Source organism: Mesoplodon bidens (genome assembly GCF_964165515.1).
Source record: "Mesoplodon bidens genome assembly, chromosome: 2".
Taxonomy (NCBI): domain Eukaryota; kingdom Metazoa; phylum Chordata; class Mammalia; order Artiodactyla; family Ziphiidae; genus Mesoplodon; species Mesoplodon bidens.
In genome coordinates this window covers 72,163,232-72,279,711 of record NC_138177.1, presented here as the reverse complement: position 1 = coordinate 72,279,711, position 116,480 = coordinate 72,163,232, and the positions used below count along the sequence as shown (strand labels likewise).

Sequence of the window (116,480 nt, the reverse complement as noted above, 5' to 3'; positions counted from 1 at the left end):
CCTTTCCATTGGGCTGATCATTCTTCCTCCCAGTTTTCCCGTAATCCCAGCAAAGGCCCCCAATCTCTCCCATCTTCCACCTCACTTGCGTGGGGAAGGGCCATCAGCATGGGTAATATACTGGCGATCCTTCTGTGTACATATTCTCCATGTGGACTTGTGTGTCTTCCTGTACCTCTGCTTCTGTATAGTGTTCTCCACTCTGTGTATCTACCTCATCAGTACACACTGCATAGTACTGACATTTTTGGTTTCTAATTTACTCTCCTTCACTAGATTTTGAGCTCCTTGAGGGCAGCAGTTTAACTCAACTTTGAGTCTTCAGGGCTTTTCAGGGCCTGGCATGGAATGTGCTCAGCAAACGTCTGTTTCATGAATCTGTATATGTGTTTGTAGCTGTGTATCTGAGTTAAGACTATAAAAACGTTATTGAACACTTCTAATTGTCTATTGATAACTGTGCTAGTCCAGGGATGGGGCTCTAATCTGGGACCGAACAAGTCCCGTTTTGGGCGGGGGCAGGGTGCGGGGCGGAGTCGGGCAGAGAGGTGTCCAAGACTGTGTTGGCAGAGCTGTGCCCCAAGCTCAGTGCCAGGGTGCCTGGGGCCAGGGCAAAGGGCAGACGCCCCACCCTGGAACTGAAGGAGGTAGGGAAGGGGTGCCTAACCTGGGTCCTGGGTGAGTGCCCCCCCCACGAGTTCCCTGCCCCCGGCTGGGCAGGATGTGGTGGCAGCTGCAGGAGGGTGGGCAGGATGTGGGGGTGGGGGCAGCTGAAACGAAGCCTGACAGTCGTCTCCCCAGCTCCTCCCTTCTTCCCTCTCCCCACCCCCCACCGCCCCCTCCATGTCACGTGGTTCCAGCCCGGGCACCGACGGACTATTTCCCCCTTTCCGCGGAAGGACATAATTGACATTGCAAACTTGAGTCACCACCGACTTTAGCTATACCACGCCTTTTTCTTGCCCCATAGCGCAAGACGGAAAGTTTTCCAAATACACATTTCTTTAAAGCCTTGATCGCTAACCCTGGAGTGGACCCTTTAAACGCAAATGAACCGCCGCCCTCTCGCTTTCGCCCCCCCACCCCCACCCCATCTTCGCTCCTCGTGCCCAGACTCCGCCAGCTGCCATTGACGTCACGCGTGCGTCAGCGTCGCCAGCCCAACCAGACGGCACGTGGGGGGAAGAAGGTGGCCTTAAAGGGCCAGACGCTCTCGGGCTGCCGGGTTAGTGCTGTGAGATTTGGCCTTGAAAAAGAGGAATGAAATGGGAGGTGGGGATCTCTGTTGGAACAGAAAGAAATGCAGGATAGACGTTAGGAAGGACTTCCCAGAGTAGGACGGACAGGCCTTTCCTCTAGATTCCCCAGAAGTTTGGGTATTTGCTCCTGGGAGAGAAACCCAGGAGGAGCAGAACAACTCTGAGGGTAAAGGAAACTTGGCATTTACGACTCGCGCAATTATAATTTCAGCCTTTCCTCTATCCCTGCCCAGCATGTCCACAGCGCAAGGACTTCGGTCACTTCGGGATCCTCAGCACCAACAACAAGGGCGTAGTAGATACTCAATTTAAGTATTTGTAGAGTGAATGGAGTACAGTGCAAAGCCACCTCTTTTAGGAGGCTTTCCCTGATTGCCCCACCCAGCCACGCGTAGCACATACCCGAAGCTAAAGGCAATCTCACTCTCTTTTGAACACCCACGGCGTTTAATGAATCTTCCTTCCAGGCATTAGTGACCACAAGGGCAGTGGTTAAGAGCACGAACTTGGAATCACATAAACATAGGTTCCAGTTCCATTTATATAGTTTACAAGCTGAGTGACTTTGGGCAAATCTCTTCATCTTGGTTCTAATAACTGTCAAATGGGGCTAATGCTACTTAGACCACAGATTTGTTATGAGGATTAAATGGGACAATTTTTGTGAAGTTCCTATATGGTAGCTAATGCACAGTAAGCACTCAATAATGGTGGAGGAAAAAAAAAATAATGGTGGAGAGCAGGTTTTAAGATGGCCATCTCCCCCACTAAACTTAGAGCCTCTTGAGAGCAAGGAGCTTGCCATACTAATTTATTCCCAACACCAACACAATGCAAGGCTTATAGCTGGTGCTTTAAAAACGTTTGTTGAATGAATAAACATGAATGGATGAGTATTTCAGTATTTCCTGAAATCTGACCTCCAAACCCACCCCTGAAGTTGTTACCAAAGGGAGAAAACATTACAAGTGCCCCCTCTGGCCCCAGGTTTTAAGCTCTGTGGTAGAGCCTCAAGGTAGAGTTGGGGTGAGGCCCTAATCTCTGCGGTTGAACCAAAACTATTATGCAAACAAGCCTCAAATGATTGGTCTGCAATGGAGACCTGAAGGGGCCCTCCCCACCTCTCCCCATCCCCAACTGCTAGAACCCTGTCCCAGAAAACCCAGGCTGGGCATTTGCCAGGAACACAGGACACTAGGGAGCTAGAAGAAGAGAGCTTCTTGCCCCTTCAGAGTTTCTCAGCCCCAACACTAATCCATCTTTGGCCTTTTCTTCCCTGGAGCCTAGTCTCTTCCCCCATCAGTTCGTCTCCCCAGCTCTGCCTCCCATCCCCCACTCCAACCCTCATTCCCTCCACAGCTTTCCAACAGTTATAGTGGAGGGCGAGGGGGACACAAGACCTCCTATCACCTGATTCCAGCTCCTTGGCCAGAGGAGCAGTAGCCACCTCGTCCTGGTTCAGCCTGTCTTGAAGCTGCTTATCGATCTGATTTTCAATATCTGTCACCATCTCTGAAGTAGAAGGGCTGACAGACAACAGAAGGGACTTCCTGCCAGGGGAGGAGCTATGAGCAGAAGGCAGTGGGAGCCCTCTCCTTCCTTGAAGACCAGGAAGATGTGGTGAGACCCTCCTCTGGCTGAGAGCAAACCTGTCAACCCAAGGAACCCTGGGGGGTGCGGGTGGGTTTCCCCCACAGGAATCTCCCATCGGCCTTCATGCTGGCTCCACCCCCTGCAGGGGTAGGGTGCCGCCCAGGAGCACTCTGTGTTCCAGAAAACCCCAAAATAACCCGCCTTAGCTGTCCGGCTACTATTTCTGTCCATCTTGTTTAATTATTCAAACCCAAGTTGGGGAGTGAACTATAAAAAGCTCTCCTACATGGGGACCCAGGAGAGCTGGGAGACTCGCCAGGTTGCAAAAGCAGCAGACCACAGGGTTTGGGTGAGGTCACTCAGTCCAGCCTCCTGCCTGAAAGTTCCATCTGCTGTTTGCTGGCTTCCTCTGCTAGAAGAGGAGAATCCAGGCCTCCCTCCCTAAATCTCCCTCATGCTCTCATTTCAGCATCCCTCCAACCCTGCCGTGCCTGGGCTCCACCCGGTCTCCCTTTACTCAAAGTATTTCCTCTCAGCCATCTCTTTGCTGACTGCTCCCTAGTCCTGGTTCTTAACCCACAGGTAATATGGTCAAACCCAAGCCTAAGGGACTGTGGGAGGTGGGGTGGCAGGGAGTGTAGGTAAAGAGGTCAGGTCAGATGGAAACAGGGAGATGGACACCATGCCCTGGGAGGGCACTCTATCAGCTGGGGGCTGGGCAGCACTGTTCTGGGTGGGGCAGGTTCCTGCCCACTGCAGGTGCTGAGCCTCTTCAGGAGCTTCTCTTGGGGACTCTGACATTGTAGCTGATCGGGTGGAGGGAAGGCAGCAGGGAGGACTTTCTTTCTTTTCTGGTCTTCTTCTAGTTGGCCAGAAGTCCAGTGTCAGTTTCCATTGAAACTGAAGCCCAGGGCAGGCTGAGTGCAGAAAGCAGGATTCCCCTGGGGACCATTTCGGTGAAGCCCATCCCACCACAGACCTTTCCTGGAAAGGTGGCAACAAGGGGTGTGGTCATGGTTGCTGGGGCAACATGGGGTCATCCCAGTGACCAGTCTTTGGAGGTGGGGAGTGAGGGGATTGGTGTTAGTGAAGGGGAGACAGGCAGTTAGTTACTCAGTCTGAGCAGGAGGGGCTAAAAGAGAGCCTAAGACAGCCACTGAGACCCGAGAGACAAACACACGTGGATGTGGAGTTATAGGATGACAAAGGACAAGGGGCCTTGAGCCTCAAGAGGGGAACAGACCACATGGGGCATATCCAGAGACCCAGGGCAGAGAAAGCACAGCAGTGGGGTGAAATGTCCAATGTGGGAGGGGGAACCAGCAGCCTGGCAGAAGCTAGGCACAGGGGAGGTTGGCAGGACTTTCCGAGAGTCAGTGTGGGACCTGTGTGTTAAAAAAGAACCTTGGGTTTCACACCTGGGCCTATCTAAGGGCTTGTTCCCACACATTCCCTTTCAGCAGCAGCAGCAACTCCTGGCAGGTCCAGCCTGGCTCTCCCTGCTGTGGCTGCTACTAGAGCTACAAGGGGAGGTTGCTGAGGTAGGGGGAAGAGGCACGCCGTTGCTAAGCAACCAGAGGCTGTACCTGTGTGGTGGCATAGGAGGGAGCCCTGGCACCGTTTGTAGGGGGCAGGGGAGGCAGGGAGACAGTAAATGAACAGGGTGGACCAAGCTCAAGGCTCCCTCTCCCGTCCTCCTCATGATGGTTACAGAGGAGAGATATACTTGTCACTCCACGTGTTAATGAGTGTGTGTATGGTCCTTCTCCAGGATGCTATGATTGTGTGTGTGGGCTTGCCTGTGAGGTACTCATCAGACTATCTCTTTTTATTATTATTTATTTATTTATTTATTTTTGGCTGTGTTGAGCCTTCGTTGCTGCGCACGGGCTTTCTCTAGCTGCGATGAGCGGAGGCTACTCTGTGTTGCGTTGCGCGGGCTTCTCATTGCAGTGGCTTCTTCTGTTGCAGAGCACAGGCTCTAGGTGTGCGGGCTTCAGCAGTTGTGGCTCCCAGGCTCTAGAGCGCAGGCTCAGTAGTTGTGGCCCGTGGGCTTAGTTGCTCCACGGCATGTAGGATCTTCCTGGACCAGGGCTTGAACCCGTGTCCCCTGCATTGGTAGGTGGATTCTTAACCACTGCAACACCAGGGAAGCTCCAGACTATCTGATGTGGGCTGTTGAGGGTGGGGACAGGAGGTAGGGGACAAAAGACCAGGTCAAGCATTTTTCATCGGGTGATAGAAGGGGTCAAGGATTTGCCCCATCCACTAAAAGGTAGGAGCTTCTGCAGAACAGCACAGGCCAGAGGGTAGAAGCTTGGCAGGAGTTGGAATGGGAGGAGAGGCTGGCTGGAACCTGCACTGGCCTCCCAGTCAGACGGAGGCTCTGCAGAGGAGAGGCAGCCTGGCAGCGGGATCCCTCACTCTTCCTGGAAGTCTCAGTGTTCTCAAAGCTGAAGTTCCCCACGGTATTTCATTATTTTTATCCTACTACTTTAAATTTATTTTCAAGTTGGCTGGAGTTTGACAGAGGTAACCATCAAAAGGAACGACTCTATTGTTTCTCCTTTGAGCCCTGTCACCCATCCAACCACACCTCTAACAGGTCTATCAGGAAGCAGCTCAGGCCTTCATGCAGTGTCGACACAGGGCCATCACCATTCTTCTGTCGCTTCCCCCATTGGCTCAGCCCCTATCCCCAAAGAACATCTTCGTTTAACAAGTTTTACTGAGCACCTGTGACAGGGAGCTGGGGAAGTGACGAGGGGTGGGCACCGTGGTGGTCCGTACTCAGCTCCCCGTGCGGAGTGCCAGCCTGCCCGCTGGTGTCTCGCCAAACTCTGTTTCTTCCATCACTCTCCACTCACACATGTTGCACATACTGGTTAATAACTGCTTGCGGTCTGTCCTGGCGTGGTCCCCAAATTCCACAGGGAACGGGGTGTGCTTCAGCCCCCTCCTGCTCTCAGTAAGAGCTAGGAAATTGCTCCATCTCACACACTCCTGACTTGCCCCTAGAGGGCTGTGTTGCTGCGAAGATGCAGGGGCCAATGAGAGGCCACCTTAGACCTGATCCATGAGAAAGTGAAAAAATTGAGGATAAAAAAGGTACAAGCTTGTTTTGTTTTCATTCCTGCTTGATGCCAGGCACTCTGAAAGGCATTAGAGGCACTGTTCTCATCCTCCAATAGCCCCTCTGACATAGAGTTATCATCCTCATGTTACAGATGATGAAACTGAAGCTCAGAGAGGTTAAGGAACGTGTTTGTATTCATACAACAGGTGGCTGTGGGATTCCAACCCAGGCCTGTGTGTGCCCAGTCAGGGCAGGGACAAAATGGTTTCACTGTTGCCAAATAAGAGAACCCTGACTACGTGGTTACAGGAACACTGGAGGGGTCCAGGACTCCACAGGGAGGGGAGACCCCAGGGCGTAGTTGGGACTGTATCTTCATGAATTCAGGACTGAAAGTGCTAATGAGGGAGAAAAGGGCACTCAGAGACCCAGTATGGTCACACAGGGACCTCAGAATTGCTCAGGTTTAGAGAAAGCCTGGGGAAAATGCTGAGTCAGACAGGTCTGAGATCCAGTCCCAGCTCAGTCATTTCTAGAGGTATGACCTTAGGTGAGTCACTGACCCTTTCTGAGCCTCAATTTCCTCAGTGATAACGTGAGGGTGATAATCATAAAGTACTGCAGAGATTACAGTAGTTAATGTAAATAACGTATATATGGTGCCTTGCTACAAAGGCCCTCTCCTTCCATCCCCTACAGAAGGAGAGGGTCACATGTAACCAAGGCCAGATTCCAGAGTGGTGCAAATCTGTTGCTATAGTACCAGGATGCTCAAAGCCTGGTGGAGGTTTGTGGACCATCTTAGAGGTTTCTCTCTTTCTCTCATGGCAGGGGATGGGGGAAGGTCACGTCTGGAGCAAAAGTGTTGAGAAAGGGCCAAAAAAGGGTTCTCTGCTGGAGCAGGCTGAGTAGTGGTGACAGATGCCAGAGGGAACACAATTCCCAACTCCTGTTTCCTACCCGTTTCTCTCTTAAAACAGATATTTAAAGTGGAAATGAGAGAACTGAAGTTCTGGAAAGGTGAGAATCAAATCTACAGCCCATTCGTTCAGCAACTTCCTGTCTCCACCCTGTGAAGCGGCACAGAGGGAATTTGCACAGATGGTTGTGGTGGCATGGCCCCCCATCTGTGAAGAATTCTGGAGAATAGAAGGGGAGCCAAAGACTGGAGGTGAAAATAGGAGCTTCCAATCTTTAGGGAAGGACTTCCTTGGCGGTCCAGTGGTTAAGACTCCACGCTCCCACTGCAGGGGGCGCAGGTTCGATCCCTGGTCGGGGAACTAAGACCCCACATGCCTCACAGCCAAAATAAATAAATTAATTAATAATAAGGAGGAGGAGGGAAAGATAACCCCCACCACCATTTTGGAAGGTGAGAGAGGAAAGCAGGGGTCATCAGGAGCTAGCTGGGGTTTGCTAATCCCTGACCACTCAAGTGGGCACAGGCATCACCTGGGAGATGGTCAGAACTGCTGAGAATCTCGACCCACTCCAGACCTACTCATCACAACTTGCTTTTTTTTTTTTTTGGCCTGGCCGTGCGGCATGAGGGGTCTTAGTTCTCCAACCAGGGATCGAACCCATGCCCCCTCCATTGGGAGCATGGGGTCTTAACCACCGGACCACCAGGGAAGTCCCACAACTTGCATTTAACAAGATTCAGAGGTGATTCGAATGTACATTCAAGACTGAGACGCTTATCACAAGGAAAAAAAAAATTGGAACTATGTGTGGTGATGGATTGTGCTGGTCATTTCACAATATATACAAATATAGGATCATCATTATGTTGTACACCTGAACCTAATATAATGTTATATGCCAATTATACCTTAAAAAAAGAGAAATAGAATAAAAAACAGACAAGAAGCACTGCTGTGACCTACTGTTGGACCCTCTATGAGGTGAGTGAATTTTTTTTTTTTGGCCATGCAAGGGCAGCTTGTGGGATCTTAATTCCCCCACCAGGGGGAAGGGTGGAGTCTTAACCCCTGGACTGCCAGGGAAGTCCCAAGGTGAGTGATTTTTAAATGTGTCATCAAAAGCTAGGAGTTCTTTCAAGGAAGGGTCCCTCCCTCTATGGAATGTAGTGAGGAGAGGCTCTGTCTGGGACAGACTTTTTTCACTTGTTTTAAACAGTGGGCTTCCAAGAATACTTTTCCTTTGAAGAGGCAGGCCACAGCTAAAAGATGTTTGAAAATCTTCTATGCCCTGTTATGGAATATCTATGCTATGGAATGCTGCACAGCCTTACAAAACATGGAGTGGATCTGAGCCCACTGACACACATCAGTCTCAGAAATTGCTCAGTGAAAAAAGCAAGTTTCAGAGCTTGCATAATAGTAGGTCATTTATGCAAGTAAGCATAATATACATAGGTATATGTATATTAATCAATTAATAATTAATCAATTATCTAATGGTTAGTGGCTTTTTCATTCAGGGTCACACTCTGATAGGGGTTAAGGTGAAAGCTTCCTCACATGTCTGGCACATGGGGTGGGAACACTCAAGCAGGGGTCCGGAAAAGCTATGACCTATTCCCTCTGTAGTCTATCTTTGTGGTCTCTCCAGCATGGGGGCTTCAGCGTAGCCAGACTTCTTACAATGTGGCTTACGGCTCTGGAAGTATGTGTCCTAACACAGACAGCCAAGGGGAATCAATATTGCTTCTATGACAAGCCTTCGGTGTCACCTAGCACCACTTTCGTCACACCTTAGTGAGACAGGCCCAGAGGTCTGCCCAGGCTGTGGGGTAGAGGACAGAGCCTCCACCTGAGGGGGTGTCGTAAGGGTTTGGAAGAGCATGTGGGATGGGAAATGTTGTCATGGCCTTTTTTGGAAAATACATTCTGCCACAAAAAGTTCATATACATAAATGCAAATAATATATATAAAGAAGGTCTGGAGGGATCCATACCAAACTATCAATAAACCTTTCCTCTGGGGAAAATAGCTTGCAGATATGTTTTAGCTTACCTTCATATCTATTACTTGAGTCTTTTACACTGAGATATAATATACATTATTTTATTTGTTTAATGAAAAGGAAACTGAAGAGAAGAAAAAAGTAAAACTTTGCTGTAAGCCTTTTATAATAAAATTATTTAATAGATTGGTATTTCTGGGGAATGTTGTATAATGCATCTGAATTTCATGAAAGCATTTAATTAGGTTGATTATAATATATTTAAACAAGATGCAGAAATGTGGACAGCATTATTATTTTATTTTATTTTATATATTTATTTTTATTGGGGTATAGTTGTTTTACAATGTTGTGTTAGTTTGGACAGCATTATTATTTTTCTGTCTTTATTAAGATATAATTGACATATAACGTATAAATTTAAGGTGTACAATGTGATGATTTGATACATGTATGTATTGCAAAATGATTACCACAACAGGGTTAGTTAACACCTCCATAAACCTCACATAATTATCGTGTGTGTGTGTGTGTGTGTGTATGTGGTGAGAACATTTAAGATCTACTCTCTTAGCAACTTTCAAGTATAGAATACAGTATTGTTAACTGTAGTCACCATGCTGTACATTAGATCCCAGAATTTATTCCTCTTATAACTAGCGGTTCGTACCCTTTGACCAACATCTCCCATTTCCCCACCCCCCATGGATAGGATCATTCATTCATTTAAGAAATATTTATTGAATACCTACATGTGTTAACTGAACAGCTATTCCCAGAACATTTTTGTTCTGAGTCCATTTTGAGGGACATCTCTGGTAGTTCCATCCTTTGTCTCACCCTTTTTCACATATTTATCTGGAAAGAGAAAAGCCAGGCTTGGTAAGGACTGGCATGTTGGTGTAAAAAGACTTCAATATATTAGGTAAGAATAGTGAAAATATTCAGCCTCACTCTTCCAGTTATCTATTGCTATGTAATAAACCACCCTACAACTTAGTGGCTTAGGGGACTTCCTGATAGCGCAGTGGTTAAGAATCCGCCTGCCAATGCAGGGGACATGGGTATGAGCCCTGGTCCGGGAAGATCCCACATGCCACAGAGCAACTAAGCCCGTGCGCCACAACTACTGAGCCTGTGCTCTAGAGCCCACGAGCCACAACTAGTGAGCCTGCATGCCACAACTACTGAAGCCCACGTGCCTAGAGCCCGTGCTCTGCAACAAGAGAAGCCACTGCAATGAGAAGCCAGCGCACTGCAATGAAGAGTAGCCCCCGCTCGCTGCAACTAGAGAAAGCCCACACAACAAAGACCCAACGCAGCCAAAAATAAATAAATAAAATAAATAAATTTATAAAAAAACAAAAAACGTAGTGGCTTAAAACATCATCATCATCACCACCATCGTCATCATCACAATCATCACCTTCATCACCATCATCATTATCATTATGGTTCTGGGCTTGCTTGAGCTCAACCAAGCAGTTCCGTCTTAGGGTCACTCGTGGGGTAGCAGACAGACAATGGCTGGAGTCTTCCCAAAGCCTTCCTCACATGTTTAGTTGTCAGCTAGGACCTCAGCTGGGAACGTCAACTGGAACCTACACTTGACTCCTCTGTCACCTTGGCTTCCTCACAGCATGGCAGTAGGCTACCAAGAACAAATGTTCCGGGGCTTCCCTGGTGGCTCAGTGGTTGAGAGTCCACCTGCCGATGCAGGGGACATGGGTTCATGCCCCGGTCCGGGAAGATCCCACATGCCGCAGAGTGGCTGGTCCCGTGAGCCATGGCCACTGAGCCTGTGCGTCCGGAGCCTGTGCTCCGCAACGGGAGAGGCCACAACAGTGAGAGGCCTGCCTACTGCAAAAAAAAAAAAAAAAAAAAAAAAAGAACAAATGTTCCAACAGGACTGGACGGAAGCCATATCATTTGTGACTAGCTTTAGAGGTCCCAGAGCCTCACTTTCAGTGTAGTTCTAGGCCTGCCCAGATTCAAGGGAAGGGAACATAGATGCCAACTCTCAATGGGAGGAGTGCCGATGCCATGATAAAGAGAGCATGGGGGCTGGGAGAGTTTGTTATGGCCATCTTAGAAAACATAATCTGCTATTTCAGTAATTATCAAAAAATGAAAACTAAACAATGACGCTTGTAGTTTTCAAACGAACAATAGATTCGGTTAACACAGAGTCAAAGCCAAGTCCTTCTGCATCAGGCCAGATGGGCTAAGTTGTGCTGCAGTGATGACCAGCCCCCAAATCTCAGTAGCTGGATAGTAAGTCTCAGTGCCAGACAGTGCCTGGCTGTCTCTCCAGGGTGCCACCAGCTGGTGACTCAGCTCATGACACTTGTCACACATACGATAGTAGGGGAAGGTTGTGCTCCATGTAGCCACTCAGTAGTGACCCAGGCTGATGGAGCCTCTACCATCTTGTAGCTGCACTCTCTGGACCACAGATACCGATGAGGGAAAGAAAGACCAGAAAATCACATGGGGATTATTGTCGCCTGTGAGCCTGGAAGTGACACACTACACTTCCTCTCACATTTCATTGGTCCAAACTGTTCATATAGACCTGTCTAGCTGCAAGGGGCTGGGGAATGTAGCAGAGTAATTGGGGTTTTGGGTGAGCATGTGGTGGTCTCTGCCACATCTTGTGTGACCCCAACAAGGCCATACACGATCTGTCCTTCCACCTTATCTCTCAAACCTTTTCTTCAGTTATCCACATGACTTACCTCTTCACCTCCTTCAAGTCATTGCCGAGATGTCTCCTCCTCAATGAAGCCTCTCCTGATCACCCTACTGAAAATCGTAACCCAGCCTTTAGTCCTCTCCTTCACCCGTGCTGTCCCTTATTCTGCTTTATCCAAAGTGCTTATTACATCTATTTTTTCCTTTAAATTTCTTTATTTTTGGCTGCGTTGGGTCTTCATTGCTGCGCACAGGCTTTCTCTAGTTGTGGCAAGCAGGGGCTACTTTTAGTTGCAGTGTGTGGGCTTCTCATTGCGGTGGCTTCTCTTGTTGCAGAGCACGGGCTCTAGGTGTGCGGGGTTCAGCAGTTGTGGCCCACGGGCTCAGTAGTTGTGGCGCACAGGCTTAGTTGCTCTGTGACATGTGAGATCTTCCCAGACCAGGGCTCGAATCTGTGTCCCCTGCACTGGCAGGCGGATTCTTAACCACTGCGCCACCACGGAAGTTCCTACTTCTTTTTTTTTTCAATTGAAGTATAGCTGATTTACAATATTGTGTTAGCTTCAGGTGTACAGCAAAGTGACTCGGTTATATATGTATATTCTTTTTTCAATTCTTTTCCATTATAGTTTATTAAAAGCTATTGAATATAGTTCCTTGTGCTATACAGTAAATCCTTGTTGTTCAAAGCGCTTGTTACTTCTAACATACAAAATATTTGTCTTTCTTTGCAATGTCAACAACACCATGAGGGCATCAATCTATGTCTGCTTTGTTTAATGACGGATCCCAAGTACCTAGGATAGTGCCTGGCACAGAGACGGCACTTAATAAATATTTGCTGAAGGACTGAATTTTTAAAAATACTTGCTGTCGGCAAGGTCGTGGTAAGACTAACACTTCTATGCCCTCTTAGTGGGACTATAAATTGGTGTAATAGAGTTTTAAATAAAATTTTAATTTTGGAATAGTTTTAAATTTACAGAAAAGTTGCAAAAACAGTACAGAGAGTTCCTGTATATCCCTAAGGTTAACATCTTACATTGTTGTGGTACATTTGTCAAAACTAAGAAACCAATATTAACATATTATTATTAACTAAACTCTAGACTTTATTCATTTTCACCAGTTTTCCCATTGGTGTCCTTTTTTCTGTCCCAAGATTCAGTCCAGGGTACCAGATAGCATTTGGCAATCTGTATTTTTAAAATGTGTGTTCCTTGCAGAGGAAGGGGCCTTCTTATGCTACACTGAGAGTGGTAGGAAGGCAACTGAGAGGTTTCACAAGCCTCACGAGGGCAGATTTGTGTTGATTTGCAAGAGTCAGGTTGGGCTTCATTCTGGATCAAGGAGTACTGGCCCCATAGGGTGTACCAGTTTTCTCTCACCTTCTGTGCCCTCTTTCTTTGTTAATTGATACAGATTTTCTGGAGGACATTAGGTCACATGCAAAAAGTGCCTTTAAAAGGTGCCTACCCTTTGACACAGCAACTTCCCTTCTAGGAGTATAGTCCAAGGAAATAAACCCAGGCACAAAGATTTAGGTAGAAAGATGAATCAGGAAGGAATCTTTGTAAATAATAAAACATGGCGCTGAGGAATTTCAGCAAGCAGGGATCTGTTGGGAGATGCTGATAGCACTCAGGGTTGTAAGGAGTGAGATGACTTGACCTAGGAAAGATGACACGCTGATCCCTCTAGGGATCTCAGTGCCAGACACTGGTGGCTGTCTCTCCAGGGTGCTGCCAGCTGGTGACTCAGCTTCAACTGGCTTTCCTTCCTGGGTGCTGCCCTCAGAATTCAAATTCTGATTGCAAAAGGGAAGGGAGTCAGTGTCTATTCTATAGCCTTGAGCCCAGTGTCCTGGTCAGGGGGAGGCAGATTCTGCTAACCATTAATCCCACCAGTCATTTGGAGGAAGAGAGGATCAGTACCCTAAAGGAAAAGACTCAGGACTTCCCTGGCAGTCCAGTGGTTAAGACTCTGGTTTCCCCTGCAGGGGACACAGGTTCGATCCCTGGTCAGGGAACTAAGATCCCGCGTGCCGCATGGCGTGGCCAAAAAAAAAAAAAAAAAGACACAGAGAGAACAATGCCAACAGAGCCCCCTACAAGGGATTTGCAACATAACATTCTTCTATATATCAAAACTTAACCCTCTAGATGGTTATTTTATAGTGGATGGACTAAGTAAATTATGGTATATCCCATTTAATATGGTGAATTGTTTACAGTGTTAAATGGAAAAAGCAGGTTACGAAATAAGAATCATAGTGTGATTCTAATTACAAATATGATTAAAAGAAAATACATCAAAATTTTACAAGTAGCTATCATTTGTTGATGGTATCATGAATTATTTTAACCTTTTTTTGCTTTTAAAATATTTTCTAAATTTTCTACAATGAATATGTATTATAATCTGGAAAAACCTAATTTTTTAAAATTTCATGCTCTTTGATCTAGTAATTTCTGTTCTAGCATTCTAAGGAGATAATTAGAAATGTAAATAAAGATCTTATACCCAAGGATATCCATTGCAGAATTATATAAATTAATGAAAATGGAAAACTGTCCAGTATTATGGGAATGTTAAATATATGAACTATATGGGCTACGTTATAGACATTAAGAACGTTTTTGAAGAAATTTTTTAAAAATTAATTAATTAATTTTATTTTTGGCTGTGTTGGGTCTTCGTTGCTGCATGTGGGCTTTCTCTAGTTGCATTGAGCGGGGGCTACTCTTCGTTGCAGTGTGCAGACCTCTCATTGCGGTGGCCTCTCTTGTTGCGGAGCACGGGCTCTAGGCGCACGGGCTTAAGTAGTTGTGGCATGCAGGCTCAGTAGTTGTGGCTCGTGGGCTCTAGAGCACAGGCTCAGTAGTTGTGGTGCACGGGCTTAGTTGCTCCACGGCATGTGGGATCTTCCCGGCCCAGGGCTCGAACCCGTGTCCCCTGCATTGGCAGGCGGATTCTTAACCACTGCACCAACAGGGAAGCCTTGAAGAAACTTTTAAGACATAGAGAATGTTTTTCACAGCTAAATGAATAAAGCAGACTCTAAAATTGCATATATAGTGTGATCTCAGCTACTCCATTCAGTTCCTCTGGTTTAATTCAACAGTACCAATGTGCGACTTCCCTGGTGACTCAGTGGTTAAGACTCTGGCCTCCTAATGCAGGGGGACTGGGTTTGATCCCTGCTCAGGGTATTAGATCCCACATGCATGCTGCAACTAAGAGTTCACATGCCACAACTAAGGAGCCCACAAGCCGCAACTGAGGAGCCTGCCTGCCACAACTAAGACCTGGAGCAACCAAATAAATAAATAAATAAATATTTTTAAAAAAACCCCAGAAATCCCAGTGCTAATGCATTCTTTTTTTTTTTTAAATAAATGTATTTATTTAATTTTGGCTGCGTTGGGTCTCTCTTACTGTGTGCGGGCTTTCTCTAGTTGTGGCGAGCGAGAGCTACTCTGTTGCAGTGTGTGGTCTTCTCATTGCGGTGGCTTCTCTTGTTGTGGAGCACAGGCTCTAGGCATGCGGGCTTCATCAGTAGTTCTGGTGTGCGGGCTCAGTAGTTGTGGCTCATGGGCTCTAGAGCGCAGGCTCAGTAGTTATGGCGCACGGGCTTAGTTGCTCCACAGCATGTGGGCTCTTCCCGGACCAGGGCTTGAACCCGTGTCCCCTGCATTGGCAGGCGGATTCTTAACCACTGCACCACCAGGGAAGTCCCTGCTGATGCATTCTTATGTCACATGACTAAAAGTATTCCCTGTAGAACAGTTCTTCTCAAACTGTCTGTAATGAAGGGTGACATCTTAAAATTTCCCATCTGCTATGGACTGATATTTTCGTGAGATACAATAAAAACTAGTCATTAGAAAAATGAGATGAAAAGACATAAAATATAAACTCAATCTTTTATTAGATTCAGGGGTAAAACTGCTGGCTGTGAGTTTCTAAATGCTTGCTCTCAATTTTGGCATGTGTCCCAGTAGCGGACCAGGAACAGCTTGTGGTGCCTAATCCCAGCATCACTGCTGTAGAACAAGGGACACGCCACTCCTCCGCGATGTTCACACCTCAGTTCTAGAGCCGTAGCGTGCGTTGGCTTTTCTTTTCATAAGACTAGTATAAGCTCACTGTAAGAACAGCACAGAAGGATACTTCCTCCTCCCCAAAGGTGACCACTGCCACATTTCTTGTGTATCTTTCCAAACAACATGTACCACTGACAGCTTTTAACATCATTGCACTCAGATCTAGCTCATCATTTCTATTGGCTGAATAATGTACCATTGTGTGACTGCCCTTCTAAGATCATCACCATTACAAATAATACTGCAACAAACACTCCAGAGCTCTTTGCTCCCTTATCCAGGTGTCTCCACAGGAAAAATTCCTTACTGGGTATGTATGTTTACATTAAAAAAATAAATATAATTCACATACCATAAAATTCACCCTTTTAAGGTGTACAGTCAGGTGGTTTTTTACTATATTCACAGAGTTGTGCAGCCATCACCACTATTTAATTAATATTTTCAACATCCCCCAAAGAAACCCCATATCCATGAGCAGCCACTTTCCATTCTCCCCTTTCCCCAGGCCCTGGCAACCACTAATCTACTTTCTGTTCCGGACATTTCATATAAATGAAATCATACAATATATGACCTTTTGTATTTGGCTTTCACTTAGCATAATGTTTTCAAGGTTCTTCCATGTCGTAGCATATATCAATACTTCATTTTGATGGCTGAATAATATTCCATTGTATGGATATATCACCTTTTGTTTATTCATCAGTTGATGAACATTTGGATTATTTCCACTTTTTGGCTACTATGAATCATGATGCTATGAACGTTTATGTACAGATTTTTGTATGCACATATGCTTTCATTTTTCTTGGGTATATACCTAGGAGTGAAATTGCTGGCTTATATGGTAACTCTATGTTTAAAATTTTGAGGAACTGCCAAATTGTTTTCCAAAGTGGCTCCACTATTTTACAAGCTCCCTAGCAATACATGACTTGTAATTTCTCCACATCCTCACCACTTGTTATTACCTATTTTACTTTAGCCATCCTAGTGGGGGTGAAGTGGTATCTCATGATTTTGACTTGCATTTTGTTAATGACTAATGATGTTGAGCATCATTTCATGTGCTTATTAGCCATCTGTATATCTTCTTTGGAGAAATGGCTTTTCAAATTCTTTGCCCATTTAGTTGGGCTTTTTATTTTTGAGTTGTAAGAGTTTCGCTTTTTTTTTTAAATTTCTTCCTCCCTCCCTCTCTCCCTCCCTCCCTCCCTCCCTCCCTCCTCCCTCCCTTTCTGTGTTGGTTTTTTGTTGCCCAGCACGGGGCTTTCTCTAGTTGCCTTCTCTAGTTACGCGAGCGGGGGCTACTCTTCCTTGCGGTGCGCGGGCTTCTCATTGTGGTGGCTTCTCTCGTTGCGGAACATGGGCTCTAGGCATGCGGGCTTCAGTAGTTGTGGCGCACGGGCTTAGTTGCTCCGCGGCATGTGGGATCTTCCCGGACCAGGGCTCGAACCCGCGTCCCCTGCACTGGCAGGAGGATTCTTAACCACTGTGCCCCCAGGGAAGCCCCGTAAGAGTTCTTTATACATTGTAGATATAAATCCCTTGTCAGATATATGGTTTGAAAATATCTTCTCCCATTTTGTGGGTTGTCTTTTTATTTTCTTGAAAGTGTCCTCTGAAGCACAGGTTTTGAATTTTGATGAAGTTCAATTTATCTATCAATACTTTTTCTTTTGTGGTTTGTGCTTTCAGTGTCTAAAGAAACCATTGCTTAATCCAAAGTCATGAAAATTTGTATCTGTGCTTCTTCTAAGAGTTTTATAGTTTTAGCTCTTATGTCTAGGTTTATGATGTTTTAATTTTTCTGGTGTGAGGTAGGGGTCCAACTTCATTCTTTTGTATGTGGATATCCAGTTGTCCCAGCACCATTTGTTGAAAAGACTACTCTTTCCCCCATTGCATTGTCCTGGCACCCCGCACTTATATTTCTGATGTTGCCAAATTGTCCTCTGAGGAGGTTGCACTGGTGTATAGCCCCAACCATTGGAGCTAAGTGTCTGTATCTCAGATTGGGCATCAACAGTTAGGAAAAGACTTAATGAACTGAAGCTCATCAGGGACCATCACTAGAGTCGAGTCGGTGAGCCTGGAAGAAGCAAGTGGCATGAGAGTGTGGGGTAAAGGAAGTGGAAATGCTTTAGAGAAGAGAAAAATGCAAGGGAATATAATCTGAGCAGATGGGCCTGAGTATAAAGACTTTTTGCCCCTTACCAGCTGTGTAGCATTGGGTAGTTATCTAATCCTCTGAATCAGTTTCATCATCTGTTAAACAAAAATGGTGACTGCTTACCTTTGTAGAGTTGTTGTGAGGAGTAAGTGTATGTAAATATCCCAGCAATAACGGTAGCTGTTGTGACTTTTCTACATGTGGTGCCTGCAGCTGAGATCTTGTGACTGTGGGGGGTGCATCACAGTGGGATAGTGTTGGAGCCATTTGGTGAGTGTGAGACTTTTAATGATGACTGATCATGTGTAGAAACTTGGATCCACTGGTACGTGTCACTGTCACCCAGAGTGAGGCGGTACTTGAAGTTTTTACTGTGACATGTTAAGGGGGGGAGAGGATGTGACTGAGATTGAATGTGACAGCAAGACAGATCCTGAGTGACAGAATGGAACGGAGTGCAGGGAGATGGGCTGCACCGGGCAAACTTGTGTGCGCCCGCCCAGTAGGAGCTGCTTGGGAGTTCAGATGTCAGGACAGGTGTCTGTATAGACTGTCCCCTCCTCCAGACTCCCCTCCATGCTTCCTGAAACCTGGGAGGAAAGGAGGGCGGCTTTCCTCATGGACACGGGATTTTGATCATAGTGTAGAACCCACGATACTAAGGAGCTGTGGCTCAAGCACCTTTGGTGTCATCACCCAAGGCTCAGGAAAAGAATTTGCAGCAAATGTGTGCAAAACGGATGAAGTAGAAGCTGGACTGGTTTCTCCTCCTCTTGGCTTTAGTCTTCAGAGCGGCTGATAAAAGCAGAATCGAAACCTAAGCATTCCTTCCTACTCTCTGTCCCCTGGGGGAGGGAAGAGAGGAATAAATGCCGCATCTCATTAAGCACTGATGAGCTCAGGCAGGCAGAGTGGGCCCACAGCTGAGGCAGGCAGGAGGCTGGGGGAGGCTGCAGGAGGGGCTCCCCAGCTCACCAGGGAACATCTGTCCCAGAACTTGGAGGCCTGCTCTGCAGGAAGTGGAATAAGGGCTTAACAACAGATGTGGGGGTAACAGCTGCTTTTATTAAAATGAAATCAGAAGGGCCACAGGAACAGGAAGCTGGGTAGATGTGGGGACAAGAGAGAGACAGTGGCAGAGACAAGACGGCAGATCTATGGAAACTGCCTGGAAGAGTCATCTCTAAGGTGCAAGCATCCTGAGGGTGAGAAAAGGGGAAGACTGCTCTTTGTACCGTATGAAGCTGAAGTAATGAGATCTTAAACACGAGTGATCCAAGGTGACTTTATATACAAGGTATAAAAGATTGGCATGAATATTAGTTTGAGCAGGGAAATGGGAACTCTTTCTCTGAGCTCAAAAAGAAAGAAAGCCATGATTAAGGCTGCACAGAGTATAGGGGTAGGAGAGAATAAATACCCTAGTGACCCGCATGTAAAACAGAGACTGTAAACAAGGGAATGAGATTTGAGGTTAACGGAGGGTCATCTTGCCTAGGCCGCCTTGGACAACCGTTGTCACAGTGCCACGTGGGCCTTCACGAGCGCTGTCCACCTGGTGTGAGGGTGACGGGCTGGAGGGTGCGAGGCGTCACAGCAGCAGAGTGGCCTGGGCTTCAGCAGGGCAGGAACACACACTGCTGATGAAGTGGAAGTGGGGACAGGGAGCCCAGCCCTGGCTTTGGGGTCTGCGAAGGGAAGGGAGGCAGCGGGACATCGGGCCGCTGGGGCAGTGCTCGTGGTACTGGGAGGGCAGCAGCAGACGCAAGAGGAAGAGCTAACTCAGGTCAAAGGGCGGGCCCTAGGTTCATGCCCTATGATCTGGCTGGAAAACCGTGGGGTTCTGGGACTTCAAAGCCACACAGCCAAACTCAGAGACAGGGTTCGCTTGATCCAATTAGAGTCCCTGCCTGTGGCCAGGTAGACAAACTCCTCCCAGCTGGGGAAAGGGTGAGACTCCTCGAGCCCTGCCCAGTCCTGACCTCTGGGTGTCTGCAGGGAAGTGGAATAGTGCATTAGTGTGAAGAAAAGTATCCAGCGAGGTAAGAAAGGCTTGGGTAGCACCCACTGCCTCTGTCACTTCCGCAAGAATTTCTTGTTGAGGAGGAAGATGAGAAGGTTGACGTTGACCTTGGCCTTGTTGAAGAGTTTCATGACAGCCACACCCTCGTACTGGAGCTGCAGGAGGTCCTAGGGGGGAGGGAAGGGGCAGGGAGGCAAGTTTGAGGGTTTCTCACAGTGGCCCATACAGCTAGTCTATAAAACACTAACATATTGGAGCCTTACACAGTCATCCAGTGGCACTGGCCACTGAAGTGGGCATTGAAACCCCCTTCACAGATGAGGAAACCAAGGCCAAGAGACAAGTACAGTGACTTGACCAAATGTCAATTCAAGCAGAGCCAGGGCTTGAAATCATTTAAAAGACAAAACAGCAGAGCAAAAAGATTTGGATTTAAAATCACTGCTTCCCTGAACACTGGCTTATGACTTAGGCCGGCTTCTTAACCTTTTAGTCTCAGAGCCTATAAAATAGGGATAATGCTTGAGAGCTTCGGAGAGGATTAAATGAGGTAATGTGTAAAGTCCCTGACATGTGATAGGGCTTCAAATATTAATCCTGCTCTGACATCACCAGCCCACTCCACTCTCCTGATGCTTGGCAGTGGGGTCTGGGTCAGGGCACGGGGACAGAGAGGCTTGGGCTACACAGACCATCACCCTTCTCTTCAGGAATAGACGATATGGATTGGGTGGGGAACAGAGCTGATGTCATCCGCGGCCCAGGGAAGCCAGGCGAGGCTGCCACCTTTAGGCTAGCACCGAAAGCCCATCGGGTGTCTTGAGGGCTCATGGGAGTGTCCCCTCACCTGATAGTGAAGCTGAAATCGCTCCATGTCCACACCCAGGAACTTGGCATTTACTTCGAACTTTCCTGCCTCATCTCCAGGGGTGATGTCAAAGATCACATTTCTGAAGCTATCAAGAACAGGATTCAAAACAGGGACCCGCTGCCTCTTCCCAGGGCCACAGCCGCATTCTTCCACCCACTGCTGCTCATCCCAGGCAGTGCCGTGAGTCACCCAGAGCCAGGCTTCCCCTCTATCACTCTCTTTCTCCTCCCACTTTTACCTCTGCTTACACCTCAGCTCTTTTCTCTGCCCAGCCCTAATCAACTGTTCTCTCCACCAGGACGCTTTCCCAGCATCTTCTGCCTTGGGGTGTCTAGAACTGTGCCAGACCACACCCACTGCCCTTAACTCTGTCTGGAAATGTCGTGTCTTCCCCATTGTTCTAGCAGCTCCTTCAAGGCAGGGACCGTGCATCTCCTTCCCTCCCACCTGGTGCCCAGCCCAGAGCCCCACCCCCAGGTTAGGATATGGGAAAGGTCTGACATTCTGCCCTCCAAAGACACGTACTGAGAGGTGGGAAGATCTTCAATTTCTACCAAGACACCTTTCTCCAGGAGCTGGGCAGCAGTGTAATGGAGAGATGGCTGCTTCTTCCCTTTCCCAGAACTCCTGATGAAGAAAAGGCCCCAGAGAATTTATCTAACAAACCCTTCAACACCAAAGACACTAGTTCTCTCTGTGGCTGGTAGGAAGGAAATTAGACCCCGAGGAAGACTTCTCACTGGTGGAAGACAAAGGAGGGGGCTGCGCTTGAACCCAAGGCTTTGCGAGTGAAACTCAAAGACCAGAGTCAGGAAGGGACCATGCTGTTCTGGGGTGAGATGTCCCTATCAAAGCTGGTAAAGAGTGGGGCAAAGGTCGACATGGGCAGGAGGAGAGGTTACAGGTAAGCTTCAAAGTGTAGGAAGGGAGCACCTACTTGGAGCTGGGGGCCAGGTGGTCCAGGCAGGCCCGGATGTACTGGCTGTAGTAGTCGCCCTGCTCCTCATAAAAGGTGGTCTTAGTGCTCAGGGCCTGGAACGTGGCCTGGAGCTTCACCAGCTCTGCCTTCCGCCGCTGCCGGTGCCTGCGCTGGTTGCGGATGTCCTGGGGTTGGGGGCACCAGGGGAGGGGTGAGTTGACCCTTCCTGGCAGGAGAGCCTCAGGGTCTGATTCAGGCCCAAGAACAACTCACTGTAAGGATCTTCAGGAAAAGCAGGAAGAGGAAGATTTCAAGGTTGTTTTCCCTAGGAGGAGGGCAATCTCAAGGACCCCATCCCAAACCCCTGAAGGATGTTTCCAGGACCTCTCCCCCATTGAGGAGTAACTGTTCCATGGCTCCTTGTTTTTTAATGAAAAAGAGTTTCAAGAATACTCCCTTCCCTGACAAATTTTGAGACCTTTCCTTCAAAGAGGACCCTTGGAGATCGCTTGGCCTTCCCCTGGCTGGTGACAATTTTGGGTAGGCGCTCACCAGGGAGAGGCCTGCCCTTGAGGTGCCAGCGCTATGGACATGCGTGCACACACACACACACACTCTCACTCCCTCTCTCTCTCTCTCGCCCTCCCGCTCCCTTCAGGCCCAGGCCGTTACCTTGGCCAGTTCGTCTACCAGCCCCTGGTAGCCGTCGCTGGCGCTGACCAAAGCCAGGCCCTCGAGTCGGCGCAGGTTCCGCAGGACACGCTGTTGCTTCTCTGCCAGCGGCAGGAGGGAGTGAGCTGTCAGCGAGCGGTGTCGTCGCAGCGACACTGGGGTCTGGGCTTCACAGGCCTGGCGTCGGCACATCAGCCGCTTGTGGGCTGCTTCCTGGGGGGCAGAGATGCTGAGGGGACTAGCAGGCCCCACCATTCTGCCCCCAAGCCATGGTCCAGAGGGGGAGGGGCGGGGTGAGGTGGCTTGTGAAGAACACCAAAGTGTACAACCTCGCAGATGCTGAAGGGCCTCGTGGGTCACCTGAGAGGAAGAGTGGCCAAGGGGGACCCACTAGGAGTACAGCATAAAGGATTCCGGTAGACACTGGCTACGACTTCCCAACGGAGCTTTGTGATGGCTCCAGGGTATTTGGGGTTCTCTCCCTCCTTCTGTCCTGCGTTTTGGGACAGGCCTCTACTGGTTGTCCCCACCTGTTCTCTGGGAGGCCCCTGGCTGAGTCTGTACTCCAGCTGGCCCAACTTGCCCCTGGCCACCCACCACTCAGCACCTTCTCCTGCCTCCAGGCCCTCAAGCAGCCCACTCCCTACGCTGAGCACCAGCCCTTCGGCGCTCTTCAAGGGAGCCTGCCCAGACTGCCTCTCTGCACCCCCAGCAACTCCTAGCACTGACATCAGGGGCTGAGGTCCCTGCAGGGCTCACTCTTATTTCAATGGGGAGTAGGGAGGGAGATGGAGTCTTGGCACTCTGCCAAGGGGTCAAGGGCAGAGGCCTCAGCCCCCCAGAGCTCGCATTACTGGTGAGCACAGGTGTCTGCCCGGGAAAGGCATCAGTCATGCTGGTGGGGGGCGAACGAGACAGTACCTGTGGGCCAGCCTGCTGCTCACCTGCTCTCTGGAGGCCGAGAGGGACAGGATCTCCTTGAGGGAATCCCCAGAGTGGAACTGCATGATGTCAGCCAGCATCTGCTTGGTGCTGCAGGAGGGGAGCGAGGGAGGAGAGGTGAGGGACAGGGGGAGGGTCTGGACATGGGGCTGACTAGGGAGCTGAGAGTAAGTGGACCTTGCCCCGCATCATGGCTGCCAGGGATGCTTGGGTGGTAAGAAGAGAGGGTGCGATGGAGGTAGATGTTGTGAGGAGAACATAACCAGGAGGAAGACCCAGGAGGTGGGTTGATGGGTCTGTGATACAGAACTACCATGGTTCCGAACACACTGTGCTCTCTTACACCTCTGTGTCCTCTGCCTACAATGCCTCCCACAAATGGTCTTCCTTTGAGTCCTTTGGCTGAAGGACACACTTCCTCCTGTGAGACCTTTCCCTACCTAGGTGTCCCTCTGAGCTCTCACGCACCTGACACCCACCTCTCTCTTGGCGGCTCTCTGATGCGTGCTCACCCCTAGCCTCGCCCCACTGTAAGGGCTTTGATGGCAGGACAGAGCTGAACACCCAGCTCACTGGTTTACCAGGTGAATGGGTGAGCAGAGGGGCTGCCTTGCTGGCAGGGGGATCAAAGTGGCAACCTGGCTCCTCTTCTGCCTGGATGACCAGCCCAGCCCTGCTGGGGGTCCTCCCTCACTTTTGCAGAACTGCAGTTGAAAAGCTCCATGCCCATCTCCTGACCATCACTCGTAAGGACAGGGAATTAGAACACGAGCTCCTCCACCAACTGGCTGTGGGACTTTACGTAAGTCACTCAACCCAAGTTTCTTTCCTCCACTGGAAGGCAGGGAAACCATCATCTACCCCACCGTTTGTCCCTTAGTTTAAATGATGTATAAGAAAGCATTTGGGGCTTCCCTGGTGGCGCAGTGGTTGAGAGTCCGCCTGCCAATGCAGGGGACACGGGTTCGTGCCCCGGTCCGGGAGGATCCCACATGCCGCGGAGCGGCTAGGCCCGTGAGCCATGGCCGCTGGGCCTGCGCGTCTGGAGCCTGTGCTCCGCAATGGGAGAGGCCACAACAGTGAGAGGCCCGCGTACCGCAAAAAAAAAACAAAAACAAACAAAAAGAAAGCATTTGGTAAACAGCACAACAATATGCAAACAACCGTGTTGCCAATGTCCTAACTATTCCTTTGCCTTCAGCCACAGGACAGAGCAAAAAGCTGAGGCTGCCAGAAGGAAAACAGCTGAGACTGCAGCAAGGGGAAGGCCAATTCGGCTTCAGGGAGAACTTTCTGAAGGATAAGAGAGCCCAGGAAGAAGGTGGGATGGCCACTCCAGAGTAGCCATCTTACTGGCCTGGGGAGGCTCAGGGGGCCGAGGCTGCTCTCCCACCTCAGAAGCAGGCTCCGGGCATTGGTGTCGTCAGCATCTGTCTCTAGCCCTTCAAACTTGTTGGTCAGTGTCAGGGACACTTCTAGCTTGCTCAGATCCACGTTCCCATCCGCAGCTACGTTCTCCCCTGAGGCAGGTGAGGAAGGAGAGAGACTAGCACACTTAAGCACAGATGGGGCCACTGCTCCATGAGCCCCTCTTCCAGGAAGCTTTCCCACACTGCCCTGCGGCACCACCCTGTACCCTCAGCCCTGAGCACCAGCGGAAGGGCTGTTACCCACAGAGCTCACCCTTGCATTACTGGGGCTGTGCTTCCCCAAGCCTGGAGCTCCTGGCTGTCTCCCATCTGTCACCACCTCCACCCTGCCCTTCCACCCCTGTAAGCCAGCTTCCTTCCATTCCACAGCTCCTGAAATCCCCCCTCATCAGAGACACATTTTAAGACCCAAGACAGGCCCTATCCCTCCACGGCTCTCTCGCATGATTTAACTGGCCATTTACATGATGGTACGGGGTCCCCTACTGTTTGTCCACTTTCTCCATATAAGTCTGTCCATCCCAGGACTAGAGGGAGAGAGGGAGAGTGTGTAACCAGCTTCCTGGCACACGTCCCCGACTGAACAAAAACTTGAGGGGGCACGTTCCCATGCCCTGCTCACCTGACTGCCCACCCCTGCCTGCAGGCCCCCGCCGCCCACCCCAGCTGTCAAGGATGGCACGCACCGATGAGGTCAGGGACGGTGGGCAGCTCCCCAAGGTCCTCCAGGAGCTCGTGCAGGGGGTCGCGGTGATCAGGGGCGATCGAGTCCTGGTGTTCTAGCAACAGCTTTAGGACGGAGGGAGAAAAAGAGATGCAGAGTTTGAACTAGGCCTTCCAGGGCCAGCCCACCTACCCAGTGCCCCCAGGTTGCCGCCCCTCACCCTGTGCGTGTTGACCAGCTCCCCCACGGTGATGTACACCACAGGTTTGGCCACAGCCACCATGTCTGAGTACTCATCCATCGCAAAGCGCTCTTCTGGCTCTGGCACGTGGCAGGCTCGGCAGATGAACCTCCTACTTCCAGAGGAAGATCATGTGAGAGGGTGGGGCGGGCCGGCACCCGCCACATTTCTGTTCCCATCAGCCTTCCGCCGGCCCTCTCCAGTGACTGCTCAAGCCAACTGTGACTCTCCAGTCTCGGCTCCGGCCCTTCTGTGCTGCTCTACCTTCTCTCCCGGTGGTCCCCTCAAGCCAACTTCCTTCAACAGTCCTCTTTTCTCTCCACTGGGGAGTCCTTCCAACAATCTATCCTCCAACCCACTAACTATACTCTTCACCTCTATGCCTCCCCTCCTCATGGAGTTGAGAGGGGAAGTGGTACGTGAAAGAAGATGGGAAAAGGGGGAGGGGATAGGGAGGAATAGGATGCCAGGACCCAAGACCTGAACTTGAGGTGTGTCTCCTCCAGATAGTCATTCAGGACCCGCAGGTGCTGACTCTCCCTGGAGAAGGCCTTGCCAGCTGCAGCATGCTGCAGGAGTTGAGCCACAGCCCCCAGGGCATGGCGCTGGGGGGTAGCCAGGGCGCCGCCTGCTGCCATGGCCACAATGTCGAAGGCGTCGGGGGCCACTACAGCCGGGTTCAGGAAGCGGTAGTACAGGAGGTTCCCTACGACCTGAGGGCACAGGATCGTAGAAGCACCTGGGGTCTGCCTCCACAGCCCCAGCCCCGGTCTCCCAGCTCACCTGGCTGGAAGGACCACCTGCGTCAACCCCGTTATTGTACAGAAGAGTAAACAGACCCAGAGCAGGCCAGGAACTTGCTCAAGGTCACGCAGCAAACTTGAGCAATAGCTGGGACTGGAACCCAGATCTGACAAGTCCAGGGTTGGCCACTGTTAACTCATGTCCTGGGTGCCTTTCCATCTGCTACCTGAGCCCTGCTGGTGAGCCAGGCTCGACTGACATGGTGGAGAATATTTTCCTTCTTAGATTTTTACAGCATAGGGTTTTCTGTCCTTTTGTGTCAGTCTGGGGGTTCACAGGCACCACTGGGGCAAAGGAGAGCGCAAGAGGTGGGGGATGGGAGACAACACTTGCCTTATAGACCTCATTCTCTGTGGCGTCGGGGAACTTCTCTGCCAGAGTTGTCTTCAGGACCTTGGCCACATATCGCATCCCATACCTGGGGGCAAAGCAATAGGTGTGCTATGGCCCTGCCCACCCACCCCAGAGTGAGGGCCTGAGTGTCTGCCTCTCCTTCCCCGGGCTCAGCCACCCCAGAGCTGAGCTCAAGCACTGGCCCTCCCCTATCCACAGCCAGCTCCCTGCTGCCTTCCTCCAAACATCTCTGGGCCTTGTCCCTCACTCCTGCCCTTATGTCAGCACCGAGGACCAGGGCCCAGTCAGCCACTAAGCTCTCACACAGCCTCCAACCTGGCCTGAGAGCCTCTTCTTTGGTCCCCTTTAGTGTCCCCTGGGAAACACCCCAGATCCCAATATTCATCCCGCATTCCCCACAGAGGCACCTTTAGCCTGTACCTTAGGTGTCTGACACCCACAGCCAGAATCCCATCCCAGGACAGCCTGGGAGGCTCTGAGGCTGTTATCACAGAGCATCTATGAAGGGCCTGGTCTGGGCTAGAAGCAGGGGCCGAGGAGCACAATGAACTGGAGTAGAAGCATCCAGTCCTGATTCCACCACTAACCAGAGATGTCAGCTTAGGCTGTTCTGCTCCGCTTATAAGTTTGTTCCCTCATCTGGAAAATGGGAATGTTCATTCTTGCCCTCTCTATCTCATAGGGTTTTTATGAGGATCAAGTGAAATTACATCTGTGAAAGTAATGGTAGTGCTATTCAAACATGCTAGACTTAATTATTATTCCTATTATGGGTGTGCCACCTACAAATTTAATTAAATACCTTTAAAAGCTATTTCCACCTCCTAGGGTGTCAGGGACAGAAGTTTACAGCTCACTGTGTCCTTTCCTTTATTAGTCCTAGGACAACCTTTTCTGAATCCTAATTTTAAATCCTTAATCCAGTCCTCCAGGTTTGGAGAGCAGGGTACTGAACTCTGTGGGCTCCCCTCTGCAGCATCCCCACCTCGCCCCGTGCACTACTGAGCACCAGAAAGGCTGGTTGGCTGAGTGATGATCTAGATGAGGCCCACCTTCTCACCATTTTCAATCATCTGTTTTCAAAAAATAATTATTGACTAAATTTGAAGAAAGGAAAGGACTTTTATCAAGTGTTTACTGGTTTGAAGTTTTCTTATTTTTGACTTTGTGGACTGAAGAGTTTTATATTGTCCACCATTTACACTCAGACAATAATATGTCCCCATAATCACTTGAGGTTCCCTTCTCTGGCCCAGTGATGTCCTGACTGCCCACACAGACCTGCGTGCTGTATTCCAGCGCAAGTCTCTAGCCGGGGCTTTGGGCATTCTCCACCCATCTCCTGAAGCCCTTGAGCACCTCGAGACCAGTTTCCCTTCCTGCTTGCATCCTTCAGCTCTGCTCTCCCCATTGTGGCCTGGCCCTCGTGAGATCCTGTGCCTAGGCTGGTGTGCAGCTGTTGCACATACGGAATTTGGTCCACAGATGAGATGATGGCTGCAAGGAACTTATCGGTCATGGCAAGGAGGTTGCGGAGGGAGATGTCCAGTCGTCTCTGGACCTCGGGGTGGCTCAAGGCCTGCTCTGGGGTGATGTCATAGGGGAGGTGGCTATGGGCAGAGAGAGACAAGTTATCAGCCAGAAGCCCCTCCCATGGCCTCCCCTCCCTAAGGCTCTACCCCCTAAATTCATCTAACAACAAGATCTCATACATACACACTGAGGGCAGCCTAGCATATGCTTAAGGGGATTAGGCCAGAATAAGAGAAAGGACTCGGAGAGGACTAGAGTGATGTGGGTGGAAGAAGAAAGAGATGGAGCACCCAGGGGGAGGTGGAAGAGTGTAGGAGGAAATGGAGGACCTGGAGTCTGTGGAAAGATCCTAAAGGGAACCAGAGGAGACGAGGGCCACCCTGCATATCTTTGGTAGTTGTGGTGGTGGGGAAGGCTGGGCCAGGCCTTGCAGTACCCCCAACCTATATGCCTGCGTGCCACCCAGAGAAGCCACCATCACTGCCTACTCTCCTCAGCGGCTCCATTTCCTTAGTACCTATGCATCTGAGTTAATGCCTCCAATCTATAAGGCCAACTTATTTCTCCCACTATCTCATTTGCCTATTCATCTATAAATTTGAATATTCAACTATACTCCTATGAATAAGGAGTCCATATCCCAACTCCCAGTAAATCTGACATATCATTTGCAAGCACTGACATGGCAATTAAACACATTTGCATATTCATCTGTGCTCATTCTATGTTAAGCACACCAGGTCTGGTGTCATTTACAGCAGTTCCATGTTAATTACCAGAGGGGGTCTAAAGGCTACCATATTTCATCCTATAGGGCTGGTGTCATATTTGCATAAATCAGCATGCTCATTTATATGCCACCTTCAAAGCACGCTCAAGCTTCCCCAGTGAGGCCCAAGACTGAGCTGATCAAAGAGAGCTCTCCCTCTGCCCGTCTGCTCACCTGCGCTGCCCTGTCTGGGCCTCGGTCTGGTTGATCCAGCTCTTGTAGAGGTGGACAGGGTCTGTGTGGATGCTGAGCATCTTGTCCTCCAGCACATCCTGGATCACCTTGCCCAGGATCTCCTGCAGGGCACTTTGCCCCCGCCCGTTACGATAGAATCTCACCACCAGCCTCACCACCGTTGGGTTGCCTGTCACCATGTCCTGGGGCTGCTCCACCTTTGACCTGTGGGTCAAGAGGTAATTGAAGCTGGTCTCCTGCCTCTGTGTAAAATAGCTGCTTTTCCTTTTGAGACTTTTGGCTCTTTAAAGCCTGCTCTGGTATCCCTCCTGTTAAGGAATGTCTTGTTATCTCTGTCTCAGCCTTTGTGCTAACATGTCAGCGCATGTCCTCCCTGCATGCTGTCCCAGGAGATGGCTTGTCTCCATAGGAGGCAGAGAAAAGAGGTCTTCTGATTCCATTTCTACCTTCAAACCTCAATAAATCATCACCTTGTGAAGGAGCCAATAGTGGCATCTCTTCACCCATTCTCTTCCCATTCCTTTGCATCTGGAAAACCTACTTGATTTCCTCCTGGAGTGCTGTCTTGAATAGCTGGAGCAGGAGATAGGCCTCTCGGCGGTTGGAGGCATAGTTGTATAGACTGAAAATCACTGATTCCATGAACTTGGTGGTTTTGTTCTGTGGCATCTGAAAGATCAGCTTGGCCAGGTAGATGGGTTGAGTCTGTACGAAATGGGGGAGATAAGAATAGCTGATAATGCACCTTGAGGACTAGTGATCAGATAAAGAAAGGCTTTGCTGATTGGAACTTGGAATAGAGAACATTGTCACACTTTCTGGGGGGTACTGGGAACATTCCAGACAAATGAACAGAGGTAGTCTCTTTCCCTGGGTACAAGGCATTAGGACTGTGGGAAAGAATACCTTACTTGCTGGTAAAGGCACAGATGCGAAGGCCTCAAGGTCTCAGACCCTCAGGAGATAGTGGAGATATCTCCTTCCAAAGTCCTCTGCTCACCTGGAGCAGGTAGAAGAGGTGTTGGTAAGCTTCTAGTTTCTGCCGTTTCTCTTTGCTCAGCGACTTTAATCCCTTCTGCTTGTCCAGAACCATCATATCTGACAGCTGTGCCTTATTCTTCTTGGTCAGCTTCTTGCAGTGGGAGACCACTTCCTGCAGGGGCGGGGGAGCGGGTGATACAACCGACCCAGGCCAGCACAGAGCACAGAACATATGGTCTAGAATCAGTGCCTTGAAGAGCCAGGGCTGTTCAAGGTATTCAAGGAATGAGCCAAGGGAGATAAATAGTTCTAGGGTGAGAAAGGGCCTCCTACTGCCCCGAGACTCCATCGGCACCTCTGCTGTCACAGGGTGAGTCCCCAAAGAGAAGTGGGTTACCAGACTGAGGCACCATGTCTATTCGTTTCTGCTGCTATTTCTTACTAGACTGTTGTACAGATTTGAGGTGGAGATATCACTAAATCACTTCCACCCCTTCACTGCATATTTGTATGGTAACTTACAGTTTAAGGAGCTTTCCTATCTGTTTTTACATTTGGCCTGGTGAGCTAGGCACTCTCATTATTCCCACTTTACTAATGAGGAAACAGACCTAGAAGTTAAATGACCAGCCCGCAGTCCCATCTCTAGGAATCAGCAGAGCCAGCCATTCCAATTTTACGTCCAGTGTTCTTTCTGCTATATCATGTGCCCCAACAAATTACTAGAAGGGCAGAGGACCACTGTACAAGGACCTGAGCCATGTGATAAAATCCAGACATTTAAAAAATATTTGATTAGCAACCAGAGAATGGCCAGCATCACCTCTCCAGAGGCAGCTAGATTTGGGAGAAGGGTGGGCCAGTGGGCCCCTCACCTGCAGGGTGATCCGATTCTTCACCAGCAGGCCAATCTTGATGTCCATGAGATTGAGGTCCTGCTCCAGCTGCTGATTGGACCGGATCTTCCTGACCACCTCTTCCTGGAGCTTCAGCAGCTCTGCCTCAGCCAAGAAGTCCTGGTGGCTTTGATTCAAGAGGTGGGCAAATCTGCGTACCACGCTGAGAGGGGGATGGGGCGCGTGGACTGGCAGGAAGGGAAGAGGCGCCAGGATTAGACATGGCTTCACTAGGGGCTTCCTCTCCAGCCCCCTTCCCCAGTAATCCCTCCCTCAGTGTCCATTCTGCTTGAGGCTAGAAGGTCCCCAACCCCAGTCATTTTCTAATTAGTTCTGCCTGCAGTTGGAGGGCAGTGGGCAGCCTCCCAGCCAGTCCTGTCCCCGAGCTCCTTATCTTATAACTAGGGATGACACAAGAGCTGTCCTTCCCCTACCTGGATTCACCCCCAACCTGGGCCTATCTCGGTGACCTCCCACACCAAAGTCAGAGCCCTAGCATCCTCTGATGATCCGTTTAGGCTCCCCTATTCTGATCCACTCCCCACTGCTGCTGGGCCAACTTACTCATCCTTCATTCCAAGTTCACTTCCACCTATCAGCCCCCACTCAGCCCTGCCTGACCCTCACACAACCCTCCTCTGTCAGGAGTGTCTGCGTCAGGGAAGCACAGATAGAAGGAATGTTCAATGCGTTTTATAATATAGGGAGGTCAGAGTTAGATGGATTCTCCTTGAATTTCTTTTGGAATGATATTTGAGCAAAGAGAAGCCTATGAGCTAAGCTACAGGGAATAACAACAAAATACCAACTAAGACATATAATGTTCACTGTGGAACAGAAACTGTTCTAAGTGCTTTAACATACTTAAAACAACCCTGTGAGGTCAGCACACTGCAACTTACTGAGGAAATCACTCTGGCACAGAAAGGGTAAGTAACTTGCCCTAGGTTACACAGCTAGTAAGAAATGAAGGAGTCAGATTTGGAGGATAAACAAAACCAGGCCTGGTCCTTAAAGGCAGTCCAGTAAGGGAAGCAGACAAATAAACCACAATTCACTACAGTGTGGTTAGTGCTCTGAGAGGGGCAAGCATGGGGACCTTTGGGAAAGTGAAAGCGGGCCACCAAAGGCTACCCGCGGAGTGAAGAAAAGCTTCCAGGAGGAGGTGAGACCCGACCTGATGTCTGTGAAAAAGAGTTGAGAGGGAGTGCACTTGGCTGTTTTAGGAAGTGCTAGAAGTCCATCATGTCTGTAACACAGGGCGGAGGGCGCAGGTGCTGAGGGACAGGGCTGGGGGTCAGTGAGGTCAGAGGTGCAGGGAGAGGTTGGATCAGAGAGTTTTGGAAGCTGTGCTTAGGAGACTGGACTTTATCCCCAGGGCAATGGGGTGTTGCTGACAGGTTTTAAGAAGGAGAGTGACAAGATCACGAGGTTTAATGGACTAATCTGGCTACTGTGTGGAAGACAGATCTTTGAGGAGTGAAGAATGGATAAACCAATGGAAGACAGCTGATGGCATCTTGGATTCAACCAGGTATAGCACCTTAACTCATTTAATCCTCACTACAACCATACCTGATCATTATCTCCATTTTATAAATGATAAAATGGAGGCAATAAAGAAGTTTAGTAACTTGCCTAGGGCCACATGGCTAGTAAGTGGCAGTGCCCTGAGTGGAGCTGGGGCTAATGAAATTGGGAGACAGACCTGGGAAAAACAAGTTCTTCCAGAAAAACCATAAACTAAAGAGATCAAGGATGGTCAGGGCAGTGGTATTAATGCAACAGCAAGAGAAAAACCAGAAGGGGCCAGGCTGGGGAGAGGTAAGGAGGGAAAAGCAGCCAGCTGCCCGGAAGCAGATGGACCGAGTGTCTATGGCTAGATAGGGGCAGATGGTACCCCTACCGGCAGGAAAGGGTGGGAAGATGGACTAAGGAGGTGAAGGAGATGATTCCTGAACAGTGTACTCAACCTTGAAGCCCACAGGTGTGGCCTCAGGCCCAGGAAGGAAAGGGGCCTACCTCTTCGGAAACCCATGGGCTGGAGGTAAACCTGGAGATAGACCACTAGTCCACTTCACCAAAAGGAGGGGGACCTCCAAGGCTGGGTTTCTGGGCTTTAAGAACAGGAGCCAAGAGCAGCCTAGAAGGACCTCTTTAAGGCTTTGCTCAACTACTGGGAACCGTGGGGCAGGAAGATGGAGCTCCCTCAAGTGCCCCTCCTCAAGTTTCCTAGCACTGCAGAGAGGACCCCAGGTCCCTCGCCTGGCTTCCTGTGTGTTGGGCCACAGAGGGCGGGAAGTGGAGGAATCATGGGTCAGGGAAGAGGGCAAAGTTGGGGAAGGCTGGAACTCTAGGGAGAGGAGAAAGATCCTTTTCTTCCTTCCTTTCCTTCCTTCCTTCCTTTCTTTCTTTCTTTCTGCTTGTGTGGTAGCAACAGGAAGATCTAAGACTGGTACAGAGGTACAGACAGAACCTTGTTAGAGGGGCTTTTCCTGTGATGAGGCTATCTCTTACTGGGGTGGGGCAGGGGGCTTTTGTTACCACCTCTGTTCCACATTCCTGTACAGACAACTTGTACCTTCCCCTTACCCGCTGTGTGGCCCCAGGAGGGATATCTAGACCTCCCTTCCTCTCCCTCCCATCAAATTGGGGTATCTGTAAAGGCAGGAGCACATCTCCCCATTCCTCCACCCACCCTGGGCCCTAAGGCACGCTCAAGGTTGGGAACATCAGCTGTTGGTGACAGAAAAAGGCTTAAGAAGGCTAGACAACTTTTCTAAGGTCCCAGTTTGTGAGCTGTGGGGTCGTGTGACTTTCTACCTTGTTAACTGTTGAAAGCCAGGAAACTCGCAAAGACAGACACTTGCACAGACAGAGGAGGGAAACCAGGCAGTTTACCTAACATCCTGTAGTCATCCCGGGCTTTCCTGGCTCGGAAAAATGCCTGGATCTTCACGATGGAGTTAACCTGCCAGGAACACAGATGGGAAAAGGGTTGCTGGCTGCCTGTGCTCTGGTCTCATGGACAAAGGTTGGTTATGGGGACAGGAGGAGTGGGACGACACTCACATTCTTCTGGAAGTAGCCCAGACGCCTCCGGTATCGCCTCCGAGCTGCCCACATCCGGGCCCAAGCCTGGATCTGGGGGCAGAGACACACTGCCTCAGAGCTCCAGGGTCAGGGCCCGCTCTCCAGGCCAACCCACCCATCTCTAGAGGTCATAGGAGGTGAGGGGACTAAAAACTGTTCTCAGAGAGTCCTTCAAGAGAGACAGGAACCCACCCAAATCATGATAGCTACCTTGATTACAGCATTCGTGTTTGCTTTTAAATACTGCAACCGTTCCAGGTAAATCTTCCGCTGTCTGTAACCCCGCCAATGAGCCTGAGATCAGAAGGGAAAAAGCGGTAACCCCAGCTGGTCCCTGTTGGCCTGAGAAGCCTGTGGGAAAAGCCTCGTCCTGGGATCTCCAGGGAAGGGGCAGGGGGTGGGGGGAGGCAGGAAAGTAGAGGGGGAAGGAAGGGGAAACTGGCCTTGTTCTCAAAGAACTTCCAACTTCAGGGGGAAGACCAAACATCTGCATGTAGCCAATCATACCCTCTGCCTCACTCCCTGCCCCCCCACACACACTCACGCTTGCACCATGCAATCAAACATACACACTCATGCTAAGCAACACCTCCTCACAGAAACAACTGTTAAGATACAAGCGTAAAATATATTAATAAAGCATACATCTACTCACCAGCTTCACCACAGCATGTACCATAACCCCCCCAACATACTCATCCACCCACATAAAGACTACCCACACTCTGTCACACACTCCATGGTCTGGAGAGGCACATGGTGGCACGGGTGGAAAGTGTATGCAGGCACAGAGCTGTGTGCCCACCATCTCTGCCAATGGCCATATGGGCAGCAGGTCATTCATGCTCTCATAACTCACCCTTCTCTTTACAACTCTACCATTCAGCTCTGAACCCCAGCTCTAAGCAAATCTTCCCTCTACGGCCCCCAGTAATTCAGCTGTCAGGCTGATGCCCCTCCCCACTGCTAGTCTACTGCAAAGGGTCTAAATGACCATCTCCTCCATAAATCACATCCCCTTCTGTCCCTAAGACACAAATCTCATGGCTCCCTTCTGTTTTGGTCTCCTTCCTAGGGGCCTCTTCCCTTTCACCCCAAGCTTGTGTGAGATTAATTTTCCTAAAGTACCACTTAGACCATGTTTCTTCCAGCCCCAAAGTTTCCAGAAGTTCTCAACCATCTGACCCCACACTCCTATCTGTCTACTGATCCCTACTTCCTTAAGGATTTTAACCACCTCAGACATTTCACTTTCTTCTAAACATGCCTTACCATCTTCTGCCCTGAACCTTTGTCTATGCCCACCCTCACCCCAGCCCTGTCTCTACCCACTGAAATCCTGTCTTTTAGGGAACACATTAAACATCTCCTCAGAGCTCAGGCCCCGGAGAACACTCTGCCGCTGACATTGCCATGGCTTGGTGCGTTAAGAGCATCCCCCTTCAGATAACTGTCCCTCCCAGCCCCTTCTAAAGCCAGCTCTCTTGGCCAGGCTTTCCTCTAAGACTTACACTGTCCTTCTGTTGGGAAAGGATATAAAAGAGACAGCTTGGCCCCATGACACCAGCTGTCCATCTTGGAGCCTAGAGGCCAGGAAGCCCCAAGTCTGTGCCTTTCCTCAGCACTCCTTCCCCTCCTACTCCAGGTGCTGCCTGACATATTGTCAGTTGCTGTGGGGAAAGGCAGAGGGGTCTCCTCTCTGCTCTTACCACCTACCCACCCCCACGTGGCTGCTCCTTAAAGAGAAGGCCTCCAAATCTGGATTGGTCAGAAGTCAGGACCCTGACTGGGGTCCTGGCCAGGGTCAGACCTCTTGGGAGAGATTAAAGTCTCAGCACACCCAAGCTGCTTCGTTTCTGAGTCTCACCACCCCCCCTAGCTGGAGAGCAGGTAGCCTGGGGCTCTGGGCCCCCTCTCCCTTTCTCTGTCTCCCAGGACCCAGGCCAGAGCCGGCACACATCCAGGCTCAGTAGCAAACTCGCCTTTGGACGTTGTGCCCTCTCCCACTGCTGGTGGGCTCTTCTGCGCTGTAGAGTTGCTGTGAGATGCCAGGCTGTGCTCAGGAGGGAGGAATCCCTATGATTTAGACCCCTAAATGCTGATTATTAAGGTTCTGTTTTGAATTCTGGGACCAATGCCCCGAAATTTAACGTCTCGTGATGGCCCCCACCAACAGAGTACGTACTGCACTAAGTGCTACATGTAATTTTCCTACTTTACCCTCACAGTCAACATGAGGCGAGTACCACCATTATGGATGAGGAAACTGAGTGCTGGAGAGGCTTAAGTAAGGTGCCCAGAAGTAGCAGGACCAAGAGGTAAACTGCAGCCTCTGACTCCAAAGCCTGAGTTCTCAATGACCACCACATGTCCCAGATCATAATCAAGGGCCATTGGCCAGTCTCAGTCTGTGCTTCTGTCTCCCTTGGGGTTCTCTGGTGTTATCTCTGCGTCCCTACTATCACAATATCTCACATCCACTGTATTCCAGTTCCTGCGATGGGAGAGATGTGATCACTCACCTGTGTCTCTCACACCCATCTCTCACCCTTGCCCAGTGCCAAGTGGCATCCTTCGCAGACACTGGGCATTTGGAGGTGTTCATTAAATAAAGTCTCTTTTACACTGCCAACACTGCCACGAGGCCCTCCAGGTCACATCTGCCTGAGGAGGTCTCTGTTTGCTCAGCTCCCACTGTTCCTGGCTTGTAAAGTGCCTGGGCCCGAGGCCTATCTTCCCAGTTGGCCTCGTGCCCCAGTTACTTGGGGATTGATTGGTCTCAGAGGCCACACTGGACCATCCACAGGTTGGGAGAATAAAAATGGAAAGGCTGGCTGGAGAGAAAAGGTAGAGTTCTTTCCATAAGGGATTCCACTCCTTTTCTGTTTAACCACCACCACCTCTTCACTACTCCTTTTCTAGGCAGGAAGTCTTCCTGGTGTCTATACCCTGATGTCTCACTAAATCTTTTACTCTCCCCCTGGAGAAGCTAAAAAGCAGCTCTCATACCCTCTGGATAGTGATGATGATGACAGTAACTAGCATTTATACCATGTTCTTGCCTATCTGCCAGGTACTGTTTAGGTGTACTTTAGATATTACCTCAGAACCCTATAAGGTGGGTGCTACAATTTCCAGATTCCTAGTTTTCAGATAAGGAAACTGGGAGAGAGTAAGTAACTTGTTGAGGTCATGCAGCTAACCTGGTGGAACGGGGATTCAAACCCAAGTAGTCTGGGCTCCAGAATCCACGCTCTTAACCACTACTGTTCAGAGGCCAAAAGATCATCCCAACTCCACTCAGCAAAAAAGTAAGTAGGGAGAAAACCCTGCAGCTCAGGTATGTCCAGGCCCTGAAGCCTCAGATGGCCAGAGTCTGCTACCTGGATTTTGATGATTGCTGGGAGCCAGGTCCTCAGAAAGTGGGAACGTTCAGCAAACTTCTGCCGAACCAGGAAGCCGCGGAGGCGGGCCTGGAGCTGGATAATGAAACCCACATTGGCCTTCCAGAGCTGTTGGCGGTCGTGGGCAGCGGTGATCTTGGTGACAGCCAACTGCGGAAGTAGGAGAGAGAGCCTTTGGTGTCCTGGTGGGTGGGAGCCTCTCCCGCAGGAAACTTCCCATCCATGAGCCCCCTCCTTTGCAGGGGCCTGCCAACCTGGATCTCCTCCCGAGTCAGGTGGGAGGTGTTGAGGCGGCAGCCGGGGGGTTGCTCCCAGGTCCCCTGGAAGGTCTGCAGATGGAAGTAGTAGGCGGTACCATCCTTCATGTCATGTTGAACCCAGAGCGCTGTATCCCCTAAGCAGAAACCAAGTAAGCAGAGAAGGCTCAGAGGAGGCTAGAGGTGGCTGAGGCATGCAAAGAAGGGAGGGGCATGGTAAGGCCACTACCTGGGCGCCGCTTCTTTGCCATGGCATCTTCCAGGACTTGCTGGTAGCCGTAAGCACAGTCAGGAACCACCCCTCGGAGGCCCACGGAGGGGTTCCTTAACACCCGTTCTGTCTGGGCTGCCTTGCCCTCCTTGATGGCCTGATTGATGGCGGCCACACCAAGAGCCACTAATAGGGGCAGTGGGAGGAAGTGGTCAATCTTTCTGAGCCCCTCCCAGAGGCCCTGTTCTGTCTGTTGGGAAGGGATCCAGAGAAGGACACAAAACCACTCTGCCTGATGGAAGGGACAAGGACATCCCAGGATGGACACAGATGAAAAGAAGCAGCATGCAGCTGTGCTTGGAGGAAAAGGTAGCAATCAAGGAAGGCTTCCTGGAGGAAGGCCGTGTAGGGCTGGGCTGGGGCTTGGTAAAAGGAAAGTCAGCTTGTACAGAAGCTCCAGGGCAGGATATGGTCAGAGAGCCTCAAGACAGTCTTTTAGGAGGAGAATAAAGTCCAGGAAGTGGGGGGAGTTGATGAAGCCCCTGCCTTCCAGTCACTCACAGACAGACAGATGGATTCCAGACACTGAAAACTAACACCATCAGCACCCCACACCAGAAATAACATCAGTGTCTATTTGTACTGACCTTGCCTAGTTTTCCTCAAAGCCACGCCCTCTTCGCCAACTTCAAGACTAAACATTCTCTAACCAGAGCCGATTGTTGGAACCCAGACTCAAGCTACCAGTAGAAAACGGGATGGGTTTTTGACCCCCATGTGGTTTCACATGCCTACATTGCAGGAGGCAAGTGTACACAGGAAGGCACAGAAGGAGGCAGTGGGTGGACTACGGGCTCTCGACTCCTGAGGATTTCCTGCCCAGCTGACTGTTAGGAAATCCATCCTACGGTTGAAGCAGCAGCCCTGTTCTCATTCTGGCCTGCCTCCCCAAAGAGGTTGAAATGGAGAAGGAGGTGACTGGGGAGGCTCCCGCTGAGCCCACATCTCCTCGCTTCCCCCAACCCCCTCCGCTCCACTCCTGCCCCCACTCCCGCCCATTTACTCCTCTGAGCTGTGTTTGTGTCTTGGTTGGCTCTAACCACTTCCTGGCGGATCTCTTCCAGCCATAGCACAGCTCCAGGATCCCCTGTCACCTGGTAAATTGAGAGAGATGGGACAAGATGAGAGCCCAAGCTGGTCTCCCCAAGCCCAGCTGCCCAGGGGAGCCAAACTGCAGGCCCACATTGGGAGCCACAGGGTAGCAGTCTCCACTCCCCTCTGCCTACCCTGGGTGGGCATGGCCTTGTGGCTCCCTTGGGCTGCTGCCAGGTTCACAAGGTTCTTTCCTACCCTGCTTTCAGGCCAAGCATCAGCTCGGCTTGGCCACAGCACCCCCAGAACCCTCTTAAACCCTCAGCATCCGCCATCCTCTCAACAGCTCACTTCCCTGCCCTTGTGCCTCAGCCATGTCCAGGGAGAGCCCACGCCGGAGGCACCACTTACCTGCCCCTCCTCCCCATTCCCCTACGCCTCAACTCACAGCTTCTTGGGCCCATCTGACCCTGACCTCCACCCTCTCCTTCCCATTCCTCTCCACGCTCCTCTGCCGCACAAGGCAGTGGGAAGATTGCATGTGACCACGGGTCAAGTGAGCCTGTGCCTGCCACGCTGTCAGGCTTGTTCCCTCCCTTGCTGTAGCCACAGCCCCAACCCCAGACTCTACTCCCTCCCAGCTCTCCTCACTAATAGAGTGAACGTTCTAAACTAACATTTCATTGAGCCCTGTGTTCCAGGCAGTGTTCTAAAGCACTTTCTTATGAACTGAAACTTGCAAAGCACATAAGACAATGCCCGGGAACAGAGTTAGAACTCCATCAACCTTAGCTAGTACTCCTGTCATATTACCTCACTCAAACCCTATAACTCTGAGACAAGTTCACTATTATCACAAGCTTGTAGGTGAGGGAACTGAGGCCCAGAGAGGGTAAGTAACACGTGCAGGGTCAGGTGCCAGGATGCAACCTGGAGTTGGATGCAACCTGGACAAGGATGCAGGAGTCCTTGTCCTCAGCCACTCTCTACGCTGCCGCCTGCTCTGGATGTTACAGGTTTAAAACCCTGCCACGTTCTTCAACTCACTTGGTTTTTACCCTCATTCCAGTAGGTAGGTAGGACCAGGGCATGTAGTATTTTACAGATGTATAAGGAGAGCTCAGGGATGTTAGGGAATTGCTATAAGTCACATGGTCACTGAGTGTCAGAGCAGGGAATCCAGTCTGGGTTTTCTGGCTCCCAGACCTGTGCTCTTCCCAAGCACAAGGCCCCCACCATTCGCTCTGTGCTGGCAACCAGAACTCTGCCCTTCTTCCCCATGGCCAGATCAGAACCCCCACTGCCTCGCATCCCCAGAAGGGACAGTGTCCATCAGACTGGCTTTCCCAGGGTGCATACTGGGCATAGCTCTACCCATAGGGGATATTCTTCCTGCTCTGGTGACCAACCCAGCCAGCCCAAGCCTCACCTGGGCCTTCTGCCTTTTGGCCGCCACGAGGAGGAGATGGTACCGCGGGGCGACAGGAAGGCTGACATCGTCCAGGCCAGCCGCAGGAAGCAGAAGGGAGGAGAGGGTCTTTTCAGGGTTGTTCTGTTCCAGAGCCTCATTGATGAGGCTGATCGCAAGGACCTCTGGGAAAGAGAGATATAGGTGGGCAGAGGGCCCAGACTTATGGCTAAGGGATGGGGCTGTCCGCATTGGGCCATCTTCCCCCAGTACTGGACTCCACTCACGATCGGTCTCTTCCTGGACCTGGGCGTTGACCTGACTCACGGTGGCCTGAAGATCATTCCAGCTCAGGAACGCCCCATCCATTCCATGCACCTGTTGCAGCTTCACCAGAGTATCAAAGTACCTGGTAGCCAGGTGAGCGAGAATGAGGGGGGTAGTATGTGCACCATCAGCCAGAGGTCAAGGGAAACTTCTGGACTACTTTCCTCACTTGACCTCCAGGACGTCACATTCTCCTGGCTCTTGTCTTGCATTACAGGTTGTCCTTTCTAAGTCTCCTCTGCTGGTTCCTCCCTCACCTCTAAATGTCGGAGCAACCCAAGACTCAGTCTTCAGGCCTCTTCTCTCTCCGTGCTCACATCCTAAGTGATCTCACCTAATCTCATGGCTTGAAACACCACATTCTAATGACTCCAAAAAGTACACCAATAGCCCATTCATAAATGCCAGCTGCCTGCTCGGCATCTCCACATGAACACCCAAATTCACCGCAAGCCCAGCAGCAAACATCTAAACTCCCGATCCCCCCCATTCAACCTGCGTTTCCCACAGTCTTTCCCATCTTGGTAATTGTTTACTCCAACTTCTCAGGCCAAAAATCTTGGGAGTCAAAGCTGTCTCCAGTCTCTCTCACACCCCATATCCACCACATAACCAAATCCTGTCAGTTCAGCTATCAGAATATACCCCAAATCTGGCTCCTTTTCACCACCTCCACTGCTACTGCCCTAGGCCAAGCCTCCATCAGCTCTCGCCCAGGTTACTCCAATAGACATTTAACAGGTTTCCCTGCTTCTTCCCTTCTAACCCGGTAGTCGATTCTCGGCACAGCAGCCAGAGTGATCCTGTTAAAAGTAGGTCAGATCACCTCCCTCCTCGCTCAAACCACCCCCGTGGCTTCCTTCCTCACTCAGAGTAAAAGCCAGAGGCCTACATGGTCCAGCCTCTGCAACTTCTTCTCCCATTATTTTCCCTCCCTCCCTCCACTCCGCCTCGTGGCTTCCTGGTGTTCTTTGAACACACCACGGACACTTCTTTTTCAGGGTCTGTGCCCCAGATAGCTCATGGCCATCACTTATGCCCTTTAGGTCTCTCTCCAAATGACCCCCCTACCAAAGAAGGCTTCCATAACCATACTGTGTAGCAGAGACAAACTGCCCTTACCATGTCCCCACCCTTTATCTGCTTTGCCCTATTTTTTTAATCACCATAGCTCTTCTAATAATTTGACATGTTTGTTTTTTGTCTGTCTCCCTCTACTAGCACATAAGTTAGAGAGCAGGGAACTGTGTTTTGTTCACTGTTGTTTCCCAGCACCTAGAATAGTACCTGGCAGGACTTACCTGGTGGAGCAGTGGTTAAGACTCCGAGCTCCCAATGCAGGGGGACTGGGTTCAATCCCTGGTCAGGGAACTAGATCCCATATGCATGCTGCCACTAAGAGTTTGCATGCCACAACTAAGGAGCCTGCTGGCCGCAACTAAGGAGCATATGTGCCGCAACTAAGGAGCCTGCGAGCCACAACTAAGACCCGGTGCAACTAACTAACTAACTAAATAAATAATTGAAGAAAAAAAAAGTATCTGGCACATGAGTGGGTACTCAAACTTTTGTGATAAAAGATTAAATAAATGGAGGAAAGGGGAATGACTGTGAACCCACCCACTCCCAGGAGAAACACAGGCCAGGGAACTGCAAATAGACCCAGAGGGTTGGCCTGTGCCGGAGAACAGGGCATCAAGCAGAAGGCTAGTCTCTGAGCACAAGAACTTGGACTCTTGACTACATTCCCTCCATCACCCACCCAACCCCTCTCTCAACATGCGGCTAAACCTTAACCTTTCTCACCGTTGAGCATTCTCTCCTTCCACCTCGGCCAGCCCTGTGGCGGGGTTCACCAGACTGCTCCAGAAGCTGCTGGCATCCCTGGCCTCCAGAGCTCGGTTGATCAGGACCACGGCTGAGAGCATCTCCACGGCCACGAAGAGCTCCTCCTGGCCAAGCTCCTACAACAGAGGGAGGGCTGATTCCCTAGCGGGCTGGTGAAGGGCCTCGGGGGTCTGCCTGCCATCCTGCCCCCAAGACTCTCCCACATCCCAGAGTCTCTGTCTCAAAACACCTATGGCCTAATCCATTCACTAATAATTAATCATACTTAATACTTGAGAGTGCTTACTATGTGCTCAATGTATAAGCACTTCGCGCACATTATCAGTTAATTTTCCTAACAAGCCAAAGAGGTAAGTATTGTTAGTATCCCTATTTCACAGGTGAACCCATAGTCAAGTAATATAAGTTAAAGCTAACTGCCGGGTACCAGAGCCCACGTTCAACCAGTGAGTTCTACCTGCTCCTTTCTGGTCCCTACCACACACCAAGAACTGCACTAGGCCCTGGGCACACTGAGACCAAGATAAAGAGGGCTCCTCAGTGCTGTACTACATACCCAAGGGCCCCTTCCCTGCCCAGTCTTCTCCTTCATCTCAAATATCTGCTTGTGCTGTTCCCTGTCTGGAGCACCCTTCCTGTCCTCTACCAATAGAATGCTGCAAATAATAATAATGATGATGATGATGATGATGATGGCGGCTAAAAATTTCACGCCAGGCTCACTTCTAAGCACATATGTTAACTCATTTAATCCTTACAACAATCCTATGAAATAAATATATTATTGTTCCCATTTTATATGAGTTGAGGGGCAGAGGAGGTAAATAGTTTGCCCAAGGTCACGTAGCTAGGAAGCAGCAGAGCTGAAATTTAACTCAAGGATTATAGCTCTAAAGTCCACATTGGTCGCTATGCTTTACTTCTTAGGACTTATTTTATGCTTCCTTGGACTATAGTCTCATACACTGAGACCATGTGCTTCCTGAGTGTCGTGCATGGAGTCGATGCTCTAGAAATGCCTGCTACGGTTAGGATTCTTTATTCAGTCTCCTCTCTTCCAAGAAGCCATCCCAGAATTAGCCTGAGCTCTGCCCCTGCCATCTCCCTAGTGTGAAGTCATCTCCCATTTACATCATCTACTCCTCCCTGTGTCTCTGCCTGGACCCTCAGGTGTATTCTAACTCCTCCAACAGGCTGGGAAGTCCCTACCGGAGGGCCCTATCACCTCACCGTCAGAGAAGCTGTATGGACAGGGGGAGGTGGGACAGCAGAGTGGTTAAAAACATAGGCTTCAAGTATATTCAGCTTTGCATGCACTCCCAGCACTGCCAGCCACAGCTGTTTTGGGCAAGTTACTTAACTTCTGTATCTGTTTCCTCATCTCTAAAATGGAAATAATAATACTTATCTCATAGGGTTCTTTTAGGATTAAATGAGTGTTTAAAGCAGGGTTTGCTCAAAGGTATTTGCTATTATAATACACTCAGGATGGCAAGGATGGTAGCCCACCTCCCACCCCTAATCTCTTGCCAGAATCTAAGGGTGCCCTCATGGGTGCTCTGGACTGACTGCTCTGATCCCTCCAGCTCCTTGGGCACCCAAGAGCTGGATCCTCATTTCTAGGGCTTACCCCCTGCTGCTGCCGCTGGAGCACTGCCAGCTCCTGCTGGTATACAGCTGATGCAAAGGGGTACACTGGAGGCAGCTGGGCTTCCGGGCACATCAGCTCCTTCACGGTGTCAGCTGCCACTCCCCTCCGGATGGCTTTGTTGATCCTCTGCACAGCCTGGAGCACTGCAGGGGAGGAGGGAGAGGTTGCACAGGCTGGGCATCCAGTGCCATTTCCACTCTCCTGGCTAACTAGGTTCTGCTGGTTATCTCTGCGGGGAAATGGCTTTGAACCTCTGCTAGGTTCAAAATGTGTTTCTAAATGTTCAGGAGGGAAAGGGGTTGGGTCGCTTTAAGAAGAGGCTCCGGAAGAAGCAATTCGTCAGGCCTAGAAGTTGAGTAACTCAGCAGGTGGCTGTCAGAGCAGAGGTGAATTCCTAGGGTGGTGAGCATAAGATTGACAGGAGGCTGTGTAGCACAACTAAGATGAGGTTAGTCAAGGGGCTCCAGGGACCAAATCTTGATGACAGCACAGAGGAATAGGGAACTAGCTCCAAGGTCGAGCCATTTGGGCTGCAAAGGGCGAGAGTAAGCTAAAAAGGGGCCCTGGTGTACCTATGTCGTTTTAGTTTTCAAATGCTGGGGCTTATAAAATGCCAAGCAGATATGGGCATTGACATCAAGGAGCACAAAATCCACTGGGGAAAAATAAGGATACAAAATTACCTACACTGCATTGCTGTCACTGTTATGTGAGAGGTACTTCCTCTCCCCGCAAATCCACTGGCAGCGCGGGGGAGGAGGGAGTCTAGGGGGAGAGAGTAGGAAGATTTCACAGAGGAGGAGGCATTTGAGGCAGCTCTGCAGGATATTTTCATCTGCTTTCCACTGGTGAAAACGTGGGAGAACTGTAATCCAGAGGACCAGAGGCCTGGCAGTGGGCAAAGCTGCGGGCAGTCAAGGAAGAACAGGTCATCTGATTCAACTGGGCTGGTGGGATGTGAAGAGAAGGGTTGGGGGAGACATTTGGAAGGTCTCACCTACCATGCTGAGGAGATGGGACTAAAGTCTAGGAGAAATATGGGAGAACCCATGAAGGTCTGAAGATGTTCAACAAAGAAGCTAAGATCAGATCTGTGCTTGAGCGATTACTCTGGCAACAGCAAGGAACTGAGCGATGAGCAGGCAGTTAGCCAGGAGCGGCCTGGGGGCTCCATGAGATAGCCACGGAGAGCCCTGCCAGACAAAGGTGAAGGGGGACTGAGCAAGTCCAGTCGGAGGCGAGCACGCGTGCCAGGTGTGGTGTCCACAGGCTGCTGCGTTGCGCCTCGGCACTCTATGTCTCTTCACGCCTGCTATCCAGATTGATCCCCTTGGAGGGAGACAATCGCTAACCCACATCCTTTTAATAAAGAATTATATTTGTATATCATGTTTTAAGGGAAGCTGAGCTGGATCATGAGTTTCTCTCTCGTCTGGGCCATCACTATATTTCAGAAGCCAAAGGAACTCAACCAAGTTGAAACGGTCAAAATACAGGGGAGGTGCCTAGAAGGAAACTGCCTGCCCTAGAAGTCCAGCGTGGTGCAGTACTGACTGTCATTATCTCCAGGGCCTTAATGAACTTACCTGTAGCATCCCCCCAGGCGGCCAGGAATAGGGCAGACTAGGTGGGGAGTTGGAAAATCGGGCAGGAGTCTACCTTGCTCTACACAGAAGCTGGCAAAGGAGTTACATGCTCTCCCAAGAGCCAGTGATGCACCCAGACCAGGTCTCAGTCTGGAGATGACTTACTGGCTTGTTCCTGATCACCCTTTATGTTGGCTGCAGCGACACCAGCTTGGACCTCCTCCTTTTCCAGAAGCTCCACCAGGCCCAGCTCCTGGAAGAGGGAAGAGATGCAGTAGAAGAGAGTCCCCCTGGGGCCATGAACATACTTCAGGACTGCCAGCATGAGCTCCAGGTCCACCCAGTCACCCACCCTCAACCCCACCTCTCCCCTTTAGGCAGACTAGCCTGGCCCACCCATCCCTCAGCACTCATCTCTAACCGCTGGCTCTTTCTTACCCAGCAAGCATCTGAAATAACAACACGGGCAACACGAATATAGTGTCAGGGAGAAAGTCAACAGCATTGAAAATAAGATTGCTAACTTGAGGCCTCAATTCAGCAATGCGGGAGCATATCACTGCCTACTGGACTGCCCCTGGGCCCCCCCCACCGGCCCCCGGTCAGTATGAGAGGTTCTCAGAAGGCAGAAGCTCATCAGCCTGGTCCATTAGGCTTTGGGGTAATTTAACCATTTAAACCTGTAGTCAGCACTTACTGAATACGAAGAATTGACAGTGGTGAGGCCCTCCCCCGTCCTAGAGTCAGATAGAGGAGGTAGCAGGTCATAGACAGAGCCTGACCTGCGCTTTCTGCTCTCTGTCTGAGCTCAGCTGTTCCAGGTACCAGTCTGCAAAGTCTCTCCTCACTCCTTGCAGGGCCAGGACAGGGTCTTGAAGCGCCTCAAGCAAGGCCTCAGGGCTCTGTCTTTCCAGGGCATCATCAACAACTTCTAGAGCCCCATGGACTGAAAAGACCAAGACTCCATAACGGATAGTGTGAGAAAGCCCACCCCATAACATCCCCAGTTCAGCCCTCTTCCTGCCTGCCCAGGGTTACCCTCACCCCTGCCCCCTGGGCTCCTAGGGTCCAGCCCAAATTCTTCAGCTTGATCTTCACAGCCTTCCCATCTCACTACCCCATACCCTGAGGATAACCTGACCTAAAAAGGCAGAGACACACTCCATCCTGGGCTTTCAAGCAGCCTCTCCTGCCCTGATCTCCTACCCCCATCCATTCTCCAAACTCTCTTCTTGAAGGACCCCAGACCAACTGCCCCCAGGATCAAGAGCTGAAAAGCCTGCCCCTTTGCCTCTGTCCACTCTATGGATGTCCATTCAAACAGAAGCCCCCTTGACAGCGACCACTTCTCCAGACATTAACAGACGTAAAACAGAGCACACACAGCCTTGACTTTGATATTCCCTTGAAATAAGTGTTGGCCCAAGTGAGGTCATGGGTCTTCTGGCCTGAGAGAAGCCAACCCCGTAACTCCCTAGGCCGGGGCTTACCCTTCAAACCCCTCTTGGCGTTTCTCTCTTACCATTGACATGGTTGATGTTGCCCTGGATTTCAGCCTGAGTTAGGTAGCAGTCATAGATGTCCTGGCTTTCTCCATCATTCTGCAAAAACTACATTGAGAGGGGAACCTGGGAAAACCAATTCAATCTTTCTTACCCCTCCCTCCCTGTCTATAACTATTTCTTCTTCTGGGGGTCTTCCCAAGGCCAAAGGTCAGTCTGGTTGGAAGGAATCTGGGGAAATCGTGGGATCTTACCCCCTGGCACTGACACAGTTAAGTTGAACTACCCTTTGGAATCTCCAGTCTAATCTCATCCAGTTCTACATTCCAGTCCCTCAGCCCTGCCCCAGAACATTTTCCCCTATCTTCTCTTTTGAATTCCCATTATTCTCCTGAGTTCTTCTCCTGTTCCTCAAAAATAACTGACAAGTTAGTTTCTCTAGGCAACTTTGGATTCTGGAGACAGGACAAATAGGAGTCCTGGTTTCACTTGCGATTTTCCAGGCCACCCAGCTTTTCGGCTCCTGCCATCCAAGGCTCCTTACGCGGTTCCTGGCATTGGCAGCCTTCTCCATCTTGGCCTGGGCCAGCAGCTCCTGGTAGATGGCTGCCAGAGGCTCTCGAAGATTCCCCAGCAGAGCATTGGGATTCTGCAAGGCAGCCAGGGTGTCCTTGACCACTCCTCGCTCCACTGCCTCATTGATGGCAAGAACAGCTGCATGGACTAGGAGGGGACATGAAGACAAGGTCAGGATGCCAGAGCAAACCCCAGCCCAGCTACAGCGTAGCCAGCTGCAGACCACTCTGACATCATCCCCTTTCTCCATCCATAGGGGCCAGGCAAGCCAGGTAGGCTGTTGGCCCTGCTTATGATGAGAAGTATTCAGGATTTATGCAGGGGCTATAAGGTTCAGAGTCCTCCCATACTCACTGAGCTACCCCAGCAGGGGAGCCTGGTCTCTACCTGCAGCTTCATCCACCGAGAGTTCATTGGCCAGGATGCCCCCGATCTTGCTGAAGGCAGGCAGCTGGAGGCCATATTTAGCTAGTTCAGAGGCCATGTTGCTGAGTTCCTCAGCTGCAATAATAGCGCAGATGCCCTTCATCAGGCCCGGAACCCCCAAGACCTGCCCAGACTGTGGTGGTTGGGGAAGGAGCTGGGCTTACCTGTGAATTTCACTTTCCCATATAGATCATGTATCTGAGGGGCCAATCCCAGCCGGAAGAGGAAGAGACTAGGAAAGAATGGAAGGCATTGGGGCCTATTCATTTTCACATGCTGACTATAATAGGTTTGCAGGAGATACTGCGGAGACTTGGCGATGAAGACCATATAGCACCTGCCCACAAGTCATCCCCCATTCACAGGGAGAGATGTTATTGTAAGTCAGCACAAGGCAATGCTATAGCAGAAAAATAAGATGCTCTAGGAGCTCTGGGGGGGTTGCGAAGGCTTCACAGAGAAGGACACATTTCTGTGGCAGGTCACTGGATGGAGATGGAGGATGGAAAGGGCATAGCAAGCAGAGACCCACTAAGCTAAGGCACAGAGTCCTCAAAGGATGTGGGAAATGAAGTCAGGAAGAGATGACATGATGGACATAGGAACTGGTCAATTACTTTCTATGATTTAGCCAACTGGTTGCTGATGGCTGGCTGCGAGTAGGACTAAATAGCCTTCGCCATTCACACTGACGACATGTGACACTCCAGATGCATCCTAATCTGACTTCCTTGCACCCCAGTCACAAGCTGAACACTCTTCCCTGCCTGCTCTTTCCCTTCATCCACACAGATCACACATAAATGTGCCCTCCAGCATGCACATAAATCTAAACAAAACTGTGGAGATCAAAAATGTCACTCTGAGAAGTGTTCCCTGTGGTCTATCTTCCATCCTCCCTGCTGCAATGTTTGTTGCTGTTGACAGTTGGTTGCAACCACCTAGAGGAACCTGGACGACAAGTCTTGGTCTCTCACCTGAGTGCATGGATACAGTAGACCACCCGGGGCATGTTCTTCTTGTCATAAATGTCCGTGGTCTCTGGGAAGAAGGTCTAGAGGGGAAACCAGCCAATTATTGCCATTGAAGACTTTGAAGCAGCACCAGATATGGAGAGAGGGGCTGAGGAATGGGTCTTCCTCTCTGACCTGGGGTGTGTACTCCTTTGCTGCCTGGGGCTTCTGGGTCAATCTCCCTAACTCTTTACAGTCAGCACTGCACCCACGCACTCAGTGTAAAAGAAAGGCATTGGGGACACATACTAAGCCAAGACCCAGCCACGGACACACATCCCCAGATTAACCAAACACCAGACAAGGCTATCAAGGCTATAGGACGCAGGCCACATGCTCCAGGAGAAACAGGCCCCCTTTTCATCCTCCAGACACAGCCAGCCTGTGCCCCTCACCTAGGACTCTTGCCAGAAAGGTGGCATGCTAGGAGCTGGCCATGACTCCACAAGGGGCCTAATGAAACACACACTGCCAAGGACTGCAAAGGGTCAGGGCGTGCCATCCCTGTCTTCAAGCCAAAGGTCTCTGATCAGTGGGGGCCCCTCTAAGAACTGAGTAACCCCAGGCGTGATTTCTCATGCCACCTGGCGACTGTAATGAGGTTTAACCTCAATACCTCTTGGTTACCTTAGATAGATAAGAAAGGACCAAATCTAGAGACTTAAAAGTGTTCTAGCCTCACTGAGAACACATGGCCTCTATTGATCTGCCTCTCACCAAAGCATTTGTCTTAACTGTTATTTCCTTGTCTTATAATTGCCTTCTACAGTGAAGAAAAACACTACAGAATCTTATGCCCTAATTTGTCTAGTTCTTTATAATTCACAAAAGGAATTCACACAGATCATGTGATCTTCCTGACAACCTTAAAAGGAAGACAGGGGAGGGATTACTATCCCCATTTTACAGATGAGAAACAAACTGAGAGTCAAAGAGTGAGAGGACATGCAGCATGTGTCCAGTTGGGGTCCTGGCCTAGGCTTCCAAGTCTACCGCCTTGGGATGTGGTGTGTCCTTGCTTCACGCTATGAAATTCTGGTGGAAACATGGCTGGCCAACATGAGGCCCACCTCCTGCGTTATATAGGGGCCTCACTGACTAATGGGAACAATGGCAACAATGCATCCTGGGCCAGGTTGCCTTCACCTCCCTTCACTTCCCTTACCCACAAGGAAGTGAAGACAGAGACCAAGTAACATGGTTCAAAGACATACAGCCTCAGGGAACTTAAACTCTTAGATTAAGTTCATTTAGAAGACACATGGAGATGAGCACTAAAGAGTGCCAGGGAGATAAAGCATGTGTGTGGTGGAGGTGCGAGTACTGGTGAAGAGCAAAGATGAACCCCAATCTTGAGACCCAATGTTACCGAAGGCAGACCGATGTGGGCTACTGCAGACAGCCAAAAGTTGATGTTGTCTGTGTGACGGAAATGCAAGCCAGTTGCCTAAAAGGGAAGGAAAGAGAAGAGAATCTATTTCCACAGTTCTCAGGGTTCCCTCTGGGTAGAGCCCAGACCACAGCTTGAAGATTCAAGGGGTGGGGGCAGAGGACCCTGTCCTATGGATTTCTCATCCCCCCAGGACAGAGACACAAAAACAGAGAGAAACCACCAGGGATGGATGACCCAGTGGGTTATTTGGGAAGGATGGCACAGGGATGGGATTAGCAAGCTAGTAAGGCTTCCTGGAAAAGGGGAGTCCGGAGCTGGGATGGGAAGGAGAGGCGGGTTGGGTTGACTAGAGCACAGGGAAGGGGCAGCATGTCCCGGAAGTAACTTCAAGGTGGCAAAGCTCACAAGCCTCTGAGTGTAGACTGTGGGTAGAAAAGTCTGCTTGGAAGTTCTCATATCAGAGGCATCTCAAAGCCCACCTAGCAAATGCCCCTTGCTGCTAAGCATAGTACACACCGCCTAGCTGCAAGGCACCAATTGAAACCCGTTGTTCCAGTACAATGATTACTAGCACCCATTTTATCCTCAAAAGTACCCAGGTTTGGACAATAAATTATATGGTCACCCCACTCTCACAACTTTGAGAACAGATAGTTTGAGAGGAAGAAGGTAGAAAGTAGAGACCTCTGCTCCCCACCTGGTACCGTAGCTGCTCCACGTCATAGATCTTCTTCAAGGGAACCACAGAAGGCGCAAAACAGTGGCCCAGCTTGGCCAGCAGCACTCCGTTCCGGAGGCTCTCCTCCAGCTCCACCGGGGAAGGAAGCTCCTCCTTCAGGCAGGCCTCCATCCAGCTGAGGGCATGAGAGTAGCTTCTCACCCCCTCTGGCAAGCCACAGCACTTCATTCCAACCACAAGACCTTCCCTCCCTCCCTCTCTTCCCCTAACCAGCCTCTCACTCTCTCCTGCCTCCTGTTCCTGCCCTACTCCCAACTTCCCTCTCTGCCCATTGCCTGGCTGTTCCCACCTTCTCCCAAGCTGCTCCAAACACCTGGCTTGGCCTATCCTCAGCCCCCACCCACCCTATACATCTTCCCTGACAGATACAGCTGCCCATCTTCAGTGAGGCTTAAACAGGCTCTTACCTGTTACATGATATAACCTCTCACTCAGTCTGGTTATGCATTTGACTGCTGAACCAAATTGCACCTGCTCACTTCTCTTATTCTGCATGTTCTGAGAACCCAGGTATACAAAAGTCATCTCTACACAGCCCATAACCCAGCTTTGATGATGATGAGGGGAGTAGGGAAGCCCCAGGTTTGAAGCGAGGGGAGCAGCACAAAGGGACAGAAAGGTCACAGCCCTTCAAATCAGAAGACCTGCTTTCCACACCATCTCCCCCACTTCACCTCTCTGGGCCTCAGCTGTATAATCTGCAAAATGAAGATACCACCTGTACCTCTGGCTTCAGTGGGCAGCTGCCAGGATTAAATGAGTTAATGAATGTGAAAACACATTGAATATAAATGTAAAGTATTATTACGGCTGATGATTGTATGAGGGAGAGAATAAGGGCTTCTCCACATATTGGGGCCTATAGGAAAAATCTGTTTTCAAAGAGAGAGCCAGTCACACCTCCCTTCATGCCTTCCCTGACACAGACACCCTGGTTTTCTACCTACCCCATCCTACCTACTTTCTTTGGAGAACATTAAAAATATGCTATTGATTAAAAGGAAAGAATTAAGCATTTATCCTGTCTTTAGAGCCAACATCCATTCACAGGAAATATGGGGTACAGAGGAACAAGTTGAGGGACACAGGAAGTGAATAGACAAAGCCAGAATGTAGGATGTTCTACAGGACAAATGACCCGGTTTCTTCAACAAGTCAATGACATAAAGAACTGTTTATGTCAGTTCTAGATGAAAGAAGACTTAGTAGTACATAACAACCCAGTGTAATGTGTGAACTCTTTCAGATCCTTAACTGAATAAGCCAGCTGTAAAAAATAGATGATTTTTTTCAGACAATCAGGAAAATTTGAAGATGGCCTGGGTGTTGATCTTCCAAGGATTAATGGATAACTTAGGTGGGTATTATAATGGTATTGTGGTTATGTAACCAAGTGTCCATATATAGAGATATGTATTAAAGTATGTAAGGGGGATAAAAGGACATGATGTTGTCTTTGTTCACAGATGGCATGATCGTCTTTGTAGAAAATCTGAAAGCATGATACCAGAAAATTTGTGGCGTTAATAAGTGATTATAGCAAGGTTGCAAAAGACAAGGTTAATATATAAAAGTCAATTGTGGGACTTCCCTGGTGGCGCAGTGGTGAAGACTCCGTGCTCCCAATGCAGGGGACCTGGGTTTGATCCCTGGTCAGGAAACTAGATCCCACATGCATGCCACAACTAAGGAGCCCGCGAGCCACAACTACAAAGCCCGCCAGCCACAACTAAGGAGGCTGCCGGCCACAACTAAGGAGCACATGTGCTACAGCTAAGAAGCTGGCAAGCTGCAGCTAGGAAGCCTGCGAGCTGCAACTAAGGAGCCCACCTGCTGCAACTAAGACCTGGCGCCACCAAATAAATAAAATATAATAAATATAAAAATAATAAAATAAAATATTATATAGCAGAAACTAACACACCATTGTAAAGCAATTATACTCCAATAAAGATGTTTAATAAATAAATAAATAAATAAATAAAATAAAAGTTAACTGCTTTCCAATTCACCAGCAACAAACAAGTGGAATTTGAATTAAAAACACAATACCATTTAGATTAGCACCCCCCAAAATGAAATACTTAGGTATAAATCTAACAAAATGTGTACAAGATCTACATGAGGAAAGCTACAAAACTCTGATGAATGAAATCAAAGAAGAACTAAATAAATGGAGAGATAGTCCATATTCATGGATAGGAAGACTCAATATTGTCAAGATGTTAGTTCTTCCCAGCCTGAGCTACAGATTCAATGCAGTCCTAATCAAAACCCCAGCAAGTTGTTTTGTGGATCTCCACACACTGATTCTAAAGTTTACATGGGGGCTTCCCTGGTGGCGCAGTGGTTGGGAATCCGCCTGCCAATGCAGAAGACACAGGTTTGGGCCCTGGTCCGGGAGGATCCCACATGCCGCGGAGCTGCTAGGCCTGTGTGTCACAGCTGCTGAGCCTGTGCTCTAGAGTCCTCGATCCACAACTACTGAAGCCCTCGCACCTGGAGCCCGTGCTCTGCAACGGGGGAGGCCACCGCAATGAGAAGCCTGCGCACCACGGTAAAGAGTGGCTCCTGCTCGTGGCAACTAGAGAGCCTGCGGACAGCAACGAAGACCCAACTCAGCCAAAAATAAATTAAAAAAAAAAAAAATAAATAAATAAAAATAAAGTTTACATGGAGGCACACCCGGCTAACTCAGTCGGCGGAGCATGAGACTCTTAAAATTTACATGGAGAGACAAAATACCCAGAATAGCCAACGTGATATTGAAGGAGAAGAGCAAAGCTGGTACACTAACACTACCTGACTTAGCCACAGTAATCAAGACAGTGTGGTATTGGTGAAAGAATAGGCAAATAGATCAGTGGAACAGAACAGAGACCCACATAAATATAGTCAATTGATCTTTGACAAAGGAGCAAAGGCAATACAATGGAGCAAAGATAGTCTCCTCAACAAATGGTGCTGGAATAACTAGACATCCACATGCAAAAAATGAACCTAAACCTAGACCTTACACCCTTCATAAAAATCAACTCAAAATGGAGCATCAACTTCCAAGTAAAACGCAAAACTGTAAAACTCCTAGAAGGCAACGGGGAAACCTAGATGACCTTGGGTATGGCAATAACTTTTTAGATACAACACCAAAGGCACAATCCTTGAAAGAAATAATTAATAAGCTAGATTTCACTAAAATTAAAACTTCTGTTCTACAAAAGGCAATGTCAAGAAAATAATAAGACAAGCCACAGACTGGGAGAAAATATCCACAAAAGAAAATATTTGCAAAAGATACATCTGAGGGAATTCCCTGGCAGTCCAGTGGTTAGGACTCGGCACTTTCACTGCCAGGGACCAGGTTCAATCCCTGGTCAGAGAACTAAGATCCCGCAAGCCACGTGGCATGGCCAAAAACAAATAAAATAAAATAAAATAAAATAATTATTTAAAAAAGACATCTGATAAAAGATTGTTACCCAAGATATACAAAGAACTCTTAAAACTCAACAGTAAGGGCTTCCCTGGTGGCGCAGTGGTTGAGAGTCCGCCTGCCGATGCAGGGGACATGGGTTCGTGCCCCGGTCCGGGAGGATCCCACGTGCCGCGGAGCGGCTGGGCCCGTGAGCCATGGCTGCTGAGCCTGCGCGTCCGGAGCCTGTGCTCCGCAATGGGAGAGGCCACAACAGTGAGAGGCCTGCGTACCGCAAAGATAAAAAAAAAAAAACAAAAAAAAACAAAAAAAACTCAACAGTAAGAAAACAAACAGTCTGATTAAAAAATGGGACAAAGACCTTAACAGACACCTCACCAAAGAGAGATATACAAAGAAGATATACAGATGGCAAATAAGCACCTGAAAAGATGCTTCACATCATATGTCATCAGGGAAATGTGAATTAAAACAATGGTAAGATACCAATATACACCTATTAGAATTGTCCAAATCTGGAACACTGATAACACCAAATGCTGCTGAGGATGTGGAGCAACAGGAATTCTCATTCGTTGCTGGTGGGAATACAAAATTGTACAGCCACTTTGGAAAGCCGTTTGGTGGTTTCTTACAAAACTAAACATACTCTTACCATATGATCCAGCAGTTGTGCTCTTTGGTATTTAGCCAAAGGAGTCGAAAACTTACATCTACATAAAAACCTGCACAAGGATGTTTATAGCAGCTCTATTCATAACTGCCCAAACTTGGAAGCGACCAAGATGATCCTCAATAGGTGAATGGATTAATAAACTGTGGTACATCTAGACAATGGAATATTATTTAGCACTAGTAAAAAATGAGCTAGGAAGCAATGAAAAGACATGGAGGAAATTTAAATGCATATTACTAAGTAAAAGAAGTCCATCTGAAAAGCCTACATATTGTATTATTCCAGGTATGTGAAATTCTGGAAAAGGCAAAACTCTGGAGACAGTAAAAAGATGAGTGGTTGCCAGGAGTTGGGGGTGGGGGTGGGGCAGAGGGGATGAATAAATGAAACAGAGACTTTTTAGGGTAGTGAAACTACTCTATGATACTATAATGATGGATGGCTGTATGTCATTATACATTTGTCCAAACTCATAGACTACAGTATACAACATGAAGAGTGAACTCTAAGGCAAACTATGGACTTTGGAGGATTATGTGTCCAAGTAGGTTCACCAGTTGTAACAAACATACCACTCTTGTGGGGGCTGTTGATAATGGGGGAGGCTATCTATGTTTGTGGGGAGGAAGCATATGGAAAATCCCTGTATCTGTCTCTTAATTTTGCTGCGAACCTAAAACTGCTCTAAAAAATAGTCTGAAAGAAAAAAAAAAGATGCTATTTCAACTTTCCCTTTCCCATAGAATGGACTCTTGTCTTTTTGTATTTGCTTTGGGGGCAGGTGCCTAGGGTGGGCAGGGTGGGAAAGGGAGACCAGAAAGAGGCGGTCGCTCTGCTCACCGCTTGGCTTCCTCCAGCCGGCACAGGTACTCATAGGCGACGTTCTGCCGCCTCTGCTCATCCATTTCCTCGGCTGTGAGGCGTTCATCTGAGGAACCAAGGAGGGGAGCATTAGACAGAGGGCTGTAGCAAGCTTCTTCTTAACAGACTTTCTAAGGCAACTCTGCTCGGAAACCGGAGGCATCTCCCACATGTCTGTCCCCCTATTCCCAGGACACTGGCTCCAATCTTCTCTCCCATCCAGTAAAGCTATCCTAGTCAGCACCCTGTTAAAGGGAGGCCTCCCCACCCTTTACGAGGGGATCCTTCCTGTATTGGAGGCATTCCTTCCCTTTCCCCTCTAGCCATCTTCCTGACCTCCCCCTTCCAAAGCCTACTTCACGGCGCTTCCCTCAGTACCTCCTAGTAGGAATGTCCAGATCCTTCCTTGGCTGGGAACTTAGCTCTTCATTTTATCCCTAATTAGATTCTGAGTTCTCCAAGAACTGTACTTGTGTCATCCTCCTCAGGTACTCTCCCAGAGGCTAGGTTAACAGGACCGACTAGAACTCATCATTCATTCATTCAATACCTCCTGTATGTCAGGCACTGGACTAGCGGACCCCTACTCTCAAGAAGTACAAAGATTATTATTAGAAGAGAAAAACATGTAAGTAAAAATCTTCAACCTGATGTGAGAAGTGCGATCATAGCTCATGAATAGTCTATGGACGTAGACATAGAGAACGGACATGTGGACACAGGGCGGGAAGGGGAAGGTGGGACGAACTGGGAGAGTACGATGGACATATATACACTACCATGTGTAAAATAGATAGCTAGTGGGGACAAGGTATAAAGCACAGGAAGCTCAGCTCGGTGCTCTGTGATGACCTAGATGGGTGGGATGTGGGGGGGGGGAAGGGGGGAGGTCCAAGAGGGCGGGGATATAGGTATACATATAGCTGATTCATTTCATTGTACAGCAGAAACTAACACAACATTGTAAAGCAATTATACTCCAATAAATAAATAAAATTCGTCTATGGAAGCAGCAGAGGAAGCAAAGGATTCTACCTGTGAGTAGGATCTTAAAGAACGAACAGGCAGAAAGGGAGAAAAGGCAGTTCAACAGAGGGAACCACATGAAAAAAAGCCACTCACTTGCGTTTAAGTGGAAGGACAGAGAATTTTAAAAGATCACAAAGGTGTATTTACTCTCTCTTTTGGTATAGGTCACCTGAGGAGTAAAATAGTCTCCAAGCTAAATAAAATGCAGACAATCTCTGACTCCCAAACTCAAGAACAGGAAATCCCTTAAATGAGAGAGCATTCATATTCTGCCTTAGCCACAGCCTCCTTTTATTCTTTTCCCCCCTCTTCTCCCCTATCTCTCTAGTCTCCTTAGGGAAGACAATACAAAAGCCGACAAAATGAGAGAAAGCTACACACATACACCAAGAAAATAAAGTCAGAGAGCTTGAAAACAGAGACAGAGCTTAGCAAATGTCTTTGACTCAGCTCTTAATGTTGTTCCCACTCTTTATCTCTTTTCATTATGTTGTATATCCTGCAATATGATTGGGGGAGCGGCAGGGCTTCTTTGAATTGTCAGTTAAGCAAGTTAAAACACACACACACACACACACACACACACACACACACACACCCCTCCATGTTCAAATTGGAAAGCACTGGCCAATCGCAGGGAACCCACCAGTTCCTCTGAGGGGGGTGTATAAGAAACAAGTGTTGGTTGCTAAGCATGGAAAATAAACCAGTAAGTGAGTGACATCACTTCAGAGTTATGAATTGAGGACTGTGAGACATGGGCGGGACTTTGTACATATACAGAGTCTTAAAAAAAAAATCAGTTTTCCTGTCCTTTTCAGATCTGGAACTAGCTTTCCTTCAACAGATAGGTGGAGGTGGACTTCGCTTTTTGAATCCTAATGGAGAGGAAGGGAAAGGAGTAGATTTTGCTTTTCTTTCAGAAGGTCAGATGGAAACCTTTCTGCGGTCCCATTTTTAGGACCCCAGTCTCTCTTTCTAAAGCAGTGTTTTTGAAAGTGTGGTACTTGGACTACCCGCATCACAATTACGTGGGGTGACGGAAGAAGCACAGCGGTGCTTGTTATAAATGCAGATTACGGGCCCAAGTCGAGACCTATAGTTGCTAAAGATCTGGGATAGGATTCAGGAATCTGCATTTTAAATTAGCTCCCCGGGTAATTCCGACACCGTAAAGTTTGAGAGGCGTTGTCTCAAAGAAGCATCAAAAAGTCAAGGAAGCCCCCCAGGCCTTTTTAGGCGTCCCGTCCCCTGGTAGCGCTTGGCAAGTATGGTAGTCATGAGTAACTACCGAATTTTTAAGGGGCCATCCAGACCACCTACATTCTCCCAGCCCCGGAGCCCCAGAATTTGGGAATAAGGGAGAAAACTCTTTGTAAGCTTTGAAGCGCGACACAGAAGTCGAAGCGTTTCGCAGCTCACAGGTTTACTCCCGCCCGCAGGAGTCCGCACTGAGTGCTCCCTCCCCACTGAGCACAGTCCGGCCGCCCCTTGCTTGGTTGGCCTGCGCCCAATCCCAGCCCCAACCTCTCCCAGGACCGCCGAGTCCCCGACCAGTGGCATCACTGCCGGACCCTTCTCGGCCCCTTCTGGCACTCACAGGTCGCCCGGGACGGGCCCGTTCCTCTCCCCTCCATGTTCCTCCTTCTTCCAGGTTTGAATCTCCCGCCGCCCGGCCACCGCCCCTCATCGTCGCCACAGGCGGACAGGATACTTCCGGTCTGTGCCGCAGGGGCCTCTGGGATTTGTAGTTCCAGGCTTGGGAGGTGCGCCGCCAGATGGGGCGAAGGCTACCGTCCAAGACGGGGAGGGGCACTCCCAGAGAGGAGCTCCCGTTCCTGTGGTATTTTGGGTCGCTGTTTCTCCAGGGCTCCTTCGCTGCTAAACCGTCTTATTTGAAGTAGCCCCTGCGCCTACCCCTGCCTCTATCATTTCCCCCTGGTATTCCCATTAACCCCCCCTCCACTTCCTATCTATAGTGTTCTTTGGTTCCTTTAACTTGAGGGCCTACTATATATATATATATATATATATATATATACGTATATATATATATATATATATATATATATATATATATATATATGTATATATATATATATATATATATATATAATGGAATATTAGCCATAAAAAGGAATAAAATATTGCCATTTGTAGCAATGTGGATGGACCTAGAGAATATTATGCTTAGTGAAACCAGACAGAGAAAGGCAACTACTATATGGTATCACTTATACATGGAATCTAAAAAATAATACAACTGAATGTATATACAAAACAGAAACAGACTCACAGACATAGAAAACAAACTTGTGGTTACCAAAGGGGAGAGGGAGGCAGAGAGGGACAAATTAGGGGTATGAGATGAACAAACTACATAAAATAGAGAAGCAATGAGGATTTACTGTATAGCACAGGGAATTATACCCAATATCTTGTAATAACCTGTAATAGGATATAATCTGCAAAAGCACTGCATCACTATGCTGTACACCTGAAACTAACACAATATTGTAAATCAACGATACTCGATTAAAAAAATATTCAAAGGACTGGATGAAGTTTTTGAGGAAGAGCATGTAAAGTAAGAAACAAGCAAAGGGCAGAGTGTTGGGGAACACTAGCATTTAAGAGGTGGACAGAGGGCAAGCAAAGGAGATGGAGAAGGAGTTGTCAGCACAGGAGAAGGACAGCCAGGACACAGTGGGTCATGGAACCGAGTGAGGAGAGAGTTGCAAGGATATATCAGATACAGCAGGGAATCAAACAAGAAAAATGATTCAGAAATGATCACTAGATCATTGAGAGGTCATTGGAACCTTGGTGAGAACGGTTTCAGTCCCTGCTCCTTCCCCAAATCCTCCTCTCCCCTTAAGAGAGGCTACTCAGTGAACAACAGACTGAGCTGCATATTTGGCTCTGGCTATGCTGTGGTAGCATCCTGAAGGCCCAGCCCATGGGCAGAAGCTGCAGGCTGCTAGGAGAGCCGGCCTTGGGCATGGGCACCATCTGTGGCACACAGCACCAGGCCTGCATGCAGCAGGCACTCAGCAGAGGCTGCCTGGCAAATGCAGGTGAGCCCAAGTACTTCCTTATAATTTTGTTTCTGGCCATGGCCTCTACTTAAAAGAGGCCTTTCTCCCAGATAAATGAGGACATTTGCTTTCTGACGCAGGCCACCCTTGGTGAGTTAGGGCAGTAGGTGCCTGTCGTCCTGGGGCCTGCTGTCCTCTCATTAAGCACAACCTGGAGGTTGCAGATCAGTGGAGCTGGAAAAAGGAGTCCGGGGGCAGAGAGGCTCTTCTGATCTCCAGGTCCTTCCTGACCATCAACCTTTCACCCTGTTTCCAAATGTGAAACTACCACACAGAAGCACAGTGTATAAGAGTGTGTGTGTGTTCGTGTGTGTATGTGTGAAAGGGTTCACTTCTGGGACAACCCAAGCCTCATTAAAGCTCACAATCACGGTTAGTGGAAGGGACCTTAGGCTAGTTAGCCCAGAATCAGAAAACCTGGGCTCTAATCCCAGCTACATGAGTGCTCTGTGACCTCAGGCAAGTTACATCTGCTCTTCTGAGGTCCCTTCCTCTGTGAAATGAGGGAATGGGATAGATGATCTTTGAAGCTGTGACTAGTAACAAGCCCTTGATGCTTTGATTCTTGCCTGAAGTGAAGGATTGATGCGTGTGTCTGCAAGGGTGGGGAGAGGTAGGGCAGGAAGGGCAATGGAATCCAGGTATCTGTGTCCAAGCACTAGCAGGGTTCAGCACTAAGATAGGGCATTTGAGCTGTCAATCAAAGAATTCCCTAGGAGTGGAGGGCGGTACCTGGTTGTCTGGGAACCCCAGGGGCTCTGAGCTAAGAGATAAGGGAGGTAACCCTAGCCTGAGGGACCATTCCAGAAAGCCAGCTACAGAGAAGATCGAAGGAGGTAAGGCGTTTTGTGTCTGGGGCCCCAAGGCCTGGTGGGGGCAGCCGGGAATGCCTCAGGAATGCGGGTCTCAGAGAGACAGGATTCCTGGCTGTTCTTAGGAGTAGGGGGAGTTTCTTTAAAAAGAAAAGGTATCACTTCTGCCTGCTTGTCCTAAAGAAAAAAAAAAGGGAGAAGAAGAAGCAAATGGGAGGGGCTGAGAGCTCAGCTACTGGATCTTTTCCACTCCTTTTCCTGTCTCTTGGGAGGAGAGTTCATGAAAAGGCTTTGCCTTTCTGGGGGAGAGATACTAATGAGAAACACATGCTGATGAGAGAAATGTATTTGGGTTTAAGAGTTGCCCTGGAGACCAGAGCAGGATGTTGGGGGACGGAAACTAGCAAGCAGACAGAAGCCAAGGAGGTAGGGGAGAAAGAGGTTCCCCTTGAGATAGGGAGTAAGCAGTAAATGGAGAGACAGGAGCCCTGCCCCTGGAAGCTGGCTCCTTGCCAATTCCATGGCCTATGCAGCTTTGTGCCACCAGTGCCTTGTGTGGCTCCCGGCACACAGCAGGAGCTCACTGTTTGGTGAGCTGACTTGAACTATACCTTGAGATTAGACAGCAGGAGAACCTAGATATGAGTGGATGTCTTTGGAGGCACAGGGTGAAGGAGATGGTGGAGAAGAGGCCCTGTACGTGCTCTGTTCGTTCATCCATTCATTTATTCATTCAATAAACCTTTTTTATTGTGGTAAAATCTATATATATAATAATAATAATCTAATGATCTATAAAGCTTTTTCATCTCCTTCAATAAGCATATATTGAGAATCTATGTGCCAGACCCTTCAAGTTGCTCCAAATCTAGTAGGGGAGAGAGACAAGAAAGTCAATAACCCTAAACCCAGCGTGATAAATGCCATAAAGGACATAAGGTGCTATGGGAGTACAGAAGAGGGACCCAGTTGGTTGAGGGGAGGAGCCTTCTGATGGAAGCTTGAAGTGAGTCTTGGAGGATGAAAAACTAGACTGGACATTAGAGTGAGAGTTAATATGGTGTTCAATGGGTTAGATGAAGCAAAGTGAGATGGCAGAGAGAAATCCTTGACACCCTGAGGGTCACCCCAGGGCAGAGGTAGAGCTGAATTGCCTAGAGGGATAGTGCTTTGGAGGAAGCCATGGATGACATACTGAACCCTCTGCTCCCTATCGTCAGCACTATGTCTTCCCTCAACACTGAGGATACCCCGCAAGAGCCCTCGCCCTCGCCTTCAAGCTCCAAGAAGAAAAAGAAGAAAACAAAGTGGCCACGGCAAGAGGCCAGTATCCAAGCCCTCACCAGGGCTGGCCACAGGGCCCTATTGGCTGGTCAGAATCACGAGGCCTTGACCAGCTTCCAGCGGGCCTTCCTCCTGGCTTCCAAGTCACCACAAACCAGGGACACCCCTGTTCTCCGGGCCTGTGCCTTCAACCTGGGGGCTGCCTATGTGGAGACTGGGGACCCAGCCAGAGGGCTTGAGCTGCTCCTACGAGCTCAACCTCAAGAGACAGCCCAGGGCGGGTGTCATGGCGACCAGTGTTTCAACGTGGCTTTGGCTTACCATGCCCTGGGCGACCTGCCTCAGGCTTTGGCCTGGTATCACAAGGCCCTGGGCCACTACCAGCCACTAGGTGACCAGGGGCAAGCCCAGGCAAAAATGGGAGCCTGCTACCAGGCTCTGGGACAGCCTGAGCTAGCAGCCCACTGCCTGCAGGAAGCGAGCCGGGCCTACGCCCAAGCAGGGCAGCCCGGGGCTGCAGCCCTGGCACTGGGGGCTGCAGCAGGCTGTATGCTGAAGAGCGGGCAGCACGGGGTGGGTGATGTGGTGCAGGTGCTGGAGGAGAGCCGGAGGCTTGCTGAGAGGACCACTGAGCGAGGACTGCTGGGTGAGGCCTTTGGGCAGAGAAGGTGCGGGAGCTGGGGAGATTAAGACTTGGTGATACTCTGAGAAGTGGGGTGGAAGCAGAGGCATTTCTGAGGGCTGGGGGAACCCTGGGAGAGTGGGACAGAGGCTGCAGCAGTACAGCTTCAGCTGCATCTGACCTGGCTACCACTGACCTTGGCCATGCCCTCTAGGGCGACTCTATAACGATCTAGGCCTGGGCTATTCCCAGCTCCAGCTGTTCCCACTAGCAGCAGAGGCCTTCCGGCAAGCCCTGCCCCTGTGCCAGGGGCCAGGAGAGGAGGCCACGGTGTTAAGAAACCTTGGGATGGCCCACAATGCCCTCAGCAACTATCAGGAAGCCCGGGAGTTTCACCAGAAGGCTGCCGACACGCACGGTGGGTACCAGGGGCTGGGGAATGGGATTGGGGCCAAGGGACTAAGAAGGGGTTCCAGCTGGGGCCCAGAGGCTGAAGAGTAGATGGACGTTTAGAACTAATTATGGGACTGGGAAGTCCAGAACAGGGGAGTGAGGGTGTGCAGGGGGTGCAGGAGATGGGATAGCCAGACAGGACAGAGGGTCATGGGCCCAGAGGCTGAGGCCTGGGGGTGGGAAGGCATCAATGGGCAGAGGGAAGAGCCCTGGCTGGTAGATGAGGCCTGAAGTGGAGCCAGTGCTTCCTCTAAATGATTGTGTGACATTTAGCGAGTCATTTTTGCTTTCTGAGCTTCAGGTTCTACATGTATAAAAATGGAGCTATTAGGGCTTCCCTGGTGGCGCAGTGGTTGAGAGTCCGCCTGCTGGGTTCGTGCCCCAGTCCGGGAAGATCCCACATGCCACGGAGCGGCTGGGCCTGTGAGCCATGGCCGCTGAGCCTGCACGTCCGGAGCCTGTGCTCCACAACGGGAGAGGCCACAGCAGTGAGAGGCCCGCGTACCGCAAAAAAAAAAAAAAAAAAATTGGAGCTATTAATACGTGCCTTGCCTGACTCCCTGGATTTATACGTGGCTCAAACTAGCATGGGGGAGGCATTCAGATCAAAGCTCAGGACTGAGGAGAGGCTGGGTTTCAAGCGTTCAGGCCTCTGTGGTGCATCTGGAGGTGTGCCAGGGTTGAGCACAAAGACTCCTGGCAACCCTCCCTTTGTCTTTGGGGGGAGGGTCCTGATGCCCCAGCAGCCAAAGTCCTCTCTTAATATGGGGCGGGTTCTGTCACCAGGCTCTGTGGGGCAGCGGTGGGAGCAGGGCCGGAGCTTTGGAAGCTTGGCATTTGCATTGAGCCAGCTGGGAGACCACAAGGCTGCCAGAGACAACTATCTACATGCTCTGCAGGCTGCCCGGGACACTGGTGAGGGTGAGGGGGTTTGCAGGTGGCTTGGGGTGGGACAAAGGCTGAGGATCCTTGGGGCTGGTGGGGAGGCAGATAGGGGGACTGGGGGTGGAGAGTACCTCTGGAGGGGTAGGGAGCTGTGGGAGAACCTCTCAGGCTGTCTTCCCCAGGGGACGTGAAGGGGCAATGGCAGGCCTGTGAGGGTCTGGGGGCTGCTGCAGCCAGACTGGGGCAGCATGACCAGGCTTTGAAGTACTATAAGGAAGCGCTGGCCCGGTGTCAGGTGAGACCCTCCATCCCGGAATCTAACTCTTCCCCAATATCCCTCCAGCTGCTCTCCTGCTATCCTTTCTCTGGCTGACATTCCTGCCTTCTCCCCACCATTCATTCACTCATCCAACGTGCACTGAGCACATTGTGTGCTAGGTCTTGGGACACTATTGAGAGGAAGAGTCCATCTCTGTCCACAATTCTGGGCAGGCGGTGGCAGGACCCTGGCAAAGGCATGGGGATGGGCTAGAAAAGAGGGGAGACAAAGTCCCCTTCCCTCCCGCTTTCCTGTTTCTTTCTTCCCCGATCCCCAGAGGACCACAAAGCCCAGGCTTCCTCCATTACCCCATTAGCCACTCTCTCCCCAGAAGGAGCCAGATTCTGTGCGAGAGCGGCTGGTGGCCAAGCTGACAGACGCCATAAGGATCCACTTGGCCCGGGGTGGGCTGCTCCCGACCCACACCCTGGTGAGTTGACACCTGAGACAAGGAGCGGGGGGTGGGGAGAGGTTACCCAGAGAAAGGGGTGGTGGTGAGCAGAGCTGATGTCCTCAGGGCTGCTGCTGCACTTGACTGCTCATCTGTGTTCATCTGCCCTGGGGCCTGCACATGGGACATATATCACTTTCCAGAGGCCACCTGGGGGTGGGGAGGTGGGCGGGGGATTGTGGCACGTCTCCAACACTAGGGCTGTGCCAGGGCCTTGGCTGAGTGGTAACTAGCTCAGTGGGTGAAAGCCAAGGGGTGCCTTCAAAGATACTGAGCCAAATCTGTGAGCAGGTGGAAAGGTTTGTCCTTGGTTGCAGTTCCCCAAAGGGCCACAGGATGGGAGCAGTGCTCCAAGGACGTTCCTCTCTCCCCTCCCTCCTTCGCTGGGGGGCATTTCTCTGTGGGTCTCTAGCCGTGCCCCTCCTCTCTGACTCCTCCTCCTCCTCTCGCTACCTCCCAGCCTCTCTCAACAGGTCAGTGTCTCTCCAGCTGCCTCCTCCCTCACACTCTGAGATTTCTCAGGCAACCTCCTACACCAGGAATTGAAATTATACTTTACTATTTGTTATATTTATTTACTAGGTTTTATGTTCTCTCTTATTTGAAAGACTAGGACACCATATTTATAATTTGCAAGTAAAATTAAATTAGCCTGGTATAAGCAGAGGACTGGATTGGGGGTCAGAAGACCTGGGTTCCATCTGAAGTTGGCCACCGACTTTGTGTGACTTTGTCCCGGAGGCCCCAGGCAGGATGAGGTAGGTGGTCATTAAGCTCTGGCCAGTTCTGATAGTCCATGAGCCCGAGTTCTAACTTGAGAGTTACTAGAAGGGACCTTAACACAACAAAGGGCCTTGCCCTGTAATTTCATCCTCAGACACAAGGCACAGCCCAGCTGTCTCTAGCACTTCTCTGTCCCTCTGGGGCCATTGTGTGTGGAGAGAACATACATGCATACCACAACCACAGCTGGGATGGCCATTTTTCTCAAACTGATTCCCTTTACTCCCCTTCATTCCCAGACCTCAGCTCCAGGGGGGCCCCAGGCTCCAGGTGGGGCCTGCCCCGTGGTGGGGACCCCAGCCAGGGTGGGAAAAGGCACAGCAGGAGTGCGGCACAGGTGAGTGAGTAGGGCAGGTAGGAACAGAGCTTCAGGTGTGGGTATGGCCTCTGGAGGGTGTTGGGAGGTGTCATAGCCTGGCAGTGGCCGGTGGGATCTGGGGAGGAGGGGATCTGGCTGGAGTGCCACTCTTCCCCCTGTTCCCTGCCCCTACAGATCTTCCGATAGGTGGGAAGATGAGTTAGAGGAGGGCCACGAGGGGAAAGAGGAAGAGTCGGCGAATGTTCTCACGACGCCTTGGGCACCAAGACTGGAGCGTGAGTCTAAGTAGGCTGTTTCCAGCTGTGCATCGCCTTCCCCCAAATGGGAGACTCTCATTTCCTTTATCCCCACGCCCCACTTTGTCATTTCCCTGCCTCAGGTCTGATACTGAGGCCGCACCCCACACACATTATATTCCCAACCCCAGGACCAGCCCTCCCCACTTTCTGCTTGTCTCTCAAGGCCCTGGCCCATTTTCCCTAAACCCTTTCCTGAGTTGCCTCTTCCTCCCTGCTTCCGAGGCTTTCCTAACATCTAGAACTTTGTATCTTAGGGCACCAAGGCTTTCACACCTACTACATGCCAGGCACTGGATGCTTTTCTTACCTTAGCTTACTGTTTACTAGTCTCTTCCCCCAAAGGCTTGGCACTCTGAGGACAGAGTTCCTTGCTACTTGGTGACTTGAATTCACTGATGTCTTCTTTTCAGCGTGTTTTCTTCCAGGCATCAGTGACACTGGTGAATCATCCCCAACTTTAGTCGGCCCAGGTTTGCCAAACACCTGCCCTGTACAGGTGTCTCCTCTGTGTACAGTGACCAGTACATCCCCTGATACCCACCCTCCTTGTTCTTCTCCCAAAGATGTCTCGTTTCCACCATGATGGTTCTTGGTGCAGAGAGGCCTGTGATGAATGTGTTTGGTCCTCTCCATTCAGGTCCAAGACCCGGGACCCATCTCTCATTTGGAGGCCAAGGCCCCCTCAGAATGGAGAACCCTGGCCTTCTGGTCACCAACGGCCCCCACAGCAAGAGGTGGGTCCCTGGGGGAAGGAAAGAGGCCTGGAGAATGGATAAAAGAAGTAGGAGAGGGTGTGGCTTTGGATGACTTTAATGGAACATGATCACTGTTAAAGTTGGGGGAAGATGTGGTCTGGTGCTTAGGGATATGGTGCTTTGAGCCTCTTTGTCTTTGCGCTTTAGCAATCTGAACAACCCTCACCCGGCTCTGGAGGCCCAGAGTGTCCCCTGCCTCCTGCCTAAGTGTAGGCCTCAGTGAAAGGGAGAGTCCTGCTGAACTGGGGGACAGGCGGCTTAAGTCTACTCCCTCCTTCCCTGGAGCCTACGAGCAGAGGTAAGGGTCAGAGAGGGTAACAGAAACGGGAGCCAGGGCAAGCTGCCTTCTGTTCACTCCCTAGTCACTCCCATTGGCAAGCCCTTCTCTGCTTCCTTCAGGTCATCCAAACAGCCCAGGGAAATCCCCAGTAGGAACCCTCAGAGAAGATCCACTGAGTCTGGCTTCTGCATGGTCATGTGACCCTCCCCTGCTGGCCACAGCATGGCCCCTGCAGTACCTCCTCAACATACGCACTTCAGGGGCTTCTGGGGCTGAGCCCCTTCCCAGTCATTCCCAGTGAGCACTGTATGGACATAGAATACAATGTCAGAAAGTGGCTCCGGAGCAGGCTGGACAAGGGCTTTGCCGTCTCAGCACTGAGGCAGTCTGTGTGCTCCTCGTTGGGATTTTTGGACTCAATAAGCAAAAGAAAAATGGAAAACGGGTGGTGAATTTCCCCCCTTTCCTTCTGGATTCAAACCTCACAATTGCTAAGGCCCTTGCCAGTTCTTAAAACTATGACATCTTGGTTAAGAGGCTTTGGAGTCACTGACTCCATTTTCTCACATGGGAAATGGTGACCTAATGCTACAGAAGATACGCGTTAACCAACCAATGGATGCATTCCTCTTCCTCCAAGAAACATAGCAGATCCTGGATGCAGTCCCCTCAGGCCTGTAGCAAAACTGCTGCCAGCAGCTGCAACAACAGTATTATGTAACACTGATCACTTAGCACATGCCACACACTGTTCTAAGTACTTCACAAGTGTCTTCTTTAATCCTCACAGCAGAAGAATCCCCTTTCACAGATGAGGAAAACAAGGCACAAAAGTTAACTGGTTTGCCACCCAGGTCACACAACTAGTAAGTGAAGCTGCGATTCAAACCTAGGCAGTGAGTACCTTCTAGAATGCTGTGCAGTCAGTTCTACTCCCCCAGTTAAGCCATTGCTTACCGAGTTGGTTGTGTTTGATACCAAATGTGTTTATTCCGGTTGTGTTATTGTAATATGTAATTTAATTAAATTGATAAACTAAGAGTGTGAAAACAAGCAGTTTCTATGAAAACTAAATTGAATCCTTAGAAGATGTGATTCAGGTGAGTCACCTTAAAAACTGCTGTTGAATTAGATGTAAGCAGGGAGACTATTACAAATTGGGGGAAAATCACAAAAATCTAGATTAATTTTGCACTCAGTTTGCTTCAAATATACGATTAATTTTTTTCCACCTTAAGGACACAAACTGCAAATTGCAGGTGATATGTAAGTGGTGAAGTTTACAAAGAAGATGGAGACCTACAATCTTTGGCCCTATTCTCAAAGACAAGACCCTGGTCACACTTTGACAGATGGCAAATGAATGGTTTTTTTTTGGCCGTGCCATGCGGCTTGTGGGATCTTAGTTCCCCCACCAGGGATTGAACCCTGGCCCTCGGCAGGGAAAGCGTGGAGTCCTAACCACTGGACCACTGGTGAATTCCCGGTATTTTTTGTTTTAATTTGAAATAAGATCATCTACTCCCAGTCATGTCAGATAAGAGCATGTACTGTACTGTGAATTACTTCACAATGAAATTTTGAGGATGCATTAAAATGTTTGTAGAGGACCTACTATGTTCCAGGCACAGAACTAGGTGCAGGGGACATAGCTGTTAATCTTCTTTATCTAAATGGAGCTTATTATCTTGTCAGGCATTCAGGATGTCTTGATTGGGATGCAGATTCACTGACTGTAACAAAAACCAATATAACTTTGCCTTTAAATAGAGAAGAATGGATTTTGAGGGACAAGTAGCAGCATCTGCCACACGAGAGTATTGCTACTGGGTCAGGCCAACCCAATGTCAACCATCATTGGCTCTACCATTTCATAGCTATATTATCTTAGGAAAATTACTTGACTTCTCTCTGCTACTCGATTTCTCATCTCTAACATGAGGATAAAAATACATCATAGGATGGACAGGATTAAGTTAGATAATATATGTAAAGCATCTGGAACTCAGCAGGTGCTCAATCCACCTGCCCTTCTTGAACTGGTTTTGAAGGCATTTCCCAAAGAAAACTCCGGAATCTGAAAGGCAGCAAGGTGGACTAGGGCACTTGGGCACTGCCTTCCTGAGGATAGCCCTCATTTGGCTGTTTCATAAATTGTGAGTGTGTGTGTCATAATTTTATAGTTACGTCTCATCAGAATGAAGTCAGCAATTGACAACCCTTTAGTTACATAGTTCTGCATTTCGAGAGGCATTTCAGCATAGAATAATGCTTAAGACTACATACTCTAGGGGCTTCCCTGGTGGCGCAGTGGTTAAGAATCCTCCTGCCAATTCAGGGGACTCGGGTTTGAGCCCTGGTCCGGGAAGATCCCACATGCCTGCCGCGGAACAACTAAGCCTGTGCGCCACAACTACTGAGCCTGTGCTCTAGAGCCCATGAGCCACAACTACTGAGTCCATGCGCCACAACTACTGAAGCCCGTGCCCCTAGAGCACATGCTCTGCAACGAGAGACGCCAATGCAATGAGAAGCCCGTGCACCACAACGAAGAGTAGTCCCCGCTCGCTGCAACTAGAGAAAGCCCACGCACAGCAACGAAGACCCAACGCAGCCAAAAATAAATAAGTTCATTAATTAAAAAAATAAATAAAAATAAAAACACTGAAGAGCACTGCATACACAGCAGCCCTTAAAAAAAAAAAAAAAAAAGACTACAGGGCTTCCCTGGTGGTGCAGTGGTTGAGAGTCCACCTGCCGATGCAGGGGACGCGGGTTCGTGCCCCAGTCCGGGAAGATCCCACATGCCGCGGAGCTGCTGGGCCCGTGAGCCATGGCCGCTGAGCCTGCGCGTCTGGAGCCTGTGCTTCGCAACAGGAGAGGCCACAACAGTGAGAGGCCCGCGTACCAAAAAAAAAAAAAAAAAAAAAAGACTACATACTCTAGGTCAAGCTGCTTGGATCCTAGCTCCACTGACAGCTATCACTGTATCACTGGACATGTCATTCAATATCTTTGAGCCTCAGTTTTCTCATCTGTAAAATGGGGATAATAACAGAGTTGTGAGGATGAAATGAGATGATTCATGTCAGCACTGGGCACATAAACTCAAAATGTTATCTATGTCAAAGAAGCATGCATTGTGTTTTAGAAGTGAATCTTCAGAATTACCAAACTAATTTTCTCAAGTAGGCCTGTAGGGAATCCTGACTAATATATAAAAGTGAAACTACTTATATACCGGTGAAGTTATAAAACAAAGTTAATGAGGTCTTGGATAAGATTATCCAATTGTAATGTAAACCCTACATTTCAATCTAGATGAGTAAACTCTATGAGTAAACCACAAACAAAGTCTAACAAAAACAATTTTCCACCGCAATCACAGTCTGATACATTCAATTTTCCACAACAAACATGTAAAACAAACATAGATGAAGGCCAAGGGTACAACCCATAGGAGATGTTAAACCTCTTATAATGAAAAAGGAGACTATCAGAGGAGTAGTTAAAAGCAGGAGGGGTTCTTGTTTTCTCAGTGAACTAGCCGGGAATGGAATTCACGATACAGAAAAAGAATATACTAGCATAAAAACAAGACCTTCAATCCTGTAATAAACCATAATGGAAAACGGAAAAAAAAAAACCAAACACAAAAACCCAAGAGCTTCATTCCACCTGGATAATTATCTTTATCTTAGTGCCTTAATGTAACTGGTCTGTTATTCCCCATACTTCTCTCTTAACCCGGCAGGAGTGTGTTTGCATTCTTAAAAGCTCTTGGGTTACAAGTTTAGTCTTCCTCTCCAGGTTTTTCTTGAAATATTATCGTGACCTGGAGTCTAGGGTTTCAACTACATTTTTAATCTTGGCATACTCAACCTATTTAAGGTTTATAATTTTCTATTTCCACAGCTATTACCCGATAAAGAGGGATAAGTATTAGGTATAATTAGGGAAGTACAGCGTGCTCTCCTGGTAAACAGAGATAGGGGAAGCTAATTTGGTGGGGAGAGGGGTCCTAAGTTATATGAAATGCTTAGCAGTGTGAATAAGAACATTAATTTATTGAGCCCTATGTACCAGGCGCTGTCGACAGCTTTGCATGGATTACCACCCGATGAAGTATGTACTCGTATCCCCATTTTATAGACAGGAGACTGAAACCTGGAGAGCCAAGTTCACTCAGCCACTAAGTGGTAGGGGAGGAACCCGGGCTAACTGCTATGCTATACAGCTTCCTGAAAGAGCTACGAAAAACAAGAATTATTATCAAAGGGCGGTTGGAAGCAAAGCACTTCGGGTCATCTGTGAGGCAATATGAAAATGCTCCCACGAAGGGCTGGCATCTAGACAAGGCGCCCAGACGAGGTGGGGCCGGGGCGGGAGGGCAACCGGGGCGCGAGGGCAACCGGGGCGCTGGCGCGCACACCAACGCGCAGAGGAGCTGTGGAGTCCCACTACCGGTCCCGCCAGCCCCAGGACCAATTCCGTCAGAGGTGCGCGCGGCCCCGGCCTCTCGGGGGCGGGACGAGGGGCCGCGCATGCGCCGGGTGGGGCGGGGCGGGGCGGGCCGGGGGCGCGCGCTCTGAGAGCTGAATGTCTGGGCTGCGGGCGCTCCTGGGGCTCGGGCTGCTGGTTGCGGGCTCGCGCCTATCGCTCCTCAGAGCCCAGGCCGGCGCCTGTCGCGCGGGAGCCACCTGGTGGGGGCCGCAGCGGCTGATCTCGGGTGGCCGCGGGGACTCAGAGGTCATGGCGAGCTCAGCAGTGAAGTACCTGAGGTTGGACGGGCACGTGCTCTCTGGGCGGGCACGCGGGACTTGGGTGGAAGCCCCCCCCCAGGGGCGGGACCTGGGCCGCGCCGCCTGCGCGACGGATCACCTGAGGGGCGGGGACTCAGGCTGTGGGTTTCCTCAGCCAGGAGGAGGCCCAGGCCGTGGACCAGGAGCTGTTTAACGAGTACCAGTTCAGCGTGGACCAACTTATGGAGCTGGCCGGGCTGAGCTGTGCCACAGCCATTGCCAAGGTCAGTGGCACAACTCTCCACCTAAGGGGCAGTCACTGTGCAAGCCACCTGGCCCAGGCACAATGAAGTGGGAGGGACGGCCAGACCGAGACTGGGCTGTCACTGTCCAAAGCCCTTCTGAATCCCCTTTGACTCTGCCTTCAGGCATATCCTCCCACGTCCTTGTCCAGGAGCCCCCCTACTGTCCTGGTCATCTGTGGCCCCGGGAATAATGGAGGAGATGGCCTGGTTTGTGCTCGACACCTCAAACTCTTTGTGAGTATGTGGGGAAGGGCTGTCGGGGAGAGTATGAGGTTTCCAGGACCTGGGCTTGAATCACCCCTTTCCTTTCCTCATAGGGCTACCAGCCAACCATCTATTATCCTAAAAGGCCTAACAAGCCACTCTTCACTGCACTGGTGACCCAGTGCCAGAAAATGGACATCCCTTTCCTTGATGAAATGCCCCCAGAGGTAGGTGGTTCCAGTTCACTGCCCTCCTCAGTACTGCTGTGTTCTGCTCTTCCCTCACTTTTCCAGACTGAGCTCATTTGCTTATCTTCCTCTCTAGAGGATTAACTCTTAGAGGGCAGGGATAGTGCCTGACACAGAAGATGCCTAAAGCATGCTATCTGAATGGAAGTGGTGTAAGAGCGTTCTCCATAAGGCGTGCTCCATGAGTTCCCAACACTACCTTCTCTTCAGCTTCATTTCCCCTTCATTTCCCCTGGTCACTTTTTTAAAATTTTTTATTTATTTATTTTTGGCTGCATTGGGTCTTCGTTGCCGTGCGCGAGCTTTCTCTAGTTGCGGCGAGTGGGGGCTACTCTGCGTTGCGGTGAGCGGGCTTCTCGTTGCAGAGCACGGGTTCTAGGCGCGTGGGCTTCAGTAGTTGTGGCTCGTGGACTCTAGAGCGCAGCCTCAGTAGTTGTGGGGCACAGGCTTAGTTGCTCCACGGCATGTGGGATCTTCCCGGACCAGGGCTCGAACCCGTGTCCCCTACATTGGCAGGCGGATTCTTAACCACTGCGCCACCAGGGAAGCCCCACTCCTGTAACTCTGCAGCCAGTTCCTCTTCGCCTAGCTTGCAGTAGACACATCATCTGCATCTCTTGGGAGCTGAAGTGACTGCCTCATCCTAAACCCTTTCTTCAGATGCTTCAGATCTTGGATTTAGGAGTGGGAAACTTGAGAACTTCTTTTTAAAATTCCTTAATACATTTTACAGATGAAGAGACTGAGATGCAAGAGAAGGGAAGTGATTTGTCCAAAGTCACAGAACCAGATCACGGCAGAGCCAAGACCAGAACCTGTCCCTCCTGACTCCAAGTCTCAGGCTGTCCTACACTGTAGCCTCCCCAATGGTTGGCAGGCACTCAGAACAGAAAATGTGACTGGACTCAGCTTGGCCTCAATCAGTGACCCACTTGCACTTAACTCTAGGCCTCAGAATGCCATCTGAATGAGATAAAATTATATTTGTGCCTATGTGAATGGTCTGTGGGTACAAAGGACAGCCCTCTCCTGTTAAGGGTTCTTTGTGCAGCTGCCGGCTCTGACATCCTTTCCTTCTTCTGCTCTACCACAGCCCCTGCTGATTGATGAACTATATGAGCTGGTGGTGGATGCCATCTTTGGCTTCAGCTTCAAGGGTGATGTTCGGGAGCCATTCCGCAGCATCCTCAGTGTCCTGAATGGACTCACTGTGCCTATTGCCAGCATCGACATTCCCTCAGGTGCTGGGACCAAGGAGGTTGGGGGGATTGGGGCCCTGCCCTGCCTTGAGGTAGGTACTAGGAGTCCTGGTTCCTGACTCAAGGTTCAGACCAAGTGTAGAGGTGCATACCACAGCCAAAGTAGGGCTGGGGAGCAAAGAGTTCAGGAATGCCCTTTACAGTGACCGTCAGAGACCACAGCCCAGGAGTACATGAACACGATTTCCTCAGGTGGGGACCCAGGGGGCTTCCCACTCTTTTAGGACTAGACTAGAGCAAGGTGTGGACGGGGACTGGACATCTGGTCTCTTCCGCTGTTTCTGAATACCACCTTCTTTTCAGGATGGGATGTGGAGAAGGGAAACTCTGGAGGGATCCAGCCAGACTTGCTCATCTCCCTGACAGCACCCAAAAAGTCTGCAAGCCAGTTTACTGGTCGCTACCACTACCTGGGGGGTCGTTTCGTGCCTCCTGCTCTGGAAAAGAAGTACCAGCTGAACCTGCCACCCTACCCTGACACCGAGTGTGTCTATCGTCTGCAGTGAGGGAAGGCGGGCGGGCGTTCTTCCCAGTAGATTTAGTTCCTCTCTCCCAGAACTGTGGAGTCCTGGGAGCTCTTCTGGCAATAAAGGTTAAGAGATGGCCGGAGCCAGAGAGCAACACTGGAGATGTGGTGCCCTCTCTCTGGGGGAACAATAGGCAAGAGGGGTTGCTATGACATTTGGGGGCAATGACAATTCACTTTCAGATGCTAAAAAAGGCTCCCAAGTGAGGTGTGCTGTCCTTTACACACACACAGTTCTTACCAGGGATGCAGACAGGGAGCTGGGTGAGGTTCTCTAAACTTTCTCCTTCCACTTAACAGCATAGCAAGACTACAGGAAGTTAACAGAAGGAATTTCTTCAGAGGCCTCCAAGGAAGCTAACTTGTATTCAGGACCTTCTCAGGCTGAGAATGAAGATGATGGTCAGGACTTACATATAGGCTAGGAGACCAAGCTGATGTTTATTCAATTTGGTATAGTTAGAAACTGGCAACCTATGGGCTGAATTTGCATGTCTTTCTTAGCCTTCACGAAATTAAAAAATCAGTACATTTCCCATAGGTCTACATTTTCAGCTTCTTTTAGCCAAGATGCCCCTTCAGAGGCTGTCTGCATTCCCGTTCCCACAGCCCCCAGCATCCTTGTCCCTTAGCTGCCCGGGCCCTGCAGGTGCTTGAGTTCACCATCTCTGGGTTAGATGCTGTAAGGGGGAATGTGCCTGCTCCCTCAAGTCAGACACGGCACTACTGCTCTCCTCTCAGTGGACTACTGTTCCAGAGCTGTTTCCTCCTTGGGAGGGACTCCTCACTGAGAGGGTACACAAGACCTGCACCAACTCGGGTCCCTGAGGCTTCAACTCCTGAAGAGGAATCGATTGGGCTGCATCTTGACCTGGGCTTCAGTTTCTCTTCTTCTGTTTCTTCTTTTTTGCTCTCTGGTCAGTGTGGACTCCAGGTCTTTCCTCCTCTGGTTGCTTCTGCTGCTTCTTACCTCTGCCACTTGAGCCCGTGTATGCCTTGCTCTCTGCTGTCCTAGTCCTGCCATCTTCCTCCTCCCCTTCATCCCTTACATGCAAGACGTCCTCCTCCTCCTGACGCCGCTGTCTTTTCTTCTTGCTTCTCCGACTTTTCTGATCACTGCATGATCTGCTTTCTGCTTCTCTGGTCCCACCATCTACAACAGCCTCCTCCATGTTCAAGTCTTCTTCCTCATGATGCCTCCTCTTCTTCCTTTTCCTGAGGGACTGATCAGTTTGTTCTCTGTTTTTCAATTCCCCAAGACCACTTGTTGCTGTGGTCTCTTCTTCCTTATGCCTTACAGCTGTTCCCTCTCTCTCATCTGTGACACTTTCTTCTTGATGCCGCCTTTTCTTCTTCTTGCTTTTCCTGACACTCTGGTCAGTGTGTTCTGGGTACTCTTCTGCATTCCTTTCAGTTGCCGTGGTCTCTTCCTCCTCTTTCTGCTTCCTTTTCTTTTTCTTTTTTTGTGGGGGCTTGCTCTCAGACTGCAGTTGAGGGACCCCAGGGTCCTGGCCTTTGAGACAAGCCAGGAAGGCCTGCTCCTGGGCCTCTAACCGAGCAAGCTTAGCCTTCATCGTGATCCCAAGACGGGCAGCCCTGAAATAGATGGGGCCCAAGTCAGAGGGACGGTATTGAGGAAAATAGGCCTAATCTCTGAGACTGCAGGGAAAGTTCGTAAGGGAGGAGCTGCCTATCTTCAGGCAGCTTCAGAAATACGCAGAGAATAGGAATCACTTTCTCTGGGGTGAAAAGAGTGGCACAGGGGTGGGCTTGTGATGGGGAGAAAAGAAGGGAGCCCAAGAAGCTAACTGCTACTTACTTGTGTGCTGTTCGCCCCTCACAGGCTTGGAGCATCATCTCATCAGTCAGACTGTTGGGGAAGGGTAGGAATCAGGAATTACAAACAGATCTGGTGGAAAGGCTTGACCTCCTCCCCTCTAAAACATTCCTTCAGCACTGAGTTCCTATTCAGGACCTGGCACTTTTCTAGGTGTAGGGGATACAAAGATGAGTACAACACATTTCCACCCTGAAGAAGCCCACAGTCAAGCATTACATTTGGTCCTTTCTTTTGAGATTGGAAGGCATCTCCCACATGCCCCTGGGACTAAAAAGAAGTCTCACATCTTTGGAGGCTTGGACCCCTGGCTGTCATCATCACTGCAGCTTTCCAAGTCCTTGTCTGGCTTCTCCCCACTTGAAGTCAGTGTGGCCGTCTAGAAGGAGGAATCATGGGGGTGGACAAGGCCCACTCAGCACCACCACCATTGCTCTTCCCTCCTGGAAAGGGAAGAGCAGTGGTGCCACTGCCACCCTGAACAGCCACTGGCACAAATTTGTCAGCCCCCAACATCGCTCCTTGCAGCCCCACACAAGAGATGTGCCAAACTGCATACATCAACTTGGGCAGGAGATGGGCTGCGGTTGGGGGCGGGTGGGGTGGGGGCAGTCCTGGCCTCCCTGGCTCACAGCCAGCTAGTGGGCAGAACAGGAAGGGAGGAAGAAGTGCTTTGGGTCATCAGGTCTTCACAGTGGGACAAGTGCCCCCTGGCGGTCATCCCATGGTGCCAGTAACGGACAATAAAGATGCTACTTTTCATGCCCCTCCCCCCATACCTATGCACAGTACTTTAACCAGGTTAAGAACCTACTTTGGGCTAAGAGGTTGGGGATAGAGTGGAATAAGGATGAGATGGTTCCAGCCCAGATGGAATCTACATGGTTGAGGGGTAAAGGAATATGGCAGAACAGAAAATGATGATTAAAGTGTTGTCTGTGCTAGAGGAAGGGTACCTGACTCAGGCTTCAGGGTTTGGGGAATAGTTTCTACAAGGAGCTGAGCCCTGGAAGACAAGAAAAAGGTCAGCAGGTAAAGGGGCAAAGGAAGCAGAATGTCCCAGGCAGAGGGAATAGCATGTGCAAAAACTTGAAAGTGAAAAAACATGGTACCTTGAAAAGATTCAGAGTCCATCTGGCTAAAGTGTGGAGGTCCTGAGAGGTGGCGAGAAACAGGCTAAGAAAGAAGGCAGGGACAAGGCATGAAGGGCCATGTGAGCCAGTCTGACACATCTGGACTGTGTCATCCTAGGTCAAGGAGAAGCCAGTGACAGAATGAAATCTGTGTTTTCCAGAGAACACTGGATGCTTTGTGGAGGATGAACTAATCGCGGTGGGGACTGAGACTAGAGTGAGGAGCCTAGTTATGAGGCTGTGAAAGAAATGAGGCAAGAGAGGATGATGGTCTGAACTGGGGCAGAAGATGGCCACAGAGATGAATGGGAAGGATTTGCTAGATAATACATAGAGCCCTTAAGGACATAATAGAGGATCGTTAAATGTTAGCTCCCTTCTATTGGCGGGCTAGAAAAGGGGAGTCTGAACACCTGGGTTCTAGTCCTGTCTGCCATTACTAGCCAACTGGGGGCTCTTCAGCGAGCCACTTTCCCCCCTTTGGGCCACATCTGCAAAATAAAGACAATGGGTCAGATGATCCCGCAGGTCTCCTCTGACTTGTAAGTCCTCTGAATTAGACATCCCCTCCCTGCCCTGCTTTGACAGCCCCTGACTGTGCCCCACGCCCCACTCCCCGTTGCTGCCCCCTCAGCAGATGGCAGGGATCCATTCAACCTGAAGATTTCAATTCTTGCTGAGGGTCTGGGCAGTCTAGGTAAGCAACAGCAAGGTTGGTCACAGGATCCCACTGTTAGGACAGTCCTGAGAATAGGTAGGGTGTACAAGGCAATTGTTCAGGCCCCAGGGGGGACCAGTGAAGGAAAAAAAGGATGGGCCCTCGCACCCCCAGCCTCTAATACCTTCACAAACTTCTGATACAGCAAGTTGGGCTTGGCATGATCATGACGGGTGGTCTCCTTAGACAGGCACCTTATCTGTACGCCATCCTGTGGGGGAATATCCGTGAGTGGGTGACATGCCATGTCTCCCTCACCCCCACATGTCCCAGGCCCTCATGGTTCATTTGCCTACTATTAGAGCTTATACCTGCCCAGTTTTCACTACCAAGCTGGCTGCAGTCTTGTTGAAGAGATCATTCCACCAGTAGTTTGTGAACTCTTTAGCAGGGTCGTGTCCCACCTGTCAGAGGAAGAAGTATGAACTCAGGACCTGTCATTCCCCTCCCTCCCCCTAACCTCAAGGGCCCCCTCTCCCATCCACACTGACCTCCCTCAGCCTGCCCAGTCTTACCCCATGAGTGTCCTGCTTCAGCGTTACCCTGAGGGCCTGGGTGATGCCATTCTCCTTCCGGCCCAGGCCTTTGCCTGCAAACACAGTGAATGATTTGGCTTATTCCACTCCTGCCCCAAGCCCTCACAAGACACCCCCAGCACATGCCACTCCTTGCCATTCCACATACCTAACTTCGGGCATGCTCCGTCCATCTTGGAAGCCCTCCCAGTTGCACTCTTTCTAGCACCTCTCCATGCAGTCCTCCCATCTTTGAGCCCAAATTATCTTTCCTTCATAATTCTCTCAGGACAGAAGTCGTGTCTCTTCCTCCCCCTCCCAGTCCTCCGAAACACTTCTTTCTCACTATCCACCATCATATTTCTTCCCTTCTTCCCTTTTCTGGAAATGTCAGCGATTTTCTTCTGCAAATTTCCCTTTAAACTAACTTTCCTCCTCCAGTTGAATGGACTACATAGGGGTTAATCCAGGATGATGCCTCTTCCCTGGGCAGAGGGTAGTGAGGGAGTTGGGGGGATGTGAAAGGGGCCCCATGGGAATCACCTCGAGTCCATCCATGCTTTAGCAGCTGCTCCTCAGCAAACTTCATCCCACGACTCTTGACCTCTGGGGTGACACTCATGGTGAGAAAAGAGTCACTGTGCTCAGGCCCTCACCAGAGAAGAGAAGAGGTCACTATCTTCCCTTCAAGAGGAAAAAAAGAAAGTGCCCAAATCATCCATCAAATCCATCCTGACTGCTCTTGTAAGAATTCTTTCTTGAAGCTGGAGCAGAGACAGAGGAAAGAGGCCTGGTCCTTGGGGAGCTCCCTGTCTGACCACTGAGAGGTCAATGTCAACATGCTGAAAGCCAAGGAGACCTGGTATTAATAATAACACCCAAATGTATGGAGAACTCCCTACACGCCAGGCTGTGCTAAGATTTTACATGGATCATTTCGCGTACTCTTCCCAGCCCGGGAAGATTTCCTGAACTTTACATTCAAGAAAGTATTACATCTCTGTTTTACAAATGAGGAAACTAAAGCCTAAAGAGGTTAGGTGACTTGCTCAAGGTCACACAGCTGATACATGTAGAACTCAAACCCAGGCAGCTTGTCTGCAGAGTCCCCACTCTTTACCACTACCTGATAACATCTCCCACGATTTATTACCACGTAAAAACAAAGCAAGGAGGAGCTTGTTAACCTGAGTTATAAGACAACAGTACTTAACAGAGACCATATCCTATACCTGTGCCCCAGCATTTACACTTTCCTCTCAATGTGAAGGCTACATGCCTCTTCCCCACTGTCTTTCAGTTCTGTTGGAGCACCCCTTTTGAAACTCTCCAGCTTAGGAAGGGCGCTCTTATTGACCATTTAAAGCGTAACAGAGGGGTTACACATATTGCTATACTGTCTCATTTAATCCTGACAGTCCTGTGAGATACACCGTATCCTTATTTCACAAAGGGTTTTTTGCCTGGGGTTACACAGCTGGTAAGAGATGGAGCTGGAATATGAGCTCAGCTTGCCTGACTCCAGAGTGGCCCACTTTCTATCACATTCCCAACTACAGTCATCCGTCAGTATCAGCGGGGGATTTGTTCCAGGACCTGCTGTGGATAGCAAAACCCATGGATGCTCAAGTCCCATACTTAGCCTTCCGCATCCCAGGATTCAACTAACCACTGATTATGTAGTACTGTAATATTTACTGAAAAAATCCACATGTAAGTGGACCCATGCAGTTCAAATCTGTGTTGTTTGTCAACTGTAGTTGCATTTGTTTAGAGTCGTTCAGGTGTTCCTCATTTTGGACTCCACAATGGCACTGTCCAACTTATATACCAAATTTGCCTCTGAAACGGTTAAGATGGCTTATTACACAAGACATTCAAAACTAAGACTATCACTGCTGACTTGAGTCACTAAAGTTAACTTGTACTAAGATAATTTATTACAGGCATTGCAGACCATTTTAAAAGCTGATTAATGGCACTCCTGGAGTAACCCTCTGGCCTCCCCAAGGGACAACTCCAAAGGCTAAAACTTTCAGTTGTGTTTAAGAATGTCTAGTGAGTATGCTAATAAAAAAAAAAGTCAGACACATCAAGTCACCCCTCCTAAACATTACATATTAGGCTTAACAACGATGACCTGTCTGGTTAGGTATGGAGAGTAGCAAATTTAGGATGAATCACATTTCTGTTCACATTTCTACTGTGAAGGATGATTACTTGAAAACCTAATTGACACATTGAGAGTCCCAACAGAAAAGCACTGAGTGAAGAAATGGCCCTATCTTGCTTCTTGATAATGCAAGAGAAGTAAAATTCAAACACTGAGGCCTCTGAGGCCACCTCAAACCTCTGCTTCTTCTCAGAAGTTATTTCTAATCTACTGGCCCCCAGATTTCAATAACAACAAGAACCAACACATGCATTTACTCAATGCCAGCCTGCTGCTAATTGCTGCACACACATTATCTCATTTAATCCTCCCAACAGTCCTATTAGGAGGTTTTTTTTTTTTTTTTTTTTTGTAATTGACAAATGGCGCTGAGAAGTTTAGTTACTTGTCCAAATCAAACAGCTGGCAAGTAGCGGATCCAGGATCTCAGGCATTCCAGAACTGGTGTTCTTACTCACTACATTGCTCAGTCTCATTGACGTTTGTACTTTACGCTGTAAAAAACTACCACTGCCTGTCCCTTGTCGCAGTAATTCGAAACTATACGCCCTGGTTTTATTACCCAACCCCGGTGTACTTAATGCAACTCCAAGAATCGAGAATGCGTTTAGCGTCATTCGTTGAACTGAGTGACATAGATGGTAATTGCTTTAACCGACCTAGAATGGATAACTAGACAGAAGCAACTAGATCCCAGGCTGTGCGCCGCAGTCTTTGTGAAGGCTTCTAGCACACTTTCAGGAACTGTTTTCTTTCCAGTCAACCTGAGTTTTCTGGATAAGGGGCCCAGGGCCACCTTTCTTACAGCGATTCCAAAGAACCGGCAACCCTTTCCCTAGGCCTCCTTCCTCTTGAGGTCTAAACTCCAGCCCTCCTCCCGCAGTTTCACTTGAGTAAAACTACTCTCCTGCTCTCACATTTGCTCCTGAGCCCGGGCTCTGACAGCCACCGTTCGGGGGACTGTAGGCTCTTACCATTAGTGCAAGGTCCCCTCCGCAGAAACATGTGCCAGATGTGATCTGTGCGCCGCCATCTTCCCAGAAGTGCCGTTTCGGTCGTTCTAGGCTGTCGAAACCATAGAGACGCACGCCGGAACCGAACTCTCGGTAGTCCCCGGAGGAACTGTGTTGTGCACGTTACAGAAGATCCGAAAGTGTTCTGTTTACTTCCTCCCTGCAGGTCTGAACATCCGTGGGACTTAAGTCCTATCCGGCTTTATTGGGATGCTGAGAACAGGTTTGGGTCCGACACTGACTAGTTCCAGGCACAAATATGAGGAAGGAAAACTTTAGGGGAAACCATCGAGAGTGGCCTGAGAGATTCGTGGAGGCAGAGAAGGAGGTGGCGCCTCTGAGGTGATTTGCGGGGATGAATACTCAGCCTGCAGGGACAGTTATTTATAAAATCCTAGAGATGAGAGATTTCAGTAGGTCCATCAAACACTTTTTTTTTTTTTTTTTTTTTTTTTGGCGGTACGCGGGCCTTTCACTGTTGTGGCCTCTCCCATTGCGAAGCACAGGCTCCGGATGCGCAGGCTCAGCAGCCATGGCTCACGGGCCCAGCCGCTCCGCGGCATGTGGGATCTTCCCGGACCGGGGCACGAACCCGCGTCCCCTGCATCGGCAGGCGGACTCTCAACCACTGCGCCACCAGGGAAGCCCATCAAACACTTTTTGACTCACCACTCTGTGCCAAGACCTGCCCCTTTTGGTACTGGTGATACAAAGATGCATAAGAGAGAGCCCTGACTTCGGGGTGCACCTAGTCTAGCCCAGGGAAAATCGGGACCTCGAGTGGGACTGGAGAGAGAGGGAGGATCCCGGAATCCATGCCAGGTTGAGGAGTTTGGACTTGCCTTTTAAGTATTAGGGTCCATTGAGCAGGGGAGGGAAAGAACATATTGCAAACAAATCAACAAGAGAGGCTGCACGTGCTCTCATCCCCACAAACTGTTCCTAGGCTTCACTGAGCCACCCAAGAACTAAAACCTGAAAAAAACAAAAAAACAAAACAAAAAAAACCCTTGTTTGCGTCCCTGTATCAGTATTTACGGTAACTTAGAGCCTGACCCACCCCCACCCCTACCCCTAAGGAACTTCAAAAAGAAAAAGTGCCGTTTCATAGTAAAGTTTTGTCATAATTGCTCAGTATGTCATACTCCCTCATCCCCATAGGATTTCTTTTTTTACATAAAATTAATTTTACTTTTAAAATATGCTACCTGGGAAGGAAAAATAAAGGAGGAATTCCCTGGCGGTCCAGCGGTTAGGACTCTACGCTTTCACTGCCAGGGGTCGGGTTCGATCCCTGGTCGAGGAACTAAGATGCAGCAAGCCAGAGCAGAGTGGAAAAAAAAAAAAAGAGAGAGAGAGAGAGAGAAAATTCCACAGATAGGTCTTCAGTTTCCACCATTTTCCCACTCCATCTCCCCTGTCTATCTACCTATCTATCTCATATATTATACTGTAGGCATAAAAGAGGTTTGAAAACTCCTGAATAGGGCAACCTCAAGGGCCCTTTCCAGCCCACAATTTCTGTGTGGCATACTTTGCCAGCCACTCCAAAAACCTAATGGCCATAATTCCTTGACTCAAGATACTTCCTCTGGCCTAGGACCTTGAACTCCTGTTCTGCCTGACTCACTCATTTGATAAACATTTATTAAGGGTCTTCTGTAGGCCAAGGGCTAATAATTGTCCTGTTGGACCTCACCGTCTTGTGGGAGTGTAACAAGTTACCAGGCATTTATATGAGTGAGTGATGAGAGCTGTGGCAAGGTCAGGACACAGTGCCACAGGGGTAAGAGGAGAAGCCAGGGCCCCTGAGGGCTTCCTGAAGGAGCCTCTCCCAGCCTGTAAGCCTGTCCCTGGGGGCTATGTGGGACTGCAAAAGAAGAAATGGGCCTCCAGGAGTTCCGTGTTTCATGGGGTCTCACACTCCTCACAAGAGTTGTGAGTAATAAAAGCCATTGTAAGAGAACAAGAATACATGGCTATTATAAAGTGAGCTTAGGGTCTTTCTATGCCGCCATCTTGGCTGCTCTCAGTTCTGCATGCTGGGAAGTCCAAGATCAAGGGACTGGGACGATCACCTTCTGGTGAGGTCCCTCTTCCTGATTCATATCCGGCACTTTCTTGCTGTGTTCTCTCGTGGTGGAAGGGGCCATGACTACTTATAAGGAAATAATCTAAAATGCAGACATAGCAAGATCAATAGAAATATTTATTATGGGAATATTTATAAGATGGAAAAATTGTAAAGAATTTAAATATCCCACAACAGGAGAATTGCTAAATAAATTATAGTGTAACCGTAAAATGCACTAATATGTAGCTTTAAAAGGAGTCTTAATAACTTGGGGGAAATGTCTATGATATGATTGAAATGAAAAAAGCAGGTACAAACTGGTTCCTGCATAGTAAGAGCTCATCTATGTTAAAAATTCATAGGCAATGGCACCAAAAGGAATAAAGCACGTAGGAATTTAACACAATATAACAGAAGAAGAGCAAGAGTTGCACACTGAAAATCACAAAATGTCATTGAAAAAAACTAAAGAAGAGCTATGTAAGTGGAAAGATACATTTGTTCATGGGTTGGAAGACTTAAGAAGATCACAATATTCTCCAAATTGGTCTACAGATTCAACACAATCTCTATCAAAATCCTAGCTGGCTTTTTTTGCATAAGTTGACAAGCTGATTTGGAAATTCAAATGGTAATGCAAGGAGTCCTTTTTCTCGAAAAAGAACGAAGTTGAACGACTAACACTTCTCAATTTCCAAACTTACCACAAAGCTGTAGTAATCAAGACTGTGGTTCTGGCATAGGCTAGATATAAAATCAATAGAATAGAAATGAGAGTCCAGAAATAAACCCATACATTTATGGGCAATTAATTTTCAACAAGAATGCCAAGACAATTCAATGAGGAGAGAATAGTCTTTTCAACAAATTATGCTAAGACAACTGGATAGCTACATGCAAAAAAAAAAAATGAAGTTGGACCCCTACCTCACATCATATGCAAAAATTAACTCAAGATGAATCAAAAACCTAAGTGTAAGAGCAAAACCTCTAAAGCTCTTAAAAGAAAACATAGATGTAAACTTTCAAAACCTTGGATTAAACAATAGTTTATTAGCTATGAGTCCAAATGTACAAGCAACCAAAGGAAAAAAACATAAATTGGACTTCATCAAAATTAAAACGTTTGTGCTCCAAAGGACACCATCAAGAAGTAAAAAGACAGGGCTTCCCTGGTGGCGCAGTGGTTGAGAGTCCGCCTGCCGATGCAGGGGACACGGGTTTGTGCCCCGGTCCGGGAAGATCCCACATGCCACGGAGCGGCTGGGCCCGTGGGCCATGGCCGCTGAGCCTGCGCATCCGGAGCCTGTGCTCCACAACGGGAGAGGCCACAAAAGTGAGAGGCCTGTGTACCGCAAAAAAACAAAAACAAAACAAAAAACAAAACAAAAAAAGAAGTAAAAAGACAATTACAGAATGGAAGAAAATATTTGCAGTCATATTTATGATAAGGTTCTAATATCCAAAAAATACAAAAAGAACTCTTACAGGGACTTCCCTGGTGGTGCAGTGGATAAGAATCCGCCTGCCAATGCAGGGGACACGGGTTCAATCCCTGGTACGGGAAGATCCCACATGCCACGGAGCAACTAAGCCCATGCGCCACAACTGCTGAGCCTGCGCTCTAGAGCCTGTGAGCCACAACTACTGAACCCGCGTGCCACAACTACTGAAGCCTGTGTACCTAGAGCCCGTGCTCCACAGCAAAAGCCACCACAATGAGAAGCCCACGCACTGCAACGAAGAGTAGCCCCCGTTCACCGCAACTAGAGAAAGCCCTTGTACAGCAACAAAGACCCAATGCAGCCAAAAATAAATAAATAAATAAATAAAATTAAAAAAAAAGAACACTTACAACTCAATAATAAAAAGACAACACAATTTTAAAATGGGTAAAAGATTTGGATTGACATTTCTCCAAAGAAGATATACAAATGGCTAATAAGCACATGAAAACATGCCCAACATCATTAGTCATCAGGGAATTGCAAGTGAAAACCACAATACAATATCATTTCACACCTTCTAGGATAACTATTATTTTAAAAATGAACAATAACAAGTGTTGGTGAAGATGCGGAGAAATGAGAACCCTCATACATTGCTGGTGGGAAGGTAAAATAGTGCGGCTGCCTTGGAAAACAGTTTGAAAAATTCCTCAAAAAGTTAAGTATAGAATGTATGACCCAACAATCCCACTCCTAGGTATATACCCAAGAGAATTGAAAATATATGTCTATACAAAAACTTGTACACAAAATTTCATAGAAGCACTATCTATAGTAATAGCTAAAAAGTGGAAACAATCCAAGTGTCCATCAGCTAATGAATGGATAAACAAAACATGGTAGATCCACAATGGAATATGATTAGGTCATCAGAGGAAATGTGGTATTGATACATTCTACAACATGGATAAACTTTGAAAATATGTTAAGTGAAAGAAACCAGACACAAAAGACCACATACTGTATGATTCCATTTACGTGCAATGTCCAGAGTAGGCAAATCCATTGACATAGGTCAGTTGGGAAGAGGAAAATGGAGAGTGGCTACAAATGGGTGGGTGGAGGGTTTCTTTTCGGGTTGCTGACATGTTCTGGAATCAGTGGTGTTGGTTAAACTTGTGAACATACTAATACCCACTGAATTGTACACTTCAAAGGGGTGAATTTTATGGTATGTGAATTATATCTCAAAAAAACCCAAAACACCAAAAAACCACAAGCACAGTAAAAGAACAAGAGAAGAACACTAACATGTTACAGGCAGTCATTCTGAGATGAAGGAATTATGAGTAAGTGCATACCCTTCTTTATATATTTTCTCTGAATTTTAGTTTTTTCTACAATTAACACATTTTATCAGGAAAAATAACTTTAAAACAGCAAATAAATACAAATCAGAGTTCCTCAGTGCTGAGGAACTTGGTGCAGAAATGAGGAGAAATATGATTGGCAACAGGGAGACCTTCACGAGGAGGTGAATGTGGCCCTAAGATGACCAACTCTTTTTTTTAACTTTTTTTTTTTTTTTTGCGGTACGCGGGCCTCTCACTGTTGTGGCCTCTCCCGTTGCAGAGCACAGCCTCCGGACGCGCAGGCTCAGCGGCCATGGCTCACGGGCCCAGCCGCTCCGCGGCATGTGGGATCTTCCCGGACCGGGGCACGAAACCGTGTCCCCTGCATCGGCAGGTGGACTCTCAACCACTGCACCACCAGGGAAGCCCTAACTTTTTTTTAATACATTTATTTATTATTTATTTTTGGCTGCGTTGCGTCTTTGTTGCTGTGCACGGACTTTCTCTAGTTGCGGCAAGTGGGGGCTACTGTTCGTTGTGGTGCGCAGTCTTCTCATTGCGGTGGCTTCTCTTGTTGCGGAGCACAGGCTCTAGGCGCGCTGGCTTCAATAGTTGTGGCATACGGGCTCGGTAGTTGTGGCTTGCGGGCTCTAGAGCTCAGTCTCCGTAGTTGTGGCACACGGGCTTAGTTGCTCCGTGGCATGTGGAGTCCTCCCGTACCAGGGAATGAACCCGTGTTCCCTGCATTGGTAGGCGGATTCTTAGCCACTGCACCACCAGGGAAGTCCGAGATGACCAACTCTTGAATTCCTTTCTAAATTTCTGGAGCAGAATGAAATCCTAAAAATTAGGTATTGGGTTATCTTTCTATACTCTAAGTCCGCACACAGTGTCATAAAAATCATACTATGCTAACAAATCCCTCTGGTGCATAAACTTGTGTAACATTTTCCTCCACCTCTTCTCAGTTGTTTATTCATGTATTTATTCTATTACTGAAATCTGAGAATGAAGGAAGAGAAAAGAGCTTGTGGTTGCAACTACAACTGTGGGGATTTTTTTTTTTTTTTTGCCACACCATGTGGCATGCAGGATCTTAGTTCCCTGACCAGGGATCCATCCCATGTTCCCTGCAGTGGAAGCACGGAATCTTAACCACTGGACCACCAGGGAAGTACCAAATGTTGGGATTTTTGAAAGCTTATATCACAAATATTGGCAATGTTTACCTAATATAATGTTATTTTTCTTTCTGTTGGGAAAAAAAAAAGGTGCGCCTATGTGTCTTAGGGTTTTTTCTTAGACTGATGTTATTTCTTAATCCTCAGGTCTAGGCAGTTTGTAATTTTCCTACTTCATTAACCATTTAAGTTCGTAAAAACAAAAATATTACAATCCCTTGTGCAGAGTGCTTTGCTATTTAAAAATAGTGGGTTTTGGGGACTTCCCTGGTGGTCCAATGGCTAAGACTCCGTGCTCCCAATGCAGAGGGCCCGAGTTCGACCCCTGGTCAGGGAACTAGATCCCACATGTACGCCGAAACTGAGAAGTCGGTATGCCGACAACAAAGATCCCACGTGCCACAAATAAGACCTGGAGCAGCCTAAATAAATAAATAAATAAAAATGACTCAAAAAAATTAAAATAGTGGGTTTTATTTAAAACAGTGGTTCACAGTTTAAAATATCATTTTCACAAACATCATTTTATTTGATTCTCAGCCTAATCCCAAATTGTATATAATCTTCCCTATTTGTAGGTAAGTAACCTGAGGGCCAGTCAGCACAGAAAACAGAAATGAAATGGTCTCAGTCACAGATGGCTGTTCTTCTTCTTTTTTTTTTTTTTTTTTTTTTTGCTGTACGCGGGCCTCTCACTGTTGTGGCCTCTCCCGTTGAGGAGCACAGGCTCCGGATGCGCAGGCCCAGCGGCCACGGTTCACGGGCCCAGCTGCTCTGCGGCATGTGGGATCTTCCCAGACCAGGGCACGAACCCGTGTCCCCTGCATCGGCAGGCGGACTCTCAACCACTGCACCACCAGGGAAGCCCTAGACGGCTGTTCTTTGATGCAATCTGGTGTGGGTTTCTGCTTAACAAACATTTATTTCTCTTTGAAGCATCATTGCCATCTGCTCCTTGGTACCACGCTTCTCTCCAATTTGGGTCAAGACCTGTCTCTGAGTTCTGCATCACTGTCCCTCTAGTTCTTGTCTCTGTCTTTCCCTGGCCTCAGTGTCTCCTTCTGTGAAGGGGCTTGGAAACCCCAGTGTGTGTACATGCTGGTTGTGGTGGTGGAGTGGTGAGAATGGATGAGGGAGGGAACTGCAAAAGGGGCCCTCTTTCTTCTGTAGTTCTTGCTGCTACTTCTAGAGTCAGCCTAGAGAAGTGAAGTTTTCAAGGCAGCAGACATTTCCACTTGGCTTGTTTTTTATATTTTTAAAAATAAAATACTTCCAGGGACTTCCCTGGTGGTCCAGTGGTTAAGAATCGGTCTTGCAACGCAGGGGACGCCGGTTCCACCCCTGGTGGGGGAACTAAGATTCCACATGCCGCGGGGCAACTAAGTCGGGCGCCGCAACTAGAGAGCCCACATGAACCAACTACAGAGCCCACGCACTGTGGAGCCCTCGTGCCACAACTAGAGAAGCCCGTGCACCGCAATGAAGAGCCCGCGTGCCACAATGAAAGAGCCCGCGTGCCACAACTAAGACCTCATACAGCCAATCTATCAATCGATATTTTTTTAAATGAAATATTTCTAGATACATCAGTAAAAATGCCATGGAAAAATTTCTGAACGGGGGCAGTATGAAAGACACCAGTATGAGTGGAAGTAGAGGTGGGAAAAAGGACCCTGCTGGAAAGAAAAGCAGCAGGGTATCCCACCTCATTCTTTCTCTTGTCACTGCTGCCACGAATACGAAGGAAAACGCTTTGAGGTATTGGGACTCTCTCCCTCTGAACTGAAGCTTAGCTCAGCCTTGTCAAAGCGAGTCTGAAGGGCACTCTGAGTCTGGAGGACGCCCCCAGAACTTTCAGGTCTCTGCTATAGCATTCCCATCTCTGAATATCGTCCGCAGTAAACAAGCGGTGATTCTCCAACAGTGCACAGGACTCGAGCTGTATAAGGAGCCCAGCACTCTGCAGGGCCCGTCAGCTCCGGTAACGCTGCCTTCTCGCGCCACCTGCTGGCTACCATATGTATTGCATATTAAATCATGAAAAAAATTCATACACATAAATACATAAATGCCTTGAAAGTTTGGAAGGACAGACAACAAAATGTTAAAATTTATTTTCTCTGTGTGATAGGATTAAGTTTCATTTTTAAAAAATACTTGCTTATTTATTTGGTTGTGCTGGGTCTTTAGTTGCGGCTCTTGGGCTCCTTAGTTGGCGGCATGCAAACTCTTAGTTGCGGAATGGATGTGGGATCTCGTTCCCTGACCAGGGATCAAACCCGGGCTCCCTTCATTGACAACGCGGAGTCTTAACCACTGAGCTACCAGGGAAGTCCTGGGATTTTCCTTTTTAAATGTTTTTATGTTTGTTAAACTGTCCACAATTAAATGCATCATTGTGGAATCAGTTTTTAAGAAAGCAATAAAAGTTGCCCTCCAATTTAAAGATTATTATTCTATGACTCATTCTGGCTTCATTTTTACATTTAAATATTTGAGCTTCCAGGAATTTATTTAGTTTAAGGAATGAATTATGGATCATATTTTTTTCCCAAGATAGCTAACTGGTTGTCCAACCTCTAGCAGTCTCCAACAATAGGCATCTCGTTAAATAAATTATGCTACAGCCACCCACTGGAATACTATGCAGACATGGAAAAGAATGAAGAAGCTTTATGTCATATGATGATAGGACTGATGTTCACAACATATTATTAGGTTAAAAAAAACAAAAACAAAAGAGGGAGCAGTTTGTATATGATCCCAATTAGATTAAAAAAAGAATATATGCATGATGTATGTTTCTATTTATGTGAATTCTTGTAGACTCTTAAAACCTTTATGGGAGGTACAGAAGAAGCTTAACAATGGTTTAATTGTTCCAGGAGGAAGTAAGAAGGAAGGAAGAAAGGAAGGAAGGATTTTACTTTTCATTTTATCCCTTTATTAGTGGTTTAATTCTTTTTCATTATGTTCATGTATTAATTTTGTTATGTTTTGTGATAAATAAAAATAAGTGGGACATTGACATTGATTTGTATGTGTTTATGGTTTTTAAAAATCACGTGATCCCTTAGGATCAATCAGTCAATATCTGTGTTTTGATTGATTCTGTTCCCTTTGACACTTCTTCCCCTTACCAACAGTAAGAGCTAAAATATATTGAGTGCATTCTATGAGTCAGGCACAGTTCTAATTATTGATGCCATTATCCTCATTTTCAGAGGAAACCAATGAAGTAAAGAGAAGTTTGCCTAATGTTATCCAGTTAGTAGTTTGCCTGAGATTTATCTCCAGACACTCAAATTCCAGAACCTGTGGAACTTAACCATTATGCCCTGCCCTTTGGTTAAGCTTGCAGAAATTAAAGAAAGAAAGAAAACGGCAAATTTATTTATTTATTCAGTAAACATTTTCTGAATGCTAGTATATGCCAGGTGAGAAAACTGTTAAATTGTTTCTTGGGAGGCTTCCTGGAGGAAGAACAATGGATGCAATTTAAAGTCTCTGATGTAGCTAATGAAATTGAGTTGCTGTAAAAATGGTGGCCCATTGGAGCAGCAGCCTTCGTAGCCTTAACTACAAGAAGGCACTGCAACAATAGCCCGGAGCTGGAAACAACCTAAGTGTCCATCATCGGATGAATGGATAAAGAAGATGTGGCACATATATACAATGGAATATTACTCAGCCATAAAAAGAAACGAAACTGAGCTATTTGTAATGAGGTGGATAGACCTAGAGTCTGTCATACAGAGTGAAGTAAGTCAGAAAGAGAAAGACAAATACCGTATGCTAACACATATATACGGAATTAAAAAAAAAATGTCATGAAGAACCTAGGGGTAAAACGGGAATAAAGACACAGACCTACTTGAGAATGGACTTGAGGATATGGGGAGGGGGAAGGGTAAGCTGTGACAAAGCGAAAGAGAGGCATGGACATATATACACTACCAAATGTAAGGTAGATAGATAGTGGGAAGCAGCCGCAGAGCACAGGGAGATCAGCTCGGTGCTCTGTGACCGCCTGGAGGGGTGGCATGGGGAGGGTGGGAGGGAGGGAGATGCATGAGGGAAGGGATGTGGGAACAGATGTATATGTATGACTGATTCACTTTGTTATAAAGCAGAAACTAATAAAAAAAAGAATAAATGAACCTATCTAAGTAATTTAAAACCTCAAAAAAAAAAAAAAAAAAAAAAGAAGGCACTGTAGAGGATTCTTGCTGAGAATGGCCACTTCCTTCTAGTGCCATTGCTGGTCCTCTGCAGGCTGGAGATACAAAGTATCCTCCCCTCAAGGAGTTTCAGTCTCTCAGGGCACTCATGTGTTAGTTCTACAAGTGGATCTGCTATTCCAGGGAAGCAGAAAGCACTAGGATGTTGCTTTCAATATAGGGAAGTTGAGAAGTGGAAAAACAATTCTCAAAGTTATTTTTTAACTCACGTCAAAGATTTATTTAACTCATTAATGGCAGAACTAGGAAGAAGACAAAAGAGCTGCTTTGAAGAGCATTTGAGAAACAGGGATTTATATAGTCAGTAAAAAAAAGAATGCCGAAATGAGATTGCTAATTTAGGGCTTCCCTGGTGGCGCGGTGGTTGAGAGTCCGCCTGCTGATGCAGGGGACACGGGTTCATGCCCCAGTCCGGGGGCATCCCACATGCCGCGGAGCAGCTGGGCCCATGAGCCATGGCCGCTGGGCCTGCATGTCCGGAGCCTGTGCTCCACAACGTGAGAGGCCCGCATACCGGAAAAAAAAAAAAAAGATTGCTAATTTAGATATGATTTGTCAAGTTTCCAGGACAATAAAACCGAAACACCTTTGTGGTTAACTTCTCTGTTGGTCAATAAAACCCTATCATTTTATCAACTTCTCCAAGTTAACCACTAACCATACAGACTGTAAATGTTTCATCTTTTTTTGGTTGTAGATTATTTATCAAATATACTATAACAACAAAGTTACATTCTCCAGGAGAGTCAGTTGAGTGTCAAGCAAGCTTTTAGACAATGCTCTAGAGCGACATCAAACCAAACCAAACCAAAACCCCCCTCCCCCCAAAACAAAACACCCAACAACCAACAAAAAAAGCAATTCTCATTTTACCTTTTCTAAGTTTGGAGGAATTATTCTTCCACAGAAGGGAAGAACTCATCTAGGTTTGGAGATGAGCTCCCTGGGTTACTCACTAACAATTAACTATCTTTCTCTAGACATCAGTTTCTTTGTCCATAAAATGGGAATGTTAATACTGTGAGAGTATTTATGTTTCCCATGTGAGAGAATGTAGAGCTATAAGTTAGGGCTCACTTTTTTAAATTATTCACATTCTGGCCTGAAAATGGTTGATTAATACTTGCAAATCTTCTTACTTCTGGGCTTAAGTTTGACTAACGTGAGACTGGGAGTGAGAGTCTGTACAAAGTAAAGTCAGATCCAACTTAGACTGCCTTGAAAGAGAACAGAAGCAGGGATTTGAGAGAGCAAGCCTTGAGGCCTGGGAGTGTGAGAAGGGCTGATAAAATGAGGACTCAGGAATCTCAAGGTATTTGCAGAGGTAGATGAACAAAAACAATTTTATTTTTTTAAATTGATGTTATTGAAGTATAGTTGATTTGCCGTGCTGTGTTAGTTTCTGCTGTACAGCAAAGTGATTCAGTTATACATATATATGCATTCTTTTTCATATTTTTATATGGTTTATCACAGGATATTGAATATAGTTCCCTGTGCTATACAGTAGGACCTTGCTGTTTATCCATCCTATATATAATAGTTTGCATCTGCTAATCCTAAACTCCCAATCCTTCTCTCCCCAGCCATCCTCCACCTTGGCAATCACAAGTCTGTTTTCTATGTCTGTGAGTCTGTTTCTGTTTCATAGATAAGTTCATTTGTGTCATGTTTTAGATGCCACATATAAGTGATATCATATGGTATTTGTCTTTCTCTGTCTGACTTACTTCACTTAGTATGATAATCTCTATGTCCATTCATATTGCTGCAAATGGCATTATTTCATTCTTTTTTATGGCTGAGTAGTATTCCATTGTATATATGTACCACATCTTTATCTATCTATCTATCATCTGTAAATGGACATTTAGGTTGCTTCCATGTCTTGGCTATTGTGAATGGTGCTGTTATGAACATAGGAGTGCAGGTATCTTTTCAAATTATAGTTTTCTCCAGATATTTGTCCAGAAGTGGGATTGCTGGATCATATGGCAACCCTATTTTTAGTTTTTTGAGGAACGTCCATACTGTTTTCTATAGTAGCTGCACCCCAAAAGTACAATTTAAATGGCCCACTTGAATATAGCCATGAACTGACTGTGACAAACAGAGACATGATTAGTAATATGTAAAATATAATTGTTAAATCTTAGTAACCATGAAAACAACTTCTAGACTTTTGTCTTTTACTGTTCTCTGCACTTTCCAACATTTTATTTTACCCTCATCTACCTCTGTGATAGGACAGGTGTTATCTCACTAGCCTGAGCACGTCATAAGGTCAAGAACTTCCTAAGTTCATTTACTGCATTGCTCACACAGTTGTCTACACCCTGAGGCCCTTCAGAAAAGGGGGACTTCAGAAAAAGCACTACCTTGGCCACACCCCTCAGCCACCACGCCCTCAGGATAGAGATGGCTGAGGAACCTGAACATTTGCCAGGTTGAGATGAGGACAACCAGATATCCCCACTGTTGTCTTTCAAAACCTTTCAGAGCCAGGAAAAGGCTGCCCATAGAGGCAGCCAGCTCTTCCCTCTGGATATCTTTGCTTCTAGTTTCTAGGTTCTGATCAGTACTGAAGTGGGCACTGTGGGTCCCACTTCTCAAGAGCCCCAAATCAAGGGGCGGGAGTGACGAACAGGGAACTGAGTTCTGTCAGGACTCCTGGGCTGGGCGGGGCAGCTTGAGATGGGGCAGGGTCAGGGCTCCACCTGGCATCTTAGGCATGGTGGTGACATCCTCCTGTTCTCCACAGAGATAGAAATAGAGTAAAATGGAAATACAGAGAGGGACACCCTCACTGTTAAGAAAGAGCCCCAGCCCCATGAGGGGCCCCCGCTGTTCTTGGAGGGTGTGGCTAGTTCAAGGATGCTCAAGGATGAGGGGGTCTAACGGATCTCAGCTCTTTCCCATCTCATTATCCCCTTCTCTAGCAGTTTTCCAATTTGAACTAACGATTATAACAATGAACCTCATTCACAGTGTGCTTTTCACTGGGTAGAAGGCTGCTCCATCACCCTCACACCAGCCAGTCCCATTGGGCAGGTGTGGTGCCCATTCGATAATTAGAGAGACTGAAGCTCCAGGAGGTTGGTATAGAGTCTCATAGGAAGTCAGCATCTGGCTAGAATGGGCTTCCTGATTCATGGTCCAGTGTCCTTCCCATTAGCCCATGTGGCCTCATGCCCCCTCCAGACTGGCAGCCCACCCCCCACCAAGGGCATGGGCCACATCTTCCCCTTCCTTCCCACCCTTGACTCTGTCTACAGGACAAAGGCTGTTCAGGGTACAGTGAGGCATCCTGAGCGGAAAACATGTCTTTCCACAAGGCTGACTCCCCCAGGCTCACCCTGCACATGGTCCTGCAGAGCAGCCAGGATGCAGCCCCACAAAAGGCCTGAGCCTGGGTTAGAAGAAAGAGGAAGCCTGGGGCCTCCCAGGGAGGAGGAGAAAGGTGAGACCCAGCAGAGGAGGAGCGAGAGACAGCCCTGCAGCGACTGCTGGAGACTCTGCGTCGGCTGAGGCAGCTGGGTGTGAACGCAAATTTCACTGGAAGGAGAGGGAAGCCCCACCCCCACCTGGCCCTTCCCTGCTATGCGCCCTAAAGTACCATTTTGCTGACTTTCCAGTCCTTCATGCAACAATCCCGTAGTAAACTGGGCCCATGCTTGCCGTCACCAAAGATCCAGAAAATGTCTGCTGAACGTGCCTGGAGGGTGGAGGCTGAGTCTGGGGTGTCAGGGAAAGAGGTGTCAGGACTCCATGCTCCTCCTAGATGATTCCACCTCACCCTGGTTGGTAGGCAGCAGGAGTAGCAAAGCCCTCTCAGAAGATGCCAGAAAAGATGCCAACTCAAGCTTGAGCAGTCTTACCTCATTCCTGTCTCGTAGTGTCTTCAGGAAGAACTGAGAATGAACGTGACCTGAGCAGACTGAACAGTTTGGTTATTCACGCTGTATTTATTCTTGGTCTGTTCCTTTCTCATTCCATCCTCAAGGGGTTCTCTTTGCATCTATCGCATAGTTCTAGGCCTTCCTCCCTGCCAAACTCAGCCTTTTACGGATTTATACACCAGAGACTTCCGAACCGCAACTCAGAAGTGGTCTGGGGAGAAAGGAGCAACGAGGGGTGAGCCTGGGAATCAGGGTGTGACCGGTCAGGCCATGGAGGCTTTATACCTCCCCCTCCGCGTAAGACTGTTTGTTTGTATTGGGCAGAAGCCAATCAGATGCGCGGGATCAGGGTGTCCTGGCAGAGGAGACAGGCGGCTATTTGTTCTTGTTTGTCCTTCTCTCTGGGAGGAAGAGGGAAGGGTTTAGGAAAGGATGGAGTGGACAGGAAAAGACAGTCAATCCAATCTTAAAGAGCACCGTTGGAGTGGGCTCCATGCTGTCAAATGTGGCCCCAGTGAAGACCCTGCAGCTCCGGGGATGACTCGGAGGGTCGAGGAGAGGAGTGCAAGAGGGATTAGCCGGAAATGCAGAACGTTCTAGGCTTGACTCAACAACTGCATTCTGTGTGGTCTTGGACAAGTCACTTTCCCTTCCCTCTGGTAAATGAGGAAGCTAAGGATCCTGAAAGTGTAGGATTTAGTAACGTGAAGCCACTGATGTTGGGTTGCAAAGAGAAAAGAAGGGCAAGAGGCGATTTGAAGCTCGAAACATTTCTAAATGGCTATTTACGGAGGGAGTGCTCCCTTTGCATTGACAGCAGACAAAAAAGAAATGTGCTTATTCTGGGTGTTGGAAACGTTCTATATCTTAATCTGGGGCTGGGTAGTTACAGGGTGTGTACACATGTCAAAATTTATTGAGGTGTACCCTTAGGATCTGCGCTTTGTTGTACATAAATTCTATCTCAATAGAAAGGTTTAAAAAATGAGCTTAAACTCCAGTAGGAGTTTAGACTTCCAAAAGAACTTCCTAATAAGAGGGATTTTAGAGAAGTGAATCTTCACTCGGGGAGGTTAAGGATCTCCCTTCTCTTGAGAACTTTAAGATTATTCATCTGCTGAAGGAGGCGATGGGGAACTAGGGAACAAATAAGATGCCCTCTCTCGGAGAACTTTCCAAAATCCTTCCACCCTCAGAAATTCCCATGTCCTTCCCAGAGACAGCAAAATCCTCTGTGCTATCTAATTTCCATCTCTCCCCATGCAATGCTGACTGCTCACTCTGCTCTTTGTGGAGTTCAGCCATTTCCCCGGCCTTACACAAAATCTCTTTAGAGCCGTGAAGCTTCAATATTGAGGGAGACCTCATTTCAACCTTCTCACAAAACTTCTCTCTCTCCGTCTCCCCATTTTCTCCTCCTTGGGGATGTCAGTTCCTGTTCTGAGCCCGCCTCCACCCAGGCCCTTTTTCCGGTGGCGTGTGCCAGCCGGTCCTGCATCCCACATCCCCAGCTGTTGACATTTCGTTGCCATTACCCACAGGATAAAGAAAGGGCCCCTGTTATTCAACAATAGGGGAAAAGAAGGAGACAATGGGAAATTGTGCTTCCGATGGGGTGGGGACAGAGAAGGAAAGGACAGACAGATGACAGACAGGGGAGCTGGACAGAAGGGGTCAGGTTTTTTGAAGCAACTGGAGGTCCTGGAAGTCTGATTCCCACCTTGAGAGCCTCTTCCCATAGGCAATGCGCACCCAGGCACCGGAGGGCAGAGGTGAGGGCTTTGTTGGGGGAGGTGGAGTGGTGCTGCGCAGAGTAGGCCCGTATGGAAAAGTGGAGGCAGCTGGAACTTGACACTTATGGATCTTTGAGCCTCATTTGTAGTTCACTCCATGCCCATCAGTCCAACATCCTTATACCCACCCATTAATCCATCCTTTCTCTGGTCTAAGAGCATCTAGAAGAAACGAGGAACCCCATTCTCCACAATATTCCAGGTAATTATTCCTGGGTTGCCTCCTTTACTCTATCCCTCTTCATGGGTTCCCATGCCTCTTCCTAAGCCGTATCTTCCCCTGGGCCCAGGACAGTGAGTGCCACAGACACAGTGCCTGGCCACAGAGCTGGACCCTAGTCACTTAGGCTGGCTTAGTGGAGTGATGAGTGGGGGAGTTTTTGGTACCTTGACTTCTTTGAACTCAGGGCAGAAGCCTTTCCTCAAAGGTGTGAAAGGAGAGAGCACGATGATCAGGGGCCCAAGTCCTGGGGCTCTTAGATGCTTGGACCTCCCAGGGGCCCAGGCAACTCCTTCGCCTGGAACCTCTTCCTCCAGCAGGACAAAAAGCTGCCAGTCACTGCTCCCTCCATCTCTGTGAAGAGGCTCACTTCTAACAGGTCAGTGTCAAAATATCTTACACGGTACTGTTGATCAGAATGTTCATAAAATAATTATCAGTGAAATAATTTTATTCTATACCTAAAAGTGTCCCATAAAAATTATGAATATTCTCTTAAATAAAACTTTATAAGTGGAAAAAAAAATGGTGGGGGGAGGCACTGGAGCTGTTGGCCGCTCTCTCATTCTCTGTAAGGGGTATTAAGAAGATATGTGTGCGCCTGCTTTGAGAAACAGAAAGAGAGATCAGTGACTAAGAGCTTGAACTTCATGTCAAGTCTGGATTCAAGTCCCAGCAAACCCCTCCTCTTACTAGCTGTGTGACCTCACTCAAGTATCTTGACATGTGAGCACCTTTGAGCATATATAAATGGGATCCATAGTTGTTCCTACCTCATAGGACTGCTAAGGGGAGTAGATATAAAAGTGTACATGTAAAGTGCCTAGAGCAGTTTCAGGCACGTTAAACTTTAAACATGTTGCTGCTGGCTGTCATTACTATGGGTCCCTCAATCGGTCTCATTTCCCTCTATCACTGTGCTTACCAGGTTCTCCTGTACAGGAGATGTGTTCTCTCGCTCAGGTCCCAGTCCCAGTTGCTTTCCTTTTTAACCATTGGGAAGTCCTTTCTGCACCTAAACCCTGTCTTTTCTGCTGCATGCTCAGCTCTGGCCTTCACCTGCAAGAAGATGGAGTCCAGCTCCTTAGCTTTCCGACTCCTCCTCAGTCTTGCCTTCCTCTTGCCATGTCCCTGTTCTCCTTCCCAGAAGTCCTTAATGTGAGCTCATTCATTAACACACATATTTAGTTAGCACCTACTGTGTGCCAGAAACTATGCCGGGAGCTGCAGATAACAACTAACATGTACATAGCCCTTACTAGATATCAGGACCTATTTAAGCATTTTACATATATTCTTCTAATCCTCACAGCTGCTCAGTGAGGTAGGTGGGCTACTATTCACCACATTTTACTGATGAGGACATTGAGGCAGAGAGAGGTTAAGCAACTTGTTCAAAGTCATGCGATTAGGAAGTGGAGGAATCAGATCTCAAAAAGGAATAAAACTAGGTTAAGGGGTCTTTAGTCTAATTAAAAAAAAAATGGCCAAGGTGATAAAGAATAAAGAATAGAATAAAGAAGGGGGGAAAATCAACTACTGAAATAGACAATTGTGTCTGAAATCATTTTTAATAGCCTTATAATTTTTTACTTTATAATTACTGGAAAGCTCACTGACATAGTCTACATATGCATATGTATTCCTTTCAGATCCACACTGCTAATTTAGCTGCTAATAGAAATACTTCTAAGAAAAAAAGTCCCCAGTCCAAGGCAGTAGGGGAATCAGAGGAGTAGACCCCAGTGCACTACAGCGTGATGAAGTGCAGGGGAGAGGAAAGGTTTCCCAGAGGAGGTGAGGCCCAAACTGATTGCCTGTAAGAAGAAGGTGAGGGTGAACTTGGACTGTGTTGGAGCCAGAACATGTCTGGAGCACAGTGCAGAGGGCACAAGTAGTGAGGAGTAGGGTAGGGGGGCAATGTTGGTGGTGCTGGGAGAGTCTGGATCACAGAGAGCCTTGGAAGTTGGGTTCGGACACTGGATTTGATCCTCACGGCAATGGGGAGTCACTGTTTTAAGCAGGAGAGTGACAAGACTATATTTACTCTGGCTTCAGATGAAGAATGGGTATTGGGAGAGGACAGAGACCACAGCTGGCAATCCAGAAGGCAAGACTTGGGAAGTACAACTTGTGCTGAGAATGGATAGGTGGAGGAGGTGCTAAATTAGGACCTGCTGACTGAAGGGATGTGAGAGAGGAGGAGGGATGGGCTCAGGAGGCCTGGCAGGGAGTGGAGTTAGTTACTGCCCCTCCCCCATTACCTTCCTTTTGCTAACAACTTCAGCCCCTTTTTCTGCCCTCATGGCTTCCAGCTGGACAGTCCCCTCTCAGGAATCCCTGATGGGAGATCTACCCTGTTCCCTCCACCCCATTCCCTTAGTCCTAAGGAATGCCCACCCTTTGTGCCCTGCAGACTGTGCTGGGCTGACTCCCCATCATGCAAGGCAGGATCAGTCTCCCCACTCTCTGCCACTTCCTTCTCCCTTGGGCCTTCACCACCTTCCACAGAGCCCTGGGGGACTCAGGTAAGACCTTAGCTCTGCCCAGAACCTGGGGGACAGTGGTGGGGAAAGTGGAAAGGGCAGCTGTTGGAGATACTCTGGGGCTGAGAGTCATTGCTGAGTGAGCAATGGAGGAGAGGGTTGGGGGAGCCTGGGGTACAGGGATATGGGTAGGCAGTTGGGGCATTGAGGGTCGGGTGTTCCTGCCACTGTGGACCCCTCTGCTCAGCGCCCCACCCTGGCCCCCACTACCTCCTGCCCCCCATCCACGAGGTCATTCACTCTCGTCGTGGGGCCACGACCACGCTGCCCTGCGTCCTGGGCGCCCCGCCTCCCAGCTACAAGGTGCGCTGGAGCAAAGTGGAGCCGGGGGAACTCCAGGAAACGCCCATCCTCATCACCAACGGACTGCACGCCCGGGGTTACGGGCCCCTGGGGGGGCGTGCCAGGATGCGAAGGGGGCATCGGCTAGACGCCTCCCTGGTCATCGCGGGCGTGCGCCTGGAGGACGAGGGCCGGTACCGCTGTGAGCTCATCAATGGCATCGAGGACGAGAGTGTGGCGCTGACCCTTCGCCTGGAGGGTGAGGCCCTTCGGTTACTGCCCCGCTCCTCTCCAGGGGTGGTTCGGCTGTCTCATCTTAGGCCTCCGAGGGCTCCTCCCCAGCCTCTCCCCCGTCTGCTCCCGGGGTCCCCCTAGCCCTTTTTCCTAGGCTGCACCGCCCTTCCTTCCCCCTCTCCTTCTGCCGGCCCTCCCCAGGCTGTCTGCCACCCCCCCCAGGTGTGGTATTTCCGTACCAGCCCAGCCGGGGCAGGTACCAGTTCAATTACTACGAGGCGAAGCAGGCGTGCGAGGAGCAAGACGGACGGCTGGCCACCTACGCCCAGCTGTACCAGGGTGAGCGGCCGAACACGGGCACCGCCCAGGCGCCCTCCGGGCTGTCACGTGGACCCCAGTGGAGGCGAACTCCGGGTCTGCTCCCGCCTGTGACGCCTCTAATCGCCCGACACCCCCTCCCCACCCCCCGCCATTCTCCCCCCAGCGTGGACCGAGGGTCTGGACTGGTGTAACGCGGGCTGGCTGCTCGAGGGTTCCGTGCGCTACCCTGTGCTCACGGCGCGCGCTCCGTGCGGTGGCCCAGGTCGGCCCGGGATCCGCAGCTACGGGCCCCGCGACAGGAAGCGCGACCGCTACGACGCCTTCTGCTTTACCTCTGAGCTGTCAGGTAAGGGGGCGGGGCGAGCCAGCCTCAGCACCGGAGAGGGCGGGGCCTGACCGGCTGCGAAGGAGGAGGATTTAGCCTGTGAATGAGGCGGGGCGGGGCGAGCGGGGCCAGGACCCGGACCTGAAGGATGGGGCGGGGAAGGTAGAAGGCAAGTGGCTTGAGATCCCGGGCCAGCTCCGTGGTCTCTTGAAGGCCTCGCCCCTCCGCCCACCCAGGCTCCAGCCTGTCTCCCGCAACCTCACCCGCACCCCCAGTCTCGTTACTCCCACTCCTCCTACCCAAGCTCGGACCCACCCGACCACACCTGCCCCCCCCGACTCTGCTCCCCGGGAGTCTGAATCCCGCTGCGCCCCGGCTGGCCCTTCTCTGGATCAGTCGGTGACCCGCTTCGGTCCCCAGGCCAAGTGTTCTTCGTGCCGGGGCGGCTGACGCTGTCTGAAGCTCACGCGGCGTGCCGGCGGCGCGGGGCCGTGGTGGCCAAGGTCGGGCACCTCTATGCAGCCTGGAAGTTCTCCGGGCTAGACCAATGCGACGGAGGCTGGCTGGCGGATGGCAGCGTGCGCTTCCCCATCACCACGCCTCGGCCGCGCTGCGGGGGCCTCCCGGATCCCGGAGTGCGCAGCTTCGGCTTCCCCAGACCCCAGCAGGCGGCCTACGGGACCTACTGCTACTCCGAATAGGGGCCCACAGCGCCCCCTCCAGCGCGCACGACAAAGCCTGGGAATCGTGTCAGGGGTCTCTCGCCGCCCCTTTCCCGCAAGCCTCCCCTTCCATCAGACGAGGAGTAGTCCCTCCTGACCCACCTTCTCGGCCGAGGGCTGCAGGCCGAGGATCCCGGCTGGCCCTGCGTCGGGGAGGGTAAGTGGTGGCGCACCCGGTGGCGGTGCGCGGCTACGACCCTCGGACCCGCGGCGATTCGCGCGCCCCGGCAGACGAGGCAGCCACTGCTAGGTGAAGGAAGGCGTCACCTGATGCTAGGCGTCCAGGGGGCATTAACTGACTTCTATATACAGCAATAAAATAACTCGAGGACTTTTTGTGTTGGGTGAAGCTGTAAGCGCGGCGGCGAGGCGTGGGGGGTTGAGGGGGATGACCTTGGACCCAGCGTGCTGACAGAGCGCCTAGGAAGACAGAGTAAGAGCAGAGGCTACTGCCCCTGAGGGGTGAACCTGCAAGAGAGTAGGGATTGCGAGGAGAGGGCACCAAAAGGCCGGAAGAGAGTTGGATTCACCGTGGACTGCCTGGCCACGGATAGGAGCAAATGAATCCAGGGTGGTGTTGTACCAGGCACCACGCGGGGGCGCCACACACTCACTTAAGATTACTCTAGTTCAAATCTGCCAGGAGCGCTCCAACCCCCCAGGCCTAGCCCCTGGGCACCACAGAACAAATACAAGGTGGACCTGAACATATTTCAAAATGTGTTTGTATCCTGCCAGTCTCCCAGAAGGGTTTACATGATTGCTATTAAAGGAAGGAAAGTCATTCCGCTGTTAACAGCTGATGGGGAATTAAGCCCTCAGAAGGAGGAGGAGGTTAACGGACACAATAAGGTCCTCGCAGGGCTGATACTGCAGGGTGGTTATGTGCATTGGGTTTAGCGTTCACCACCGTCACGGCTGCCAGGGCAAAAGGGACAACTGGACCAGGGACATTCTTAACATCTGGCTAAAAGAAACATACCAGTAACTCAAGAGACAAACTCCAATGTTATTAACTCATTTTCCTTAATATATATTATATTCTATACATTTTATTTGTATGTTTGTTTATTACTGTTCAAGCAATCTAACTACACCACAGAAAGCCTGGGCTAGAGAATAGTCATGACTGGAGCAAAGGGTATGAACTTTCTAATGGCACTTGATACATGTTGTAAAATTGCTTTCCAAGAGGATTCTTGCAATCATTGTCAAATGAATTCATCCCATGGGACTTTATATAAGGGACAGAGGATGACTGAATGAACATCATCTTCAATAATCCTCATATAGCAAATGAAATATTTGTGCCAGTTCTTAAGCTTTGGTTTTTTCATCTTGGTCATGGGATAATAAGATCTGCCTCCCGAGTTTGCTGTGAACAGTAATTGAGACAATGCATCGACTGCATAGTACATGCCTGGTACACATAAGAGGCACTCAGTAAGTGGTACCTATATTAATTAATGAGTAATAATGATAGTAACAGAACAAAAATAATTATTCTTATTCAGGTTCTTACCAGGTAGCCTGTAGAATCCGTTGCTGTATGGCACTGATTAGTCAGGATAAGCTAAATAATGCTGTAATAACAAACAACCCCAAATCTCAGTGGCTTAAAACATAAAGGTTTATTTCTCACTCTAGCTACATGTACTTTGTGGTCAATAATGGGGCTCTTCTCATTTTAGTTATTCAGGGACCCGGGTGACAGAGCAGCCACCATCTCATACGCCATCAATCACCATGCCAGAAGGAAAAAATAAAAAGAGCTCTGGAGGGTCTTATACAAGCAGTTAATAGCTACAGGCCCCAGGGACACCTGTCTTGTCCACAACTCAGTTCTCCAAAACTAATTACATGGCCCCACTCAACCAGAAGGGGGCAGCAAAGAGCAATCTTACTTTGGCCTAGAAGTAGAATTGGAACTATTTGGTGAACAGCACCAGCACAAATGTTGACCACCAACAGCAAGGAGGGCAGTCTGAATTCTTGGACATATTGGACATATTGGTAGTCACCCACTCCCCCAATCTTCTGGGTTTTCTAATGTTTGATTCTCTTAACGCTTGAATAATGTTTGATTCTCTTCCATTTGTCTTAGACAGGTGCTATGGAGTGAATGTTTGTGTCCCCCCCACTCCTATTATGGAGTCAGAACCCCAGGAAGCCAAGATCTAAGGTCTTGCAGCTCAGCCTGTAGGAAGATGGCTTGTCTTCAGTATAATGCCTTCAGCATTTGTTAAGAGACCATATGAGAAACGGTCATGGGAAGAGCTTTTCATTTGCTGCAAAGCTTTGTTTCTTTGCCCATAGAAACATATGACCACAAATTCTTACAACTACTCTTCATATTGCTATTACTATTATTTTTTCATTATAGAGAATTTAAAAGGTACACAAAAATAGAGAGAACAGAATAACAAATCACTCCATCCTCCAGCTTGATGATTTCAAAATTATCCTTGTTTCTTGAATCCTTTCATTTGTGTTTGTTTTTTGCTGGAGTATTTTAAAACAAATCTCAAATAGCCTATCATTTCACCTGTAAATACTCAGTATGTATTTCTAATATATAGTGACTTAAAAATAACCGTAGGGCTTCCCTGGTGGCACAGTGGTTGAGAGTCCACCTGCCGATGCAGGGGACACGGGTTCGTGCCCCAGTCCGGGAAGATCCCACATGCCACGGAGCAGCTAGACACGTGAGCCATGGCCGCTGAGACTGTGTGTCCAGAGCCTGTGCTCTGCAACGGGAGAGGCCACAACAGTGAGAGGACCACGTACCGCAAAAGAAAAAAATAATAATAATAATAATTCTGGGAATTCCCTGGCAGTTCAGTGGTTAGGACTCCACGCTCTCTCTGCCAAGGGCCCAGGTTCAATCCCTGGTTGGGGAACTAAGATACCACAAGTCACCCAGTGTGGCAAAAAAAAAAAAATTTTTTTTAAACAAACAAGCATTATTTACTATCACACTCCTCCAACAAAATTAATGTTATCTAACATTTAGTTCATGATCAATTTCTCCTGAATGTCTAAATATATAACTTTATAATAAGTTTATTTGCTCAAACCAGGATCCAACTAAGGTCTACACATTGCATTTGGTTAGTTGTTTTGGGTTAATTTAAGAATCTTTTTTTTTAACTTTTTTTTTTTTTTGGCTGGATTGGGTCTTTGTTGCTGCTCACAGTCTTTCTTTGAGTTGCGGTGAGTGGGGGCTGCTCTTCATTGTGGCGCGCGGGCGTCTCATTGTGGTGGCTTCTCTTGTTGTGGAGCACGGGCCCTAGGTGCGTGGGCTTCAGTAGTTGCAGCACGTGGGCTCGGTAGTTGTGGTTTGCAGGCTCTAGAGCCCACGCTCAGTAGTTCTGGTGCACGGGCTTAGTTGCTCTGCGGCATGTGGTATCTTCCCAGACCAGGGCTCGAACCCGTGTCCCCCACATTGACAGGCAGACTCTTAACCACTGTGCCACCAGGGAAGTCCCTTTAAGTACCTTTTAAGCCATAATACTTCCTCTTTCATTTTATCTATACCATCTTGTTTGTTTATGTAACTGGGTCTTTTTCCTATCAGGTTTCCCACAGTCTTGATTTGGCTGAGTGTATCCTCAAAGTGTCATTTAATATATTCCTCCATCCCCTGTAATTATATTTACAAGTTTGATTAAATTAACATTCACTTTTTCCCCCCCAGGAGTATTTAATAAGTGATACTGTATACTTCCTCCTTCATCACATCAGGAGGCACATGGTGTCTGATTATTGGGCTAAAATAGTGATGCTAAGATTGATCAGTGAATTCAGGTAGGGTAAGTCTGATCCACTCATTATAAAGTTCTTCACTGTATTAGTTTCCTATGGCTGCTGTAACAAACTGCCACAAACTTGGTGGCTTAAGACAACAGAAATTTATTCTTTTACAGCTCTGGAGTCCAGAAATCCAAACTCAAGGTGTCGGCAGTGTCTCCCTCTGGAGACTCTGAGGAGAATTGTTTCTTGCCTCTTATAATTTCTGGTGTCTGGTGGTGTTCTTGGGCTCCTTTGGCTGCATCACTGCAATCTCCACCTCCTCCTTTTCATGTGCCTGTGTCTTTTCTTCTGTCTCTCATAAGGACACTTGTCACTGGGTTTGCCTCACCTGGCTAATCCAGGATGATCTCATCTCAAAACCATTAACTGAATTCCAGGAATGAATTCATGTAATAAATGACATCCACAAAGACCCTTTTCCAAGCAAGTTAACATTTGCAGATTTCAGGGATTAGGACGTGGATATATCTGTGGCCAACTCTCAACTCACTACACTCATCAACTTTTTAATCTAATGGCTACTGATGGTCACTGTCTAGATCCATTATTTCATTAGAAGTGCAAAATGGAGATGTTCTAATTTTGTCATTTCTCCTTCATTTATTAGCTGTGAATTGTCTATGAGGAAAAATTTCTCTTTATCCACTATTTTGTTACCCTGACATATAACCCATTCGGGAAGGTAGGATTAAAGTTTGATTCTCTTCCATTTGTCTTAGATAGGTGCTATGGAGTGAATGTTTGTGTCCCCCCACTCCTCAAAATTCATATGTTAAAACTTTAATCCCTAATGTGCTGGTATTTGGAGGTGGGGTCTTTGGGAGGTAATGAGGTCACAGGGGTGGAGCCCTCATGATGAGATTAGTGCCCTTATAAGAAGAGACTTCAGAGAGCTTACTTTCTTTCTCTGCTCTCCACCATGTGAGAATACAACGAGAAGACAGTCATGTGAGAATACAACGAGAAGACAGTCATCTGAGAACCAGGAAGTGGGCCCTCACCAGACACCAGATCTGCTGGCCTCCAGTATTGTGAGAAATAAATGTTGTTTAAGTCACCCTGACTATGGTAATTTGTTATAGCAGCCTAAACTGACTAAGACAACAGGGCTACCTAAAAGCAGATGTGAGTCAAGACTTTGAGTGCAAGGAGTTTATCTGGGAGGTCATGCTAAGGAGCACTGGTATAGAAGTGGAGAAGTGAGACAGGAAAGGGGAGGAAGCTAATGAAAGGTTGTGATAGAGCAGGTGGAGCAACTGGTGCTCAGTCCTGCTGGGGAATTCTAGAAGGCAGTGTAGAACCTGTCTCAGGAAATCCCACCTTAGGGGCAAAGAAACTAAGGTATTATTGGTCAACTTCCTGTCTGAAAGTTGAGGGCTGCGTCTGGAAGCATTAACCCTCTACCATTCCTGGCTAGCCCTGAGCACAAACATGCTTCCACAGCCAGAAAAAAAAACATCACCAGGCAGAGTCACAGATGTTCTCCCAGAAGCTTTCCCCTTGCAGAGGTGAATGCAAAGGATAGAGGTCACAGCTATGCTAAACCCTTTACACTGCTCATCCATTTGTGCCTCCATGATAAGATCACTTTGTCCCCTCACCGATTCTTCAAGGTCATGGCTATTCGCAATTTCTAATTCATTAAAAAGAAAGTCTTGGGAATCTCCTGGCCATCCAGTGGTTAGGACTCCGCGCTTTCACTGCCTAGGGCCCGGGTTCAATTCCTGGCCAGGGAACTAAGATCCCACAAGCTCCATGGTGCAGCCAAAAAAAGAAAAAAGCGTCTTATAACAAGAAGTTTAGTGGAACAAACAGTTGCTGCAGTTGATTCCAAGGCCGTAATCAATATTCAACATTTCCCTCCTCTACAATTTATTCTGTTGGTCTATGAGTCTTTCACAATGGAAAAACGCTGACTTTCATCCCTTAAGGCCTCAGCCTTTCATTACCATGCCCTTAACAGGCCAACATTGCTCTAACTGCCGGTTCATGATTACCACTGCACATGGGATAATCAAGACCAAACATCTTGGCCAGTATAATTCTTTTCTTTGTTTACTAGTCAGCTGGCATGAGGTGCCCAAAATGACCCGGAAGTTGCTATAGCCTTAGGTTTAGTGATACCCTTACTGTGACACCTGGTAGATGCATCTCCCACTCCAGGAACTATGGCTTCTAATCCTGCAGAGCCTAAATTTATAGGTACAGGAAGCACAAATTTCCAAAGTGGGTCACTGGTGAGAGGGGTATTGCTTCTTCCATATCCTGGTTCCTATACCCATGATTTTTACCCGTGGGATACAGCACCATGGAATGGCCATTTGTTAAAATATATATATATATGTATATATACTGTGTTTTGAAGGCCAGTACCCCAATCCTAGAGGATGTTTTCCCCAAGCTGGTATTTAGATGTGGTGTAAAGAGGCCATACTAACGTACTATCAGGTTGGCAGTTTCAGGGAGATATGGTGCATTGTAGGGCCAATGGATCCTGTGGTCATGTGCCCACTGTCACATTTCCTTCACTATAAAGTTGATCTCCTTGGTTAGAGGTGATACTATATGGGATCTCATAAGGATAAGCCATTTCCTTTATGTCCTTGGATATAGATATTGGTGATGGCCAAAGCACTTGGGCAGGAAAGGGAAATCCATATCCAGAATATGCATTAATCCCAGTAAGGAGTTACTGCTCCCCCCTCCAAACTGAAAGAGATACATTGTAATCAACAGGCTTCCCAGTGGCTGGCTGATCTCTTTGAGGGAGGGTACCATGTTGAGGCTTTAGCATCTGTCTCTGCTGTTGACAGGCCGAACATCCAGCATTGGCAGTAGCTAGATCAGCCTTGGTGAGAGGGAGCCCATGCTGGTGAGCCCTTATATAGTCTCCATATTCACTGCCACAACTACTCCATTCATGGGCACATTGTGCAAGCCCTGGCATCGCGGAGGACAAAGGCTGGCTGTTATCCACTGGAGTCCTTCTGTTCCCCTAGCTGTTCAATGTCTCCTCTGCAGTAAATGCTCTTAAACGGTACTGCCATCAGACACAATGTCCACTCCTGTAAGTCCATCCATATAGCTCTTCCCTAGACTTCTTATCTCCAGCCTTCCAGTTTTGCCCTTTCTGGCCTGACCAACCAAGCCATTTGCCACTGCTCAAGAGTCCATGTACATACTTCCTTCAAGTCACCTCTCTCACTGCAAAGTAGATGACCTGTGTACTGCTTGAAACATCCTCCTGGGAGGATCTTCCCTCCCCACTGTCTTTCAGGGCCACCCCTTTGGGGGCTGCAGTGTGGTAACAGCACATGTTTAGTTCACATCAATATGTTGCAGTGATTCATCTATGGACCAGGTGTGGGCTTTGTCCTCCTCTGAATCCTAATCACAGACAAGCCCCACAAGGCTACAGGGTGAGCTGGGAGAGAGGCAAGGGTGCAACAGAGACAGGTAATGTGGGAATCTGGGCCTCCTGCTCATGTGGTTTACTCATGCCTCTGTATGTATTCACACCCAGTCACAAATGTACCATTGTGGATTGCCACTGTGCTCACCCACGTGTGCTCATGACTTAGCAGGTCTGAAAATTCCCGGATCTTGATAGGAAAGGGAAACAGGGAAGGGAAGGAATCCAATAAATAATTAAGTAAATAATCCAAATAATTGGACAGGTGATGGCTATGGGCAGCTGGAGCTCAAAGCTGCTGGGAGCTCTGAGAGGAACTTGCCTCAGAGTGTTTCCTCCTGAGAGGCAAGGGGCTGGGGTTTTAGTCTATCAACTCCCCTTCCATCACTGATTGAGGAACGTTCCCAGGGGCATTCTGACTTGCCATGCACTTAGGCCAAGTGTACCTCCACAGCAGAAACTAATGCTCAGGAGGTCAGCAGCCTTTGGCTTATCAAGGGACAGGGACACCAACAGGATCTGCTATATACCCCATTCATTTTCAAAATTGTGAGTTGATGTCCTGTCAACATCCAGAGGTGACCATTGATCTTATTTTTTAGTATCATTATGAAACCATGGACTTCTTATCCATTTGACATGTTTCAATCTCTTCCAGTCATTATACATCTTAATGCTGATATCGTTTCATCTTTGGCCAGTGGGAGTCTTCTCAAGTTGGCTACTGGGTCCTTTTGACATGAACCTGACCTAAGTCTCTTAACTTCCTTATTCTCAAGTATGACAAACTATCCTGCCCCAGACCTGGAATCTCTCCAAAGAGTTCCATTTAGTGAAAAGTACTATTTAGAGACCTCAATCTGGATACAAGCGGTATTCACTGTTATTGGTTTGTCATTTCTTCTAAGCCTTTTCAGGAGACAGAAGATAAATATGCAAATCATGAGTTCACGCTGCTGCTTCCAATGCAGATTTAAGATTAGCAGTTTTTGCTTAACTTTCCTTTTCTTACACTGAAAATCTTAACTCCTAACACCATTACTATAATTACTTATTTGCTTTATCACCATAAATAGCCCTTTTCAAAATAATAATGCCAGCAGTAACATATCTCCATGGTTCTCTTTGTTCTTAGGGTTCTATAGTCAAAATGCTGAGTTTTATAATTACTTGAAAGAAAATTCTTCTAGGTGGCTTTGCCTCGAACTTTATATATAATTAGGTGCATGAGTTTCATTTTGTTTTAAAATTTTAGGGATTGCGTCACTTTTCCTCTGTTTAAATTAATCTAAAATTAATTCCTTCCAGTTTAATTTTTTGTTTTAATTATATTATTCCAACATCAAAACCATAAAATAAAGTGTTATTACCATTTTACAGGTGAAGAAACTGAGACTCAGAGAGCACCTGCCCCAGCATCACAGAAAAGTGAGCGGTCTTTCCCCATCAGGGGGCGGGAGAAGGGCTGCAGGGAGTCTGCAGATGGGACAGACTTTTTCTCAAGAAGTAGATTTGGATGTACTCAGGGTTGAGCCTTCCAGTCCCTTCAGCTGTTCTTGGTGGAACAGGCTGGTGGTCTTCTCTGAACACATGAGTTTGAAGCCCTCAAAGCGAGGGTCTGTCAGGTCAGGGGGGACAGTTGGCTCCTGCTCATGCAGCAGGGGCTCTCCACAATGTTGGTCAGTCTGTAGGTCCCCCACTGTCCCTCCACCACCCTACTCCCCTCCCACCCCCAGCCCATGGTCAGCTGCAGGAGCCCTCAGAGCTACACCCAGCCATTCCTGGGCCCTCCCTCCCCTGGGCTGGGGTCCCAAGCTTCCTGGCCCCTTTCAGAAGCTATCAAAGCCCCTATTCTCCAAACACAGCTGTGCCAGCCTTCAGCGCCATGTCCATCCCCCTTCTTCAGCCCCACTCTCACGTCCCCATGGCATAGGATCCAGGTGCCTGTGTGATGTGCATGGCCTCAGAGAGCAATCAAGCTGCTTGGGCGCCCACCCCCAAGTCTGGGAAAGTGGAGACAGGTGTTCAAGAAGCTGGAAAGACAGGCTCTCCCAGTGGCCACTGTGATTGGGAGTCCAGTGGGGGGGTGGTTTGGGATGCTAGAACTTGGAGGGTTGATTCTGCTTCCTGAACTTGGGTCATGACCTCGGCTTTGTCTTGGATGGAGGATATTGGGGGTGGGCAGTGGGTAGGAGATTGTTCTCATCTGGAGAGACTGGAAAATTCTCCAGGGCCCAGGAGGCTGGGAGACAGCCAGCTGGGCTGCACATGGAAGGGGGAGGAGAGCTGGACCCACCTCCTTCCTTCTCTCTTCTCTCCACCTCCTCCATTTTCTCTCCCCCTCCCCCATTTTCTCTCCCCTGAGAGAGACAGCTGTGGGCCCTGGCAAGAACCCAGGCCTGGGAGTTGGGAGACCTGGGTTTGGGTCATGTCAGTTACATGCCATGTGACCCTAGACGTTCACTTCACCACTTGGGTCTCAGTTTCCTCATCCAGAAGATACCTAAGGTTACCTGAGACATTCTCCTCCTGTTACTGGGGCAGGAAGTTCTACTTAAAATCTGACTTTCATTCTTCCTGCTTCCATTGATCCTGTTTGCTTTCAGCCAGTCCCTGAGGATCTCTTTCTGAATCCTAGAGGGGAAGGTCTTAGATCTCATCTCTTCTCAAAAAGAGGATAGAAATGGGGAGTGGGGGAGATTGTCACATGGCCATGGGTCAAGATGCAAGTAAAGAAAGTCCCTGATCAGAAATTGGCAGATCAAGTGCAGGTTAGACTTTGGTATGAATATTCACAGCTGGAAATACTGGAAAATCTTGGGGAGGTGCTCATTTCCTCCCCTGGGAAATCTCTGGGAAAGAACTCCTCTCTCAAATAATGAGCACTCTATCCCATTCACAGGGGAGTGGCCCACTGACCTCCTGGCCAAGAGATCTGGTGCAGATTAGGGTGTGTGTGTATGACTATTAAAGGAAAAGAATTAGATTTTGTTGCTGTACACCTGAAACTAACACAACATTGTAAATCAACTTTACTTCAATTTAAAAAATAAAATAAAATAAAAAATAATTAGGGGGCTTCCCTGGTGGTGCAGTGGTTGAGAGTCCGCTTGCCGATGCAAGGGGTACGGGTTCGTGCCCCGGTCCGGGAAGATCCCACATGCCGTGGAGCGGCTGGGCCCGTGAGCCATGGCCGCTGAGTCTGCGCGTCCGGAGCCTGTGATCCACAACGGGAGAGGCCACAGCAGTGAGAGGCCCGCGTACCACAAAAAAAAAAAAAAAAAAAAATTAGATTTGGCTGAGCCTAAGCCATGGGCCACGTGCCTCCCTTACCCAGCTCAAGTGCAGTACATGTTACCCAATGCAGCAGATACTCTTCAGCCTGTTGTATAGAAGAAACTGTTCCAGAGAAACAAAGACCTTCCCAAGGTTTTGCCACTGCAAATGGCAGAACAGGAGTTTGACCTCAGTGCGCATGACTCCAGAGTCCTGTTCTCATCAAGATCTTCACAGCAGCAGTTCACTGTTCTCTCACCAGGTCTGGTTTCCCACCAGGGGTCTGCCTCTTGGAACAGACTGTCTGGTACCAGCCCTTGTCCAGACACAGGTGCTGCTGGAGGATGGATTCCTCCAGGGCACCAAAATGTGTGCCCACATTTCTAGTCACACGGGAAGGTGGCAAGGAAAGTCACTTTCTCTGTCTTTTCTGGTCACAGCCAGGTTTCCCCGAGGCAAGAATTGTCATTACATGTGAGCCACCACTGGGATTGAATTTCAGCCACTCAGTTGCATGGTTCTGCCTGGCTGGGCTCAAGCCCCATCGAGCCCATGTAGAGACAAGCCTAAGTGGGGGTTAGGCTGGATGCGGGCACCGATGCTGAGACTGTCTCTCAGCTTGGGGATGCAAGGTCTGAGGAAAGCAAAGGGAGGTCCTAGGTCTGCCCAGGCGTTGCCTAGATCTGTCCCCAGAGGCATTCTCAGATCCCTCACCCTGACTAAGGAACGTGGGGCAGCATTCCCAAGGCCTAAAATAGTGCCTGATCCATAGCAGACATTCAGTTAGTATTTGTTTAATGAAATGAATAAACTGAGGTCTCTTTCTCCCCAAACTCCCCAGACATCTTGTCCTGTCCCCTTCAGTCTTGCATCCCTGCCTGGGGCATGTCTCTTACTGAGGGACCTTACCACCCACGTTCCCCAGGTCTTCTTGTCCCATCTCTCCAATAGATGGGTCTGTGCGGAGGGCCCAGAATTCTACCTTTAGGTCCTCAAGAATTTGGGGAGGAGGGTTTTTGTTTGGGGGGAGATGGTTGGTTGTGTGTGTGTGTGTGTGTGTGTGTGTGTGTGTGTGTGTGTGTGTGAGCTTCTTGAGTCCTTCGGAACCAAGTTCACAGCACTGTGAGTGGAAGCCCAGGCAGTGGAAGCCTAGGCAGTGGTGAGTGGGGCAGTTGGGGCATCCACTAGAGGGCAGTCCAGAATTTCCATACAAGACGGACTTGGGTGAGTCTAGATGGATGGACATGGACCTGCCTTGAGGCTGCATTTGCATTGCAGGCACCCCACTTTACTTGGGATATTTTGGAGGTGCTGTTAGAGACTGTGTAGATCAAAGTCCCTGACAAGCTATCCTTGATGCCATCACTGGTATCCAGGGGAGAGAATCCAGGCGTCTGGCTGTCCTGCCCACAGTCTGTGCCATGGCCTTTGCCTGGAATCCCAGGAGGGAGGAGGGAGAGGGAAAGAGAGCCTGGGAAAGAAGAGGCAAGCAGAGGCCCTGGAGCTGTGGAGGGGGGTGTCATTGGTATTCTGGGCTCTGAGGAGTCCCCAGCGGCTGGGCAGCACTCAAGGCCCACCCCCTGGCACCAGGCTGTGCATTCATCAGCGACAGGTCTGGCCAGTGGGCCCTCTGGGCTCCCAGCAACGCCTGCATTTTGCACATTGGTTTGCATGACCAGTAATGACCATTCACAGTGCCACATTCCCCCCTCCATGTCTAGAGAGTTCCTTGCTTTGCTTAACCCATGAATCTGCTGCCTAACCTCCATCCCTCCAGCTGCAAAGTCAGCTCCTCCTCTGTGCAGGGAGTGGGAGCACCACAGAAGACAAAACCCAATCAGAGCTTCCTCCAGGGACGTGGCTAAGGTCATTTGCACCTGATCCTGCCTCCAAAAAAGAGACTCCCTCCCCCATTTATACGTGCGTGTGATGTCTCTCCAGAAGCAAAGCCTCCCTCCCATTCTCCCTTCATCCTTTTCCCTACTGTCTGAGTCCCTCCTCCTCTCCCCTTGACCAACGGGAAGTCCTTCCGACTGTCTAACTTCCATCCCTCCGGCTGCAACATCATCCTCTAGCTCGGCGAGCGCTCCCTGCCCGCCCCTTCTGCCCTCCCTCCCTCCCTCCTCCAAGTCATCGGCTTCTCATCCCCAGGACGCTGTCCTACTTCTCTCGTCCTTGCTCTCGCGGCTGCCGCCTCCGGGAACCGACGCAGAGAAGGCAGCGGGTCCCGTGATCTTCCCGAGCCCCCCGCGTTCCCAGCCCGAGGGCGGGGGCAGCCTCGAGGAAGGGCCGGGCGGGGGCGGGGGCGGGGGGGGGGAAAGAAAGGGGGTTTTGTGAGGCGCCCGGCCGCCCGGCGCCCTCTTTCGAGCGTCCTGCGGGCCCAGCCTCTGCTCGCGCCCGCGCAGTCCCCGCCGCAGTCTCGGCTGCAGCTGCGGGACCGAGCCGTGGACGCGGAGGAGACCCCCGGAGGAGGCAGCAAACTTCGCGGTGCCGCACGCCCACCCCGGTCCTCCGCCTCCCGCCGGTAGGTGAGTGCGACCGCATCCCAGACCTGGGAGGGAGGGAGAGAAAAGGGAACGACCCCCGGCTGCCCTGTGGTCCGCGCCCCCGACCCCTCAGGCCTTGCCGCGCGTGGCGCCGGCGCACCCAACCCGCC

At 49.0% G+C, this 116,480-nt stretch overlaps 5 protein-coding genes and 1 long non-coding RNA gene across 9 annotated transcripts; 4 read left to right on the top strand and 2 right to left on the bottom strand.

Moving 5' to 3' along the window:
* The first annotated feature begins 2,688 nt into the window (after positions 1-2,688).
* Positions 2,689-8,181, top strand: LOC308611871. Its single transcript, XR_014015038.1, has 3 exons — positions 2,689-2,879; positions 3,322-3,434; positions 6,909-8,181. It is a non-coding gene; the product is annotated as an uncharacterized lncRNA (long non-coding RNA).
* A 10,703-nt stretch (positions 8,182-18,884) lies between these two features.
* Positions 18,885-59,344, bottom strand: IQGAP3 (IQ motif containing GTPase activating protein 3). 3 transcript variants are annotated; one of them, XM_081226224.1, is made up of 38 exons: positions 59,253-59,344; positions 56,603-56,690; positions 51,612-51,768; positions 50,891-50,968; positions 49,486-49,562; positions 48,673-48,740; positions 48,470-48,583; positions 48,051-48,229; positions 47,527-47,614; positions 46,787-46,950; positions 46,170-46,257; positions 44,398-44,561; positions 42,726-42,883; positions 40,880-41,001; positions 40,614-40,777; positions 39,156-39,246; positions 38,111-38,278; positions 37,879-38,018; positions 37,604-37,774; positions 34,431-34,514; positions 34,200-34,271; positions 34,029-34,098; positions 31,107-31,315; positions 30,251-30,403; positions 29,792-29,955; positions 29,230-29,454; positions 28,223-28,363; positions 26,733-26,817; positions 26,076-26,308; positions 25,575-25,707; positions 25,377-25,479; positions 24,654-24,780; positions 23,263-23,350; positions 22,319-22,531; positions 21,665-21,831; positions 21,253-21,354; positions 20,704-20,812; positions 18,885-20,023 (listed from the first exon to the last, which is right to left on the bottom strand). In XM_081226224.1, the coding sequence occupies exons 1-38, from the start codon at positions 59,287-59,289 to the stop codon at positions 19,910-19,912; spliced, it is 4,908 nt and encodes a 1,635-aa protein (XP_081082350.1). In that variant the 5' UTR covers positions 59,290-59,344; the 3' UTR covers positions 18,885-19,909. The 3 variants fall into 3 exon arrangements, with proteins under 3 accessions (XP_081082350.1, XP_081082351.1, XP_081082352.1); XM_081226225.1 differs by having other exon boundaries at positions 47,527-47,605; XM_081226226.1 differs by lacking the exon at positions 28,223-28,363.
* Positions 59,345-62,786: 3,442 nt separating this feature from the next.
* Positions 62,787-68,213, top strand: TTC24 (tetratricopeptide repeat domain 24; the record flags this gene model as incomplete). Its single annotated transcript, XM_081223811.1, is given in 11 exon segments — positions 62,787-63,492; positions 63,683-63,886; positions 64,708-64,836; positions 64,989-65,101; positions 65,457-65,555; positions 66,599-66,696; positions 66,853-66,953; positions 67,615-67,711; positions 67,880-67,933; positions 67,935-68,030; positions 68,132-68,213. Coding segments are annotated over 11 exon segments (1,779 nt in total).
* A 4,365-nt stretch (positions 68,214-72,578) lies between these two features.
* Positions 72,579-75,393, top strand: NAXE (NAD(P)HX epimerase). 2 transcript variants are annotated; one of them, XM_081255024.1, is made up of 6 exons: positions 72,579-72,793; positions 72,930-73,038; positions 73,183-73,293; positions 73,377-73,490; positions 74,605-74,752; positions 75,074-75,393. In XM_081255024.1, the coding sequence occupies exons 1-6, from the start codon at positions 72,612-72,614 to the stop codon at positions 75,274-75,276; spliced, it is 867 nt and encodes a 288-aa protein (XP_081111150.1). In that variant the 5' UTR covers positions 72,579-72,611; the 3' UTR covers positions 75,277-75,393. The 2 variants fall into 2 exon arrangements, with proteins under 2 accessions (XP_081111150.1, XP_081111151.1); XM_081255025.1 differs by lacking the exons at positions 74,605-74,752; positions 75,074-75,393 and adding an exon at positions 74,245-74,590.
* Positions 75,394-75,629: 236 nt separating this feature from the next.
* Positions 75,630-82,753, bottom strand: GPATCH4 (G-patch domain containing 4). Its single transcript, XM_081255010.1, has 8 exons — positions 82,647-82,753; positions 80,043-80,183; positions 79,500-79,573; positions 79,296-79,388; positions 79,109-79,195; positions 77,421-77,512; positions 77,116-77,166; positions 75,630-76,892 (listed from the first exon to the last, which is right to left on the bottom strand). The coding sequence occupies exons 2-8, from the start codon at positions 80,119-80,121 to the stop codon at positions 76,175-76,177; spliced, it is 1,194 nt and encodes a 397-aa protein (XP_081111136.1). The 5' UTR covers positions 80,122-80,183; positions 82,647-82,753; the 3' UTR covers positions 75,630-76,174.
* An 18,403-nt stretch (positions 82,754-101,156) lies between these two features.
* Positions 101,157-103,302, top strand: HAPLN2 (hyaluronan and proteoglycan link protein 2; the record flags this gene model as incomplete). The annotated part of the gene is made up of 5 exons (XM_081224933.1): positions 101,157-101,421; positions 101,627-101,980; positions 102,178-102,294; positions 102,440-102,622; positions 103,022-103,302. Exons 1-5 carry the CDS (start codon positions 101,334-101,336, stop codon positions 103,300-103,302), a joined length of 1,023 nt encoding a protein of 340 aa, XP_081081059.1. The 5' UTR covers positions 101,157-101,333.
* Between the last annotated feature and the right edge of the window lie 13,178 nt (positions 103,303-116,480).

Bases quoted from the DNA above. Each gene is read 5' to 3' on its own strand.
- GPATCH4 (XM_081255010.1), bottom strand. From the start codon at position 80,121: ATGAGTGTCACCCCAGAGGTCAAGAGTCGTGGGATGAAGTTTGCTGAG. The intron at 79,389-79,499 runs GTAAGACTGGGC...TTCCTCTGACAG, and splicing joins TGAAGCAGGACACTCATGGG to GTGGGACACGACCCTGCTAA. The intron at 77,167-77,420 runs GTGAGACTTCTT...CTTCCCCAACAG, and splicing joins GGGTCCAAGCCTCCAAAGAT to TCTGACTGATGAGATGATGC.
- IQGAP3 (XM_081226224.1), bottom strand. From the start codon at position 59,289: ATGGAGGGGAGAGGAACGGGCCCGTCCCGGGCGACCT. The intron at 46,951-47,526 runs GTAAGAGAGAAA...TGGTCTTTTCAG, and splicing joins CAACATCAACCATGTCAATG to TCCATGGGGCTCTAGAAGTT. The intron at 25,480-25,574 runs GTGAGGGGCGGC...TCCGTCCTAAAG, and splicing joins AGCTGGTCAACACGCACAGG to CTGTTGCTAGAACACCAGGA.
- NAXE (XM_081255024.1), top strand. From the start codon at position 72,612: ATGTCTGGGCTGCGGGCGCTCCTGGGGCTCGGGCTGCTGGTTGCGGGC. The intron at 72,794-72,929 runs GTTGGACGGGCA...GGGTTTCCTCAG, and splicing joins TCAGCAGTGAAGTACCTGAG to CCAGGAGGAGGCCCAGGCCG. The intron at 74,753-75,073 runs GTGCTGGGACCA...CCTTCTTTTCAG, and splicing joins CAGCATCGACATTCCCTCAG to GATGGGATGTGGAGAAGGGA.